The 144179-nt window shown below is 35.3% G+C and overlaps 2 long non-coding RNA genes and 1 pseudogene across 3 annotated transcripts; 2 read left to right on the top strand and 1 right to left on the bottom strand.

Annotated features, from left to right (window-relative positions):
* Positions 1–1203: 1203 nt before the first annotated feature.
* On the bottom strand, positions 1204–109680 carry LOC141580868 (uncharacterized). 2 transcript variants are annotated; one of them, XR_012513272.1, is made up of 6 exons: positions 109560–109680; positions 82736–82811; positions 66961–67066; positions 8290–8444; positions 6339–6493; positions 1204–1455 (listed from the first exon to the last, which is right to left on the bottom strand). It is a non-coding gene; the product is annotated as an uncharacterized LOC141580868 (long non-coding RNA). The 2 variants fall into 2 exon arrangements; XR_012513271.1 differs by lacking the exon at positions 1204–1455 and having other exon boundaries at positions 5653–6493.
* Positions 26426–27619, top strand: LOC101034258 (glyceraldehyde-3-phosphate dehydrogenase pseudogene; annotated as a pseudogene).
* Positions 109681–120398: 10718 nt separating the features above from the next.
* LOC141583467 (uncharacterized) lies at positions 120399–127512 on the top strand. The gene is made up of 3 exons (XR_012516081.1): positions 120399–120521; positions 120703–120797; positions 127169–127512. It is a non-coding gene; the product is annotated as an uncharacterized LOC141583467 (long non-coding RNA).
* Positions 127513–144179: the final 16667 nt, after the last annotated feature.

Below are 144179 nucleotides of genomic sequence, written 5' to 3' on the forward strand. Positions count from 1 at the left end.
TATAGTCTGTGTATTCTCTAGAAGACAATCAGACATATTAACCATGAAATATTTCCTTATCTTTTTCTATATATCATCTGAGTTAAAATATATTAATTGTTAGAGCTTTGTTAACAAATTTGGTTCTTACAAACGGCTTCTAATTCCTGCAAAGTTGTTAATGAGAGACATGATAGCAATCCCTTAGACCAATAATTAGGTGAGTTGCAAACATTTACGACTACAGTTTGTCTACTTAAGAAACTACCACTATATCTTTAAGAACAATCAAGCTCTGGCTGACATTTTCACGTGCAAACTGACTCCAGAGAAGAGCTAGAACAATCACTCCCCTCCCAGCCTCCTAGGTTTGTTAAAAGGACCAGGAAACAAGGAGGAAGAGAAGAAAAGTACAAAACAACATGTGTTGCCACCTAAATCACAACTTCGTTTGCTATTGGGACTTTTGTTTTTGTTTTATTAATACATCTTTTAGAGGGCAGAGGAATATCTGATGCTTACTGGAATCACATGACGGTCCATCCAAACACGGCATAAAACAGAAGAAAGAGAACTGTAGGCTGATTCATTAGAGCAATATCAGATGACTTCCCTAGTCATCTATTATTGCACAGCAAACTATCCCAAAATTCAGTGGCTTAAAACAATGGTAATCATTTATTTTTTTTCTCATGAAACCTGCAAGTAATTAGGTCTCAGTGGGGAAGGCTGTTCTCTGTTCCATTCAGCATGAACTGGCATTGCTTAACTGAAAACTGAAGAATCTACTTTCAAGATGATTCACTAACATGGTTGGCAAATTTTTGCACGATGTGCCTGTGAACCTAGCTTGGACTGAAGGATGAAGGTCTTAATGCTTCTTATGTGAGCCTCTCTATGTGTCCTGAACTTTTTCACAACCTGGTAGCTGAGATTCAATATCAAGCATCCTAAGAGTCAGCAGAAGCTCTATCATTTTCTATGTCCTGGACTCAGAAGTCTCAATAGTCACTCCTGTCCTATTTTATTAGTTGAGCTAATACAAAGGTTCTTTCAGTTTCAAGTAGCTAGAAGAGAGGCAACAGAATTTATCATTTCATGCAGGAATAACAAGGTTCTGAAATAACATGTAGGGTGGCAAATATTGTTAAAGCCAGTTCTGAAAAATGAAATCTTTCACAGAACCACTAGGAGTAATATAAGAAATTTGTTAGAGGGATTTGAATTAAAGTAACTATGAGAAGAAGTCAAGGTAAAGTCTGGTCCTTAGTTTAGCGGTGGACCTGAAGCCTGAAAAGGAAGAAGGAATATTGGAATTTTGAGAAAGAATTAGAACTCACATCAGTTTCTCTTCAGAGTTTGCATCAGTCTTTCACTGTCTCCCGTCCTCCAAATTTAATGATGTAGGTGGAATGCAGAAGAGATGACACATTTTGCCAGAGACCTGCACACAGATTGGTCCAGGACTTGGCAATACTGAAAGAGGAGGCATATTTGGTGTGAATTGCAGGAGTTAATGACCCAGCTGTTCTGCCACAAACTGCAGCAGTAGATCCCTGACAACCTGCATAACCACACTGACCTAAGTGTGACCATGGCTGCTGCTTCAATTCCACATGCGTCTCACAACACTTTTCTTGTGGCAAAAACAGCACTAACCCAAAACATCCAGGGAAGAGAATTGTAATTACAACTTAGCTACATAAACACATATATGTATATATATGTATATATGTATGTATATATAGAGGTGTATATATTTATATACATCTCTATATATGATATTATAGTTTAAAATATGGCCAATTTTCATGAATATGCTATGTGTATTTGAAAGTAGGCTATATTATCCGTTCTTAAGATTAGTTATGTATTTTAAGATTAATTACATATAGTATAAATTATATATATAACATCATTGATCATGTTTCCAGATCTACAAGCTTACTAATGTTTGTTCAACTTGCTTAATCTTGGATTAAGAACGTTTATTCTGTCATTAGTGTGTTTCTCTTTTATTGTATAGTTTATCTTTTCTGTTTTAAGAAAATTAATGGTTTGTTTGTTGTTAAGTATTTAAGTATTTATAAACTTTCATTGTGAGTGGAGCCTTTAGAACTATAACATGTTCTTTTAGGTTTTAAAAAAATTCTTTTGATACAGACAGAAGTCAGGGAAATACTGGGTAGAAGAGGGAGGTCAATCCCCGATTAGGGCCACATCCTCAAGCCTGGACCCACAGCCCAAAGTGAGAACATGCATTCCTGTTTTCCTGCCAAAACGCTGCTTCCTTTTCCAAAACCACCCTGGCTCACCCTGCCCCTCGTCCTGTAACCCATAAAAACCCCAGTGCTCACTGATGCGGTGGCAGAACAGCAGAGAAGGAGAGAAGAGAAGCAGCAGCCAGATATCAGAGAAAAGCAGCTTGATTTCAGAGGGACGGCTTGATGATGGGATCTCAAAGAAGAGTTCCTCCAGGATGACCTAACTGCAGGGGAAGACCACCTTCCCGCTCTGTCCCATTTCCAGCTCCCCATCCAGCTGAGAGCAACTTCCAGTGCTCAATAACATCCTCCACATTCACCACCCTTTGATTTCTTTGTGCAACCTGATTCTTCCTGGAAGCAGACAAGGATCCAGGTGTGGGTGCAAGAGGCTCTCACACTGACTCTCCACTGAGCTGTTTAACACTTCAGCCATCCATTGATAGCAAAGCGAAAAAAGCACACTCTAACACATGCCCTCTGGGGCTCCGGGATTCTCGGGCATCCGCTAGATGTTGCCACAGGCCCACACGTAGTTCTGCTCCTGCCAGTTGCCCAGAAGCCTTTGTATTAGCCTCTTCCCCAGCTCACCTGCGTGCTCCCACTACTGCAAGGGGTTGAGAGCTGTGAGCTGAGTAAACCAGCCAACTCCTTCTCAAGTCCCACAAAGAGGTCAAGTAAACTATCACATTTCCCTTTTTACCTGATTTCCGTTTTAATCAGAGATTAATATTGTGACCTTCTTTCCCTTTATTTGAAGTCCTCTTGTATATTTATCTTTTTAATTTTTAACCTTCTGTTTATATTTAAGTGAGCCTTGTATGAATAGTAGAATGTTGAATTAGTTTTGTTAGTCAATCAATATTCTGCAGGTATTTTTATTTTATTAAGTGAATTAATCCAATTTACATCATTATAGTTCATCAGTTATGTCATATTGTTTTATTTGTTTCTTTGTTTCAGGAGAATGAATATATTTTGTCTTTTAGGGAGTGTTTTATTTTTTCAAAATTTTAATTTTAGACTAAAAAATTAATATAATAATCTTAACACTCTCTCTTCCTATTTTTTTATGGTTTCCTAATGTAAGCTAGTATATTTAAGTGAGCTTGTAACCTCTTCTTTCCACAACACTCTGTCACCTCAGGATCTGAGCTGAAGTAAAGCTATTGCCTTAGTATCCCAGTTAATACTCATACAGGATCCTGCTTCTTCCTACACTTTTAACAAATTTAGCATGTATACATTCACAGAGCATAGAGCATTGCACTGATAAGTTATCTATTTTATTCCAGTAAATAGGTAAAAAATATTTAACGTTTATCATTTCTTATGTCAGTGTCTTCATTTTTTGTTTGCCTTAAGTTTCATTTTCACTACATATAAAATTTTATGGTTCATTTTTAAATTAAATATCTTAAATATGTTATTTCAATTTCTTCTAGCATCAAGTTTCCTGTAAAAAATATAGACAACCTGAAATTCTTTTTTTATAAACGACTTGCTCTTTATGCCTTAATTCCCAAAAGATTTTTTCTTTTTTCTTTAAAATTTTGTAGTTTGACAAGTTTGACAGTATAATGTCTTGCCTTTCTCAGCTGATTTTAGCAATGTCCTTTGAGTATGTAGCATCAAGTTATCTTTTATGTTAAGAAATTTTTCTTATTTTTGCTCTGTTTCATAGGGTTTTTTTTCTTTTTTGTTCTTCAGAAGCTTTTTGTCTCCATGCTGAAGAAAAAAAAGAAGTTATATATGTGTGTATACCTCCTGTACATCATATTTTATATCTAAATTTTTATGTTTTTATTTTTAAAATTTCTATACTTTCAATCTTATATATTTTTTTCTAATATCACTCATTTTTACCATTATGTTCCTTTTAATATCATTTGCATTTCTGAAATGGCTTTTTATTTTATTTACTGAGTGTGTCTTCTCTCATCAAATCTTCTTTACCTCAAATCATTTCATTTCTGAATTGACTTTTGTTGTCCTTTCATAGCATCTGTCATTCTAAAATGAGTTTTTGATCATTTTGAGATACTAGGTGACTGTATTCATCTGTTCTATGAGCAAGTCACTTTAATGCACTCTTACTGCTCATTGGGGTGTTACTCTGCTTCTTATTCTTTGACTAAAATTATTTTGTTGTTTATTTATTATGTGAAATTAATTTTCCTATGCTTTTAGGCTGTTTGTGTGGCCTAGGAAAACTTGATGTTTTTGAAAGATATGTGTCTTTTTTTATTTTATTTTTTTAATCTCTATAGATCCCTCTTCCGTTGGTTTGGCAAATTGATCAAACATGTTTGTATAATTTCCTAGGCTGCTTTCCTACTTTTATCTGAATCTCCTCATTTCCTATTGCCTTTTCTTGTTAATTTTGAATTCAACTCCCAGAAGTTTCTCCTTAGCATGGGGCTTTGTCTTGTCAGTTTCACTATGCCACAGGATTCAGACTGCTCCATCATGGTTATACCTTGTCACTTCACAGCCCTTTGCTTTTCCCTGTGAATTGGTGTGAATGAATTCACCTGTTCTTCTACTCAGATCTGCCCCCAAATCTTTTCAGTGTGTGTCTGTGGAATGTTTCTCCAATGTACCAGAATTTCTGTTTCTTTTTTTAACTTCTTCCGATTGAGAGACCAACAATATATAGGTCATGTAAATGCTGGCATTTTTGCCAACTTGCTGGTCTATGGAATCCACAGGGATGCCTTGTTACCTATTTTTTCTGTGAATATTGTTCATGTCATTGGTTTAGCCTTACTAGTTATTTTGCCTGCCTTTATTCAAAGATTAGATAGGTTTGACTATGTCTCTCTTACCACCATCTTTCCAAACTCCTCTCCTTTAAAATGAAAATTTCAACAGATGAATGGATAAAGAAAATGTGGTATATATACATACAAAAGGAATACTATTCAGCCATGAAAACAAAGGAAATTCTGTAATATGTGATAACATGGATATACCTAAAGGACATAATGTTAAGTGAAATAAGCTAGGCACAAAAAGACAAATACTGTATGTTCTCACTCATGAATCTAAAAATGTTTATCTCATAGAAATAGAGAGTAAAATGGTGGTTGCCAGATGCTAGGGTGGTAGAGGCATGGTGCATTATGGAGCTGTTGATCAAAGGATACATCATTTATAGTCAGATAAGATGAGTAAGTGCAAGAGATCTACTGTACAGCATAGTGACTATAGCTTATGACAATATGTTCTATTCTTGAAAAATGCTAAGGGAGTGGATAAGTGTTTGCAACACAAAGATAATAAATGTGAAGTAATGTGTTTGTTAATTAGCTGAATTTAACCATTTCATTATATTTTATATATATATATATATATATATATATATATATAACATCATGTTATACACAATAAATACCACTTTATGTAAGAATCTAAAAATAAATACTTTTTAAAAATGCAAATCTGATCATGTTGCCTTAGATTTAAATTTTTTCCTTTCCCTTAGGGACTATATTAGTGAGGATATGCTTTGAGCTACTAATGTTAATGTAGTATACATAATTAGTTAAATCATGAAACTACTAATCATAGTAAGGATAACAGGAGTTCTTGAATAAATAATCTTTGAAGTGTCTACAGGACACTGAGATAGCTGTTCTGGCAGAAGGACATACTGTTTTGTTTCATGCTCTATTCCAAGATTTTAAAAAAATAATTGGAAAGTAGTACATATTCAATAAATCTGGCTGAATAGGTTGAATACATAAATGAATTAATTAGCCACACCATGTAAGTCTGAAGCTTCATAAAAAGTTTAAAGAAAGTTATGTTTATTTGGGAATCATTTGTATGTATATATTTAAGGTAAATAAATGTTATTTGAAGGCACTAGGGAAGATAGATTTTTTTTCTCCTGGAATATGTGTGTGTGAATACAGATAAAAGCTGGGACAGAAATCTAAGAAATACTGTCATGGAACCTCTTCAGGTGTTCATAAGAAAGTTAATTTCCTGAGTAAAATTTTCAACCACCACACTTTTTGTTGAAAGTTCCAAGTGTCATTGTCAATTTCTTTTTTCCTTTGGTTTTATGATAGGAGAACATTTTCTTACAACAAAAACATTTGTAGAAGCTCAATATATGAATCCAATAACAGAGAAAGGAGTTGAAGAATAGCGAAGAGGTTTTCTTCATTGTCCCTGATGTATCTCTGCTCTCCAGCTCTACCAACTTGCACTCTGCACAGTTCCAATCCCAGAGACCAAACCTGGAAGAGTAAAATTATTACAAAGCAGTAGTCTTAGTTATTGCAAATGTATGGGCCTGCTTAATATAGACTATCCATCCACTTACCTCAGAGAAGAAACAAGGTAATATTTTGATGATAGAATGTTGCCTTTTTAAATTTAGTGATGACTATTCATTTTTATTTTTCACAAAATATTTAGATGACAACAGGAGAAAAAAATATATAAATTCTAATTAGAAGAAACTAAGAGTCGTAATTCATGATAAGTACAAATTAATTTTTTAATAATTTTAATCATACAATAATAAGCCATTTGGAAATCAACTTAATTAAGTTTTCAAATAAAATTTTGTAGAAAGATTATGTGAGAATATTCTGCAGGTTCTATGAAAGACATTAATACGTAAAAAATTAATCAGATAGATATAAAAACACTATTATTAAAGAAATTTTACTGAGACATGTAATAAGGAAATAACTTTATGGAAAAGAATTTGTTTTGTAGCTCATCTTCAAATATTCTTTATTTCTTTCTTTCTTTATTTTATTGCATTTTAGGTTTTGGGGTACATGTGAAGAACATGCAAGATTGTTGCATAGGTACACACATGGCAGTGTGGTTTGCTGCCTTCCTTCCCCTCACCTGTATCTGTCATTTCTCCCTATGCTATCTCTTCCCACCTCCCCACCCCCCCATCCCTCCCCCATTTCTCCCCAACTTTTTCTCATTTATAATTTTTATAAGAAATAGAAGATTATATGCACAAAGGGATAAATCAAGAAAGAAAATAGTTTCCACTGGTTAAAAATTGACTTCTGCTATACTCTGATTTTCTATGAATTGGGTAAACACAGAAGTGCCATGTTATAAAAATATGTATCTTTTATATAAAGACATGCAGTTTAGAAAAGGCAAAATAATTTTAACATTTAAAAAGTTCTGTTTGCAATCTGGAAGAAAATTCAAAGTTCTTTGAGATAAACCTACTTCTACCTCAATACTCAGAGTATGATTAGGACTTCCAGCTGATGTTTTTAACATCAGATACAGTCCTGACATGTCTAAATTAGCGAGATTTAAGTTTATTAATGAGTCTATTCCATGTATTCTCAAAACTGCCCCAGTGGGAATAACAACTGATTATTGGCATGGAAGTTCAGAGGGAACAAAAAAACATAATTATTTTGTATTTATTTTATATATTTTATATAATATGTATGTGGGTATATATATACATATTACAAAAATATATATACATAGATATGTATATATATACATGTTACAAAAATAGGTACATTCTGTAATATTAAATTTCCAGGGTAGATTTTTTTTTAATGTTTAAAAAGACTGCTTAGCATGGTAACAATGAAAAGGATGAGAAATATTGGGATATACTAAAATCTCCTACTCTTACTAAGCATCCTTCACCAAATGAAATTAGTTCTTCAAAGACGCATACATAGAACAGAATATTAGGAAACTATAACAATGCAATCAATAGCCTGGCATGAACTTGCCTTCATTCATACGTTTTTAAGATAGTTTCCTTATTTTTAATTTATGAAACGATGAGTAGCTGTAAAATGTTTTGGCATTATCATGAAGATTACATACTAAAAGATAAGACCATGTACAAAGAATTAAAATATAAACACAAAAATCACAATTACATTTGTTAATAAATATATCTTTATGCAGATTTATTTGTACTTATTACTAAACTATTATCCAAATATCCATAACTTTCTCATACTATGTCTTTATACATAGATAGTTTATTTGCAGATAACATGAAATAAAATTATTTGTTTACCTGCCCAATTATTTAGGAAGTAAATGCTTTAATTCAGCAAAGCATTTTAAGAGGTTTTTTGTTAGACTGATGATTTGACTAGAGTCCAACTGTGCCTTTTTCAAATTAGTCATTTCATGAAGACACAGCCACAGCCATGAATTTTGTCTGTAAACCTGTATATGCAAAGAGAGGATTTAACAATCAATAACCTATCAGAAAATCGCATCCATATTGTATTGAACATTTCAGCACCGGAGGAGATGCACATATGTGAAAGAGCAAGAAGACAATTTATAATTAAACAAGTTTCTAGTAGTATTTTCAGTTTCAGAAAACAGAGGGAATAAAATACTATTGGGCAACCAGAAAGGTCTTAAGGCCAAGGAAATGGGAAAATTAAAGGAAATTTAAACTTAAAGGAAGATTTAAAATAACATTTATACAGTACAGCTTAGAAAGTTAAATATGAATCCCAATTTATAAAATAGGCTCATCTGGGTTAAGGATCATGGTCAGCATCTAATAAGTGTCAGTATTGGTATTTGCAGCATTTGAACCTAAGCCCTTCTAATAACTAAGTTCTTTCCCCTCCTTTGTTATCACATCTCTCTAGTACATGGTAACTCTTGACTATATAAAATATACAACTTTCTCAGTAAAATATAGAACACCTTTCTAAAAACCAATTGCAACAGACAAGAAATTTCGCAGGAGGGAATAGCTCGTGCAGAACAGACTAAACATTGTTTGGGCATGGGGAACATAATACAGAGATCTTTCTACCTGATAAGGTTCATGTTAGGGAACGAAAGAGTTAAGTTTGGGCTGGGCGGGTGGCTCAAGCCTGTAATCCCAACACTTTGGGAGGCCGAGGCGGGTGGATCACGAGGTCAAGAGATCAAGACCAACGTGGTCAACATGGTGAAACCCCGTCTCTACTAAAAATACAAAAAATTAGCTGGGCATGGTGGCGCGTGCCTGTAATCCCAGCTACTCAGGAGGCTGAGACAGGAGAATTGCCTGAACCCAGGAGGTGGAGGTTGCAGTGAGCCGAGATCACGCCATTGCACTCCAGCCTGGGTAACGAGAGTGAACTCTGTCTCAAAAAAAAAAAAAAAAAAAAAAAAAAAAAGAGTTAAGTTTGATACAAAGGGTGTGTATGTGCTATTTTTTTTTTCTTTTTCTTTTTCTTTTTTTTTTTTTTTTTTTTGAGATAAAGTCTCACACTGTTGCTGGAGTGCAATGGCACAATCTTGGCTCACTGCAACCTCCACCACCTTGGTTCAAGCGATTCTCCTTTCTCAGCCTCCCGAGTAACTGGGATTACAGAGCTCACCACCATCCCCAGATAATTTTTTTATATTTTTAGGAGACACGCATTTTCACCATGTTGGCCAGGCTTGTCTCAAACTTCCTGACCTCAGATGATCCACTGGCCTTGGCCTTGCAAAGTGTTGGAATTACACACGTATGCCACTGCACCCAGCCTGGTATGTGCTAATATTTTAAAATAATTTGCTTTTTTCATAAATACATCGGTAAATTTATTTTGTTTTTGGCCCTCCAGCAAGGTTTTATATTAGTTTTGAACTTCATAGTCTTAAAGTATTCCAGAAGTATCTAAAACTATAAATAATAGTTGGTGTGTAATAACCAACCTTCCTAATTTTCCTTCCTAAATGATGCAAAATAACTCAAAAATATATTTGGCTACATAAAAACATTTTTTAAAAACTGCATGTCAAAAAAGGCACCATAACCAATATCAAAACACATTGACAAACAAGGAAAAACTATTTGCAATATCCCACAAGAGCTAAATATCCCTAATTTAAAAATTACTCTTGAAAACTGAGATACAAAGTACCAAAGATCCAGTAGAAAAATAGGAAAAATTCATGAGCAAATAGCTCACGGATATGACATGCTTTACTCACCTCTCACTGTAAACCTTTCTAAAGCTTTCTACAATCCATAAATTCACCAAAAGTCCTTGTAGAGGTACTACCCAACATAAAAATGTAACTCTCAAGGATGGTTAGTATTATACAGCATTGTGCCCTTCAACCCTAAATTGTACTTTAAAATTGAGCCATAACAAAGAATACCTCCTAATTTTAAAACATTAATTTAAAAATTACACTTGTAAAATTGAATCAGCTGTCATTGAAGTACTCGAATAAAACACTTCTTTCTTGAAGTACACTGTGCTCTTTTTTATGTAAGTACTATTTAATCATCCATTAAAAACCAAAAAAAAAAAATCATTATTTACTTTTCCAAATCTAGCAAAAACTTGATATTTCTTCAAATTTCCTCATCATTTTAGACTCTCTTGATTACCCTAGCCATAAACTTTTTTTTTTTTTAATTTATAGAAAAGGCTTTCATTGATCCAATTATCCCTATTGTTTCAGGCAGAAATGCCTTTGAGCACAGCAGACCTGACCCAGCTGTGAGGATGTTATCCATGCTGTGGCAGGAAGTCATTTCAGAGGAATTTGAACTTAGTACTCAGAAAGTCAAGTTAGTCTCTCTCAGAGACTCTGAATTGTAGTGTGGAACAGCAGCAACAAAGCAGAGCCTCTCAAATTAGGACTAAGTTTGATTTCTTTCTTTATCACTTAATAGATGTACAATCAAAGGCTAGTCATTAATCTATGTGCCTCGGTTTCACATGTAAATTGGTTATAATAGAAGTGCCTACCTTACTGGACCCCTGTGAGGATTATACAGGATAAAATATTCATTGAGTACCTGATGTTTAGCGAATATTCAATAACTGATGGTGGCGGCTGTTATAATTTTTGTTTTATCATTACTTAGGAATACTATGGATCAAAAATTAGAGGACACTGACCTGCATTTAGAGAAAATGAGTCAAGAAATAGACTAATGGCACTGAGGAGTCCTTGATTTCAATTGTCTTTAATGTCTAGTGAATTCCTCTTCTTCGTTTCCATGAGCCACTGCACTCATCTCTTTGTATTTAATTACAAATATATTTTTGAGACAGAGTCTCACTCTGTTGCCCAGGCTAGAGTGCAATGGCCCTATCATGGCTCACTGCAACCTCAAACTCCTGGGTTCCAAGATCCCTCTGACTCAGCCTCTGGAGTAACTGGGACTACAGGAGTGCACCACCATGCCCAGATATTTTTTTTAAAGTAGATATAGAATTCTCATTATGTTGCCCAGGCTAATATTGAATGCCTGGGCTCAAGCAATCCTCCTGCCTTGGCTTCCCAAAGTACTGGGATTACAAGTATGAGCCACTGTACCTGATCTTTCTCATAATAAAATCTCTTAGTGCTTACTTTTATTTGAGATATATCTACATTCACACAGAAAAGTCATAACTCGTGTCAGAATCTGCCATATACCCAGAAAGATTATCGGCTTTATTAACTCATCTAAGACTTCTTAGAAGGTTTTATCATATTTAAATATGATTAAGCTAAAGTTATTAGGAAGAGTTGGTCACAACATTCTTTTCTGTCCTCTTTAATAGTAAACAGACATTGTACATACAGAGACCAGAGTCACTTATTATTCTATGTATCCCACTTCAAATTTCATTAACCCTGTCTCAATGAAGCAGTTAATGAACAAACACATGTGATAGTGAGAAATTATTTGGCAACCTACATAATTTTAATAAACACATCATTTTAAACCTTTACCATCTGTCCTTCATCTAATTATAGCAGCAAGATGAGTAAAATTTTGAATTGTGTCACAGAATAAGGCACAAGTGATTAAATGTTTTGCGTTTTTAATCAATGGCTATAATCTAGTATATTTTATTTATTTTTAAAGAAGTAGAACACAAGAGCCTATGAATGGGAAATGTCTTGAATTCCTCACCAAATAGAGAATAAACACTATAAACCATTCAAATAAAGGAATACTAGCAAGTGATTAATAATGATGCCACATACATGAACTTTTTTTTTTATTGTACTTTAGGTTCTGGGGTACACGTGCAGATATGCAGGATTGTTGCATAGGTACATACATGGCAAGGTGGTTTGCTGCCTTCATCCCCCCCATCACCCACATCTGGTGTTTCTCCCCTCTTTATCTCTCTCCACCCTCCCCACTCCCGGTGACCCTCCCCTAGCACCCTCCAACTGTTCACAGTGTGTGTGATGCTCCCCTCCCTGTGTCCACGTGTTCTAATTGCTCAACACCTGCCTATGAGTGAGAACATGCAGTGTTTGGTTTTCTGTTCTTGTGTCAGTTTGCTGAGAATGATGGTTTCCAGATTCATCCATGTCCCTACAAAGGACATGTACTCATCATTTTTTATGGGTATGTAGTATTCCATGGTGTATATGTGCCACATTTCCTTTATCCAGTCTATCAGTGATGGACATTTGGGTTGGTTCCAGATCTTTGCTATTGTAAATAGTGCTGCAATGAACATACATGTGCATTTGTCTTTATAATAGAACAATTTATAATTCTTTGGTTATATACCCAGTAATGGGATTGCTGAGTCAAATGGAATTTCTATTTCTATGTCCTTGAGGAATCGCCACACTGTCTTCCACAATGGTGGCACTAATTTGCACTCCCACCAACAGTGTAAAAGTGTTCCTGTTTCTCCATATCCTCTCCAAAATCTGTTTTCTCCAGATTTTTTAATGATCACCATTCTAACTGGCATGAGATGGTATCTCAGTGTGGTTTTGATTTGCATTTCTCTAATGATCAGTGAATTTTTTCATGTGTTTGTTGGCCTCATAGATGTCTTCTTTTGTAAAGTGTCTGTTCATATCCTTCACCCACTTTTGAATGTGTTTGTTTGTTTTTTTTTTCTTATAAATCTGTTTTAGTTCTCTGTAGATTCTGGGAATTAGCCCTTTGTTAGATTGGATAGATTCTAAAAATTTTTTCCCATTCTGTTGGTTGCTGATTCACTCTAATGATTGTTTCTTAGGCTGCGCAGAGGCTCTTAAATTTAATTAGCTCCCATTTGTCTATTTTGGCTTTTTTTGCCATTGTTTTTGGTGTTCTAGCCATGAAGTCCTTGCCTATGCCTATGTCCTGAATGGTTTTGCCTAGGTTTTCTTCTAGTGTTTTTATGGTGCTAGGTCTTATGTTTAGATTTTTAGTCCATCTGGAGTTAATTTTAGTGTAAGGTGTCAGGAAAGAGTCCAGTTTCTGCTTTCTGCACATTGCTAGCCAGTTTTCCCAAAACCATTTATTAAACAGGGAATTCTTTCCCTATTGCTTGTTTTTGTCAGGTTTGTCAAAGATCAGATGATCGTAGATGTTTGGTGTTGCTTCTGAGGCCTCTGCTCTGTTCCACTGCTCTATGTCTCTGTTTTGGCACCAGTACCATGCTATTTTGATTACTGTGACATTGTAGTATAGTTTGAAATCAGGTAGCATGATGCCTCCAGCTTTGTTCTTTTTGCTTAGGATAGTTTTGCCTATGCAGGCTCTCTTTTGGTTCCATATGAAGTTTGAAGTGGTTTTTTTCAGTTCTGTGAAGAAGGTCATCAGTAGCTTGATGGGGATGGCATTGAATCTATAAATTACTTTGGGTAATATGGTTATTTTCATGATGTTGATTTTTCCCAACCATGAGCATGGAATGTTTTTCCATCTGTTTGTGTCCTCTATTATTTCATTGAGCAGTGGTTTGTAGTTCTCCTTGAAGAGGTCCTTTACATCCTTTGTTAGTTGTACTCCTAAGTATTTTATTCTCTTTGTAGCAATTGTGAATGGGAGTTCACTTTTGATTTGGCTCTCTGTTTATCTGTTATTGGTGTATAGGAACGCCTGTGATTTCTGCACATTGATTTTGTATCCTGAGATTTGCTGAAGTTGCTTATCAGTTTCAGGAGATTTTGGGCTGAGATGATGGGGTCTTCTAAATATACAATCATGTCATCTGCAAATGGAAAAAAATTGGCTTCCTCTTTTCCTAATTGAATACGCTTTATTTCTTTTTCTTGCCTGATTGCTCTGGCTGAGACTTCCAATCCTATACTGAATAGGTGTGGTGAGAGAGGGCATCCTTGTCTTTTGCCAGATTTCAAAGGAAATGCTTCCTGTTTTTGCCCATTCAATATGATACTGGCTGTGGGTTTGTCTTAAGTAGTTTTTATTATTTTGTGATACGTACCATCAATACCTAGTTTATTGAGAATTTTTAGCATAAAGGGCTGTTGAATTTAGTTGAAGGCCTTCTCTGCATCTATTGAGATAATCGTGGTTTTTGTCTTTGGTTCTGTTTATGTGATGGATTACATTGATAGACTTGCATATGTTGAACAAGCCTCCCATCCCCGGGATGAAGTCCACTTGATCATATTGAATAAGCTTTTTGATTTGCTGTTGCATTCTGTTTGCCAGTATTTTATTGTAGATTTTTGTGTGGATGTTCGTCATGGATATTGGCCTGAAGTTTTGTTTAGTTGCGCCTCTGTCTGATCTTGGTATTAGGATGATGTTGGTTTCATAAAATAAGTTGGGGAGGATTCCCTCTTTTTGTATTATTGGAATAATTTCAGAAGCAATGGTACCAGCTCCTCTTTGTATGTCTGATAGAATTTGGCTGTGAACCTATCAAGACCTGGGCTTTTTTTAGTTGGTAGGCTATTAATTGCTGCTTCACTGTCAGCCTTTGTTATTCTTCTATCCAGGGATTCACCTTCTTCCTGGTTTAGTCTTGGGAGAGTGCAAGCGCCCAGGAATGTATCAATTTCTTCCAGATTTACTAGTTTGTGTGCATAGAGTTGTTTGTAGTAATCTCTGATGGTAGTTTGTATGCCTGTGGAATCGGTGGTGATGTCCCCTTTACTGTTTTTTATCGCATTGATTTGATTCTTCTCTCTTTTCTATTAGTCTGGCTAGCAGTCTATCTATATTGTTGACCTGTTCAAAAAACCAGCTCGTAGATTTGTTGACTTTTTGAAGGTTCTTTTTCTGTCTCTTATCTCCTTCGGTTCTGCTCTGATCTTAGTTATTTTTTGTCTTCTGCTAGCTTTTCAGTTTTTTTTTGATCTTGCTCCTCTAACTCTTTCCATTTTGATGATAGGATATTGATTTTAGACCTTTCCTTACTGCTCATGTGGGCATTATTGCTATGAATTTCGCTTTAGACACTGCTTTAAATATGTCCCAAAGATTCTGGTATGTTGTGTCTTTGTTCGCGTTGGTTTTGAAAAACATCGTTATTTCTGCCTTCATTTCATTGTTTTCCAGTCTACATTCAGGAGCCAGTTTTTCATTTTGCATGAAGTTATGCAGTTCTAGTTTTTTAATCCTGAGTTCTGATTAGATTGCACTGTGGTCTGAGAGACTGTTTGCTATGATTTATTTTCTTTTGCATTTGCTGAGAGGTGATTTACTTCCAATTATGTGGTCAATTTTAGAGTAAGCACGTTGTGATGCTGAGAAGAAGTTATATTCTATGGATTTGGGGTTAAGAGCTCTGTAAATGTCTATTAAGTTTGTTTGGTCCAGATCTTCATTCAAGTCCTGGATTTCCTTGTTGATTTTCTATCTTATTGATCTGTCTAATATAGACAGTGGAGTCTTAAAGTCTCCCACTATTATTGTGGGGGAGTCTAAGTCTCTTTGTAGGTCATTAAGGACTTGTTTTATGTATCTGGGTGCTCCTGTGTTGGGTGCATATATATTTAGAATAGTTAGCTCTTCTTGTTGTATTGATCCTTTTACTATTATGTAATGCTCTTCTTTGTCTCTTTTGATTTTAGTTTGTTTAAGGTCTGTTTTATCAGAGAGTAGGATTACCACCCCTGCTTTTTTCTGCTCTCCATTTGCTTCCATCCCTTTATTTTAAGTCTGTGTGTTCCTTTGCAAGTGAGATGGGTCTCTTGAATACAGCACATTGATGGTTCTTGGCTTTTTATTCAATTTTCCAGTCTGTGTCTTTTGATTGGGGCATTTAGTCCGTTTACATTTAATGTTAATATTGGTGTGTGTGAATTTGTTCCTGCCATTTTTTTTACTGGTTGGTTGCTTTGCCCTTTGGTTGGCATAATTTCTTCATTGTGTCTTCAGTCTTTACCATTTGGTTCTTTTTTGCAGTGGCTGGTACTGGTTTTTCCTTTCTGTATTTAGTGATTCCTTCAGAAGCTCTTGTAGTGAGAAAATCTCTCAGCAATTGCTTGTCTGTAAAGGGTTTCATTTCTCCATCACTTATGAATCTTAGTTTGGTTGGATATGAAATTCTGTGTAGAAAGTTCTTTTCTTTAAGGATGTTGAATATTGACCCCCACTCTCTTCCGAGAGATCCACTGTGAGTCTGATGTGCTTCCCTTTGTGGGTGACCCGACCTTTCTTTCTGTCTGCCCTTAGTATTTTTTCCCTTTGTTCCAACCCCATTGAACCTGACAATTATGTGCCCTCGGGTTACTCTTCTAGAAGAGTATCTTTGTGGTGTTCCCTGCATTTCCTGTATTTGAACATTGGTCTGCCTTGCTAGGTTGGGGAAGTTATCCTGGATAATATCCTGAAGAGTGTTTTCCAGCTTGGATTTGTTCTCTCCATCATCTTCCAGTACACTGATGAGGCATAGATTAGGTTTTTTCACATAATCCCATATTTCTTTAAGGCTTTGTTCATTTCTTTTCACTCTTTGTTTTCTTTTCTTGCCTTATTATTTCATTTCATTAATTTGATCTTCAATCTCTGATATCCTCTCTTCTGTTTGATCTATTCAGCTATTGAAACTTGTGTATGCTTCATGAAGTTCTTGTTCCGTGTTTTTCAGCTCCAGCAAGTCATTTATGTTCTTCTCTAAGCTGGTTATTCTCGTTAGCATTTAATCTAACCTTGTTTCAAGGCTTTCAGTTTCTTTGCATTGGGATAGAACATGTTCCCTTAACTCAGAGAAGTTTGTTATTACCCACCTTCTGAAGCCTACTTTTGTCAATTCATCAAATTTGTTCTGCATCCAGCTTTGTTCCCTTGCTGGTGAGGAGTTGTGATCTCATGGTTGGGGAGAGACCTTCTGGTTTTTGATGGTTTCATTCTTCTTGTGCTGATTTCTTCCCATCTCTTGGATTTATATAGCTTTGATCTCTGGTAGCTGCTTGGGGAGGTGGCCTTTTTTTTTTGTCTGCCTGCAGAGGTGCTGCTGGGCTGCCCCAGATTCAGTGGAGCTTCTGTGTCTTTTATTTACTCAGAAAAATTAGGCTGGCTTTTGGTAATGGTGGCTTCTCTACCCCCTGCAGAGCACGATTGTTCCTGGTCACTTTCTAACTGATGTTCTGGGTGCATAACTCTGCAGTGAGAGCTTTTTAGGCTGCTGGGCTTTTGCACAGGACAGTGGAGGGGTGGGGACTGTCCTGCCATTTGGGCTGTTTCCCTGCATTGTTTCTCTTCTTACTGGGGGGTGGGTAGCTCTGTTGGCTTTTGGGCTTTCTCCGCATCAGCCAGTGCTTCCACCTAGATCTATGCTGACAGCCCTCATGCTGACTGAAGTTGCTGTTCTGTCCTGTTCAGGCAGCTCACTAAGCCTTTTCAGCCCGGCTAAGATGATCTGTTCTGTGGGTTGTAGAGGGTTTGGGTGGAGTGCTGTATCTGAACTGAAGTCCCAGAGTGGAAGATACCCTGGTCCTCCGATCAGTTGCATGCACCACCTGGGTGGGGCAGTACCCCACCTTGCCTCAACTTGCCCTATTTGGTTTATACCCACTGTCCAACCAGACCCACAAAATCAACCTGGTACCTCGTTTGAAATTGTGGAGACCACTCAGCTTCTGTGTCTCTCTTGCTGGGAGCTGCTTTATGGAGCTGCCTCTTATTCAGCCATCTTGGGATTCCCCCATATATAAACATTTTTAAGATTACTCAAAATATGTTAAAAGCAAAAAAAAATAAACTCTTGTTACTCATGTGCTAAAGTATGTATGTATCTATATATATGTACATATATTATAAAATATGTGTGTGCATATATACATACTTATACATAGTTTCACGTGTGTGTACATTTATATAAACTCATATGCTCCCAACCCTCAGAAACTATATAAGATAAATGTTTGTTGTGTTAAGCTACTAAATTATTAGCAAACTTTTTGAGCAAAACTAGACAAGTAACACAAACGTATAACACAAACATAGCCTTGCAAAATCCCACAGGCATACTTCAGAGATACCACAGGTGCAGTTCCAGACCACTGCAATAGAGTGAAAATCACAATAAAGAGTCATATTCATATTTTGGCTTTCCAGTGCCTATAAAAGTTATATTTATGCTATACTGTAATCTATTAAGTGTACAAAAGCATTATGTCTTAAAAAAAGCAATGTTAGTAGTTTAATTATAAAATATTTTACAACTAAAAAAGTACTAATGATCAGAAACACAAAGTGAGCACATATTCTTGGAAGAAATGGCACTAATGGACTTACTAGACACTGAGTCACCACAAATCCTCAATTTGTAAAAACCACAATATCTTCAAAGCACAATAAAATGAAGCACAATGTAACAAAATAAATATTTCTCCAGAGTTGATCCTGAGACAAGGATTTAAGTATATGTGATTAAATTCATGTGATGGATTGAATGGTGTATTACTTGTCTATTTTTGCATGATAAGTTTTCTCATAGGTTAGTAGCTTAAAACGACAAACATTTATCTCACAGTTTCTGAGGGTTGGGAGTACAGAAATGGCTTAATTGATAGTTCTTCAAAGTCTTTTCTGAAGCTGCATTCAGGTTGTCAACCACCATCTGAAGGTTTAACTGGGAAAGAGCTCTCTTACATGACTCTCGGCTGGAGGGCTTAGTTTGTTGCTGGCTATTAGTGGCACATACATCATTTCTGCCACATTCTCTTTATCAGAGCTGTGTGAGTAATTCCAGTTCATACTCAAGGGGAAGGGAATTAGCTCCACCTCTTGAAAGAAGTATTAAAATCTTCGTAGATTTATTTTTTAGAAACCACCACATTAATTTAATCTCAGGAGGAACTAGCAGAGGAATAGGGATATTAGACATGGAATGAAAGAGTTCAAAACAGGGTGTGCTAATGTGCAGACTAATAATTGCTGTGAGCCCCTGGACTTAGTTTCCCCTGAAATCCTCTGGGAGAAGCTTTGGAATATGCTCATGTTAGATTGAGTACTCTGCGAAGCAGAATAAACATCCAATACATTTATTAGAGAAAATGTCTGTTAAGGATAAATGGAAGAAAGAAAGAGTAGTCAGAGAGAGCATTTAGAATGCAGTGCAGGTCTACCACTTGCAGAAGGAGGATTTGACAGGGAGAGTCTCAAACATCAGTATAGTTCTAAGAGTTTTAGCCCATTCATATTAGAGGAATCCCAGATCCAGCAAGAATGGGCTGGCATTAGTAACTCACCCTCTCAGTCATACACTGAGAGTAGCTCTGAGGAAGTATGCCTGCTGCAGAAATGTAATGGTGGATTCAGAAAGGTGGCAGCTAGCACAGTAAACAACTATGCTCCTTGCAGAGTAAGATCTGAGCATAGATTCACAGATTTTACATTTCACCCATTGCATTGCACAAATCTGATTCTCAATGCAAGTTTAAGGAGTGGCTTCGCAATGTTTCCCATAACCCTCCCTTCTTTAAAAGAAGCTTAAAATTGAGAGACTGATAACACCAGCTACACCATCTACTGCTGTAGTTGGTTTTGGGGTCACAAATCATACTCATCCTTTTTCTTCTACTCTATCCATTATAAAAAGCCCCTAACCTTCAGCTGTTACTTTCATAAATTTTGGTGCCTAATCATGTGCTGTTATCTAAACCTTCATTCCTGAGGGCCTAAGCCCTTGGAAAGCATGTGCTTCTCAGGCTCTAATTGTTTTAAATGTCCATTCAGTTACAATGAAGATGAGGGTACTTAGAGAGATCCACATGGGTAAACCAGGTTCCATATATTTGTCTACTTGCACCAACTGTGTAAATGTAGTCTTTCCACCTCCTGCTTATGAACATCAATTACTCTGGCCAGGATGGTGACTCCATTCTTCATCTGGAGTCCAACGTATCCTGGTAGCAGCTGTAGCTCGTATTTTCATGGTATCCTTGCTATGCCCATTGCCACCATTCTGACCATTAGGTTATTTGTTGACCAGTTCCCAAATTTCATTTTACCTTTGTTTTCTTCTACTAATCCTGGCACTACTTCTGTTAGTTTGGATTTTTTTGAAAAGCAGACAAAATAGAATTAGGTATACAAGAGATTTATCTGGGAAACACATGTGAAGCGTAAAGAGGAAGGAAAAAATTAGAAGGAAGACTCCTCAGATTATGGTACAGATCTGAACTCTGTGAAAAGAGGGGAAGAAAAGATGATTGGTTAAGTAGAAACTCCACAAGCGTTGTCAGGCCAACGGGGAATGCTGCAGCCTTAGTTTCTCTTTAGAAGAGTTCCACATCTAATAAGAATAAACCACCACACAATGTCTTAAAGTCATTACATCTGTGTTTCAAGAAGCTGAGCTTTTTATCTTTTAATTCTCATTGTTAGACCAAAAATTGTTTACTGGGGCATTGACTCAGAAACACTTCAGCTGAAATAATGTTCTCAAGAACCACATCATAGATGCTTTTAAGAGAGTAACATGGGCATGTGCCAATGAGGGTCTAGGGGATATTTGTGCAGCACCAACAGGAATTCCTACAAATGTGTTACTATTCACATATATATTTTGAAAAATAAAATCTAAAAACTGTAAATAGAAGTGGTAGCACTGATGATATTTGAGTGATTATATTTAAAGCTCGAGAAATTAATTTTACTTATGATTAAAATGCTATATAGCAAAATGAAAATGCTTATGTAATTCATGGGAGCCAGAAGAATACAAAAAGCATGGATTACATAAATGTAACATATGTTTAAGCAAACACACAGGGAAAACACATAAAAGTGATAGTTTTATTGTATGATTATGGTTATTTTTCCCTTTTTGTTATCACAAACAGAAAATGTATTGGCACAGGTGAACAAAGAAAGAATCTCTTACAAGTTCTCATTATTACTTTACCTTTTACCTCAATTAGCTTGAAAGTTGAAACTAGATTTGGCCAATAAAAACTTTAAAAATGAATTTGTTTTGAATTGTAGTACCCAAATATCAACCCCGTATTCACATTTGGAGAAAATCATAACAAAAAATTTGGTGAAAAATATTAATGCGATGTTACTATAAACTGCAACTGAATTAGCATTTCAATAAACACAGAAGGAAAAGACCAATGCAGAGTGCCACAGAGATGGCCCGGCTGCCAAACCTCAGAAAGTCATTATCATACATCTCTGTAGGAAAGTCTTGTAGTTATGGTCCTTTCTTCTCTCCTGCAAGGCTGTTCTTTTCTGTTGGCAAGAAGGAGCTGGTAGAGGGATTCTGCTTCAGGAGGCAAAAGTAACAAAAGAAAATGAAAATCATCTCAGATTTAGATAGAAGTCAATTCATATCAAAGGACAAAGACTTGGCTGCCAACCAAAACTAAATCCCTAAAGAAAAATTTTGAACACATTTGACATTTTCTTCACACTTTAATTTGTTTGGGGTTCTGTTTAAATTAGCTAGATTTTGAATACCCTTCTTTGAGCTCTAGCTCTTTTGCATTTGGTCCTAACCTTAGTTCACTTTCAATCTGACTCTACCCTTCTATGACCATTAACCCTGAAATTAGCACTGCTTTGGTTTTTTCTTTTTACAGGGGAAAAAATACAAGGACCTGCACTACAACTTCTATTTCATGGTTTTTATTTTTAGAAATCCAATGTGTTTGGATACACACAGACATGAACATGGGGACAATAGACACTGAGGACCCCAAAAGGGGATGAGACGGAAGGGGAAAAGGGCTGAGAACATCCTCTTGGGCGCTCTGTTCACCATGTGGGTAACAGAATCAATAGGAACCCAAAATTCAGTATCACACAATTCACCTATGTAACAAACTTGCACATGTACCCACTGAACCTTAAATTCAATTTGCTTGTTCCTTTTCATAATGTTGTTCTAAATTTCTCATTTTGATATTGCAACCTTATGTCTAAAGAATCTTCCCTTTTGTTTTTATGCTATTTGCTTGATTTTTTTGACTTCGTTTTCTTTTGCTAACATATTTATTCTGATATGTTAGTATAATTTTTTCAGGTAATTTCTTCTGTATTTTGGTCATAGCTGATTTAATATTCCTCTACTGAGTTCTGAGGCTCCCTGGGACTTTCTAAAGATATTCCTAAGAACTCTGAACACTCGACAAGAAAACCTTTGAAAATTATTTTAAGTGCTTTGAATCATCTGGCTGCCTAAGACTAAATATTATTATATTTGAGTTGGTATGTTTGTATAATCCATATTATATTTGAGTGGGTAGGTTTGTATATTATGTTGGCAATAGCAGTACTTTATCACAGGCTAATAAGGAGTCAGGAGGGAAAGTGGGCACAATAACACAATTCACACCGACAAAACAGTAAGCAGTGTCACTGATATACCCATAAAAATCTTAGTACAGCTTGAAATGGAAAATTTTATGACAGTTTGCCTGAAAGATTCTGTGCCTAAGAAACTGGTGTCCACATCATGAAAGGTAATTTTGTCTCAGCAAAACAGCATTATTTGTCAAAGAAAAATTGATGTTGTTAATTTGAATTTTATTGTTTTTATAGTTTATATTTAATTTGTTTGGCTTTATAATTTTGTGAGAGCTATTAGCATAAGGGACTTATATCTCCTTCTATTTTTCTAACATTATAATTTTTTCCTTTGAAAGTGACGTTTATATTTTTCAAGTAAAAGCTCTAGACTAAGATATAGCTATAAGTGAAAGTTTCTGAAAATAAAAAGTGATAAATAAAATAATAAATTCAATAGTGCAGTCGTCCCCAAACTTTTTGTTACCAGGGACCGGTTTTGTGGAGAAGAATTTTTCCACAGACTTGAGTAGGGACAAAAGTTTCAAGATGATTCAAAAGCATTACATTTGTTGTGCACTTTTTTCCTATTATCATTACATTGTAATGTATAACAAAATAATTATGCAACTCACCATAATGTACAATCAATGGGAGCCCTGGGCTTGTTTTTGTGCAACTAGATGGTCCCATCTGGAGGTGATGAGGAACAGTGACAGATTGTCAGCCATTAGATTCTGTTAAGGAACATGCAACCTAGATCCCTCAAATGTGCAGTTCACAGCTGGGTTCCCACTCCTATGAGAATCCAGTGCTGTTGCTGATCTGGCAGGAGGTGGAACTCGGGTGATCTCAGCTCACTGCAGCCTCCCCCTCCAGAGTTCAAGTGTTTCTCCTGCCTCAGCCCTCCAAAGAGCTGGATTTGAGGCACTGCCACCAGCCTGGCCTAATTTTTATATTTTTAGTAGAGATGGGGTTTCACCATGCTGGCCAGGCTGGTCTCAAACTCTACCTCAGGTGATCTGCCCGTCTTAGCCTCCCTAAGTGCTGGTATTACAGGCATGAGCCACCACGCCAGACCAGCTGTTATTAGTAATAATTTAGGTTTACGTTAAAGGCTTCCCTTACTAAAAAGTTGAAACCAGAAAACAAAAGAAGCAATGACCAAGATTCCAAGTCCATGGTATACAATATTGCTAGAATGGTTAATTCAATTTTTTAGATTGTGAAGACAGAATCTTCCATAATCAGAATGTAGTTTGTGGGCCAACCTGATGAACATAAACAAGAAAAATGCCAGATTTCAGTTCTTAATTTTTTTCTAAGATGTGGAAAATATCTGTTCCATTTAGTAAATAGTTGACATCAGGAGATAATGTATCATGATGTTTCTTCTGTTTTTGTATTTTTCTTTAGGTTGGTGAAAGTAACATTGTTTCTTTACATATTTACCATCAGAAATGGTAGAAAGTGGAAGCATAACAGTATTTCAATATCATACTCTCTGTAAGGAAACAGAAAGCAATGGTCAGATTCTGTGACACTGAATTTTCTACTTCAGAAAACTCAGACATTTGCCACTACTATGTGCTACTTCTGAATATGTTCTTGTCTATTTATTAATACCATGAAAGTTACCATGACATCTTTAGCAAAAAGTCACATTTTTGTCTTTTTGGAAAACAATCTACTTTTTAAAGGAAATGTTGGTGCCACCAATATAAATATTCTGCATGTATTCATTTTGTTCTTTCACAGCTTTTTTAAAGGCAGCTATTTGCTGAGTTTATGCCTAAAATTGTTCACATGCCATTTTCCCCCTCTACATTACCACCATGTTTTAAGTCACGTTTGTTCTAAAATAAAATAACAACGGAAAAAATGACTTTTAATACAAAGAGTTGGAATGGATACGAAATGAGACAGATGGAATAAATGAGACTGTTTTTCCATTTCTTTCCCACTACTTCAGGCAGAAGTAAAGCCACCGTGTACTATTTTAAAAGCTATAAAATATCTTTCCCGTAATGAATACTCGATCAACTGGTGATATTTTCAAAACTCCTCTTACATTTAATGTAACTACAGGTATATCCTGTTTCTAGTATTTAATATATAACTAAGATATTTCAACTAACAATCCAGTGCATTTGTGAAAAAGAGATAGGTTGATTATGAAGAAAATCGCTGCAGCAGAAACATACTGAGAAGCTGTCTGACAGAGTCACAAAAGCCTGTGATGCATAAGGACCACAAGAATCCTAAATTCTTTGAGTTACTACTTATAATGTATAATTACTTTAGGAAGTATGATTTACAAAAATCAGTGCAAAGCACGTGATGGGTGTGTGGTCATTTTTTAATATATATCCCCTACTTAGCCACAAACAAAAGTGAGTGGAGTTTGGCAGCTCTATGATTATTTTATAATAGAAGAATCAGTCCTTTAAACCTAATTCATTGTAGATATTAAACATGTATAGTCAAATCATCAGAGGCACAAGCAGTCAGTGATTAAAATGCTTTTATTTTCTCAAGGGTGTCTTCCCTTTAAGGGAACAAAAATAGGAAACACTGCTCATCCCTCTTTGAAAAGACTAACAAAAGAGAGAGAGAGAGAGAGAGAGAGAGAGAGAGAGAGAAAAAGAGGAAAGGAGAGAGGAAGAGAGGGAATAAAAGAGGAAACAAATATTTAAAGACTTTTTTTTTTCCCCCTGAGCCTATAAGTCTTAAATATATTATACAAAAATAAAATACAATTATATTTTTGGAGCCAAGTAAAATAAATATAGATTCCTTTACCCAAGTAAACTTTACCCAATTCAGTCAATATTCAGTCACCAAAATGAATGCTAAAAGCAGTAATATTCAGGAAATTAATAAACAACCTTCTGTCAGTTCTCCTGCATGTGAGAAAACCAATGCCAGTGATATGTCTTTATTTTTCTTTACTACCTCTGGAAAAGCAAACTTTTTTTAAAAAAAAGTTTGCCCTTTGAAAAGCAAGTCCTTTTTAAAAAGAAGCGAACCTTTTAAAATGACAATATAAAAGTAAAAGATGATTATGTTCTATCTTCATCCCAAGTGCTATACGGCATTCTTTTGTTTTTATCTGGAGAGAAAAATCATCTCAAATTTTTATTATATTTAAAGAGTTTAATAGGAAATAAATGAGAATTTTTCTAACACAAATTGTTGCTTTTTCTGGTTTTTACCAGTCTTTACATTAAAGGCCTTTTAGCTCTGAAAGTCTCAATCTATAACAGTACTAATGCAATTTTTATCTACATAATGCATTCTATAATTTGTCCACTGACCCTGTAATTGCACCATTTGATTAGCCAAATGGCCACACAACTTTCAAATTGACAATATAACTTCACTATATGAATCTTAATATTATTCTTGTTTCTTTTGAGCCTACCTACAAAAGGATTTTACTTTACCTATGGCATTCATTATCCATTTAAGAGCCTTTTTTATCTTATCCATTTGTACAAATGATAGAAATTGAATCATTTAGAAAAGTAGAATATTCTTCTTTAACTTAGCAATAAGATGTGTTATTTTTTCTATGTGCCTTTAGAATATAATAAACATTTTATAGTTTTCATATTCAGACATGAGCAAGGTGTTATACCAGTTCAATTTTACTGATAAGAAAACCAAAGTTTAGCGATGACATAATTATTCTTGTTTGCTCATTTCCTGAGATATGGATCTGGGCTTTAAAGCCTGTTTGTCGGCTCTCTGCTTCTCCTGTTCGACAGACAGCCGCACCTTGTCTGCTATCGCCAGCCACATCCCTGAGACACCATGGGGAAGGTGGAGGTCGGAGTCAACAGATTTGGTCGCATTGGGCGCCTGGTCACCAGGGCTGCTTTTACCTCTGGTAAAGTGGATATTGTCGCCATCAATGATCCCTTTATTGACCTCAACTACATGGTCTACATGTTCCAGTATGATTCCACCCATGGCAAACTTCATGGCACTGTCAAGACTGAGAATGGGAAGCTTGTCATCAATGGAAATCCCATCACCATCTTCCAGGAGCGAGATCCCTCCAAAATCAAGTGGGGCGATGCTGGCGCTGAGTATGTGATGGAGTCCACTGGCATCTTCACCACCATGGAGAAGACTGGGGCTCACTTGCAGCGGGGAGCCAAAAGGGTCATTATATCTGCTGCCTCTGCTGATGCCCCCATGTTCGTGATGGGAGTGAACCATGAGAAGTATGACAACAACCTCAAGATTGTCAGCAATGCCTCCTGCACCACCAACTGCTTAGTGCCCCTGGCCAAGGTCATCCATGACAACTTTGGTATCATGGAAGGACTCATGACCAACGTCCACGCCATCACTGCCACCCAGAAGACCGTGGATGGCCCCTCCGGGAAACTGTGGCGTGATGGCCATGGGACTCTCCAGAACATCATCCCTGACTCTACTGGCACTGCCAAGGCTGTGGGCAAGGTCATCCCTGAGCTGAACGGGAAGTTCACTGGCATGGCCTTCCGTGTCCCCACTGCCAACGTGTCAGTGGTGGACCTGACCTGCCGTCTGGAAAAACCTGCCAAATATGATGATATGAAGAAGGTGGTGAAGCAGGCGTCGGAGGGCCCCCTCAAGGGCATCCTGGGCTACACTGAGCACCAGGTGGTATCCTCTGACTTCAACAGTGACACCCATCCTTCCACCTTCAATGCTGGGGCTGGCATTGCCCTCAACGACCACTTCGTCAAGCTCATTTCCTGATATGACAATGAATTTGGCTACAGCAACAGGGTGGTTGACCTCATGTCCCACATGGCCTCCAAGGAATAAGACCCCTGGACCCCCAGCCCCAGCGAGAGCATGAGAGGAAGAGAGGCCCTCACTGCTGGGGAGTCCCTGCCACACTGAATTCCCCACCACACTGAATTGCCCCTCCTCACAGTTTCCATGCAGACCCCTTGAAGAGGGGGGGGCCTAGGGAGCCCCACCTTGTCGTGTACCATCAATGAAGTCCCCTGTGCTCAGCCAAAAAAAAAAAAATCCTGTTTGTCTAAGGATATAAGCTCATAACACTATGCCTATTTCATCCTGTAGTACTTAGACTTATGGATTGGATCTAGGTCGTCATGTGTGGAATGTAGGGATCAAGTCTTTTTCTATTTGTACACTTTCAATGGTACTCTACATATGATGTGCAATAGCATTTAAATGAGTAAATAATTAAATGAGTAATTCTAATGAACATACTTTCCGGTTAGCAGCAGCATGGTTGCTACTCTCAAATGTCTTCAGAAAGTTGCCCTTTTAGATTTTTACTGGGCATGTTTTCACAGGGCCCTGTTTCTTAGAGTGTATGTCACTTGCATAGAAAACTTATTTAAACACAAGCTTCACAAATAAACATGTAAACCCGAACGACAGCAGCAAATAACTCAGAGCAATACTTGCTCTGTCGCCTCTTTTAACCTACAGAATAATAACAGATTTTTATTTTATACTTCATTGTATAAAGTTGTACTATAATTTAGATGATCTTAAAAATATTAAAAGCCATATTTTTATAAACTAAGTGTTTATACATAGTCATAAGGGGTTAATTGAGCATAGAAAGCACACACTTGAGACTCCAAATTGAATAATTTGATTTGTAAACAGGTACTTAGTGTACAAGAAGCCATTACACATGCAATTATCTGACTTCAATTAATTGTGTGCATCTCTAAGGAGCGACTTAAGAATGCTTGTTTCAATTTCACTGGCTTTAAGGCCTGATAGCTATAAACATTTATTTTACTTATGCTATAGCTTTCAACTTTGGGAAAGACATTGCTAACAGCAATTATTATGCTCCTGTGAGGAAACATTGGGACTGCAGTAATCACATCCCAGGTCTAAGCCCTTTTCTATTCAGCCCCCTCTCTCCTCACACACAAACACACATGGCCAGAAACAAAATCAAGTTCAGGCTTCTAAAAGATGAAAAACCCTGTATTATAAAATCTTTGTTTGGAAATTAGAAATCACTCTCAATTCAGTAGCTCTTTATACTCTGTGCATCCCCCATCCACCTGTAGCGTGTCAGAAGCCTCATTTAGATTACCTGGTCACCTACGCTATTATTCTTGTAATGACCAGGAGATCCATTTCGCCAATGCTAAAGCAAAGAGACGACACACTATAGCCCTTAGAGGATGGCGTCAAACTATCATTCTACAGATACCTTTTCCCTGTCTCTTCAGTCATGAAGGACCATTGCTACTAGAAGACACCTTCACTGGGCTTTCCATTTGCTTGGAAATTTAGTTCTACCAACATGTGATTGATCTTATTCCTCCTACTATTCCCCTTGTTTCCTTCTATATCTACTGCCTCCTCATTTTTCTTCTTTTCTTTCTAATAACCTCAGAAACATAGAAACTATAACTCTAAAACAAGTAGGAGAAAAGACCGTGAACTCCTAAGCAGAGACCCAATCTTCCCTATTGTTCACCTCCAAGCCTTTAAAGGAGTGATTGGGATGGTCACAAAATCTATCAGTCATTGCTAGATGAGCAATTTTTTTCACTGAAACATCAAAATGATAATGCTATTCTGGAAATCCTTCTGGGAACTGCCAGTCTGAATGTGCTGCATTTCAATCTGCTCTTTTATTTTCCTGTACTTTCACCTATTATATACAACACAATAGGTGAGATTCACTTGTGACATTGGATTACAATAAAATATTCATCGTCTATCTCTACCACATATCGAGGACAGGAATTGCTATAAGACTACGAAACAACATGCAGAAAAGTCTGTGGAACCCTCAGAGATGGTTTGTTGGGATCATCTCACTTTGGACTCTAGAAACAGACCATGAGACAAGGAGTTGAGCACAAGCTGTCTATTTGGGAAGATCAAAGAATAAAAGTATGGAAATGTCCAGGGAAAACAAGGTAAGGAAAACCGCCACTACAGATGTCCTATCAAACCAGCTGATACCGGGAGTGACTGTGAGAAAATTCTGGGAAACAGAACCACAGTTAGCTCAGAATTATTCCACCTTAATGGTAAGGAACTGAGGTGTTTATCAACTCTAAGTAGTTATTTGTTGGATGGTGTTAAGTCCTCTGCACAGTTGGCATCATCCTAGTGGGTTTCTGGTTTGGGGGGAGAAGAGTCTTGAGGCACAAAGATGCAGATACCGCAGGTGAAAAATGGGAAGTCAGCCAGAGCTTTTACCCAAGAAAGTTTAAACAAGCTTCAGAGAGTGAGTGGAGACACACTGAGGGGCACTGACAACATTTGCTGCAAGAAATAGCAGAAACTACTGTGGACCAAGAGAAGTTTGAGATTCTATTAGACATCTGAGAGGAGAGGTTGGTAAAGAGTCTTGATTTCATGGGTGAGTGCTAACACAGAAGTGAAGGCTTTGCCAGCATGACACAGAGTGAGGCAATTTTAACCCAATGGGTAGACAAAAAAGAGAATTGAGAAAAGTACATAGCTTGCTTATGAGGTACCTGAATTTGAACCATAATGTATCATGCTTAACACTAGCAAAGCATTGCACATTTACAAAAATAAATAATATTGAAATATTACTTTGTGCAGTAATATCAAAAGGCCAAAATCTGTCATCTTTATTTAGGATTCAATATTACAGCCATTAGTTCTGTCTCAACTGTCAAACTTTAAAACTGCAGCCTATATTCTCAAAAGGATTTTATTAAGGATTTGTTTATTATTTTATTAGAAAGCCAATTGTTTAAAAATGGATTAATTGCAATTATTCGAGTCAAGTTAAATATAAAGCCCTATCACCAATACTCACAAAAGAAGTCTGAAGCATTATATGGATGATACTAATTAACTGTGAATCTTCCTGCATGAGCTCAGACGCCTTAATCTCCATATAGTTTGCAGTGTTCACAGAGTTATTTCATAAACACCATCAAAGTAAGCATATTGCTTTTAAAGGTCAATATTATTGCAATATTGCTTTTAAAGGTAAAAATTATCCCTACTTAACAACTTAATTTGCATTATTAAAATAGTGATTTTGAAGGTTAAAATTATTTCTAATGTTGTATGGAAAACAAAAACTTTCCTAGGATCAGACTTAAATTTCTAGAACTGGACATTCGCTGATACTTAAAGCTCAACATTCTTAAATAGAAACCCTGTCTACCTGATAGAAACCTGTTTTTCCTTGTAGATTACATATTTATATCACACCTATTATGCTCCATTCAATCTCCCGAGCAAGAATAGTAGAAGTCATGCTTCCTCTCTTTTTTTATTTTTTCTCACTCAGTAAATGGCACAATCATCTATCAAATTACTATCATCAAAAGTCTAGGAGTTCTCACAATTTGCTCTCATACAGTTCATCAGTATCCCCTGTCAACTTGACCTCCAAAGCATATCCCAGTCTAAAGCCAGGACTGTTCTTTCCATAGTCACTGCTATAAGCCTTGTTAAATAACCATCATCCTGGATAGAGTATTGTAATAGCCTCCTAATTCGTCTCACTACTCCCACCTCTCCTCCTACAGTCTATTTTCTATACAATATCAGAGTATTATTTTTTGTTGATGTTTTGGAGATTTTTCCCCTTTATTTGTAGACAGAGACATAGCGGTGTTTTTAAAAATGGAAATCAGTTTATGTTATACTTCTCTATTATAACTTTCAAATGGTTTTTCATCACACTAGAATAAAATCCAAACATCCTAGCCCAGTTTACAACGATTCATGTAATCTGGCCCCTGACTACCTCGCCGACATTCTTGCATTATATTATACCACTGGACTCTCTCCTGCTGTGCTCAGATACACTGGGCTTTTTATTACATTTTTTCGCTCATTTAATACATTTCCAATTTTTGGTAAAATGTCTTAAGGAATGAGGAAGACTTAACAAGGTAAAGTGTAGGAATGCACAAATATAAAAGCAGTCAATCGATGTGGTCTCTATGAGGAAAGCTAAGGTGTATGCTAGGAAGCTCCAGTAGTTTAATGGTGCTGCAGCATAAATAAGGAATGGTAAGAGACAAGTCTGGAAAGGTAAAAGGAGTACAATAAAATCCTTTCAGGCTTTCCTAAAGACTTTAGATTTTTTGTTTGGGTAGGATACATGATCAAGACTCCTTGTATAGTCTAATAAAAGATTGTATATATTTTCAAAGAGTGACAAAAATCACTAGGAAGCATTTTAATAACATCTGCATACAATTTCAGGGAGTGTCCTAACTCACAAAACACCATTCTTAGACAAGGTTAAAATTTTTGCTAGACAAGAAAACAACCCAATTTTAAAAAGGGCAAAGAACCTGCATAGATGTTTCTCGAAAGAAACTACACAAACAGCCATCAGATACATTAAAAAATGTTCAGCATCACTAATAATTAGGAAAATACAAATTAAAGCCACCATGAGATGTTACCTCACATCTGCCAGAATGGCTGTTATCAGAAAGATGAAATCTATGTGTTGGTCAGGATGTGAAGGAAAGGGAACTCTTACACACTGTTGGAAGGAATGTAAATTAATACAGCCATTGTGGAAAACAGTAGGGAGGCTGCTTTAAACACTAAAAATAGTGTTACCATATGATCTAGCAATCTTACTTCTAGGAACATATCCAGAGGATTTGAAATCAGTATGCTGAAGAGCTATCTGCACTCTCATGGTCGCTGAAGCACTATTCACAATAGCCAAGTTTGGGAGTCAATGTAAGTGTCCATCAACAAAGAAAGGATGAAGAAAAGATTTTAAATGTACACACAATGGAATATTATTCAGCCTTAAATAGAAAATTTTGCCATTTGTGCCAACACGAATGAACTTGGATGTTATTATGCTAAGTGAAATAAGCCAGGCACAGAAAGACAAATACCACATGTACTTGTGTATATGTAGAATCTAAAAATATCAAGCACATAGAAGCAGAGACCAGAATGGAGGTTACCAGAGCCTGGGGGCTGGGAAAAACTGAGAGGTAATAGTCAAAGGGAATAATGCTTCAGACGGGAGGAATAAATAATACATATTTGAGGTGATGTATATATAAATTTGCTTGATCATTCCATATTATATACATACATCAGATCATCAGTCTGAACCCTATAAATGTATACATTTAAAATTATCAATTTCCAATTCTATATATTTTAAATAACAAAAATAATTTTTAAATTCTTTTCAGTTATTGAATAATATTAATTAGTGTGGCATTTTAAATGATGTATAATAGTAAAATCTGGCAATAAAATGGATATGAGAAATGCAATATTGAAGAAGGGAAGAATGCTTAGAAAATTATTCAGTAAACTAAGAAATGGTGGATTTTATAAACATGTTATTTATCAGATAATGTCCAAAGGAAATAATAATTTATTGTATATGGGTAAGCAATAAAAAGAGTAGTAAATTTTTATACTCAGATTTCTGCCCTAGGTTAATCATAAACCCCATGCCATTTTAAACTCTGTCACTTTACTATTAATGACTTAAATTTTTTACCACTCCAAGTATGTCCACAAATGACAAAGAAAATGCCATAGCTTTGATTTTGTTTTTAAAAGTGTATTTTAGCAAGTAGGAAATTTTTTTTAGCAAGAAAAATATTTAAAAAGTAGAATATATAGAATCTGTAAATAATGAGGATCGATTAGATCCTTTTAAAAGATTTTTTGACAATCAAATTAAACATTTGAAGCATAGCTTCAAAAACATATGTAATTTAGATTTTTGAAAAAGTTTTTCTTGGAAATATTCATTAATTCAAATTGAATCTTAGATTTATAATACCTATATATTAATGTAAAAACACGAATGTAAAATAGTTTAAGCAAATTAACAAAATAATTTTTAGGATAACATATTGCTATGGCTTTCATGTGTCCTACAAAAAGCTTGTGTTGGAAAATTAATCCCCAATGCAACAGTATTAGGAAGAGAAACCCTTATAAGATGTGTTTATGTCATGAGCGCTCCACCATCATGAAAGGATCAATGACAGTTACGAAAAGGGCTTGAAGCTATGAGTTCTATCTTTATCTTTCTCTTTGCCACTCTGTTATGGAATAACAAAGCAAGAAGGCTCTCACCAGATGCCAACCCCTTGATCTTGGGCTTTTCAGCCCCAGAACTGCAAGCCAGTAAGTCTCTGTTCATTATGAATTCCCCATTCTTAGATGTTCTACTATAGCAGCACAAAATGGACTGAGACACATAAAATTCCCAGCGCTTTAGCAATAGGCTCCAGGTAAATGAGATTATTGTGGCCCTTACAGTAGTAAAGCTATCAAACACATAGCAATGCTAAATGCATTAAAAAAAAAAAAAAAAAAAAAAAAAAAAAAAAAAAAAAAAGCTTAGAGAAGAGTACAGTGTTTTAAAACAGAAATAAAAATTAACTTGTTGAGAAAATTAAAATGCAACATCTTTGCTGACTGATGTGCTTAAGTTTTGCAGTGCTTATAACAATCTGAATTAATTTTTAAAACTCTTGCAGCCGGGCACTGTGGCTTATGCCTGTAATCCCAGCACTTTCAGAGGCCGAGGCGGGTGGATCATGAGGTCAACAGATCGAGACCATCCTGGTCAACATGGTGAAACCCCATCTCTACTAAAAATACAAAAAGTTAGCTGGGCGTGGTGGCGGGTGCCTGTAATCCCAGCTACTCAGGAGGCTGAGGCAAGAGAATTGCCTGAACCCAGGAGGCGGAGGTTGCAGTGAGCCGAGATCGCGCCATTGCACTCCAGCCTGGGTAACAAGAGTGAAACTCTGTCTCAAAAAAAAAAAAAAAAAAAAAAAAAAAAAAAAAAAAAAAAAAAAAACCTTTTGCATTTTACTTAACTTCAAAAGTTAGAAATTAAAGTATAATGTTTACCTTTACCTGGAACTCTGTACTCCTATTTCTCTGAGCAGAAGAGGAGCTGAGGAAGACCTTGCAAAACCACCAAAACACTTTGGAGATATGTCCTTGGATAACGACTATATATTGGTACTGACTTCTGCCCAGAATCTAGGAAATAATGACATCATAGTAACTAATTTTATTACACTATCTGTTCCTTATCTATAAAATTCCTTACAAAGAAATATGTCATTTGATGTTTGCAATAATTTATAAATTACACAGGCTAGTAATACCCTCAAAAAAACACAAGGTTTAAATTTTTGACTTGACCAAGATAAAATTTGTGCATATTGAGATTTTTATTACTTGTAGAGCAAGAGATTTGCCATGTGACTTGTATGCAGATGAAAGGCTTATTGTAGTAGGAACTATATTTGCACCTTTTGCAATCAGACAAGAGCTATGATTAGCTGTCACGAATGCTCTCTAGGATCACTATATAAAGGTTCCCTGAAGTGGGAAGGGAAGAATCACAGTACAAGCTAGAGAGAAAGAAATATAAAACAGCCTATGAATGAGAAGTAAGAAATGAATATAGAGGCATATGTTCTTTAGAAACAAAGAAAAAAATTAAAAAAAATTAAAAAAACAGAGTGAGTGGGTGAGTAGAAAAAACCAACTCAGTTTCACCCACTATCCTCTTACAACATGTTTTTGACACCAACTATGTTGGATTTCTCCCCAGCAGCAAACAAGCAATGAATTCTGCAGAGGAATCAGCAGCTGGGCATCCTGCAATTCAATTCTGACACAGATTGCACGAGATGAAGGCTCAGCCCCAATACAGTGTCCTCCTCTTCCAGTGCCAGTCACAAGCCTCGGGTTCCTTTACCTGTGCTTCTGATGATAAGCTATAAAGCAGGGTCCCCACAACTCCCTCTTCAGATTCAAATAACATGCTACAGTAGCAAACAGAATTCAAGAAAACACATTCACCAGTTTCTTAAAAAGGAAATGACAACAAATACAGATGAAGAGATGCATAGGGTGAGGTGTGAGGGAAGGGGTGCAGAGTTTCCATGTCCTCCCCATTCAAGCTACCTTTCAGGGACCTCCATTGTTCAGTTATCCAGAAACTCATCCAAACTCTGTCCTTGGGCTTTTATGAAGGCTTCATTATGTAAGCATGATTGATTAAATCACAGGTCACTGGTGATCAACTTAACCTTCAGCCTTTCTCCCCTCCTGGGAGGTTAGGAGTTGGGCCTAAAAGCCCTAAACCTCTAGTCCTACCTTACTCTTTCTGGTGATCGATAACCAGCCCCATCCCAAAGTTACCTAGGGGCTGCCAGCCATCAGTCGACTTATTAGCATACAAAAGACACTTAGTACTTTGAAGATTCCAAGGATTTTAGGAGTTACATGCCAGGAAACAGGCAGGAAGACCAACTATGCATTTCACAGTATCACAGTGTGTTATAAACTTGTACACGGTAATAAACAATACAGTTTAATAAAACCATAAATAAAAGCAGCATGACCTGTAGATGCAGTTTTCTCTGCCTTAGAATTCATTACCTATTCTGATGAAATACAGCTCACTTCCTTTTAATTGAATGAACCTTCCTAGTTGGAAACACTTCTGTGACAGTTCTTCTTTTGACACCCCAACATCCTTTTGAGTTAACCTAAAGATGTGTCCTGAAAAGAAGACGCAATGAGGCAAGGACAATAAATGATTTAGGAACGTGTAGTAATAAGGAAACAGGTTAAAAAAAAAAAAAACTAACTGTTCAAATGTATTAACACCTATTGGACTGGGGGAAAAAGTGTGCGTGTGGGTGTTTGTGTGCATGCATATATTTATTTATTTAATAAATACATATTAAATAAATAAATATATTTTAATACAATTTAGAAAGGAATGTATTTATAACACATTCTACCTATTTTATTACCTTGAGGGGTAAACAGAGCTTCAACTTAAAAAGATGTTTGAGACCAGTGAAATACTTTAGTTCATATATCATCTATTTCTTTCTCTTATAACATTTATTGACATATTGACATAATTGCATGGCACATTTCAATAAATGGTTTTCACAGTATAGTTTAATTGATATGGAAATTAAGAGCTTATCAGATTTCTAAAATAAAATATCATCAATCGCTACATTAGATAACAGCTATCTGCACAAGAAACTCTTTGCAGTTGCCTTTAAAAACCTATTAAAGTATAAGCCCCAAGAAATAAAATATACATTAAAAAAAAAAAGATGTTTGAGTCCTTATATTTCCTCTATAAATCTATCCAGAGGTCTCGAGGTGACGGAAACGTTGACAAATCTGGTCTTATTTCCAGTTTTTAATCAAGAACTAAATGCGACTTCACTAAATTTAAAGTGATACCTAAAGAAGGTTAAACAGACCTTAAATATTAGTGTGCATATTAGTAAGTATCAACTAGATAGGAGGACTAAATAAAACAATTGAACAAAACAAATAGCTCAGGCTCAGTGGAAACCTATTGCACTGGACACTAGGTTCTATTTAAGTAACAAGTATTATTTGGCTACCATTAGAATATAGAAACAAAGATAACACAACAACTTATACCTATTAAAGCCCTGTCCTCATTTCATAAGTAGCCGTGTAAAACCAAAGCCATTTTTGGAAGATTTTTACATTTCGGTTTGTTAAAAAGAAGATTTAAGATTGACACTTAGATCCTGGTAGGATTTTTGTCATTTACTAATTGTGTAGTATTTAGACATTCATTTAAATTCTGTGGCTTTCCAGTTTCTGCCTCTGTACAATAAGGTTGGATTAGAACCATATGGTGTATTCAGTTCTGCCTATTAAAAATACAAAGATAAGTGCACAATTAGATGATCATTGAGGAAGTAGAAGTGCTCATCATTGTATTAAATTACACATTGATACTACTCAATTGATAAAATTCTTTTCCAAATCATGTGGTAGTCTATTTTGCAAAACATGTGGTTGTCTATTTTGCATTGCTTATAAAGGAATGCCTGGGACTGGGTAATTTGTAAAGAAAAGAGGTTTATTTGGCTCATAGTCTCATCGTCTTCTAGGCTACACAAGAAGTATGGTGCCAGTTATCTGCTTTGCCTCCGGTAAGGCCCAAGAGAGAAGAAGGGAGGTCCCAGACTCTTTTTATGAACTGGATCTTGTCTGAACTCATGACCACAGGGAGGGCACCAAGGTGTTCATGAGGGATCCATCCCCATGACCAAAATACCTCCCACCAGGCCACACATCCAACATTAGGGAATCAAATTTCAGCATGAGATTTGGAGGGGACAAAAATCCAAACTAAATCACATGATAATTGGTGATTTTCAAAAAATATGATGTATTATTTATTGGTTTATGTACTGGTATTTAAAATACCGTGTTCTCCAGTTACTCTATTTGCTCACTAACAGCATACTTCATTTACCCATGCATTTAACCAATATTTATTAAGCAATTTCTATGCTGTAGGTAATTGCCCTAAGCTTGGGCATATGGTGGTGTTCCCTGCTACCTAGAGCACAGAATCTAGCGGGAGAAGCAAAGAGTAAGTAAAGGAGAAACATGTAGTTATGCATAGTAACTAATTAAAAGAAAGGAACAAGGTGTTTTGAGAGGTAATAACGAAAAATCCACTTTAGATTTGGAGATGAGGGAATAAAATAAGAAAATACTTTCAGGGAGCCTAAATGCAGATATGAATTATTTCCCAAGGTGAGAAAAGGGTCTTTGTGTTTGAGGAAGTGAAATAATATAAGAGCTTAAGAATGATGGAGAAACAGACAGGATGAGTGGCAGACAAAGGTTGCATAATACAGAGTTGGCTTCCTTAAGGCATTAGTATACCACTTAAGGTCAACTGAAAGCCGTTAAAAGTTTGTAAGCCTGGGAGTAATGGAAAATGATGTACATTTTACAAAGCTGACTGTGAAAGTTGGTAAATGTTAGATAATCGAGTGGGCAATAGAAAAGATTGTAGACTAATCTAGAGGTTTGGGAAAGAAGACTTTGTGTTAGTGGTATGGAAGAAGATAGAAGAAAACATTACCGATACTTAGGAGGTGATTATGCATTTCCAGTGAAACCGATCTCCCCAGTTGTAGGGTTTTGTTTTGTTTTAGATTGGTTTGTTTTTACCAGAATTATTAAGTTTATAGGCCCATGCATGAGAAAAAGTAGATAGTAGAAGATATTTATAAGAGTATGATTATTATGGATCAAGAAATGTAATTTAGTAAGAAGGGCAATAAAGACAGACAGGAATTGACAGACACGAAGTAGTGGAATTCATGGACTAGCAGTCTCAAAAATGTTGGAGAATTATAACATGGGCAAAGGGCATTATTTAGCCTGTGAACTGAAAACATGCAAACATGTAATTAGTAGACACGGTGCATCACCACTCCATGTGCAATGATAAAAGGCATGAAAGAGAAACTTAAACATTGAGTCATGAATGCATCACTGGATAAATGAATGTGACAAGGCACTTATATTACAATTATGTCATTTCTGAGCTCAGCTATGTGTCTTATTGACACTTGAACAATTAATAGAAATGTCTCTTTCTCAAGAGGTAAACTTAAAACTTAGTCTTTTCATAACATTAGGATGTGATTTATATGAATTTTACTACAACATCTTGTGTCTGAAAAGCTGTCAAAATCAGTATAAATTAGTGTTAATGCAGAATTATCCCAGAACGTTAATAACATCTCTCCCACCACCTTTTAAATTGAACAAGTGGTTGGTGATATAACTGGCTTGTCATGTTTTTAAAAAAATCACTTGCCTGAGTATTTGAAGGAACTAACTTATGAGTTTGAAAATATTTAAGAGCCACCAACTCTTAAATATAAACAATATGTAACAATTATCTTTGACCACATTTTTGACTCTATACACGTACTGACCTTTAAAATTTAAATATGTCTGTCTAAATATGTATGTATGATGACTTAAAAGAAGTATGTAACAGTGTATTAGTTGTCAGGTGCTTATTTAAAATTCATCATCAAAAATGTAAAAGAAAACATTATGCTTAATGTGAAAGTATACTTAGAATTATTTTAAATTCAAGATTGCAAAGATGTTTGACTGTCTTCTTTGTACTAGATTTCATGCAAATATCAATGAGTAAAAACATGTACTTGTCTTCAATAAACTAATCTACTCAATATTTTTAACCTCATTTTGAAAATTTATTTTATTGATTTAGCATTTTAAATTTTTCAACAATATAATATTGTGATAATTTTATCACTGGTTGTACTTAACACTTCTTCAAAGCTATACTATTATGATCAAAATTATTTGAAATGTAAATATTTGCTTGAAAGATTCTGTTTTAACCGTGGTGACTCTTAACAGTAGTGACTCTATTTTAAATGGCACAGTTTTACTCTCATAGAAAGTATACAAAGTATTATATTTAATTGTTCTATTTCAAAGCATATTTAAAACTCTTCAGATATTCTATTTAAAATATATTTAAAATTTTTCAGATGTTCTATTTAAATGTATATTTACATTTTTTATGAGCATTTGATAACATTTCAGTAGACAGACACCCTTATTCAAGTCTCAGTCTTTAACTATCTTCCTATTTTCAGCTCTGACAGATACTGCTCCTCTCTATTATCCAGTTCCTCCTTTTTCATAGGAATAGAATACCTTAATTGTTATCTTGAAGACCACAATCCCCCAAACCCCTTGAAGCTCAACATACCTATGTACTATGATCTGGACAATAAATTATAAGGAAAGCAAAGTATTAAGCAATGGCTTCTGAAAACCATTCTCAAAAACAGCAAGCATACATCCCTGTTCTTGCTTTTTCTGCCCTTCTACCCTGTTGCTTGAAATGAAGATGCTGTCATTTGAGAACTGAGGTTAAGGTCATACCATGCAACAATAGGATGCCTGATTCCCTGACACTGTGCTGCAATCTATAAGCCCTGAAACTGCCTGTTTGACTTTTAACTGAGAGAAATGGCTTTGTTTATGCTCCTCTTACGTTAGCTTTTTTTTTATTTCATTGTATTGTAGTTTACCATGCACAGTTTAGCCTAATATTAACCAATTTGAAGTAAAATGTTTTCCCTGCTGTCATCATCTCTCTCACCCATATTAGAACTATTGTTCGGATTAAAGATGGCATATATTCTTTCACAATACTGAGGAGGAACTCTGCAAAATAAACCACGAAGCCGCACTTTTATTTGTGAGCAGAACGACCCAGGAAAAGTTCATTTCTTTTAATGTTTAATTTTTTTTGTTTAATCATTGAGGTTCAGGACACCCCCCATTTTCTTGCCTGGTGGCTTTCTTCCTGTAGCATCTAGCATCTACCTCTGTTGGTTAAGAACTTTCCAAACAACAGTAGGATAGTCTGAGAGAAACGCCAAACCACTGTGGATTTACTCATGTTGTAAGAGACTATCTCAAGCCAAAACTATTTTGGATTTTAAGGGCTTGTTATAAAATGTTGGCCAAATGACCTCTGGACAGGTGCATTGCTGAGTGTTGCAAGCTTGTTTTAGATGGTTGAATCTCAGTCCTTATCGGTGTTGGGCTAGAATACAGTAGGTTGCTTTAAAATTCACAGGATTTTAATTAGGCTTCAGGCCCCTACATTCTAAAAAATAAAGTGCTAAATATAATGGTATCTTGATTATTAGATTAGAAACATTATAAAGTGAAAATTAAATTTAATATCAATATATTAAATGTATGCAATTCTAACTGGCAAGCATAGAAGCAAGAACCTTCACTGCAAGAAGACTGTTTCATGTGCCTTTAAATTTGAAACTTCCTATAAATTGAACAAGAATGTCAGGAGAACGCATCTGTTTAGCAACTTGCAGTTTGAGGAATATTCTTTAAGAATACTACATTAGCATCAAAATGGCCATGTGCAGATTGGAAGGATATTATAATGCTTTGCAAACTCTCACCCTCCTTCACTTAGCAATATGAAGGCAGCACCAGAGTGATCTGGGTTGGAAGTTGTTGGTTGTCTATGTTTGATATTACTGCTGCTGATTGCAAAGCAAAAAGAAAGAAAGAAAGAAAGAAAAAGAGGTTCCCTGTATATGCCCTCAGGCCAAAGGCAACACCAACCTTAAGTCAAAGAGATACCACTGAATTATGAGTGTTCAAAGCCCACTTAATAAGTAACTGGGATTAGCGCTCTCTTTTAAAAATGCTGCCTTGAGTTCAGACTCAAGAGAAATAAAAAACAGAAGCTGCTCAGTAAATGATAAAGACATAGAAAAAAAATTAAAAAGCCTAGAGCTCAAGTCGGGGAAGTTGGCTTAGGCTAAAGTAGAAGTTCTTTTTCATAAGCAGTGAAATGTGCAAAAGCCATTTCTCAATGTCTCTATGTATAAAATGTACCAATGTTATGCCCAGCTATACATTTATAATCAAAGGTAAATGCCACGATAACATGATGGTCTTGAGGCATATTGCACTTTGCATAGGAGAAAAACGCCGTTAATTTACAGCACTGCTTAATAAATTAAATTTGTCTGAAAGATAGGGCATCTACAGATGCATTTGTTCTTTCCCCACGTTGGTGCATTTTTTCCACGGGGAGCAAAGATTTGCTAATTTTGTCGTGAATGTAATGGAATCTTGAGGGCACCTTCCTAAGAATATGACTTACTTTCCGTCAACCTTTTGACCCTGTTCCCAGTACATTTGGTTTTAATCATAATGTGTTTCCATCCAGAAGACTCTGGGTCATTCCCAACAGAATAGGTAAAAGCACTGTCTTACCACTTAGAGGGCAGGCTACACTGGAACATTTTAAATAATCATAACTCATATTTTAATGGGGATTTACAGTTAACAACATGCTATCATTAGCATTATCTCATTTGATTATAGGCTGGTTTGCCCCTGTGTGTCTTGCATTTAATAGGAACTCAGAAAGTATTTGTGGATTGATTAACTATATAATCTTCTTGCTAATGCAAGCAGTGACATGTTCAGTAACCCTGGTTACATCATTACCTCAGCTGTCTGGTCCATCATGATAATTTCCACAGGGAAACAGCCTCTGTGAACAAACACTACAGCCTTATGGAAACTGGGAAGGTTTAGCAGGCAATTAGATAAGGGTGTGACTTTGTATGCCGTGCAAAGACAAAGGCTGCTGCTTTGTTTACCTGGGGTACCAAATTCTATACCACAGCCACTCGGAAGCCATGGCTTGTCCCATTAATATCCCAGTCACAGTGATTTGTTCTTACAATATTTTTCATCATGCTAAGCAATACTTAAGTGTGCTTTGGCATCAGATTGCTTTTGGGTTTTGTTCCATAATGTTTTCATTAAATGTGTATGCTAAAAGAGGAATGAGTCAGGGAATAGAAATTACCATTGGAAAATTGTAGCCAGGCAAGCCTCATAAATAATGCTTTGTTTTTGCTGCTGATGTCAATCCAGGCGAGCCTTTCAATGCCTATCTTTGTTATGCTGAATGCCGTAGTTGCTAGAACCAGAGCTAGCACTCACTCTCCCTTTTTGTAAGAAAACACAGATAGAAAGATTGTTGGTGAAACCATTACTGAAGATCAAAAATTTGTTTTCCACAGAAAAAAAAAGATCTCAAGATATAAATAAATGCAAAATAGAGCAAAGTATAAGTGTATTTAGTTTTTTATAACAAAATAAAACAATACAAAAACAAATAGAAGAAAGGGGAAAATAGAATGGTAAACCAAGTGGAATATTAGTCTCATAAAATGCAGTAAATACAAAGTATTTGTTTTTAAATAGCTATATACATAGCTATTTAAATATGTATCTTTTGAGACATGGTGTCACTCTGTCACCCAGGCTGGAAGGCAGTGGCACGATCTTGGATCACTCTAGCCTCCCCCTCCAGGGCTCAAGTGATCTCCTCACCTCAAGTCTCCTGAGTAGCTGAGACTACAGGTGTGAGCCAACATGCCTGCCTTATTTTTGTATTTTTTGTCGAGATAGGGTTTCACCATGTTGCCCAATCCTGTCTGGAACTTTTAGGCTCAAGTGATCTGCCCCACCTTGGCCTCCCAAATGCTGGCATTACAGGCATGAGACATCACATCTGGTGCTAAAATATATTATTGAGAACAAAAGTCTTTTAATATGTTATGAACCATTTTAAGATGCATATTTCTTATTTTTTATTTTTTTATTTTTAGACACAGGGTCTTATACTGTTGCTCAGACTGGAGTGCAGTGGCATGATCATAGCTCACTATAGTCTTGAAATCCTGGGCTGAATCGATCCTTCTGCCTCAGCCTCCTAAGTAGCTGGGACTATAGGCACGTTCAGCTGCGCTCAGCTAGAGATACATACTTTCATGCAAAACAGTCTCACAAGTAATATGGAAGAATACGTTAAATGATATATGCTTAGTCTTCAGGTGCTTGCACTGTCATTTAACCATGAGCTTGGGAAATGCTCATTAGTCCCTCAAGGTAGACACTATTAAGGCGACTTCTCATTGAGTCACCCTTGTGTGATCCCTTAACCTAGAGTGCAGGAAAAATCTCTGACTGGCTTTGAGCCAATAGAATGCGGCAAAAAAAAAAAAATGCATATTTGTTACATAAGAAGGTTAATTTTATGTATCAACTTGACTGGGCTAAGGAATGCTTAGATAGCTGGTACAAAGTAATTTCTGGGTGTGTTTGTAAGGATGTTTCTGGCAAAGAAAAACATTTGAATTAGTAGACTACCTACAAAAGACCCACCCTCCGCAATGTAGGAAGGCATCATCAAATTTCTTGGCGGATTAATAGAATAAAAAAGGTGGAGGAAGAATAAATTCTCTCTTCCTTCTTGAGCTGGGACCTCTATCTTCTGCTGTCATTGTCTGTGGAAGCTCCTGATTCTTGGGCCTTTGGACTCTGAGATTTATACCAGTAATCCCAGCAAACCACTCTTCCCACTCCAACTGACTTACTGGCTTTCCTGGTTCTCCTACTTGAAGAGGGCATATTGTGGGATTTATTGGACTTCATAAACATATAAGTCAATTTCCATGATAAATTTCCCATAGTTTCTCTCTCTCTACGTGTGTATACACACACACACACACACACACACACACACACACCCTATTTGTTCTGTTTATAATAGGATATATCTATATATAGATAGATATATAGATATATCCTATTTGTTCTGTTTATAATAGAATATATATATCCTAATTGTTCTGTTTATAATAGGATATATATAGATATCTATATCTATATTTATATATCTATATATATATTATTTCTTCTGCTTATAATTGGAAAACAGATTGAAACAGTTGAAACAACTGTATAATTGAAAACAGATTTTTCCCTAGTCATGCCTCCAGATGAGAACACAACCTGGTCAAAATATTGATTGCAGCACCCTCTGTGACTCTGAGCACATAACCCAGCTAACCTATGCCTGACCACAGAACACAGAAACTGTGAGATTTTAAAATGTGAATGTTTTTAGTCCGCTAAGTGTGTGGCAATTTTCTACGTGGCAATAGAAAATTAGTTAGAGTAGGTAGTCAGCAGACATGAGCAGGGCAGGAGAGGCCCGTTCTCACCACCAGGAACTTTTGGAGACCATCAGGTGATGGTCAGGTGGTTGTTAACTGTGTCTCTAAATAATAAACGGTCACAGTCACCACCAGGAAAAGGCAATAGATAAAAACACCTGAAACTGGTGATCAGCAGCCTCCTGATAAAATCTCAGGAGATGGGCAAGTGGGCTCAGGCATGTGCACTTAAAGGCATTTAACTTGTATATGACCTTCTAGGGACATTTGACTAGTAAGGGAAAAAGGTCTCAAGTGAGCATGCATACACCTCCAATAAACACATTGCATATGCGGTCCTTCCAAGTGCTGGCAGGCCACTGCACGTGTGAACAGCCCACCCTAAGGGAGGAATCAGGGGAAGACTAAATGCAGATCCTGGAAGAATGCCAACATAGAAAACCCCAAGTCAGGAATCAGACCTCATGCTTGATCTCTTAAGTCACCTGACTGGCCCTCTTCCAAGTGTAGTTTACTTCCTTCTTTTCCCCCCACTCTAAAGCTTTTTAGTAAACTTTCACTCCTGCTCTAAAACTTGCCTCAGTCTCTTACTCAGTTTTCGGCCCCTTAGTCGAATTTTTTCTTCCAAGGGGTCAAGAATTGAGGTTGCTGCAGACCCATGTAGATTTGCACTGCTATTTACGTGATCAAACTGAACAGAATGACACCATTGTAGTAACTATGTAGCACTGCTACGGCAGAGCAGCAGAATTTAGGAAACAGCCTTTTCAGAATGGACTGACTTTCTGCAGAGTGAAATAAATGATAGTACCATTTTAAAATTAAAGAAGATAAACTTAGCCAGGCGCAGTGGCTCATCCTTGTAATCCCAGCACTTTGCGAGGCCAAGGCAGGCAGGCAGATGGTGAGGCCAGGAGTTTAAGACCAGCCTGGCCAATATGGGGAAACCCTGTCTCTACTAAAAAATACAAAAGTTAGTTGGACATAGTGAAAGGCACCTGTAATCCCAGCTACTCAGGAGGCTGAGGCAGGAGAATCGTTTGAAGCTGGGAGGCAGATGTTGTGGTGACAGAAGATCACACCACTGCACTCAGCCTGGGAGACAGGGCAAGATTTTGTCTCAAAAAACAACAAAAACAACAACAACAAAATAAATTTTAAAAGGGGGAATTACTTATGATTTCCAGTAAAATGGGAGTGAAGTATTTGGAGTTATAAATATTAACATATATATTATAAATATATTAAATGATAATTATATAAGGCGATTTGAGAACTTAAATCAATATGTAAATTACTAAATTTATACTATTGGAAAGTAAAAAGTAATGTGAATTACTGGTTTAAAAGTATTGATTGCGTAAAATTTAAAGTAGTCACATCTCAAGATTGGTTGCAGATGTATAATAACTAAAGAACAATTGAATTATCTTTGGAATGCATTATATATGAAAGGGTTGGAAAAACTCACTAAAAGTATTGTGAATATTGATGCTAATAATTTTGCAGTACATTTTCACAAAACAGAATTTGGTTGGACATGCGGGAAAGCCCAATGGAAACAATACTTGCTAAAAATTACAGAGCTACTGAAAAGGGTGAAGAGCTGCTGCTTGTTGGATGAAAGAATGGCCTAGTTGCTGTCTATACTAGGCAATACTTAAATCTATTCCTTCAGCTCCTGCAGTGACTGGGCAGCCCGTGGCTCCCCCATCGGAAGTGCTGCCTACAGACTCTGCAGCAGAGGTGGAGGCTGGTTTTCTCGCTGTAGGTTGGGGCCAACCATGTGCAATTGCCAGGAGCTGAAGTTGAACAGGTTCTCCTAAGGCTGGAGACCATGAGAACATGAGAAAAGTAGGCCAAGTGGACAACCGCCCTGGAAATGGGAGAGTTCTAAGTGGTGGTCCCTACGTAGCATGGTCTGATACAGTTGGGCAGGGGCTGTGGTTTCAGTGCTTGGAGGGCATTGGGCTTCCTGTGCCTCAGGTCCATTGGAACACAACAGAAGTATCTTACTGCTGTTGTACCTCATGAGAAAAAAAATCTTTTTACTTTCAAAATGTTTTGATGACAAATTCCAGAGCATATGTAGAGAAAATGCTTTGTCTCGAAGACCTGAAAAGGCAGACTGACTTATTAAGGACAATCTCTCTGTTTGGAGACCTCTGCCTTACTCTCTCTGTTGAGAACACTCATGGCTTTGAATGACCTTGCTGAATTTCTCTGGCAAAACCCCCTTATTCACTTCCCAGTCTTCTCAGATTCTGTCTCATAGTTTCCTAGGTTTGTTATCTTGGATAAATTACCTACCTCATTTCTCTTTTCTCAAGTAACTCATAGAAATGGGGTCAGGATAAAATATGGTCATAAATACAGTACTCGTATTCGTTTTTATCCTCTTCCCCCTATAACTATACCATTTTGGATTATGATTGTATTCAGAAGCCCAAATGTTTCTCTCTAAAACTCTTTGCTATGGGAACTTCAGCTTTCTTTCAGGATTCTGAAGGACTAAAAGCTTTACTGTACCACAGTAAATTCAATAAAACATCAACTCTCACATATGTTCAACACTGATACCTTTTAAACTTTTCCAATAATTACCTGTAAGCCTAAGGAAACTGAAATTGACCTTCGTACCTTAAATAGACAATTAAAGGTTTGAAAGGTCAACAGTGTTTCTCATTTTTCCACTTTTTATATTAGGTCACATGAACAAGTACAGGGGCCTAAAAGTAGTAAAAATAACAGAGCAGGTTAAAGTGTCTGGTGTTTCTGATGTGCTCTTACAAAGTCAACATTTGAAAGGCTATCTCCATTCTCTCCTTAAGGTATTCACTGACTTTCCCCACTACCTGTAATTCTCTTAACAAATGTTTATGTAAGTGCATCATTTAGCAATATTTGTTTATTACAGCTTAAGTTTTTGTTTTTCCCACTTTCTTAGTAATGACATGGTTAGACAACAAAATTTTTTCTCCAAAATGTCAAACAGTAAGTAGACTGTCGTCAATCAACTAGGTTATAATGAATAGAGAAAATCAAGGTCTTACGTCAAAGGAAAATTTTATATTAACCCTTTAGATAATAAAGATTAGCAAAGCACTTTTCCAAGATGTATATCTGATTAGATAAGATTAGTAAAAATTAGCGTTCTCATCTGACTGAAATTTCCTGACGGAAAGCATTCCAAAAGTCTAATAAAATGTTTCGAATTCAGTTAACATAGCGATTCTGTAACATTATCATTACCCCACCCCATGAGGTTTTGATTGGCTTCTCATGACTTTTATATGGCTGCCAACGTAATTCTGTGATACAAAAGAGGGAAAAAAGATACAATTTAGACATATCTCTCTGGTCCAGCCATCCCTGTAGCAGAAGCACAGAGAAAAACAGACTGAGAATAAATTTCTCTCTGCATCAGACATGACCATGATTTAGATAATGAAGCACTCCAGACGCACTAGATTAAAGACTAGATTAAAGACTAGATTGAGAAGGGCTAAAATGCCAAGGCTAAACTTCTGATAGGTGATGCCACTTCCTCCAAGTCAAGGCTTTCTTCGTTGTCAGACCGTCAGTCTCCACATTCGTTTATTTTTAATTGAGCCTATTTGTTTTCCTGGCATTGGTGTGGCCCTTTTCTCTTGTAATATAAATGTATTAAAAGTTGAAAACAATTCTGAAGCTCCTCAAAGTTTTCTTTCAACACGTATTTTATCCAAAAGACTGAAAAAGTTTTCAGTTCATCTTCTGATACGTATAGTATATTTTTTGGCATTTTCATTAGTTTATTTTCAGTTGTTTTCACATATTTTTACAATTTTATTTTAATTAAAAATAAAAATTGCATACATTTATTATGTGCAACACGTTTTGAAATATGTATACTATACATTGTGGGATGACTAAATAAACATACGTTACATAAATAGTTATTTGTTGTGTTAAGGACACAAAATATGCTCAGCAATTTTCAAGAAAACAATGTGTTCTTATTAAATATAGTTATCATATTGTACAATAGATCTCTTAAACTTATCCTCTTAACTAAATTTTGTATCCTTTGACCAACATCTACACCCCACTACTAGCTCCTAGTAATGTCTACTCTCTACTTCAACGAGTCAAAATTTTTAAAATATAAGATCATGTAGAATTTGTCTTTCTGTGCCTGGCTTAGGTCACTGAACATGATGTCCTCCAGGTTAATCTATGTTGTGATAAATGACAGGATTTCATTTGCTGCATAGTATTCTATAATGTATATTTATCACATTTTCTTTATCCATTCCTCTATTGATATTCATTGCATCATTGTTTACAAATAGCCAATATATGGAATCTTCATTACTTTTTCTCCTTTCATGTATCTACCTTGTTTCCCAATTAAAGTAGGATGAGAAGAAGAGGGGAAACGAAGTTTGGTGGGGTGGGGAGAGAGAGAGAGACCTTGTAAGATTAGGGAAGTCACAAAGCAATAGAATATTATGTCTCCTTTTTGGTTTTGTAACTTAGCTGCAGTGAATATCTAGCCCCAAATTCTAGTTTTAGAGGGGTGTGATAGTGAATAATGGGATCATCATCAAATTCAAGGAACTAGAAAAAATAAAAGATGAAATAAGACTAAAAGGAAATAGAAAGTAGAATTGTCAAAGTGGAAGAGACAGAAAAGCAAAAAGAATGCCAGTTAAGAAAGTAATAGTAACATCCAACATTTGTTATGAGTTATCTATGTTCTGATCATTTAATGTTCAAACAATCCTGTAAATTCTGAGCCTAAGTTTTGCAGTTAAAGATACTGAGTTCCAGAGAGTCAAATAACTACTTAATCACTGTGTGGTGAAACCAGGATCTGCCAATATAGCTATGCGATCCCAATGTGCCAGAATGCCATTATTATATTATCTATTCTTATTCTATTATAGTTTCTGATTTTCTCAGGAATCTTTCTTTGGGTGTCATAATAAATACAATTCATAATAAATAAAATTTCATCGGGGTAAAGAATCACATAGTTTCAAGGAACAATTGCCAAGGCACATTAATGCATGGCTGACCTTTCATGTAACCCTAGCTATAAATTTACATGAAGTTAACAGCATGGTTTCAAATTCTTAGACTTCCAATTTTATAAACATTAATACCCTCTCACACCTGAATGTATTCCAGTCATTTTAGGGAAAAGTTAAATTTTAATCAGTTGATAGACCTTAAAATTATATTATCTAAAATTTAAACTTTATTATAACTAATATTAAGAATTTAAATGCTATGGGCCTTTCTAGATATTCTGAAGATGTACTTGTTAATTCTTTAAGTGAACCACAAGGCAAAATTAAGGCATACAATTGGAAACAGATATTTCAAGAGTCCATAATATATTCAGCTTTTGAGATTTACACAGCTATCTTAATGTAGTAAGCAATAAAGAAAAGATTGGGGAAGAGTTTCAATTTATGACATATCAATTAGGTGATAAGCAAATCTCTAAAGATTTCATGGAGTTTTGGTAAGCATCCAAGGTTTCTGGGAGTTATTAGAATTCTATCTCAAATCAAATAAAACTTTAGTAAAAAAAAAAAAAATCAGAATATCCTATGAGACAAAGCTCTTACGTATAAATTGGCATAAATGTAACTCAAACTTGGGGTGGCAAATGCTTTTCTTGTTTAATAGTGATTCATTTACTCATTAACTACTAAGTACTTTTAATGCAACTAACGTAAGGCTCAGGCAATGAAGACATGGATACAAATAAGATATGGCCACTTCTTCTCCAATAATGCACAGCCTCATGATAGACATGCCATGTTAAAAGTAATTATACTTCTGGGAAGTGTCAATAGAGGATATGGATAGGATCAGACTTGGAGGATGGTAGCTTCTGACAGAGATAAGGATATTGTCAGAAAATGTTCTCTAGAAGAAATGACATATTGGCAGAGTTTTCAGAGTGTTAAATCACTAAAATAAATTTTATACAAATTCTTAACTCAAGAACACTTCCTTGTTTGGTAATGTTCTAAAAAGATACTCTTGAAAGTCCTACCTTTTAATTCTCCCAAAAACTGCATCTTAGCATTCTGAAAAGCCCTTATGGAGCTTTTATGTTTGAGAACTAAAGACAGAAACCACAGGATTATCTCAATAGATGCAAAAAATGCCTTTGATAAAATTCAACATTGCGTCATGTTAAAAAATCTCAGTAAACTAGGTATCCAAGGAATGTACCTCAAAATATTAATCATATAAAATAAACCCACAGCCAGTATCATACTGAATAGGCAAAAGCTAGATGCATTTCCCTTGAAAACCAGCACAAGACAAGGATGCCCTCTCTCACCACTCCTATTCAACATAGTATTAGAAGTTCTGGCCATTCTGGCCTGGACAATCAGAAAAGGAAAGAAATAAAGGGTATCAAAATAGAAAGAGGGAAAGTTTAATTCTTTTTCTTTGAAGATGACAAGATTTTATATCTAGAAAACCCTGTTGTTTCATCCTAAAAGCTATTTAAACCGATAACTTCAGCAAAGTCCCAGAATGCAAAATCAATGTGCAAAAATCACTGGCCTTCCTGTATACCAACAACAGGCGAGCAGAGAGGCAAATCATGAATGAACTCCCTTTCATAACTGCCACAAAAAGAATAAAACACCTAGGAATACAGCTAACAAGGAAGTGAAGGCCCTCTTTGAAGAGAATTGTAAACCACTGCTCAAGAAAATCAGAGTGGACACAAACAAATGGAAAAAACATTCCATACTAATAGAAAGAATTAATATCATGAAAATGGCCATACTACCCAAAGTAATTTATAGATTGAATGCTATTCCCATTAAACTACTATAGGAATTCTCCAAAGAATTTGAGAAAGCTATTTTAAAATTCATATGGAATCAAAAAAGAGCCCAAATTAGCCAACACCATCCTAAGCAAAAAGAGCAAAGCTGGAGGCATCATGTTATTTGACTTCAAATTATACTACAAGATTACAGTTATCAAAAAAGCATGGTACTGGTACAAAAACAGACACATAGACCAATGTAATCGAATAGAGATCTCAGAAATAAGACCACACACCTGCAACCCTCTGATCTTTGACAAATGTGATAAAAATAAGCAATGGGGAAAGGATTCCCTATGCAATAAATGGTGCTGGCAGAACTGATTAGCCATATAATGAAAATTGAAACTGGACCCATTTTTTATACCTTATAAAAATTATCAAGATGGATTAAAGATTTAAATGTAAAACCAAAAACTCAAAAATCCTGGAAGACAACCTAGGCTATACCATTCAGTACATAAGCATGGACACTGAAAGCAATTCCAACAAAAGCAAAAGTTGACAAATGGAATCTAATTAAGCTAAAAGCTTTTGCACAGCAAACAAAACTATCATAGGCATGAACATACAATCTATAAAATGAGAGAAAAATTTTGCAGTCTATATCCATCTGAAAAGGTGTAATATCCAAGTTCTACAAGGAACTTAAACAAATTTACAAGAAAAAAGCAACACAACCCCACTAAAAAGTAGGCAAAGGACATGAACAGACACTTCTCAAAGAAGACATTTACATGCCAACGAATATGTAAAAAAAAAAAGCTCAATGTCACTGATCTTTGGAGAAATGCAAATCAAAACCACAATGACATACCATCTCCTGCCAGTCAGAATGACAATTACTTTAAAGTCAAGAAACAACATGCTAGCAAGGTTGCAGGACAAAAGGAATACTTTTCTACTTATGGTGGGAGTGTAAATTAGTTCAACCATTGTGGGAGACAATATGGTGATTTCTCAAAGATCCAGAGGCAGAAATAGCAATTGGCCAAGCAATCCCATCAGTGGGTATATACCTAAAGGAATATAAAGACAGATGCACACATGTGTTCATTGAAGCTCTGTTCATTTTTATAAAATACAAAAAAATATTTTATTATAAAGACACATACACACATGTGTTCATTGCAGCTCTGTTCACAATAGCAAAGCCATGTAATCAACCCAAATGCCCATCAATGATAGACTGGATAAAGAAAATGTGGTACATATACACCATGAAATACTATGCAGCCATTAAAAAGAATGAGATCATGTCCTTTGCAGGGACATGGATGGAGCTAGAAGCTGTTATCCTCAGCAAACTAATTCAGGAACAGAAAAACCAAACACTACATGTTCTCATTTATAAGTGGGAGCTGAATGATGAGAACACATGGACACATGAGGGGAAACAACACACACTGGGGCCTCTCCGGTAGAGAAGCGGGAGGAAGAGCCTCAGGAAGAATAGCAAAATGATGCTGGTCTTAATACCTAGATGATGGGTTGATCTTTGCAGCAAACCACCATGGCACATGTTTATCTATGTAACAAACCTGTACATCTTGCACATGTACATATACTCCTGAACTTAAAATAAAAATTGAAGGAAAAAAAAAGCTGTAATGTTTGTTTTAATGAAATGACATAATCTTTGTATAATTTCCCTAGATAGTCATTGTTTTCTTCAAATGGGAAGGATTCTTTTTGTTAATAATCAAAGACATTAAATTATGGAAATACTCATTCACTGTAAATAAAACCTCTGAGACAAAATATACTACACCCACAGGAGAGCACTCTAGAAATTTCTGACCTTGGGATTTGCCTAGTGAGGATCCTGTAATCAGTTTTTCACTGATTTTCACTCATTTAAGAATGGCCATACTGTCTTCTACAATGGTTGAAGTAATTTACATTTCCACCAGGAGGGTGAAAGCATTTCTATTTTTCCACAGCCCTGCCAGGATCTATTGTTTCTTGATTTTTTAATAATTGCCATTCTGACTGTGGAAGATGGTATCTCACTGTGGTTTTAATTTGCATTTCTCTAATGATCAGTAATGTTGAGCTTTTTTTCATATGTTTGTTGGCTGCATAAATGTCATCTTTTGAGAAGTGTCTGTTCATAACTTTTGCCCACTTTTTGATAGGATTGTCTTTTCCTTGTAAATTTGTTTATATATTCTGGATATTAGACTTCTGTTAGATGAGTAGATTGCAAAAATTTTTTCTCATTCTGTAGGTTGCCTGTTCACTCTGATGATAGCATCTTTTGCTGTGCAGAAGGTCTTTAGTTTAATTAGCTCCTATTTGGCAATTTTGAATTTTGTTGCAATTGTTTTAGGCATTTTCATCATGAAGTCTTTGTCCATTCCTATATCCTGAATGGCTGAATGGTATTACTTAGGTTTTCTTCTAGCATATTTATACAAATCTGCACATTCTGCACATGTATCCTGGAACTTAAATTAAACAACAACAAAAAAAGTCTTATAGGTTATGTCCCCATACTATTCAGGCTTATTTAGCTTTCCAAATACCCCATTCCTTTAAAAACTCATCTCTACTTTCTCAGCCTCAAGCCTTGACTAGCCCATTCCTTGTTTTCATCTCTTGAAGCTTGTTTCAACTCAACAGACTAATAGAATTTCCTCTGTATATACTCTCCTAACTTTATGCAATTTTTGTTTTCGATAAATTCAGCTAAGGCTGTCCCAGCTTATCGGCTGTAGGCATATTCAAAACAGTATTTAGCATAGCCACAAATGCAACTCAGATTTTATTCTACAGAATTATGCCTGTTAGTTTTATTTTTATCTCTCTAGAAAGGATGCTATAACAAATATACATTAATGTGAAGGATTTCTTAAAGCTGTAAAGAATGAGTTCAAGGCCGGGCGCGGTGGCTCAAGCCTGTAATCCCAGCACTTTGGGAGGCCGAGGCGGGTGGATCACGAGGTCGAGAGATCGAGACCATCCCGGTCAACATAGTGAAACCCCGTCTCTACTAAAAATACAAAAAATTAGCTGGGCATAGTGGCACGTGCCTGTAATCCCAGCTACTCGGGAGGCTGAGGCAGGAGAATTGCCTGAACCCAGGAGGCGGAGGTTGCGGTGAGCTGAGATCACGCCATTGCACTCCAGCCTGGGTAACAAGAGCGAAACTTTGTCTCAAAAAAAAAAAAAAAAAAAAAAAAAAAAAAGAATGAGTTTAAAAAACTTAACTTTTTCAGCATATTAAAAGGAAGAATAAACTGATTAACATAGTCATGGAATATGAGAATGTGATAAGGCCAATATAATTCCTACCAATCCTTTTATTTTACAAATGGAGAAATTGAGACTCAGAGTCCAGTTACCTAAATGTTTATCTTGTGTAATGTATTACTTCAAATTTGGTAACTCTATGTTTATAGCATGAATTTCACACTTCATTCAAATATGTTTAATTTTTATAATAGAGTTGGGATTATTTCTCATGGCAATTTTTTGAAGTTTTTCAGTTATTGGCAAAATGCAAAAAAAAAAAAAGAAAAAAATACTTCCTTAAAAGGCCTGATTTTAAAGAGCCAATGTAACTTTTTTCTTTATACTAAACATCGCTGAGTATTTTCATTCTATTTTACAGATAGATAGCTGCTCAACAGCAACTCAATGTAGAAAAAAATAATACATAAGTTAAACATTTAAAATCTGTAGATATGTTTGACCTGATAATAAAGATATCTCCTTTTTTATTTTTAATGTTTAATCACAATGAGTAAAGATTGTTTTATTTTATATATTCCAAAATGATTTGAAATAACTTGCTAAAAGATATTCTTTCCTTTCTGGGAAAATAAAAATAAACTAACTAAAAAGACATTCCTCTCTTATATTTTTATATAAGAGAGGAAATAAGCATTCCAAGAAAATTAAAGAAGAAAAACAATACAATGAAGTCAGGAATGAAGCACATTGATATAATTCGTGTCTTAATACAACATATTGCTGCAGTTAACAGCAAGAACGCTGACGTTTCATTTTTCTACTTTTTGTAACATTTACTCTACTTTCAGGTAAAAATCACATTAGGTTATAGTGCAATCAAACAATATTGTTTGAATTGAGCCTTCTCCTACTTTTATTTTTAATCAAGACTGAGGAAAAAAATGCTGACTCCCTTTAGCTGCATGTTCTGCAGGTTTGCTACTTTTTTAATGTGAAGAAATAAGAATTTTTCCCACTAAGTAATAGTAGTAATCCAAAGTAAATGTTTACATTCTTCTCAGAGGCACTCAACAAAGAGAGCTATGAACAACAGTTTATCAGAAATATTAGCTAAATAAAAGAATGTTATAAATTTATTTAAAAAATGAAATTCACACTGCCTGTCTCAGAAAGACATCTCTAACAAGAATGCTTGCCACTTTTTAAACTACTAAAATTATACATGCATATATAAAATATCAAATATATATATATACATATATATATAGCATTCTATATATATTTAGCTAAATATGTGTATATTTACAAACAGATGACAACCAAAAGAAAAATTAAGCAAATGGCTATGTAATTTCACTCTCTGGAAAATGATGAATATGAAAATTTAGCTATCACATGTTCCATTTTATCTTGGACTTTTCACATGATATGAACATTTAAAGTCTATTCTCTAATTGATCTTTATTTTAGCTGTTAACATTAAACATTTCAAAAATGAATAATAAGCCAACGTTCATTTTGAATATTGTGAAAATGTTTTTCAAATATCAAAGATTGATGCTTTTTATGTCAAATTTTGTATTTTTTCACATCAATATAACATCGAACAGTTAGATATCACTTAGTCCTATGATAGGGTATGCAGATGGGATGATCTAATTTACTTTTCAACAGAAAGAGAATAAGCTATGTAAGAAAGTGTGATTAAAATGTAACACTTGCCTGTTAGTGAGGCTGTGCAGAATAGATGAGAACTTGGAAAGTAGGTGCTAGGTGATAACCTATTATGCATATGCTCTCTAATTTGCCATGCTCAATCATTTTCAAATTGTGATCACTGAAAGTAAAAATGGAACACCTGTCATTAGTATCTAGCAGTGTGGGAAAAAAGAGAGAGAGAGAACACATTTGACCTCAGGATTGTGGAAAAGAATCTAAGCTCATCTTTCTGTAGGGTTTTTGTTTGTTTGTTTGTTTTTTGACAGTCTTGCTCTGTCGCCTAGGATGGAGTGCAGTGGTGCAATTTTAACTCACTGTAACTTCTGCCTCCAAGAATCAAGTGATTCTCATCTTTAGCCCCTAAGTAGCTGGGATTACAGACATGCACCACCATACCTGGCTAATTTTCATGTTTTTAGTAGAGACAGGGTTTTGCCATGTTGGCCAGGCTGGTCTTGAGCTCCTGGCCTCAAGGGATCTGCTCACCTTGACCTCCCAAAGTGGTAAGTTAGATTTTTAAGACTCAAATATATCATTGGCAAGTAAAAATTTTAATCTTATCACCAGGAATGGGATTAAAACAATTTCTTTAATTAAAATGTAGAAGTAAACGTAATTTAATCCAGAGAAAGTAAGATATATAGTGCTGAATCAATCTCTAATATTATCAAATAACTTTTCTAATGCTGTGAAATTAAAAAATAATAACATACATTTAATCAGTAATAAAGAAGACATGCTTCAGGAGAGAAATTGATTCTTTTATTTAATATAAAATTAGCATTTATGGTATAATAAAATACCAATTATTTTGGAAGGATTGCAGTGATAAAATATAATGTTATTAATTCAACACATATTTACTGACTACTGTATGAGTTTTCTATTGCTATTTAACAAATTACCACAATCACAGTGGCTTAAAATAATGCCCATTTATTAGCTCACAGTTCCCTAGATCAGAAGTCCAGGAACAGTATGACTGGATTCTCAGCCTAGGGTTTCAAAGGCTGAAATCAAAGACTTGGCTGACTTCTCTGGCTCTAGGGAAGTATCTGGAAGAGTCTTATAAAATTGGTAGAATTCAGTTCCTTGCTGTTGTAGGATTAAGGTCTTCATTTCCTAGCTGGCTATCACCCAAGGGTCTCTCTCAGCTCCTAGAAGCTGCTTCCATTCCTTGTCCCTTGCCCCCAACCATCTCCAAGCCAACAACAGACAGAGCCCCTCATGTCAAATCCCTCATGCTTTAAATTTCCCTGACTTCCCGTGTCTCTGACTTCTCATGAGATTAGGTCAGGTCAACCCCATCATCTTCTTAACTAACTGCAAGTGATATGTGACCTTAATTTACATGTGCAAAGTCCTTTCACATCAATACCTAGATTATTCTTTGATTGCGTGCATACCTGGGACAAGATGTGTGTACATCAGGGGTTGGAAATTACAGGGGATATGACAGAATCCTACTAGCACACGCACCTACTATGCATTAATCTTTGTTCTATGAACTGAGATCCTAACATTGAAGACAAAGACACAGCTCTCCCTCCAGGAAACTTAGAAACATTTGCTGAAAGGAGAAAGTTTAAAAATTCAAGAGTTAATTATATTACATATTACATTATAAATTATCAACAAATATCATGCTATTTCATAAATAATATTTTATATTGGGAACTGGGAAGTGTAACACAGAGAAACAGCAGGAAATGGAGGAATTCTGAGATGGTCTAAAAGTTTAAACGGAATGCAGAAGAGTGAAGGGTAAAAAGGGCCTACACGGCTGGACATGGTGGCTCGTGCCTGTAATCCCAGCACTTTGAGAGGCCGAGGCGGTCAAATTACCTGAGGTCAGGAGTTTGAGACCAGCCTGGCCACTATGGTGAAACCCTGTCTCTACTAAACATACAGAAATATTAGCTGGGTGTGGTGGCAGGTACCTGTAATCTCAACTACTTGGTAGGCTGAGAAGAGAATCGCTTGAACCCAGGAAATGGCTGTTGCAGTGAGCCAAGATCACACTACTGCACTGCAGCCTGGGCGACAAGAGTGAGACTCTGTCTTAAAATAATAACAGTAATAAAATAAAAATAAAAAAGGGCCTAAGCTATTTCCCTCCAGCCTTTTTACAGGGCACTAATCCATAAGGAGCCCTCATGACTTAATCACTTCTTAAAAGGCGCCACGTTTAATTAAGTTTCAACATGAGTTTTGGAGGGAACACATTTAAATCATAGTGCAGGTCATGTAAGATGAGAACTGAAATCGACCACTGGATTTAACAATGTAGAGAACAATATTTACCTTAGCAACAATTCCAGTTTGACTGGGGTAAATTTGAGTGAGCAAAGAAGAAAAGAAATTGAAGGCAGAGGAATTCGGAGACAATTTTTTTAGAGAAAATTTACTGTAAAGGAATTGTAGAGGGCATATAAACCAGTGAGGTGAAAACAAGTTGTTCTTATTTGATTTTTACTAAATTTTCTCAGCGACCGCCACCTCCATAATCAGTTGTTTTTAAATGAGAAAAATAACAGCATGTTTGTCTGCTAATGGGAATGATCTTCTACTGTGTGAAGAGGGCAGAAAAGCTGAAATAATATCCTTGATTAGGCTAGAGGGAACAGGATCTTATGCACAAGTGAAGGAGTTGACCTTAGTGGGGCACGGAGAGTCCATCCATTGTAACAGGAGAAAAGACAGAAATATCTCGGTACAGATGCTGGTAATTGGGTAGATGTACTAGGTGCTTGTGGGTGTTTGATTCTGATTGCTTCTACTTTCTCACTTCAATCTGATTATCAATTAATGTACTGAAGATAAGATAAGCCTACTGAACTAGAAAGAACACCCTTGAAATAATTGGAAGGAGTGGAATCTCACTTGGCTGCCCTTAAACAACCCTATAGTTACTTTGAACAGTCAGATATAGCCTCTATGCCTCCATTCTGCTACCCACAAAACATGAGGATTTAACTAATTGCCTTCACATCTTTTCCAGCGTTGAAATGTTAATATTTTAAATAATAACACAATTTTTACTAGTATATTTGATTTTTATTTTTAACTGTAAGAAGTTAACCTAGCACTGTAAGTTTATATTAAGGAACAAACAAGGAAATGTGCAGGACACTCTATCATTCCAGTTGACAAATATCTCTCTAATTAGGAAACTGAGTATTTCTATTGAAAATTGTCAGGGAAAGTTGGTTTTTAATTTTATTTTTTACTTATTATTATTATTATTATTATTATTATTATTATTATTAGATGGAGACTTGCTCTGTCACCCAGGCTGGAGTGCAGTAGTGCGATTTTGGTTCACTGCAAACTCTGCCTCCCGGGTTCAAGTGGTTCTCCTGCCTTAGCCTCCTGAGTAGCTGAAATTACAGACACGTGTCACCATGCCCAGCTAATTTTTGTATTTTTAGTAGAGACGGGTTTTCACCAGGTTGGCCAGGCTGGTCTCTAACTCCTGACCTCAGGTGATCCACCCACCTGGGCCTCCCAAAGTACTGGGATTACAGGTGTGAACCACTGTACCCGGCCAAGATTTATTTCTAATACAAGGGTTGTATAGGTAAATTCCCCTCACAGTAAATGTCATGAGGTCTTAGATTACCTACATATGACTTATCTAAAACTTTAAAAAACTAGACATAGAAAAGGCCTTAGACATGGTAATCCAAGGTAATGGTGACACATGGTAATCTCAATAGAGGAAACTGAGGCCTAGCAAAAATGAAGTAATTTATTCCAAGTGTTTAACTATATAGCCACTCAGAGAGATTAGAAGCAACGTTTCCTGGCCGTCAAACAAGTGTTTTTACACTATGCCAGGTAATAGACATTATTTGTCAAAATAACTATGCATCTTTTTTTCCTGGGTTTGGACTACACTTGCTTACTGTTTAGAGCCAGAGTGAAATTTTCTGGTAAATACTTTTCAATTTTTGCTAATAAATAGTGCATCAGTTATTTCGCCCATTCAAAATCAACAAGTATTTATTGAACGTTCACTATTTTTTATGAATAGCGAGCCCTATTTTAAAATTGAAGATGCAGAAAAAAAAAAGAAGGGAACTCAATAAATGTTCTCCTATAGTGTAATTCTAAAATATAAATTTGTTCTCATCCCAGGGATAGCATTAGATACTCTGAAAAAACATTCTTTCATTTCTAATACGTGGAGCACTAGGACCAGTTCTGGCAATAATGAGAAGCATAAGATGTGGTCCCTCCTTACAAAGAGCTGATAGCATATTGAAGCAGAGAGAAATAGAGAATGATAGCTACACTTGACCTTGGTAAATGCTGGGACAGGAGTGAGCACAAAGGGGAGACCCGAATTAAGACTGAAAAGTCAAACTCAGGTTCCTGGTATAGATGCTGCCTGTGTCAACAGTATTTAAAATGCATGAAGAAACAAACATGTTAAAGATAGGGAATTAAACAGCTTTTCAAGTTAGGAGTAAAAGCCAAGAAGTAAAAGAGTAAAGATCATAATGTAGGAAATGCAAGACATTCTGCAAAAGAAGCCAACCATACAAAGACAGAAATGAGAGACGGGTATAAAATAAGGTTAGAGAAAGACCTGGAAAGATAGCAGGAAGTCATTCTGTCCACTGGAACGTCCACTATTTGCCAGGAATTGTGCTTAGCACTTATTCTTCATAATAATCCTATAACTCAACTTAATCAATTATGTTAGTCCCATTTAACAAGTTAGAAAAATGAAAATCAGAAAGTAGCAACAACCGATAGTGTGCATAAGAAGTGGATTTGAATGACGGTCTTCCTCAGTTCAAAAGCAGCGTTTTTAATCGTGGACTGAAAACATTTAAAATCTTATGTTAAAAAGTTTCTGGTTTCGTTTTTGCTTATTTGTTTTACTTACTTATACTTTTTAACTGATGTCAAGGGGGAGTCCTTAAATGGTTTGTAGGAGGGATTTGAAATGATACAAGTAAATTTTATTTATTTGGATTTTAAAGTGCTCTGGCTATAAAATGTATTTAGAAAAAAAAATAGTGGATATATGGGAGAAGGTAATATTAGAAGCAGAGAGACATGTTTTAAGGCCCTTTTAGAAGGCTCTAAAGATAATGAGTGTGTAAATTAAAGGAATATAACAGGATGTGAATGGAATTAGATACATTCAAGAAATGCTAAAAATGCTGAATTAACAATACTTTGCAACTGGATGTGGAGAGCGCTGGGCTAGGATGAGTGTCCCAGCATGAACACTGGGAATACAACATTGCAAGTGTAGTGGGCTGACTCGTGTGTCCCCAGAAGTTCAAGTCCTAATCTCTGAAATCTGTGAATGTATCCTTATTTGGAAATAAGGTCTTCAGATGTAAGCAAGGGAGGAAGATGTCATACCGCAATAGTATGGACCTGACATCTCGTAGCTGGTACCTTTGAAGAATAAGAGGGGATATACAAAGATACACAGAGGACAGGGAGAAGATGGGGGCAGAGTTGGGATGATGCAGCTACGAGCCAAAAAATAGCAAGGATTGCTGGCAGCCACTAGAAACTAGGAGAGAAGCGTGAAAAACATTCACTGTCAGAGTCTCCAGAAGGAACCAACACCCTGGCAATACCTTGATTTCAACCTCCACAACTATTACAGAATAATTGTCTTTTGGTTTAAGACACCAGTTTGTGGTAATTTATTGTGACACAGCAAACCAATACTGTTAACAATGTGATAGGTGGGGGAAGAAGGTACTATGCATTCAGATTGTTTTCATAACTACAATTAAGTTTGGCTACTTTGAGGTCATTGTAGAAAAATTTAGAAGAAATTGAAACATAAAATTTGAAGATTAAGAAAGAGATCTGAGCTGAATATAGTTTTTAAAATTTTCTTCTTAAAACTGTATTGACTAAATAATTGATCCTTTTATTTCATTCAGTTCTCAGATTAAATATTTCATCAGAGGTCCTTACCTGATCATCCAAAACTAAACTTGCTCTTAGAGTACACCTATATATTACATAATTTTGCTCACTTTATAGTTTAATCACCCTATAATTTTCACCTTTTTTACATTATGTTTTCCTTCCTCATTAGAAGAGTCTAGGTCATGGGAACGTTAGAATCAAATTGTGTATGGCCTGGGAAGCCATGACTTCACTATGTTCTTTAGGAGTTCCTAGAGGACACAGCCTTCACTGAGGAAATGAGAACCACATTAATGATGGTGGCACCAGCATCCAGGTGCTCAGTAGAAGCTGTCCTTTGGAGGATAGCAGTGATATACAACTGCTGCTATTGAATATCAGCATCTAATGGTAAAGCAGAGTGGGAGAGACTAGGTTGTAATGCATAACTATAAACCATAAGATAAGTGTACTTCCAGTGTAATTCCATCAATAGGCAATACGATTAATGTGACAATTAGGGCATGTTAGCCTGGAAGCATGTATAGCTATGGGTTAAGTTGTGCCTAGGAGTAAGATAGATGGAGATTCACATAGTGTGTTACTGCATTTACAGAGTCAGAAGAAATCATGACTGAGGAGAAGGCTGATGCCAGCTGCTGCAGTGAAGCCATCTCCTCAGCTAGTCACCACGTCTAAACTCATTCTTAGTCTCATGGGATACCCTTACCAGCACGTGCATACACACACACACACACACACACACACACACACACACACATTGAAGATGTGGATGGACAAGAATAAAATTGTAATAAGAATTCAGAAAAGAGATAAACGTAATGTAGAATATTTAAAAATTAAGATAAAAGAAAAAGATTAATGGAAGAGGAGGGACACCAACTATGTACTAATGTTTAAATAGGAATTTGGCAGAAGGGAAGAACTGAAGACTGTGTGTCAGGGTTTGAAGGAACGTTTTAGCATAGTGCTTCTATAAAAAAGAAAGTCAAGGAGCCACATTCCTTGAACAGGTTTTCTGGTGTGGACTATTTTTAAAGAAACTGACTAGGCTCAGATATTTGAAATTAGTCAATATTGTTAAGAAATTTTTTAAATTAAAAAATGTAACCTAGTATAATAGATTGAAGCTGTCCACAAATACTTTTTCTTATCCTATTGAGCAGTAGAGACTAATTCACTTATATTTTAGTTGGATCTGCTATTGCTCTTCCTGGCCAATACAGTAAAATAGAAATTGTATACGGGACTTCTCAGCCTAAGTCATAAGAAGCACTCTGGCATCGGCTCAGGCCTTTTGAAATGCTTACTCTCAGGATCCTCTTAGGATTTTCCCTCCTGGAATTCAGCTTCCACACTGTAATATATCCAAGCCAGTTGGAAAGGCTCCAGCCTGTAGCTATAGCTGAGTTCCCAGCCAATAGCCAGCATCAATGATCAGCCATGTTTGCCAGCTGTCCTAGAGTTCAGTCCAGTCCATACTTTGGTTAAATAGAGCCCAACACAAGGATGCCATGAAAGGGGAAAGCTCTTACTATATTAGTGGGAATGTAAAATAGTACAATCACTATGGAAAACAGTATGAAGTTTCTTCAAAAAAAAACTAAAAACATAACTCCTATATGATCTAACAATCCCATTGCTAGGTATACATCCAAAAGAAAGAGAATTAGTGTATCACAGAGATAGCTGCTCTCTCATATTTATTGCAGCATTATTCACAATAACGAAGATCTAGGATCAATCTAAGGGTCTATCAAGGATGACTGAATAAAGAAAATGTGGCACACATACACAATGGAATACTATTTAGCCAGGAAAAAAAGATGAGATTCTGTCATTGGCAACCATGGGAATGGACTGGAAAGCATTATGTTAAGTAAATAAGCAAGGCTCAGAAAGACAAATATTGCAGTTTCTCACTCATATGTAAGAGCAAAATAAAATTGATCTCATGGGGTGAGAGAATAGAATGATGGTTAACAGAGGCTGAGAAGGGGAGTGAAGAGATGTGTTAGTCGGTTCTCACATTGCAATAAAGAACTACCTAAGACTGGATAATTTATAAAGAAAAGAGGTTTAATCGGCTCAAGATTCTGCAGACTGTTAGGAAGGATGCCTGTGGAGGCCTCAGGAAACTTACAATGATGGCAGAAGGTGAAGGAGAAGAAAGCACATGGTCAGCCAGTAAAGGAGGAAAGTGCTACACAGTTTCAAACCACCAGATCTCAAGAGAACTCACTCACTATCATGAGAACAGCAAGGGGGAAATCTACCCTCAAGATATAATCACCTCCCACGAGGTCCCTCCCCCAACACTGGGGATTACAATTCAACATGAGATTTGGGTGGGGACACAGAGATAAACCATATCAGGAGGGGATATAAAGAGAGGTTGGTTAATGGGTACAAAAATGCAATTACATAGAAAAAACAAGATGTAGGGTTTGGCAGTACAACAGGGTGGCTATAGTTAACAATAATTTATTGATATTTCAAAATAACTAGAGGAGAGAGGGAATTAGACTTCTTCTAACACAAAGAAATGGTGTTTGAGGTGATTAATATCCAAATTACCATTATTTGATCATTACACGTTGTATGCTTGTATCAAAATGTCACATGTGCTCCATAAACATGTACAACTGTTATGTAGTCATAAAAATAAAATTTTTTTAAATTTTTAAAAAGTCCAACTAATCTGAATGTAGCCCTATTAAACACACACACACACACACACACACACACACACACACACGCAAGAAAATCCACGAAGTGAGCTAATTTGATGCAGTGACTCATGAGAGAATATTTGCAAGCCATTGTGTTAGTTTTCTGGAACTGCCACAGAAAATTACCACAAACTGAGTGGCTTTTTTTTTTTTTTTTGCTTCTTTAACATATGATAGATGCAGATATAGTAAAAATATGTTCAGCATTTGTTGCTTGACCAGAAAAAATGCTAGCTTCTGATGAAGTATAATTTTTACATGCTACTACTAGAAAGACAGTTGCAGTTCTTATAGACCAACAACTGGCAAATCATTCAAATGAAGTCTGGGTCTCAGAGTAATAATTAGAGTGGCCATATATCTTGACTGGGGGTTCCCTACAGGGATAATTTGGTCCCTTCACATAATGGTTTCACCACTGTCTTTTGATAGATTCAACCACTAAGCATTCATTTGCAAAGTGACTCCCTCTCTCAGCAACTTACTTGGGATCAGCCCCAAAGCCCTGATAATGTTCTTTGCTCTTTCTGTTCCTTCTTCTAAAGTCCTACAAATCTTTAGGAAATCCTTGCCAATGGGGCATTTTCCTTCTTTTCTCTTTTGTAAATCACTTCCCTCCAATCAACAATTCATGCCTACTGTTTTGTCAAAATATATTTAAATGGCGATTGTTTCCATAGATAAACACAAAATTAGCTTTCTCTTCCTCCCTCCCTCCCTCCCTTTCTTCCTTTCTTCCTTCTTTCCTTCCTCCCTCACTCCTTTCTTTGCATGCTTGCTTGCTTGCTTTCTTCTCTCTCTCTCTCTCTCTCTCTCTCTCTCTCTCTCTCCTTCTTTCCTGCTTGCTTGCTTGGCTTTGCTTTTCTCTTTCAGCAGCACTGTCACCTAGGCTGGACTGTAGTGGTGCAATCAATCATAGCTCATTGCAGCCTCAAACACCTGGGCTCAAGCAATGCTCCCATTTCAGCTTCTCGAGTAGCTAGGACTAAAGATACATGTTACTACTACGACCAGCTCCTTTTTTTTTTTTTTTTTTTTTTTTTTTTGTAGAGATGGAGTCTCACTACATTGTCCAGGCTGGTCAGAATTCCTGCCCTCAAACGATTCTCTCACCTTGACCTCCCAAAGCACTAGGATTATAGGCATGAGCACCATGCCTGGTCCTAGCTTCTATTTTCTTTTTCTTATTTTTATTTTATTTTATTTTTTTTGAAACAGAGTCTCGCTCTGTCATCCAGGTTGGAGTGAAATGGCAGGACCTTGGCTCACTGCAACCTCAGTCTCCTGGGTTCAAGTGATTCTCTTGCCTCAGTATCAGAGTAGCTGAGATTACAGGCATGTGCCACCACACCCAGCTAATTTTTGTATTTTCAGTAGAGATGGGGTTTCACTGTGTTGGGCGGGCTGGTATCAATCTCCTGACCTCAGGCGATTCACCCACCTTGACATCCCGAAGTGCTGATATTAGAGATGTGAATCACGGAGCCCAGCTATTTCTATTTTCTTAAAGGCAGATAGTACCTAATATCACAATTCTTCTAATTCATCTGAAACAGAAAAAAGAGTGCCTTTCTATATTAAAACTTTCTACATGTTAGCATTTCATTACAAAAACATTTGGATAAATAACTATAAATTACAGCTCTACATACTCTATTATAAAGAAGTAAGATAAAGCCACTTAACATTATAGGACCATGACATCCATAGAGCTTACTACTGCATAATTAAAAGGTACTTACATCTGTACCATAATTGCTTAAGTTTAGAAAATCCTCAAATATAGTGAGGAGAACTAATAGGAATTCATAAACACTATAGGTTTTCAGTTTTTAGGTGCTTAAATAAAAATAGAAAATCCAAGAGCTGTGTGTGTGTGTGTGTGTGTGTGTGTGTGCAGCTGCAACCTCCACCTCCTGGGTTCAAGCCATTCTCCCACCTCAGCGTCCCAAGTAGCTGGAACTACAGGTGCATGCCATCACACCCGGCTAATTTTTTGTATTTTTAGTAGAGTCGGGGTTTCACCTTGTTAGCCAGTATGGGAAAGCCCAAGAGTTTTTAATTGGAAAAAATTTCTTCTCATTAAAATGAACGAAGACTCTTAACCCCACAGAAAGCAAAAATAAAGGCTGAAATTTTTCTCTCCATTTACTTGCAAAGCCTTACTTCCCTGAGTGGTTTTTGTTTTTTTCTCTGATACTTCTGAGTTTTCATTTACGGATAAAGCTCTTTTTGTTTTTCAAGAATGATTCCATAACTAAAAAATAAATATTTATTTCATAGCTGTTCAGTCCCTATTTTGAATAGTTTTACTTATTGGTAAAATAATAAATAAAAGACAGTTCAATTACAGGCATGTGACTATAATTGGCATAAAAAGAGCAACTTTCTAACAATTTGTACCAGGAAACAGCACTGGAATAGCCAACTCAAAATTCAAGTTTATTACATATGAGTGAGTTTCAATCTGTGCAACACTTTGCTGAAAGATCAAGTAAATCAGGTTAGTCTTATATAAGAAGGTATCTGTTCAGTGTTTATAAAGTCCATTCAAGCCCAAATCCAACAATGGCAAAATCGAACCTAAGTTAAAATGAAATCAATTTCAATACAATCTTCTCTAAGAGCAAAATCTTTTCAATCCTCAAGACAATTTGACATCAAGTGGAGGGAACTTTAGATGAATACTAAAAATTAGTACCAGAAAGAATGATTGTCAGGGGAAACTAAAGGTAAGGAAAGACAGCCATAAAACTCCTTGTTAGAATTCACTGCCACAACATCTTTAGACCTTACATTTCCACTCTTGTTAAATATCCTACATCACAAACGTTTGTAAGAACAACTCAGTGTTAGATAAGACAGTGAAAGACTGAGCAAGTGTCAGTTAAATCACAAGACACTTTGGCATTTTCCTCAGTTGGAAATTCAAGGCCAAGTTCAAGGTTTCTTGGCTTCTGCATTAATCTAAACTAGAAATGGATTGATTTCACACTTTAAAAATGATTTTTAGGAAAAAACAATAGAATATTGTAAAAACAATATAAACCTCTCTGTCAGCCTTTTCCTCTAACGTTATATAAGGGAGACACCTTGCATTTGAAGTTGTATTTCCAACTGGCTATCAAATCCTGCATGTATAAAGCCTCTACAAGAAAACTCTGAAAGGCTTATTATCTTTTTTTGCCATAGATTCTACTATATATGTGATCTCTGTGATTCCATTCTGTTTTCTTAGTGCTATCGAAGCAACAGCTCCTATTTACAAACTAATAGCAATTAACTTCTACATTTACCTTAGCTTTTTGACATGGGTTGCAGGTATTAAAAATTTAATGAAATATGTATAGGTTGATTAATATTGGTTATTCATGCATTACATGTCAAAAGGAATAAACTGATTAATTATAAAATAATAGTACAATGATTCAATGTGACAGTGTCTAGGGAATATAACCGTATAATACAATAAACACTATTTTAAATAAATTTCATCAATGTCAAACACCAGGTTCTATTTTATGATGCCATAAGAAGAAACTGCTGACAAGTATCTGGGGTCACACAAATCAGACAACAGTAGTGTGTGACTATCATCAACTAAATAGGATAGAATGTATTAATTGCAACCTACATGAATTCTTAAGCTCTTCATATGCAACTAAAGATTTGTACTTCAATTTTCATAAGCAAAGTTATTTAAAGTCTCTTTGAAATTTTATTTCAAGTTCAGTTGATGAATGGCTGTGTAACTGAGGTGTTTACTATTTTGTTTTAGGTTAATCCATTTTCATCCAGAACACTTGCACCCGTTTCATATGTCAATAAGATACATGCCTTTGTCTACTGCAGAAAGTCAGGATGGATATTTATATCTCGATATAAATCTTTAAAAGATGCTCGGCTAAATAAGTAGCTACTTTGTTATTTAAATCACTGTGTGATGAATATATCTCTTTAATGTTTTTGAAAATATAACCTTTCCTTTTCTGAAAATAGTTCTTATTATGATGATTTTCATTTTCACAAAGTTATTTATTTCATTAGCAAAAGTAAAGGCAAATCAAATGAATTAAAGAAATATCAAGTTTCTTATGCTGGCACACCGACAATATTGAATAATGTTCAAAGGCAGTTTTTAGTGGCAAGGAAAACGTCCTTTTCAAGGTTAGAAATATTTTTGAAAAGTACAATAATGTTTTTATTTGTTCTATTAAAAATGAAAAATGCTTTTGAGAGGAATAAATATTTATAATAAATTGATAGAACAAAGAGTATGTTTAGGAGTGCTTTAGGAGTTACACCGGCATGGTTGTGTTAGGAAAGTCTGGTGCACGTTTTTTTTTTTCTACAGGCACACAATAACATAACTCACTCAAGCACTAAAACATAACCAAATCATAGTACATTCATATCATGGAGAAATTCTGAGTAGTCTTCTGGGAATAGCTGTAAGAAATAGACCTGCTTGAAAAGTTAATGAGTCCAGAAGAATTCAAAAATATTGATATTATATTAGAATTAATCGTGTGCTGGACTGATATACAGAAATGTTTCGATCATTATTTTAAAAACAAATCATTATTTACAGTTGATCCCAAATCCATGTCTTAGTAATATTTACAATTAACCGAAAAATAATATCTGAAATTTGCTCTAACAAATTTAAGACTCATAGAGTTAATCTAGTCTGGCAAAGTCTATCTGAAATATAATTTTAGTTAGTTCCATATCAAATATGATTCAATCAATTTATAGCCTCTCCTGAGTTTTTAGAACATATTTCCAAATATATTACTTTACAGATAATTAGTTTATTTTATTCTCTTTTAGCATTTAGTATTTCTAAAGATTAAAAAAGTTAAATAATTTCCCAAAAGTCTCAAATCTTGTATGTGGCATAGTGTGTCATCTTTCACACCAATTCCAAAGCTCTTAATCACCCAGCTAGAGTACCATTGTCTATAGATAAAGATGTATTTTTACGATGTTAGGTCTTATGCTTAAATCTTTTATCCATCTGCAATTAATTTTTGTATAAGGTGTAATGAAAGGATCCAATTTCAGCTTTCTGCATATGGCTAGCCAGTTTTCCCAACACCACTTATTAAACAGGGAAACCATTCCTCATTGCTAGTTTTTGTCAGGTTTGTCAAAAATCAGATGGTTGTAAATGTGTGGCATTATTTCTGAGGCCTCTGTTCTGTTCCATTGGTCCATATCTCTGTTTTTGGTACTAGTACCATGCTCTTTTGATAACTGTAGCCTTGTGGTATAGTTTGAAGTCAGGTAGGATAATGACTCCAGCTTTTTTTGTTTGTTTGTTTTGTGCTTAGGATTGTCTTGGCTATGCAGGCTCTTTTTCAGTTCCATATAAGTTTAAGGTGGCTTTAATACTGTGAAGAAAGTCAAAGGTAGCTTGATGGGAATACATTGAAACTATAAATTGCTCTGGGAAGTATGGCCATTCTCGTGATATTGATTCTTTCTAACCGTGAGCATGGAATGTTTTTCCATCTGCTTGTGTCCTCTCTTATTTCCTTGAGCAGTGGTTTGTTCTCCTTTAAGAGGTCCTTGACATCTCTTCTTAGTTATATTCCTAGGTATTTTATTCTCTTTGTAGCAATTGTGAATAGGAGTTCCCTCATGATTTGACCCTCTGTTTGTCTGTTATTGGTGTATAGGAATGCTTGTGATTTCTGCACATTGATTTTGTATCCTGAGATTTTGCTGAAGTTGCTTATCAGCTTAAGGAGATTTTGGGCTGAGATGATGGGGTCTTCTAAATATACAATTATGTCATCTGCAAATAGAGACAATCTGGCTTACTCTTTTCCTAACTGAATACCCTTTATTTCTTTTTCTTGCCTGATTGCCCTAGCCAGAACTACCAATAGTATGTTGAATAGGAGTGGTGAGAGAGGACATCCTTGTCTTGTGCCTATTTTCAAAGGGAATGCTTCCAGTTTTTGCCCATTGAGTAAGATATTGGCTGTGAGTTTGTCATAACTAGCTCATATCATTTTGAGATATGTTCCATCAATATCTAGTTTATTGAAAGTTTTTAGCATAAAGGGCTGTTGAATTTTGTCAAAGGCCTTCTCTGCATCTATTGAGATAATCATGTGTTTTTTTTCTTTGGTTCTGTTTATGTGATGGATTATGTTTATGGACTTGTGTATGTTGAGCCAGTCTTGCATCCCAGACCCTAGAAGAAAACCTAGGCAATACCATTCAGGACATAGGTATAGGTAAGGACTTCGTGACTCAAACACTAAAAGCAATGGCCACAAAAGCCAAAATAGACAAATGGGATCTAATTAAACTTAAGAGGTTCTGCACAGAAAAAGAAACTATCATCAGAGTGAACAGGCAACTTATAGGATGGGAGAAAATTTTTGAAGTCTATCCATCTGACAAAGGGCTAATATCCAGAATCTTTAAAGAACTTAAACAAATTTACAGGAAAAAAAGCAAATAACCCAAAAAGTGGGCAAAGGATATGAATAGACACTTCTCAAAAGGAGACATTTATGTAGCCAGCAAACATGAAAAAAAGCTCATCATCACTGGTCATTAGGGACATGCAACTGAAACCACATTGAAATACCATATCTAGCCTGTTAGAATTGTAATCATTAAAAAGTCAGGAGACAACAGATGCTGGAGAGATAGGAACTCTTTTACATTGTTGATGGGAATGTAAATTAGTTCAACCATTCTGAAAGACAGTGTGACAACTACTCAAGGATCTAGAAATAGAAATACCATTTGACCCAGCAATCTCATTACTGGATATGTACCCAAAGGGTTACAAATCATTTTATTGTAAAAACACATGCACATATATGTTTATTGTGGCACTGTTCACAATAGCCAAGACTTGGAACCAACCCAAATGCACATCAATGGTAGACTAGATAAAGAAAATGTGGCACATAAACACCATGAAATACCTTGCAGCCATAAAAAATGATGAGTTCATGTCTTTTGCAGGGACATGGATAAAGCTGGAAACCATCATTCTCAGCAAACTGACACAAGAACAGAAAACCAAACACCACATGTTCTCACTCATAATTGGCTGTTGAACAACAAGAACACATGGACACAGGGAGAGGAACATCCCACACTGGGGCCTGTTGTGGGGTGGGAGTCTAGGGGAGGGATAGCATTAGGAAAAATTCCTAATATAGATGACAGGGTGATGCATGCAGCAAACCATCATGACACATGTATACCTATTTAACAAACCTGCACATTCTGCACATGTACCCCAAAACTTAAAGTATCATTTAAAAAAAAAGATTTTTTTTTTCATTCTAACTACATAAAAATTTTAGCAGGTTGTCATTTCATATATGTTGGCTTTTATTTCCTTATCTATTAAATAAATAGTTGGATTAGATAAACTTTTAAAATTTTAAATTTAAAAAAAAATTTGAGCATACACAATATATATATTTACGGGGTACATGAGATTATTTGATACAGGCATGAAATCTGAAATAAGCACATCATGGAGAATGGGGTATAGATTCCTTCAAGCATTTAGCCTTTCAGTTACAAATAATCTAATTACAATCTTTAAGTTATTTTAAAATATACAATTAAGATATTATTGACTATAGTTAACCATATTGTGCTGTCAAATAGTAGGTTCTTACTCATTCTTTCTAAATTGTTGGTACCCATTCACCATCCACACCTTCCCCTTCACCCCATAACCCTTCCCATCCTATGGTAACCATCCTTCTACTCTCTCTGTCCATAATGTCAATTGTTTTAATTTTTAGATCCTACAGATAAGTGAGAACATGAAATGCTTGTCTTTCTGTGCCTGGCTTATTTTAATTAATATAACGATCTTCAGTTCTATCCATGTTGTTGGAAATGACTAGATCTCATTCTTTTTTATGTCTGAATAGTACTCTGTTGTATATATGTAACACATTTTCTTTATCTATTCATCTGTGGATGAACACGTAGGTTGCTTCCAAGTCCTAGGTATTGTAAACCGTACTGCAACCAATATAAGAGTGCAGATATCTCTTTGATATGCTGATTTCTTTTCTTTACAATATATGCCCAGCAGTGGGATGGCTGGATCATATGATAGCTCAAGTTTTAGGTTTTGAGGAACCTCCCAACTGTTGTCCATAGTGGTTGTACTAATGTACATTCCCAACAACAGTGTACAGTGTTTCCTTTTCTCTACATCCTCAGCAGCATTTGTTATTGTCTCTTTTGGATATAAGCCATTTTAATTTGGGTAAGATGGTATCTCACTGCAGTTTTGATTTGCATTTCTCTGATGATCAATGACATTGGGTACCTTTTCATATGACCGTTTGCCATTTGTATGTCTTCTTTTGAGAAAAACCTATCCAAATCCTTTGCCCATTTTTTGATTGGATTATTATATTTCTTTTCCTATAGAGTTCTTTGACCTCCTTATATATTCTGTTTATTAATCCCTTGTCAGAGAGGTAGCTCACTTTAAAATTTACTAGTGTTACAAAACATCTTAAAACCCTATACTTCTCCCATCATCAATGTATGATTTAAATAAATGTAAAGCCTTAATAGAGGTTAAAATTCTATATATGCTATATAGAAGAGTTCATAGATTATCTCATCATTTTCAATAACTGATTATAATTGTTGACATAGACTTTCAAGGCCAATACATGTTTTTCTTATGTCCACTCTCAAGTCCCTCACAAATGTGTTGCTGAAATTCTCAAAGACTTATTTCATCTTTATATAAAGTATACAACTCTGATTTTTATAAATACATTTTCTCATGTGGATTTAACTCTGTTTCTCCATGGTAAGCATTCGATTATTCTACACTTTATTAATGGAGCCATGCAGAAGGGATATAATGGTACCCTGTATGGTATTCTTGAATATTTCTTTTCCATGCTAGGCAGCTCTGTTTATGAGACTTACTATAAAATAGTTTCTAGACTTTCATCCTCTCAATTTTTTTCTTCTTTGAGGTATTTTAGGTTATACACAATCTTTTTGCTGTATAGCTCTCAAAAGGAAACATAATATGCTTAGCCACAATCAATAATTGGTTTAAATAATATAAATGCAATTGGACAGAGCACATTAGAGGGAAAAAAAGTAAACATCACTTTGAGGAGTTTAATATAATGATAGTCAATCTGCATTTCAATTTAAAACAATTTTAAAATTAGAATAGAGTCTAAGGTACAATACAAAAAACAAGTCAGAATGACAGTATTCAAAGATTTATATTGACGTTCATTAAAAAAAGAATTTATGTTTTCCTTTATGTTCCTACTCATTAAAATGCTGATAACAGATATCATAAAGTTTTTAGTATAAAATTAGAACATTTAGACAGGATAAATAATTTACCCATCATACACTGTGTCATATTTTTGTTTGAAAAGGATTTCTGAAACAAATTGCAGTGTCATTAAACTGCATACTTATTTCACTTTGCTCAATGTCAGAAATGCTTAAAGTGATATACTTTGGAAACAGAGTCAAGGGAAGTTTAGACAGCTATGTATGAATTGATTTATTAAACCTACTTGCTAATGGCAAATGATGCAGCAGGTGAGGGCTCAAAGAAGGATTTATACACAAATAATAAAATTTCTTATAATATCATCTCAAGCATATATTTTTTGCTTTAAGTACATGTTTGTTTCTAACTTAATAAATTTTCCAGTGCTACTCCATATTTCAGCATTTTTACCCAATGAGGAATAATTAAAAGGAGTTGTTTTGGTTTACTTTTATAACTGAATTACTACTTAAGACATAGAAATATTAAATAAAAATTAATATAGTGTTTTCAATCCCACTAATACTACAACTCAATTTGCTGTATAACAAATCTCACCATTTTTATAATAAACTTTTAAAACTGACAAAACTATTTGGAAAAAAACCTCTAAAAATTATCTGCAAAAATAATCTAAAAATTATTACGTATAGCCTATTTAGAAATAATATAATCAAAGATATTATGTATTCTAGCTACACTTTTCCTGTATTATTTAAAAGTGCTCTTATATATTTTGAAAATTGAAGTAAATTTAATAATTGAAATCCTGAAAGTCAAACATGTAAATAACTCTGATAAATTCTATTTGAAAATATCTTGCTCCTGTAGGTTTTCCTGGTCAAATTCATAATAGTATCACAAAACATATCTGTTTGGACCTGTACCTCCCTGAAAATCATTTAGTTTTTATATGTATTAAATATTCCATAACTTTTTCACTTCTGTTATATATGACAAAACTATATTTCACCATGTTTTATTACATCTTTTTAAAATTTTTTTACAAGATAATTGCCTGTATTGGTCTTTAGAGTTTTAACCTTAAAGCCCATATTTTCAAAACTAAATTATTACCTTACTTACTGAATGACCCTAGGAGATCATGATTTCTAGGGTGTTACTTGTATCTTTTCATTGGTTGGGGAACTTAAAATTTAAAGTATAGATGAAGAGTAGCAAAGTATTATGTGTCAGACAACAAATCAGGTTACATCAATTTATAGGAAAACATAGAAATAGTGTTCTCATATACAGCTTGAAAAATACATTGAGAATAGTATTGGAATATGTAACTGGAAAAAGGATAATTATAATGATTGAACAATGAATGGCAATTTATTACCTATTAATCCTAAAGTTTAAGAAGATAATGAAAAAAAGCAAAGTTGAGGCCATGAATGAAATTGGAGGAAAAAAAGACCATAAACTAAAATGCATATTCTCTTTACTATTAGCACCCAATATGATAATGCTGAATGTATATTTAGTAGCTAAAATAAGATTCACAGATTGGAATTGCTAGATTAACTAATTAGTGTAAATGTAAAACAAATTAAAACCTTTTCTATGCACGAAAATACTACGTTAACAGAAGTAAAGTGCAAATGTATCATATTCTAATTTTCATGACGATTTTATGTATCACAATAACTCTTCAAATTATATGTAATTAACAATATTTGCCAAAACATATAACAGGGGAAATGTAAAGAGAAAATATTTGCCAAAAAATTATAAAAGGGGAAATATGGGGACTTTGCTTAAATCGGCCTAATTCTTCTGCAAAATAAAAAAAATAGAGCTTGAAAATATATAAGAAACATTAATTTGTGAACATTAGAGAGACAGTTGTAGCTAAATTTGAGGAATCAAGGTCCAAGGGAAAAGAAAACTACAATAATAGAAACCCAATATTTTGTGTACTTGTTTCTCACTTCCTCTGTGGCCTGGACACATTTGTCAATTTTTCATACCTGTGGAAGAGGTTAAGGAGTTGAGCAGAAATATTAAGAGTTGAATGGGGCTGGGAAACAAAAATTAGAATTCAGAACCTGGCAAAAAAGAAAAACTTTGGAAAATTCTCCAAGTTTCAAATTAGGAAACTTAAAGGGCTATCTCCTACAAGTAATGGAATATAGAAATCTATTAGTCTCTCACAAAACTTGTTATATCTCCATAGGAATAAGATCCAGAAATAGGAAAAACTCAATTATAGGCTCATCTTCACAAAGACTGTAACCCTGTTGTTGTTGTTGTTGTTTTTAATTAGTTCAACACTGATTGAATTAAGATCATTTTCTATCAGTGTGATTGTACAAAACAAAATAATTTGTGGGGACAGTAAGCATCAACCAAAACCTAAAATTGTATCAACAATTTTTTAGACACAATATTCTTTATGCAAGTAAAACTTACCCAGATATACCACAGATGTGATAACAAGACAGAAAACCAAGAGGAAAAAGCAGACAATAAAAACAAGCCCATTGAAGATATCAGACATGAAGTTTAAATAACCATGATAATATAATTTAAATAATAGAGAACAAGAGAAATAATTTTAGTATGGAATTAATATTTAGATTTTTAAAATAATCTAATGACAATTCTAGAACCATAACCTATATAATAGTTGATATCAAGTACTAGATGAACAAATGTAATAGCAATTTTGATGAGGCAAAAGAGGTTAGTAAAGATAAAATAGCAGAAAATATCCAGGTCAAAACCTGGAGAATAATTATAATAAAAAACAGGATAAGTGATATAAGAGGCAAACTGGCAAGGCCTAATATGTTAGAAAAAAAAAGAAGAAAATTGATAGAAATAATATTTGAAGAGATACTGCCGAAATGTTTCTAAGCTGTCAAAGATACGATCAGCAATTGAATCTCTGCACGCAGATTTTTTTTCCCAAAACAAAACCAAACTTAGGTACATCATAGTAAAATTGATGAAAACAGAAGACAAAGAAAACATTATAAAAGCAACCGAGGATTTACTTCAAAAATTACCTTGAAAATAATAACAATAAGACTAACTATAGATTTCTATAAAAATGAAGATACCAGAACACTCTCGAATGACATCTTCAGAGTTTTAAAGGATAAAACTTGAGCCTGAATTTCAAAATTCAGCAAATATATTCTTCAATAATGAAATCATAATAAATGCATTTACATAAATACAAAAACTGAGATAAAGACATTTTTTCAAGCAGAAAGAAAGGGTTCTCCACTCAAACAATTAAAAACTAAAGAGCAATAGAAATGGTTAATATTAGGATAAATCCACATGAATATTGGCTGTATTAAAAAAGCAATGACAGCATGTAGTGTTTAAAATACATGTCAAATTTAAATATATTTATGTTTAATATAAATATTTAATATATCTCAAAAGATAAAGTAGTAAGATATTTGCGATATTTAGAAGTAGAAAAGAAACAATTTGTATATGCACATTACAATTTCCATGGTAATGACTAAAAGATTAGTAATAGAATAAGTAACTTATAAGCTAATAAAAAAGTAAGAAATATCCACAAATAATCCAGAATAAAATTTTAAAAATAAAGGAAAAGAAATATACTGTACTATATATGGGACAAATACAAAGAGTAAAAAGGTAAATTCAAAAACAAATGTATTATTAATTGAATTGAAGGTAAGTAGAAAAATTCTAAATGTCATATATATTATATATTGTTAGGATTGCAAAATCAGTACAAGTGTATGTGGAATAGAAGAGCCATACCTTAAATAAAAGAATACAGAAAACATGAAAGTGAAAGAATGAACAGTGTTTGACCAAGAAAGCAAAAACGAAAAGAAAACAGGTATAGTTATATGAAAATCAGACAAAATAGACTTAAATAAAAAGTATTCTAGAGTTAAAGAATGATACTTGTTATGATAAAATGCTCAGTCCATGGGAAGATAAGATAATAATTCTAAGTGCATTAACAGTTAATACTTAGACTCATAGAAAACAAAACCTGACAGTAACAAGAAAACTGACAAATTTATACTTGAAATGGAAATTTTTAACCAAATCTCTGACAAACAGAAAAAGAGGAAAATAAATCAGCAAAAATAGAGGATATTTGAATAGCACAATTAAGAAAGATGCTATCATTTACATCTATTTATACAAAAGTTTCTATTCATTTAATGTAGTGTGATTGTCCAGCTGTCTTATAAGTGTTAAAATTTTGTGTTTGTGAATAACGAGCAGACAGTAGAAAACAAATACAAGTTACTCTATTTTCTACTGCATCAAAATTTGTGTTTTCAGTGTGGTTCTCTTGGCCTTGTAGTTAGTAGCCTCCTTAGACTTGGCTAAGAGAGCTGTCATCTGGGTTCTGCAATTTAGAAAACATCTGAACTGGTTCTCTTCTGACTGTTTTCTTTTTACAAGATAAAAGATCTCCAAGAGTAAGGCATGTACCCATCTGGACCTGGTGCCTCTCCCATATTCTCATGCTGAGTATACCTGAATTCTTATAAATCCCTGCCAAAATAGCTCCAAGCCTCTTTGCAGAGCCTGTAAGATCTCTTCACTGGGAGTCTCCTTCCAATGATTGACAACACCTGCGCATGTATACGTCTACAGAGCAGTGGCCCTAGCTATACGCAGGTGGGGGAAGTTGTCAGCAGAGCTTGAATTTGTGCACTGGGGTTCTCATGAAGAAAAGAGCTGAAAGTAGCAAGAAAAGATGGGAGCAGGCCACTGGCTTGGGTTAAGGTCAGGAGGCAGGCTCTTCCCTTGCCTCTAAATTATGCCCTGGAACAAAAAGTTTGAGAATATCAAACTTAAACATGGTCTTCTGCATTGTTATGAAATTATTATAATAATGATGAGAAGTTAAAACATTTTCTTTAACAGTTAGCTAGATTAATAATGGTTAAATGTTTAGATATTTATATATTAGTTATTGCAGCATAACACATGTCCCCAAACTTATTGGCTTAAACATTGACCTTTATCTACTTCTCCTAAGTCTATGGGTTCATTAAGAAATTCTTTGGGGATGGGCCAAGCATGGCTGATCTCTTGGTGGCGGTTAGCTAGTTGGTTGGCTGGGGTCTAGCTAGATTACAATGGTCTCAGCTGTTATGATTCAGCTTCACGCTATGAGGCTAGCCCACATGGTTTCACGGTAGTAACAGCATTTGAAGAACAGAGACATGCAAGGTCTTTTGAAGCCTAGTTTCAGAACTATGTATTATTAACATTGCATTGTATTAGCAAAAACAAGTCAGAGTCAGCTTGAATTTGTGTACAGGGAAATCCTATCACTTGACGAGAGAAGTTACAAAATCGCATTGCAGAGATGAGAATTTTGGAAGAAGTGGAAAACTGGGGCCATTTCACAACCAATCTACCACAGTCCATGTGTTTCGATTTGCACTCTTGCACTAAGCCCACATATGGTAGGCTGAGCCTGCTTGTAATTAATGGAATATCCTCCAAAAATCTGCCAATAGGCAACTGTCAGTTCTATACCTTTTGTGTTTTCTGCTAGAATTCCTCTATTTTGTGTTATTATGGTTATTTTAATAAAATTTGAAAATATTTATCTAAGGCAACTGGTAAGAAATTATTTAAAATAGATAGGTTTATCCATTTGTGTAAGATAAAAATGCAAGCATAATAAGTACACAGAAGAGCAACTTATTTTACATTATGGTAATAATTTTTAAACCCATTCCAGGGTTTAAACACTACAGCAATCCAGGACTCCTATTTTATACTTTAAAAGTTAATTTAAATTAGGGAATCCATAAATTTATCCTTGACTGTTTTCCAGTATTTCTGTGCTCTTCCCAAACAACTCTTTGAGGTTATGCTTTGAACAATTTTTTTTTTGTATCTACAATGGACATAATAAAGGTGAACTCTGATGCTTTGCTATAAAGAGAAACAGGCCAGGTATTCAGAGATATAATTGAGTCTAAAAGCACAAATCAGTGTCACTGCAGAAATTTCCCAATTGGTGGTGTTATTTCAAAGGCATTACCATCTAATAATCCTTTATTTTCTAATGTCAGTGAAGTATACAAGTAGATAAAAAATGAAATATAATACTTTGAGGTGTAATAAGAAAGAAAATAAAGAAAATAAAAACACTACTTGCAACCTAAAGAAAAAATACAGGAAATATTTAGAGTTTATTTAAACAAATCTTCATTTTTTAATCTTCCAAGTTATTTTTGAAAGATTTTTAGTTATTTGAATAATGTACCTGTTAACTGTAAAAAAAGAAAAAAGGAATATCTTTTGGGATAATTTTTATTTTATTTTATTTTATTTTTTTATTTTATTGGCCAGTCATGCTCTGTCGCCCAGGCTGGAGTTCAAGGGCACAATCTCCGCTCACTGCAACCACAACCTCCTGGATTCAAGCCATTCTTCTGCCTTAACCTCCCGAGTAGACACCACGCATAGCTAATTTTTGTATTTTTAATAGAAATGGTGTTTCACCATGTTGGACAAACTGGTGTCTAACTCCTGGCCTCAAGTGATCCGCCCACCTTCGGCCCCCCCAAGTGCTGAGATTACAGGAATAACCCACATTCAGATGATAGCAAATACCCAATTAGATGTTAAAGATGTCTTTATTTCCTCTTTTCTAGGGAGAGAATTGTTAAACAACTATCTTGAAATCATTAAGAAATAACCTGTTTTAGAAAGTCTGGGAAGCAAAAGACATAATTAAACCCTTCGGATTCTGAGGGTTCACCATAAAAATTTTTTAAAGCACTAGATGATACAGGTGAGGGGAGATAAGAGGGTGAAATCTATAGGAAGTACATTTATGGCCTGTAGGCTTTTGTGGGGGATGCTTCTGGAGCCAACTGATACCCATGTATATGACTTTTCGCAGGAAATAAAAAGGTATGAGTAGTTAAGTGCTACATCTTTGGATGGGATAGAGGAAGTCTCTTGACCAAAGGATGATAGCACGGTGTTCAAAGGCCTGTCTACTTATACTGAACCACAAACTCAACTGCAGCATATTTGAGAATTAAAACAATATAAGGGGTGGACTCATCAGACTTTAAAGCTTTCTCTGTTTACCTGTAGAAATTAGAATGATCAGTTTTGAATTGTTTAAGAAATGAGGACACTTGAATAATTCATGGGGTTCTGAAAAAAGAATTGATGGCGGCACTTTGGGACGCTGAGGCAGGCGGATCACAAGTTCAAGACATTGAGACTCTTCTGGCCAACGAGGTAAAGCCCTGTTTCTACTAAAAATACAAAAATTAGCCAGGTGTGGTAGCCCGCACATGTAGTACCAGCTAATAGGGAAGTTTAGGCAGGAGAATCGCTTGAACCCGGGAGGCAGAGGTTGCAGAGAACCGAGATTGCAACACTTCACTCCAGCCTGGCGACAGAGCAAATAAAAATAAAAATTTAAAAAGTTAATGGGCCTTAAGCAATGAATTAGGAAAATTAAGAGGAGGTGATGATCCTCTCTGCCTCAAATTTAACAACCAATTAATAAACATTAGAATTTAATCTGAGAAACCATTATGTTCGAATTTCTTTATTTTCTTGAGATGACATGGACATTGGGAATAAAGCTTTCAAACGTTTGCGATGTGGATGATGTGTCATAGAAGAAGGAAGATGATAACAAACAGAATACCTTCCCTCAGCCAGTCCCCAGGGACTGAGCTTGGCTCACCACAGGGAAAGGAATAAGGGCAGAAGACAAATTGTTTCATAAGAGACACTTTGAAGCTTTGACACAAGCAGTGCTGAATCAGGGCCCATGTGCTGACATACAATTCAGATATAGAAATTGGCCACTTTCCCCCACTCTATATTTCTGGCATCTGCTCAAATTTAGTACCTCAGGGGTTATGGTACCTACCATGGGAGGAGCGACATTGCCACTGAAGGGACAGCAGTCACCAACACCAGCCACTGGCCTGCCCGGCAGAACAGCTCTGCAAAGAAATCAGACCAGAGCAGATATTTTTCTGATTCCACCCAGAAAACTTCTAGGGCCTACCAGAAACAACTGGCAGAGAGTTTGAAGCAGACCTTGATTTCCTCAAATTATGCAAAAAACAAGCCAGCAATATTTGAGAACTTATATTAGTGTGACCTGGTTGGACCTACAAACTCAGAAGGAATGACATCTGGTTTCAAATCAATTATTGAATATGTATGTGCTGTTCAAGGTGTACTTTTTCCTGTACTTTTCAAGGGTGAATAAATGTTTTGTTTTGCCTTGACTTTTAAAACACAATTATTAAAAATTGATTTAGGGGAAGTCACATGAGTGTGAATTGTTCTCTCTCTGATCCACTCAGTGTCATAAACTGTATAACTGAGTATTCCCGATGCTGCTCAATAAATGTCTATTAATCTGAGGTGAAATAAATAGGAAAATCTGGGACAACATGGGAAAATTACCCAAGGAGGAATTTAGGAAACTTAGCAGAGTGTTACAACAACAAACATTGCAGAGAGAGAAGGAAGTTTTCATTTTTGCATTGATAGGATGAGATTGTTGTTAATTATACCACCCTAAATTATATTAAAGTACACTGGTTTATGGTGTGTAAGTGTAAGGTAATATGATCTAATCTTTCTCTAGTTTTTCTATATGGTAGGTGCTAGATTAAGTAATTTGGAATTATCATGTGATTTAATCCTCTCGAGGATACTATTATGAAACTATTTTTACAATCCTTTATTTTCCATAGTAAGACATTAAAGAATAGAGTATTTAATAATTTTGGTGGCGATTAATAATTTAATAATTTTAGTAGCCAGGCAAGATGGCTGGCGGAAAAGCTACAAAGGGACCAGTGAAAGGAAGCTACTGAGGGCTGAAGTGAAAGGAAGCTGGGCACCCAGGATGGGGCTACTGCACACCAGGACTTATTCCTGGCTCCTAAAATCTCTCGGGGAACAGATGACTTGAATGGGCAAGGAGCAACCTGCTCTCGCCACGAGCCTCGGCAATCCAGGCAGGAAGAGATTCCTCTACCACAGTGAACCCTTGCACTGGCAGGGAGAAGTGCTTTGAGAGGTGCTAGGGGCAGCATACAAGCCAGGGCAGAGCCCAGTGGGAGCATCTGTAGTGAAGCATAGCAAGGGGTGTTCACAGGCTCCACTTGCTCCTATAGGAGACTTTAGCCCGAGAAGAACTGTCCAACCTGAACTCCGCAGCACAGCTGGCCATTGGATGAGGGTGGTCTGACCTGACTACTCCTTGGTCTACTGGCCTCTCCGGTATCCCAACTGGGCCATGCCTATTTGTAGTGCAGCCTTGGGTGCCCTGGTATCCCATATCACAGCTCCTGCACTAGGGGACCATGTTTGACCAGCAGAGAACTTCAACAGATCAGCTACTGCAGCCACACATCAGGCCACCTGGATCCTCCCTCACCCTAAGCGGCCACCCCCATCTGTATGAATCACACATAGGACGCACACAGATCTGTGCCCACCAGCATCCTTTCCCTCTTATAACACAACCACCAGCATGACCACATGCATAGTTGCCAGTGGGAACCTTCACCCACCTGAGTCATGCTGCCTCTGCCACTATAGGGAGACAGGCACCCTGGCAGAGCCAATAAGCATGCACTGTGACACACTGCTGCTGCGGCCGCTGATGTCACTGCACATGCTAACAAGGAAGGGTTCCACTGTCACCACACTACAAAATGCTTTGACCGACACCACCTATTGGAGTGTAGTGACCAGCCTTTCTGGAGCACCCTGACTCCCTAGCACAGTGGATTACTAACCACAAGAAGCCAGATAACAAAGTTGGGGCCCAATATAAGTCACCCAAAGCTAGAGCATGCAATCTAGAAGTTGGCAGCTGTGAGCTGGCTCCCAAAAATCTTCCAGAAACAAAGCCAGTCGGCCAAACTCACTTTTTACCACAATCAAACCCTCAAGGCCATCAAATAGGATAAAAGAGGAAACAACCCATCCAAAAGCAGCAACTTCAAAGATGGGAGGAACATCTGCCCGCAAAGATGAGAAAGTACTGATAGAAGAACCCTGACAATGTAAAAAGCCATGCTGTCTTCTTATCTCCAACTAACTGCCCCATCTCTGCCCTTTTTATCTCCAACTAACTGCCCCATCTCTGCAGCAAGAGTTCTGAATCATTCTGAAATGGCTGAAATGACAGAAATAAAATTCAGAATATGGGCAGGCATGAAGATCACTGAGATTCAGAAGTACATTAAAACCCAATCCAAGGAAGCTAAGAATCACAATAAAACAATGCTGGAGCCGCCAGACAACATTGCCAATATGGAAAAGAACTCAAAGAACTGAAAAACACACTACAAGAATTTCATGATGTTATCACAAATATTAATCACAGAATAGATCAAACAGAATAAAGAATATTAGAGCTTTAAGGCTGGCTTTCTGAAATAAGACAGTCAGATAAAAATAGAGAAGAAAGAATAATAAAGGATTAACAAAACCTACAAGCAATATGGGATTATGTAAAGAGACCAAATCTATGACTCATCGGTGTCCCTGAAAGACATGGGAAGAATGGAAACAACTTGGAAAATATATTTCAGTGTATCATCCACAAGAACTTTTGCAACTCAAGTAGAGAGGCCAACATTCAAATTCAGGAAATGAAGAGAATGCCAGTAAGATAGTTCATGTGAAGATCGTTCCCAAGACAGACAATCATCAGATTTTCCACAGTCGAAATGAAAGAAAAAATAGGAAAGGTAGCTAGAAAGAAAGGTCAGGTCACCTACAAATCGAAGCCCATCAAATAACAGCAAACCTCTCAACAGAAACCCTACAAGCCAGAAGAAATTAGGGGTCAATATTCAATATTTTTAAAGAAAAGAAAGTCCAACCCAAAATCTCATATGCGGCCAAATGAAGATTCATAAAGCAAAGGAGAAATAAGATCATTTACAGACAAGCAAATGCTGAAGGAACTGCTATCATTGTATATGCCTTATAAGGGCTCCTTCAGGCGCTCTGAAGCTCTTCCTTCAGGAAGCACTAAACATGGATAGGAAAGACCATTACCAGACACTACAAAAAAAATCACCCTTAAGTACACAGACCAGTGACACTATAAAGCAGTCACGTAAACAACTCTGCATAATAACTAGCTAATATCTTGATGACAGGATAAAACCCATATCAATAGTAACTTTGAATGTAAATGGTCTAAATTCCCCAACTGAAAGGCACAGAGTGGCAAGCTGGATGAAGAAAAAGACCCAACTGAATACTGTCTTCAAGAGAACCATCATATATGCTATGTAATCCATGGGCTCAGAATAAACGGATGTTGAAAAATCTACAAGCAAATTGAAAACAGATAAAAGCAAGGGTTACAATTCTAATTTCAGACAAACAGACTTATAGCAGGAATGACCAAAAAAGACAAAGAAGGGTATTACATAATGATAAAGGATTCAATTCAGCAAGAAGATCTAACTATTCTAAACATATATACACTCAACACAGGAGTACCCAGATACATAAAGCAAGTTCTTACAGACCTTTAATGATACTTAGACTCCCACACAATGATAGTGGGGGACTTACACCCCACTGATAGTATTAGACACATTGACAAAGCAGAAAATTAACAAAGATATTCAGATCTGCTCTCAACACTGGGTCAAATGAACTTGGTAGACATCTACAGAATTCTCCACCCAAAACTAGCAGAATATAAATTGCTTTCTTGGCCACATGGCACATACTCTAAAACTGACCACATAATCAGGCAGAAAACAATTCTCATCAAAGGTAAAAGAACTGAAATCAAAATAACCACTAAACAGACCACAATGAAATGCAGTTAGAAATTAAGACTGAACAAAATCACTCAAAACCAAACAATTACATTGAAATTAAATAACTTACTCCTGTATGACTTTGAGGTAAATAATGAAATTAAGGCAGAAATCAAGAAATTCTTTGAAACTAATCAGAACAAAAATAGAACATATTAGACTATCTGGGACATAGTTAAGGAAGTAACTGTTAGGAGGAAAATTAATAGAATTATACACCCAACACCCAATCAAAAAGTTAGAAAGATTTTAATTTAACAACCTAATATCACAACTAAAAGAAGTAGAGAGAAAAGAGCAAAACAATTCCAAAATTAGCAGAAGACAAGAAATAACCAAAATTGGAGCTGAATGGAATGCAATTGAGCCATAGGAAACTATCAAAACGATCAACAAATCCTGAAGTTGTTTTTTTGAAAAAATTAATAAAATAGGTAGGCAGAAGCTAGACAAATGAGGAAAGAGAGAAGATCCAAATAAACACAATTAGAAACAAGGGGGATATTACTGCTGATCCCACAGAAGTATAAATTATTATCAGAGACTATTAGGAACATCTTTATGCAAAAAAACAAGAAAGTCTGGAAGAAATGGGTCAACTCTCCCACGACTGAACCAGAAGAAACTGAATCCCCATATGGAGCCATAATGAGCTCCAAAATTGAATCAGTAATAAGCAAGCAACCAACCAAAAAAATCTGTGACCATACAGATTCACAGTCAAATTCTACCAGAAGAACAAAGAAGAGCTGGTACAATTTTTACTGAACTATTCCAAAAAAATTAAGAAGGAGGGACTCCTCCCTCCAAAATTTGCCAGAGACACAACAAAAAAGAAAACTTCAGACCAATATCCCTGATGAACATCAATGTAAAAATCCTCAACAAAATACTGGCTAACTGAATGCAGCAGCAGATTCAAAAGCTTATCCACTATGATGAAGTAGGCTTTATACCTTGGATGCAAGTTGGTCAACATACACAAATCAATAAATGTGATTCATCACATAAACGGAACCAAAGACAAAAACCACATGATTATGTCAATAGATGAAGAAAGGGTTTTCTATAAAATTCAACAATCCTTTACGTTAAAAACTCAATAAACTAGATACTGAATGAACATCCCACAAAATAATAAGAGCTCCCTATGACAAACCCACAGCAAACATCATAATGAATGGGCAAAAGCTGGAAGCACTCCCCCTTGAAAATTGGCACAAGACAAAGATGGCCTCGCATACACTTCCTGTTCAACATAGTATTGGACGTCTTGTTCAGGGCAATCAGACAAGAGAAAGAAATAAACTATATCCAAATAGAAAGAGGGGAAGTCACCCTGTCCCTGTTTGCAGACAACATAATTCTGTATCTAGAAAAGCCCATAATCTCAGTCCAAAATCTTCTTAAAGCTGATAAACAACTTTAACAAAGTCTCAGGATACAAAAATCAATCTTAAAAATAACTAACATTCCTATATATCAATGACAGTCAAGCTGAGAAGCAAATCAGGAATGCAATTCCATTCACAATTGCCACAAAAAAAAAAGTTGAGACCTAGAAAAACAGCTAGTTATGCAGGAAAAAAGATCTCTACTAGGAGAATTACACCACACTGCTCAAGTAAATCAGAGATGACCCACAAATAAATGAAAAAACATTCCATGCTCATGGGTAGGAAGAATCAATATAATTTAAATGGCCATACTACTCAAAGCAATGTATAGATTCAGTGCAATTCCTATTAAACTACCAATGACATTCTTCACAGTACTAGGACAAAAAAAAAAACAAAAAACTATTTTTAAATTAACTTGGAACCAAAAGAGACCAAATAGTCCAGGCAATTCTCAGCAACAAGAACAAAGCTGAAGGCATCAAGCTACCTGACTTCAAACTATACTACAGGGCTACAGTAATCAAACAGTGTGGTGCTGATATAAAAACAGACACAGACCAATGGAACAGAACAAAGAACCCAGAAATAAGGTTGCCTACAGCTCTCTTTCCTTTGAAAAACCTTATAGAAACAAGCAATGTGGGAAGGACTCCCTACTCAATACATTGTTCTAGGATAGCTGGCTAGCCATATGCAGAAGATTGAAACTGGACCCTTTCCTTACAACATATACAAAATTCAACTCAAGTTGAATTCAAGACTTAACAATAAGACCCAATATTATAAAAACTCTGAAAGACAACCTAGGAAATATCATTCTGAACATAGGAATAGGCAAAGATTCCATTATAAATATGCCAAAAGCAATTGCAAAAAGAAAACAAAAATTGACAAATGGGATCTAATTAAACTAAGGATCTTCTGCACAACAAAATAAACTAGCAATAGAGTAAACAGACAACCTATAGACCAGGAGAAATTTTTTGCAAACTATGCATCTGACAAAGGTCTAATAACAGGGTCTGTAAGGAACTTAAATACATTTACGAGAAAATAACAAGCAGGCTGGGCACAGTGGCTCATGCCTATCTATAATCCCAGCACTTTTTAGGAGGCCAAGATGTGCAGATCACCTGAGGTCAGGAATTTGAGACCAGCCTGACCAATATGGAGAAACCTTGTCTCTACTAAAATTACAAAATTAGTCAGGCATGGTGATGCATACCTATAATCCCAGCTACTCAAGAGGCTGAGGCAGGAGAATCACTTGAACCTGGGAGGTGGAGGTTGCAGTGAGCCGAGATCATGCCATCACACCCCAGCCTGGGCAACAAGAGATAAATTCCATCTCTAATAATAATAATAATAACAAACAACCCCATTGAAAAGTGGGCAAAGGACATGCACAGGTATTTCTCAAAAGAAGACATACACGTGACCAACAAACATACGAAAAAACGCTTGACATCATTAATCATTAGAGAAGTGCAAATCAAAACCACAATGAGATACTACCTCATACCTGTTAGAATGGCTATTACTAAAATGTCAAAAAATAGCAGATGCTGGTGAGGTTGCAGAGAAAATGGAAAACATACACTTTTGCTGGTAGTACAGATTAGTTCAATCATTGTGGAAGGCAATGGGGTAATTCCTCAAAGAGCTAAAAGCAGAATGACCATTCAACCTAGCAACCCCCATTACTGTGTATATATCCAAAGGAATAGAAATTGTTTTGTCATAAAGACACATGCTCATGTATGTTCATTACAGTGCTATTCACAACAGCAAAGACATGGAATCAACCCAAATGCCCATCGGTGGTAGACTGGATAAAGAAAATGTGGTTCATACACACCATGGAATACTATGCAGTCATAAAAAAGAATGAGTTCATGTCCTTTTCAGGAACGTATATGGAGCTGAAAGCCATCATTTTTGGAAAACTAATGCAGGAACATAAAACCAAGTACTGCATGTTCTTGCTTACAAGTCAAAGCTAAATGATGAGAACACAAGGACACATACAGCAGAACAACAGACACTGGAGCCTACCAGAGGGTAGTGGGTTGGAGGAGGGAGAGGGTCAGGAAAAATAACTAATTGGTACCAGAATTAATACATGATTTATGAAATAATCTGTACAACAAACCCCCCACAACACGAGTTTACCTAAATGGCAAACCTCCACATGTTTCCCTAAACTTAAAATAAAAGTGAAGAAAATAAGTTTGGTGAGATACCTGTCCATAACTCTGAAGGCTCTGATAATTGTCGCCTCTTATGAGCTAAGAAGTTTGTGTGCCACATTTTCATGGATGCTGGCAAAAAGTACAATACTTCTGGGTCAGAAATCAATTACTAATTATTTATTGCACAGCAAACATCTAAGTTTCATCTTTGTGTCAGACCCTTTGCCTCCAAGTTTCACATGGGCAATATGGAAGAACCAAGTTGGATGCTGTATGCAAAGTGAGTCTGCATTACTACTGAGAAAATCCGAACCTGTGGAACCTGATGCTTTATGATGGATAATTAAGATAACCTGCTTAACTTTTGCTCTGGAAAAGGGGTCTTTTTTATTTTGCTGACTTTAATTTACTATATCTTTTTATCCTACTTCAGAGGAAGACACTCTATAATCCGAGACTGACCACTATACCAACATCATTGAAGAGATCCTCTGGAATATCAAGGAGTTGGTGCTCTGCTTGCAGAAGGTGCAGAGAGAAATCCATTGAAAATTATTTTCCGAAAATATCTACTTCTCATTTCTGTATTATCCTGCTTTCTTATGAACTTTCTCATGAGTATGCCATTCTGTCACTAGTCTGATTCATACTCAGTTATTAATAGGAGAGATATGATTTAAACTCAAATACTGACTCTGATGTCTCCAAAAAAAAATTCAAAGGGTACTAAGAATCTGAGGTAGTTCATATACTTGGCACTAAGTAACTAACAGAGAAAGAACTCAAGCTTCTTGGTTAAAAAGATAAGACTAATTAGGAGAAGAAAATTGTGTAAGCTTGAGATCAGAGAGTTAGAACATTCATTTTGCTATATTTATTCTCCTGGGGATTTTGCAATATCTGCATAGAAATCAAAACTATGTCTTAATTTTAAATGTAACTTTGTTTGACAACTATAATTTCTGAAATGTTTCTTTTTAAAAGGTGTATTGTTTCATTCAATAAATATATATTTTACATAAATACATAAAATTATAGGAAGATATATAGAGAATATTTTTTAAAGCGATTGTTATATATATGTATATATAATTTCTGAGACTTTGATAAGTTTGTTTTATATTTATTTTCTGTCAAACACAGCAAGTCTAAAATGAGTAGAAGGAAGGAAAATCACAGCTGTTGTCAGATTACTAAAGAGGAAAGTTCAAGGAAATGCACAGGTAGTATTTTCTTTCACATTTCTAATTTTGTGATAGCTTGTTTGTTAATTTTTTTTGGTAGTTTGACCATTTTATTATTAATTCTTTTAGAAGAATCACATCATGACATTTCAGTTCTGTTTTCTTCTTTCTCTTTTTTCTGCATTATAATTCTTTAATCTCTGCTGCTCTATTTTTAATCTAACCATTTTAGTGTAGACTTCTGGTATCTGTTCCAATAAGTAGTATGGTTCCCAGAGAATCTGGAGTGACAACAATTTATATATATACATATTTTCCACATAAGGAAATTTTAGTCAACAATGAATTGCATGTATGGCAGTGGTCCCGTAAGGTTTTAATACCTATTTTTACTGTACCATTTCTATATTTAGATATGTTGGAATACACAAATACTTACTATGTGTTACAATTGCCTACAGTATTCAGTACAGTAACATGCTGTACAGCTTTATAGCCTAGGAGCAATAGATACCCTATATATCATAGATGGATTGTAGTCTATAACTTCTGGTTAGTTTTTGTAAGTATAACTTATGTTTACACAATGATGAAATTGCCTAATGACACATTTCTTAGAATATATCTCTGTCATTAAGTGACACATCACCGAATACATGTGTTTTAATATAAAAGAATTTCTAAGCACTACTAAGTTTCTAAGTTAGTTTCTAAGAAACTACTAAGTTTCTAAGCACTATTATAGATAAAAATTTTCAAGTCTCAAAATGTTTTTATTCTACCATTCCTGTGAGGAATAGAGCAGAGTGGTTTGCACAGGAGCACATATTTTTGAAGTAGCTAAGGGCAACAAAATTATGAAAGTTGAAGAAAAAATATTGGGAAAAACTTTAAGAGGGTGATGCATAGAATAATTATTATTTATACTTCAAGAAGGGTTGGACTCTGGCAGCTTTCAGAGGGCTTGCATCTCTGGACTCAACCCTCAGGAGTTTTCTGAAGCTTACAGATTTCGGAATCTCTGGGTGTGGAGAAGACTTTGCTCCCCACAGGACAATCATTCAAATAAAATCAAACAATTTTCTTCTTTGGGCCTTGGCTTTTTATAAAGCTTTTTATAAAAAAATAGAAAAGTGCACTGAACCCAGCAGTTGTTCTTTAATTCTTTGGGGGTTAGAAAAGAAAGAGAAATGCCATTTTGTTTTCAGTTTGGGGGTTATCTTGACTTGATCTGAAGTTTGGATTTAGATTTGTTTGTGTTTGATGTATGTTTTAAAATCAGTGAATACATACATTGTATTTTTTATATATATTCTAAAAGTTCCTCCTCATTACATACACATATATACTCATATATATGCATAAACATATGTAAAGAATATACATGGGGAGTGTGTAATGTGTGTATATTAAGATATAGTTGAGAGTAAAATCTAACATGAACTATGGGTTGTCACATGGACGAGGATGAAGGATGTTCCCCTCAATATTTTAAAACACAAAAAGGGCAGGTCAGTTTCCAAAGTGATATAAATCCAGCAATATAAATCCATATATTTTGTTTTATATCACATTTCCACATGGCAAGGTTGGATTCTAAATTATTAAATTCATAATTTAACTTTGGTAAAGTTCTAACTGATGCCACCTGTCCTTCAACATATAACAGTGTATCACTTCCTATCAATCCAGAGGGACAAATTCCCTAGGATCACAAGCAACAGACACAAGGAAATGACATGGCAATGATGCTCATAACAGTCATGCAGGAACATAAGGTGGAAAAGGAATATACCTCTAGCCCCACAGAAGAAAATCTATTCCTCCTAACTCTGCTGTGCAAAATGGGCTTATTTAAAGCAACTGGAAATTTTCCCCAGCTGTCCTCAGGACAGCAACCTTAGAGGAGTCACTTCTAAGAAATATGTTTTTGTTTCTTTGGCTTGATGCTAAATAAGGTCCTTGATTAGAAAGAATTCTGGTCATTTTCAGCAAATGCAACATGCTCTAGCTGACTTACCCTGAACTAAGGAAGAAGTGGTCTGCATCTCTTTAAGGGAAACGCTACAAGACGCATTTTAAGAAAAAAATGGCACAGGTAGGAAATTAGATGGTGGAATAGATTTTGAAGCCCCTTTCCTAAAAATGTAGCTTTGTAACAAACATAAAAAATTTCCTGGATGTGGCTTTCCATCATTCTGTACACATATAGTGGGAGAATACAAAGCAGGTTTGCTAACCACCAATCCCAAAAGATGGCTACCACTGTGTGGAAAATAGTAAAGACCATCACTATGCCAGTCACCATCACTGTGCCCATTACTGCCCAAGACGGATGATGTCCTGACTGCACATGCTCCACTTTGCATCACAGCTGAAGGATCCCAAAAGGGTGCCCACCCCAGATTATGTACCACAGGAGCCATGTGACACACTGGGCCCAGCTTTGAAAAGCATCCTGCTTCTATGGGAGAAAGGAACAAAGACCAGGCTGTTTCCCCAAGATGTGACATTCCCTAGGAAGAACAGAAGCAAGGGATGTGCTGTTTCAGAGAGCTCCTCCCTGTCTCAGAATATCGTATTCTCAGTACATTCTACAGTATTCTTAAAAATTACAAGCAAGAAAAGGCGAGAACTGGGTTGGTCCAAGGCTGCCAGAAGAGCTGTCTTCTGGAGAGGAAGGGACATTTCTGCCTCTATTTTGCTATACCTATGTTTACACCTATTATTATATCACAGGCTATAGAAAACCAGACTATTCAGGGTTTAAGATACCACTGTTTTAAAGCAAAGTGATATGGTATAGATAGTTTCACAAAATGTTAAGAAAATATTTGAAAGGCTACATAGTTTTGCAAGTTTCTGAAAAGCAACCTTCTGGTAAGTTTGGATTTCCAAATCCCAAGTTTAAAATGTACTCAGTCATATATATTCCTCACAAAAGAACTTCTTTGACCTAAGGAAGTATTATTGATATTAACAGAAGAGTGAATCAAATTCTCAAGAATTTTAGAAGTTTGAGAAAATGGCTTACATTGTTGAAGGATGTAGAATCCTAAAATATACAAAGTAAGCCTGAAATACTAAAAAAAAAACAAAAACAAAACAAAAAAAAAACAACAACAAAAAAAACAATTTACAATATTTAAAAGGCATATAATATGAAAGACACTTTATCTCATCTTAAAGGAAAAGACTTTATTCACAAGGAGTAAGCTCTACTTTAGAGAGATCTTTTATATTTTCTCTAGGCAGAAGCTCAAATCCTTTATATCATAAGGGAATATATGATTTCTCAGATAAAGATTAACAGCTCCCATTATAAGTTTTTTAATGGGTAAAAGCTTATCACATTTTAGAAGGTTCTGTTTATGTTTTATTATTTTATTTTCATTTTCCCCTGCAATTGTTTCTTGTCAACTATATCTCAGACATTATCCAGCATGCTACTCACCCATGTAATTTGAATAGTTGAACTCAAGGTCTTTTCCAGGTGATTAGAACTGTTGAAGGATACTAAAATTTGAACTTGTGAGACACCTTTGTGAGGACAGTGGCTCTTTACTGTTTGCTAGTAATTAAATTTGCTGCCTCTGTAGTTCTTCAATGTATGATGTTGAGTGCCACGCATGTTGCAAACATGATACTGATGTTGCAGGGACTCAAAAATGACTGCGATAGGACCTTTAACTCTAGTGACCAACCCTGAGAAAGAGATGACAACATATATTTGCACACCTTCATACAGCAACCACCTCACCAATGACCCCAACATATACACATCTAGGTAATTCAGACTTGAAATACTCATCACTTTAAAAATGGGAATGCCTATCTCATGTTTATTATTTATAACTATATTTAGCAATTAATTTGACTAAGAAATACACTAACAGTTAAAATTTGGGAAAAAAAATAGTATGAAAACATTAATTAGAAAGCCTTGCTCTTTTCCTCGCCTCTAGGTACCCTGTTCTTTTCCTTTAAGGCAGCTGACATTACTAATACCTTGTGCATCTCCTCAGGGATATTCTGTAGGTATATAAATAAGTCACTTTTTCTTACTCAGATGGAAATGCTCTTCCCACACTGTTAGACACTTGTATCAGTTAGGCACCATACAAGTTTTGCTAAGAAGTTCTTCATTCTTATTCCATTGAGTGGATGTGCTATGTTTTAATTAGTCACTTACTGATGAGCATTTAGATCTTTTGGATTCCTTTCCCCCAGCTTGTTACCATTAAAAATAATGCTGAAAAAAATAAGTTTGTAAACCCCTTATTTCACACATGCACTATTGTATTAGAATTACTACATTCAGGACATGCGTGTTTATAATTTTGATAAAGATTGTCAAATTTCCCTCAGTGGAGAATACACCCACTTAAATTCCACCAGCAATGTAAGAAAATTAGTTTTCCCCACAACTTAGCCAAAGCAATATTTTACAAATTTTTTATATTTGCAAATTAGGTAGGTGAAAAATGGATCATAAATGTAGTTTGAATGTGCATTTTTCTTGAGTGGAGTTTCTACAACAGTGCTTTATAGCTACTGATATTCTTTTGCCAGTGAATTGTACATTCATATCTTCTGCTCAATTTTATTGAGTGCTATGTTTTGTAATTATTTGTAAATTTAGATTGGAAAATCCAAACTCATTTTAATATACATTATGGAATATGTACATTTATATTCAAATTATATGTATTCATAAGCCAGATAGATTTGTATTCAACTTTTTTTCCAGATGGCTACACAGTTATACAAATAAGTAATTGAAAAATCCTTTTTCCACAATCAGTTCTTAGATATATGAGTGTCTATTTCTGGACATCTGTTCTGATTGAGCAGATTAAATCATGATTTTTGTAACTGACAGTTTATAACTTATTTTAGTATTTGTAGAGTTAGTCCCTCTATATTATACCTTTTTTAATTTTAATTATAACTTGACAATCTTTCTCCCTTATTTCTTAAAGCAAATTTTAGAATGAATATGTTCAAAATAAAAATATAATGATATTATATTTATTGAACTCATGATACCTTTGGAACTTAACTCAGAGTTGATATCCCAATAATGTTAAAAATATCATATTCCTTTACAATTGTTTGAATACTCTAAGTTCCTTAATATGTTTTAGTGTTTTTTTTTCAGTTAATTATTTTAAGGATTTCCATGTATCCTACCTTACCATCTCCAAGTAATTATAGTAATTTTTCTTTTATAAATAATTGTTATGCATTTAACTTTTTTCTTGTCTGATTATATTGGATGTTACGTCCAGAACAGCTCTAAATCATAATGGTGGTAATGAAAACACTTGTGTTGGTCTAATTATAAATTTTGGAAGATACTAGTTGGAGGTTAAGATAGATTTTTATTTTTATTATCATGTTATAAAATAGTCTTTAATAACTGCTTTATTAAAGATTTTAAAGAAAAGCAATCTTAAACATAAAAATAAAATGCCAAGAGCACTTTAAAATGAAATACATGAAAACTTGTAATAAGTTTATATCTCTCATCTTTTCTCCTTCGGATCCAAACTTCATGTAGCTTTATAAATTTTTTCCAAAACACAAAAATCAGTACATATAATTCCCTATCCAATTATCTCCAGTGGCTTCAATTATTGCAGAAAACTATCCAAATATCCTCAGCACTTGAAGTATAATACCCTTCAAAATATGTCCCCAATTAATCTTTACCCCCCTGTTTTCCAAATTTACATGCAAAAACTCCACAGTCTTGCTATGCCAGAGACTGTCTCATCCATTAGGTATTCTTACCACTGTTATTATTTTAAGCCTGTGTTTTTTTGTTTCTTCTGTCATGAAGGCTCTCTCCACCTTAAACCTATCAAACTTCTTCTTGGCTTGATTTCCTAAACAACCTTCAAAGATATAATTACTTCTCTCGGATTCTACATTATTTTTGTCTCATAGACTTATCCATAGAAAATGACTCATTCTCTTGGATATACTTTTATACCAGTTTTTCAATCCTGCTGTAATTTTTATAAAATCATAATGAGATATCATATTTAGCATATTTATCTTAGAATTGTGTTATATGCAAAAAAAACCCAATAATTGTTTTAGTTATCTTTGTAATTCTAGTGCCTAGTACACTCCCTGGAATAGAGAAGGCACTCATTAAATGACAGTTACAGCTTCAAAAATGGATTTAATGATAGGTAAAAACTGTAACGATTGAATGTTGCCAAAAAAGTGTCTCTAATTAAAAACAAATAAAGGGCAGTTCGACCAATATTTATAATATATTAGAATAATCAAACATATGTTTTATGGAATAATTATAATGAATTTAATGGCATATTTTGAGAATCTTGATATATACTATCATTAACCGTTATGTGTGGATGTGCAAGCCTTCCTAAAATTGTATTTATAGACCATATATAGGCAAAACAAAATGCTTTAATTATTTTATATGTATGCACTGTTAGACTTTTAAAATGCATTTTGAATTTAGTTTCTGAAATAGATAACTCCTATCTCTGTGTTGTCAATTTGCCTAGAAAAGTTTCTTAGTAGATTTTACAAACGCAAACGTTGTAAAACTACCAAGAATAGGTGCCTGGAGTCTGAATAAGTGTGGCTTCCCTAAATTATGAATATTGCTGTGGTGACTTATTTGAGTCACTAATACACATACTAAGATAGAGTGTAGAAATACTGACAAATACACAAACTAATTAGATCTCAGGAGTTGTGCGAGTGGACTTGAGCATGTGCACTAAGAGGCAAAACAGCAGAATTTACTGGTATATGACCTCCTAGAGACATTCAGTCGGTGAGGGGGGAAGGCCTCACGTGAGTGTGCCTACGACGTCAGTAAACGCACTGTGCATGCTCACCTCCCCAGGGCTGGCAGGCCACTGCACATTTAGACAGCTCACCCCAAGGAAAGGGTCAGGGGAAAAGGGATGCAACACCCCAGAAGCATGCCAGCGTGTAAAACCCCAAATCTGAAGCTCGAACTGTGCATTTGTCGTTCTGGTCACCAGCTTGGCCTCTTCCAAGTGTACTTTCCTTCCTTTTGTCCCTGCCCTAAAGCTTTTAATAAACTATCACTCCTGCTCTGAAACTTGCCTGCCTGTACTTCTGCCTTCTGCCCCTCAGTTCAATACTTTCTTCTGAGGAGACAACAACTGAGGTTTCCAGAGACCCTATAGATTCCCCACCACTAACACATTTTGGTGCCATGTGACTCATAACTTGCAGCACTAACATACTTTGTTGCATGACTTGGATATATTCCCTAGTGATAAGCGATCTCTTCGCCTCACCTTTGGATAAATTTGTTTTTTCTTCTTGAGCTAAGACATCCATCTTCTCTTGCTCTTGGTCGTTGGTTCTCCTGGTTCTTGGGCCTTCAGACTTAGACTGGGTCTTACAACATTGGATCCCCTAGTGCTCAGGCAAATTCGCTTATATTAGAACTACACCATTGGCTTTCCTTGGCCTCAGCAGTTGGCAAACTTCTCAGCCTCCATAATCCTGTGAGCCAATCCCTCGTAATACATCTCTCTATATATACATCTATAGATATCCTATTGGCTCTGTTTCTCTGGAGAACCCTAACTATACACTGGCAAAAGACAGGTTCCTGGGTCATGGGCAAATGTATATTTCTCTCAACAGAGTAAGCAGCATAATTATCAGCATATTTGGTATCTATTCTTTGAGTGCAATTCTTAAGGTGATAGAGAAAGAGACAGGTAACACCTGCACATGCAGTGGATGTTGCTATAGGAAAGGAACTCTGCACTTAAGGAACCCGAGTCTTTTACACTGGATAGTAAGCCCTGCTTGCCCTTTGTTTCAGAGAGAGGTACCATTTATCTCTGTCTTCCAAGACATTTTGCTACAAAAATAGCCCTGAAAAGAAATTCTGGAACAAAGGAATTCAGCCCTTCTTCTAAGACATCCAGAAGCTTATGAGCCTCATGGAGAATTGTCTCCCGATTATATTGATAATTGACATATAGATTCATAGTATATTTAAGGAATATATATGGGACTGTTTGACACTGAACTCTTACAAATTACATCCTTTTAAAAATGTTGGCTGGGTATAGTGGCTCACACCTGTAATCCCAGCACTTTGGGAGGCCAAGGCAGGCAGATCACCTGAAGTCGGGAGTTCTAGATCAGTCTGGCCAACATAATGAAACATCGTCTCTACTAAAAATACAAAAATTAGCTAGGCATGCTGGCAAGTGCCTGTAATGCCAGCCACTCTGGAGGCTGAGGCAGGAGAATTGCTTGAACCCAGAAAGCAGAGAAGTAGAGGTTGCAGTGAGCTGAGATCACACCACTACACTCTAGCCTGAGCAACAGAGCGAGACTCTGTCTCAAAAAAAATTTTATCTTGTTATATAGAAGGAGCCATTTTTCCCAATTCCATGTCTGTATCATTTGTTCACCTTTTTCTTCCTCTTGTTGTTAAAGAACATGAACGTCTTCCTACTAAATAATATACCAGATTTATTTATTTAGATCAATTTTATTTTGCTTCTTGATTTAAAAATGTTAACCTCAAGGTCATCTGAACCCAGATTATTTCTGAAGTCCTTTTCTAAGTCACTAATTTCTCATTATTCTGAGTCACCATTGTAAATAAATACAGTAAAAGTTTAAAAAACATTAGAATATATGCTCTTTAAAGCCTAAAGAAGAGAGGTAAATTAATGGCAATGAAATTCTGTAAAAATTACCACATATGTATTTAACGCATATATTCCATTTCCATAATTAAACACATACACTGAGAAACATAGGTACAAATTTATACACCTGGTAGGGTGGTTATATATTTGGGTTCTGCAGTCAGATTACCCATGTTCATACCCAGGCTCTGCCACTCAGAGCAGAGGAAGCTCAGTTTCCTCACATGTAGTAATAGAGACAGTCGCAGTAATATATACCCATCAGAGGATTGCTGTAAAAATACATTAAATTAAATTAAAATTAAATTGCTGTTGTTTCATTCCCTCCCTTAGACCTAGTAAGTGCACAATAAATGCTAGGTGTAATTATAATGCAGAATGATGCAGAAAAGAACTAGGTTTCCAGTCACCAACGGACAGTTAGCATAGCCATTCTCAATATCAGCATCTGTGTAAAACTAGTATTGCAGTAACCTGATTTTTGTATTTAATCTAACAGCAATATTCTGTTGTTCTGTGACTATAAATACATTTTTATCTTGGCTTTAAAATGTCAGTAATATAGTGACATTCAATCATGAACAACCAACATAAAAACTATTATTTGTAATTTTATTATTATTGTAATTACTATTATTCAGACAACTGTAATTATTAGTTTGATTGCTAGAGCTTATTTAGCTTTCTCTCACAACCAGACAGTAGTGCTTTGCAATCATATTTTTCTTCCTAAGGAAAATTATTAAGTACTATTATTATGTCTGCTTTACAAATGAGAAAACTGAAGCTTGAATAGCTTAATGAATTGACTAAGGTCACAAGGAATGAAGCCTGAAGAATGAAGGAACAGGAATGCAATCATAGAAAAATTACGATAATTTGGATAATGGGAATGAATTTAAAATCATGTTTTCTATAAACCTTTGATTATAAATTTATGAAGAAAATTTTAAATGTTTTAGAGACAGGGACCATTTATTTCATTCCCTAGCTTTCTTTAGAACTTGTGTAAAAAGAATGTTACTGTAATGTTTTCAGTAATGACATACTGACTGAATCAATGAGCTTATCAGCTTATTCTAGTCATATCTCAATAACATATTTGTTTCTTTAGGTGAGACATAGCAGTCTCAATTCACAAAGAGACAGTATTTTTTTTTTCATTGTGTCTCTGAGTAAATATATAATAGCTATTCAAAATCTAGTATGATGGAGTCAAAGGACATCTCAGTGTCCCAGTGTATTGGTTTTGAAACCCAGCCACAGTATGTGGATTTCAGAAGCTCTAGTTGAGGCTTTTTTAAAAAAATAATAATAATAAGGGAAATTTTGGCATAGTGATCATTGATTTCCCATATGAATATCAAGTGGTTGGCAAAAGACGGGCAAAGTGAGATCAGTGCTTAGTTCAGGAGACCGGGTAGGCATTTGTCTTTGCCAGTGACATACCATGTTTTGATAAAACGTGGCAGGTAGAATGTCAACATCTCCCAGAGTTAATCTAGCAATTACAGGTGATCTCTATCTTGGATAAAGATTTTTTTTTTCAATTTGAAGTGATGAATTCTTAAATGATCTCAAAATCTCAATTACATGTACCTTTTTCTGTTATTGTTCCTTAAGCTTATAAGAAAAAAACACAAGTACTACTAAAATTAAAGGATCATGAATCAGGAGTAGGTCATGTTGATATAATATAGTTTTCCTTCTAGCTCTTAACATGAAGCTTTGAAATGATGCCCAGGTTTTCCAAATCACAGAAACAATGTACAATATTATTAATATTGGGACTGACATGCAGATAGTTAAACAACACAGACCTTTCATCTGTATAACCAAGAGCATCTTATGCCAAACATGAACTCTTGTGTTGTTTTGTTTACACTGTTGTTACAATCTCTTCCAATGCTTCATAAGGCAAGAGTAAAAATTACAGTCAAGAATTTCATTTTGATATTATCAGAAAATATAAGATGCTCATATTCTAATAAGGACAATATTAATCACACTTGCTCAGAAAGTAATTTGTGTCTGATAACATGCCAATCATTTTTCATATATCATTTCTATATTATATTACTTTAGAGACCAATTGATCTTCCAAAAGATTAAATAATAAGCCAAAGTCACTCATTTGGCAAATGCTTGAGCCTTTAAGTTCTGTCTGACTCCAAAGTCTGTGTTCAGACAGTATTATGTGGCTTTCTACAAATTCATATTCATTTCAATAAACGCTACTGAAAAAGGGTTTTGTACCTGGGGAAGACTTTGTACTTGTTAATCAGGTACAGCATGAAAATAATTTCCTACAGCCAGCCTTTCCAAACTCTTTTGTACATTTGATTCAATAGAAATGTTAAAAGTCATTCCCCAAACACAAAAAGTTGTAAAAGTAAATAGGTATAAAAGGTGCTAGAAATATCTTTCTTCTAGAGTTACTGTCGATATACTTAAGAAAAGACTAACCTTGTTATTTATTAATTATTTGTTAACAGGTCTTAAAAAATAAGCAAACTGGAAGTTAAATGTTATATAATTCATGAACGGAAGCCCCTGATGCTCTATTTGTGTATGAATTCAAGGGAAGAATTTTAATATCATAATTACATATACATATATATAATCTACTTTATTATTATTAATCTGTGTTACGTATATGTATCCTTTTATCATTTCAACATTTGTGAGTTTTATTGTTCGATATTTTGTATTTACTTTATAAACATATATTTTTTATCCAAGTTCTTTAGTGTGCAGTGTTTTAAGTGTGCAGTCTTATGGTTCTAATGCTGCATTTTTTAAAAATTACAGAAGTCAGAATATTTCAAATAGAGCATGCAGCATTTCTCTGATTTCCTTTTATTTGTCGAGACAGAATCTCTCTCTTGCCCTGGCTGGAGTGCAGTGGCACAGTCTCAACTAAGTGCAATCTCTGCCTCCCAGAGTCAAGCAATTTTCCTGCCTAAGCCTCCCGAGTAGCTGGGATTACAGGCACCCACCACCGCACCCTGGGTGAGGGGTAATTTTTTGTACTTTTTTTTTAGTAGAAATGGGGTTTTACCATGTTGGCCAGTCTGGTTTTGAACTCCTGACCTTGTGATTCGCCCTACTCAGACTCCCAAATTGCTGCGATTACAGATATAAGCCACCATAACCGAACTTTCTGTGATTTTCAATAAATGGGAGGTAACCAGCCAAAGGTGAAACAATTCATGACTTTGGGAGCAGCTTAATTCCAGATCATTGTACATTTCACTTCACTGTATTCCTTCCTATTCTGAGTGTATTCATATCAAACAATTTTTGTTTTACTCCACAATGAAAGGAAAATATAAGAACAATCTACTTTTAGAGGCCAAGGTGAACGATTCACTTCAGCCCAGGAGTTTGAGACTAGCCTGGGTAGCATGGTAAAACCCTGTCTCTACAAAAAAAAAATAATAATAAAAAAATAACCTGGTATGGTGGCATTTGCCTGTAGTACCAGCTACTCTGGAGGCTAAGGTGAGAGGATCACTTGAACCAGGGAAGAAGCAGTTGCAGTGAGCTGAGATCATCCCACTGCATTCCAGCCTGGGCAACGGAACAAGACCCTGCCTCAAAAAAGAAAAAAAAAAAAAGAATAGTCTTACTGCTGTGCCCAAAAATTAAATTCACCAATATTTTTGCTAATTTAAAATAGGCACATAAATATGATACAACACATAAATAGCTGTTCATAAAAATATTGTCATATTTTAATTTTTATACCAAAAATATAAAATGTGTGTTGCACTGTATTTTGACAGTTTTTTCTAATTAAAGTCAGTTGATTTTTTTAATATTTCTGAAGTTATAAAGTTTACTAAAAATTTATTTTTAATATCAACTAATTTATTGGAGGCATATCAATTACTGTATAATTCTCTCCTGATGGTATTCTCTGTGTCTATTAGCGTTTAGAAATGATCCAGGTGGCAGTAATTCTGTGGAAATCTCCCCTGCTAGGTAGAATTATCCTTTCCCCTTGAGTGTGGGTGGGCCCAGTGAAAATGATGGGATATCATGCCCATGATTAGTTTATATGGCAAAGACTAAGAGATTTTGAAGATGTAACTAAGGTCCTTAGATTACTTTAGGTGATTCAAAAGAGAGATTATCCTGATGGTCCTTACCTGATCAGATGAGCTCACTTAAGGAGAGTCTAGAGATCCGGGGCAGAAGAAGAGCTTCTAAAAGACAATCCCTGTCACTAGACAGGGAACCACCGGAAACCTTCAGGAGTTGAGGGCCTCAGTCCTACAGCTCCAAGGAACTGAATTCTACCAACAGCCAGTGAGCTTGTAAGAGAACCTCAAGCATTAGCTGAGATCACAAACCTGGCTGACAACTTGATTTTAGCTTAGTGAAAACCCTGAGCAGAGGACCTAGTTAGCCTAGGCTTAGATTCCTAACTCACAGAAACTGTGGGATAATAAATTTACACTGACTTTAACCAGTAAGTTTGTGATAATTTGTTACACGGCATTAAAAAAATGAATAGAGCTAACTATTTTTTTTTCTGGTCTTAAACTGTTAAGAATTTGTGTTATGTTCATTGCATTATATAGTAGGAAGAAAATAAGTGCAGATAAGCATTCATACTTCCTGTATTGCTATTAAATAGCGACCTTTCTCAACCATCAATACTACTTATTCTTTCTCAGTTCAAACAGCAAAATTCAATAATCAAAACTTTGTTAACTTCCAATAAAGGCCTGAAGCAGCACAGAAATAAATGAATAAATAACCATAAATTTGGTGGTAGTAAATCAATAATACATCTGAGTTCTTTATCCTGTAGATTCAAGTCACAGTCCAATTTTCTTCTAAAAAATTGAACTTGAGTTTTATTTCATTTCCATATTTTTTAAACTATGAAATGTAATATCTAGAAATACATTCATTTCAAACAATCCCACTTCAACTGGACCAACCAATTTAAATATCTCGTGGGACTGATTAGACAGAGATAAGGAAAGTGTATATAAACAAAGTATATGATGAAAATATAACTTACTTGCTGTTCTGAGAAAATTCTCATGTCCTTTCAGTTTTTCCAATCATAGTATCTGTGACTTACTCAACAACATAAGGAGGATTATTTTATTTGTAATGATTTTGATGTTCCAAGTCAACTTCCAAAATATTTTTAAATTATGCGACAGGATATATTTCTGAAAAGATTTCTTTTGTAATGTTGAATTTTATAAATCAAGTATTATTTCTTCATTGCTTTTCTAAAAGTGCATTACCAAAGAGAAAAGTGAGATCATACACTCTGAAAAGTTCAGATACTATTCTTTTAAAACTATGTCTTAATTTTAATATAAATCAAAAAATTGAATGCATCTTTAAAATGATATTAGGTAAGTTAAATGTAATATGTAAATCACTCTTTCAAAGTAATATTAAATTATCTAATATTAAAATTGAATCTCAGACTGCATCAATAAAATTAATTTAGCCATGTATAATTATATTGCTATATGTTAAATTATTTAACCTGAGAAAAAGTCCCTAGCCTAGGTCAAGCCCTTTGTTACAAGTTCTCAAGCATCTCCCTCTATGTTAACAATTGGTTAATTGTATTTTGATGACTTTAATGCCTACCTCCTGATATGGTTGGGCTCTGAGTCCCCACTCAAATCTCATCTCAAATTGTAATCCCCACGTGTTGAGGGAGAACCTGGTGGGAGGTGATTGAATCACGAGAGCTATTCCCAATGCTATTCTAGTGATAGTAAATTCTCACCAGAGCTGATAGTTTTAAAGTGTGGCAATTCCTTGCTTTTGCTCTCTCTCCTGTTGTCTTGTAAAGACGGTACTTGCTTTTTCTTCAACTTCCCCCATGACTGAAACTTTCCTGAGACTTCCCCAGCTATGCAGAACTGTCGGTCAATTAAATCTCTTTCTTTATTAATTACCAGTCTCAGATAATATCTCTATAGCAGTGTGAGACCAGACTAATGCACTGCCTCAATTCCCTGCCACAAGCCAATGAGCTCCACTAGGGAAAAACTGTATCTTATTCACCACATGATTTTCACTGGGATGACAGCACAGTGTTTAGTCCCACAGAAGTAGTTACTGGCATGATTATCTGACCAAAGGAAGAAGAAAGGGAATGAGGAAAGGGAGGAAGATTGGAAGAGACAAAGGGAGCAAGGAAGGCAAAGGCTGCAGAATAGAAAAGAAAGGCTGGAAGGTAAGCAAGCAAGAGGGGAGGAAAGACGGATGGATGGATGGATGGATGGATGGATGGATGGATGGATGGATGGAAGGCGATTTTCATGAAATTAAAGAACAATATTTTTCTACAGTAATAAAATTATACCTACCTATTAATAAAAGCCTACTAAGAGAGATTTATCTCAAGATACCTATTATGTACATTTTACATATTTACATAGTGTGTAATTGAAAACATATAGAAGAAATTCTATTATACAAATAGTCCTTTGGGACTATTATTTAAAAATTGGTGACAATTTTTTTTTCTGTAAAATGAAGATACTAATAATACCGATCTCATCGTATTTTGTGAGAATTAAAAGAATACAGAAAACTTAGAGTAATGTCGGGAACACAGCAAATGCTCAATAAATATTATTGTTACTGTTTTGATTGTGCTAGTACTACTGCTAATTAACATTATTAAAGTGAAATTAAAAATTTTTGTCCAGCATTGTATGCCTGTGTTAAAAAGTCTCCTGTACTCCATAAGTATATATGCCTACTACATATCCATAAACATTAAAAATGAAGAAAACAATTTTGTGTCCAAAGGTTCACTGAAAGTAACAGCACCTGAGTTTGAATACAGGTAAGTCTGCCCCAAAGCCCACATTCATTATATTACAATAAAATGTGACTGCTCGGATGTTGAAATGCTTCAAATTCTCACTGGCCATGTTCATAATTGGGGGGAACATTCCCGTGTGAGACCCCTAAAAGGCGTGAGTCTCACTATACGGTGAGTTTGATCCCAAACACAGTTTCCTACTGGAGGCAGTCGAGCTATCCGGAAACATAGGAACCGAAAGATGAATGATCAGTTTCTAATATCAACCACAATATCGTTTGGGCCTAAAACTATGCGTTGCTGCTAGACCGAGTAACCCCCTACCAGCAACCAGTTCCTGCTTTTAACCTTTTTATGACTCTCTCTTTAAGAATAAGTTTTAACCTTTTCTTTACTTACCTGACTGCCTAATGGTTTAACTGTCGATATTTGCAAAGCAAATGCCACCATAAGGGATGGCTTTGATTCCTGACTCAGAGATTCCTGACTCAGAGATTCCTGAATGGGGAAGTTGAATTAAGTTGAGTTAGGAGTAGACAAAGGAGAATCCGGTTAAAAGATATTCTGATGAGCAAAACTAGAAAAACTTTTCACATCTCAGTTCTAAAACAAGATCAAACCGGAGATACCTGCAGCCAGGATGAATAATGTCTGGATGCAAACAAGCTTTGTGATTACAGGAAATTCTGTTACTTTTTACAACCACTGATTGCATATCTGACTTCTCTATAGTATAGGCCATGTAAGGTATACATTTGCATTTCCTCTTGCTATGACGTAAACCAGAGCCAAGAAAGTTTATTTATTCCTGGCCTTTGAAAAATAAAATTTGCTGTTTAGGCACAGCCTATCAGCCCTCCAGACACCTCGCTTTCTCTCTCTCTGTCTTTATTATTTTCTCAGGCGCACTCCCTCTTCCAGGTATTGGGACCCTCTTGCAGGTCGAGAGACCCCCGGGGCAGACGTGCCTACCCGTCCGGACGGTCCACGACACATAATATTGTTTCTATAATAGAAGCTGGACTTTGTTGCCATCCTTGAGATGAACCTTTTAAGAAAAATAAGTTAATCTCAATTTTTCCCTGAATGTGTTGTTTTTCTTCATTATACAATAAATATAATAGTGAACTTTAAAAAAAAAAAAAGAAATGTATCTTTAAGACATTCAAATATTAAATCTGTACTATTTGGAGACTATCTGTGCTCCTAGTCATTCTGTGGATGTGGCCATTCTCTAAAAGCCAAAGAAACTGAATGGCATACAGTCAATATATGGATATAAAAAGAGAATGACCAGTTCCATTACTATCTTCTTCACATGGAAACATTTCTTGTGTTTTCATCTGCATAAATATATCTCAACCAGCAAAGGAGATGGAGAGGGGATTCTTCCTTGCTGAAACTCTATCTGTTCAAATTTTGAAAACAAAGACTCTGAGGATTTTCTTTTTTTATATAACTATTTAAAAAGTTCACAATTTAAACCCATATAACTCTTTTCTCCAGTGATTATTGGTTACAGCTAATATTATTTGAAATTTTGTATTTTAGCTTTTTCTATGTGAGCTATTAGATAACATTGTGATATCTTGGTTTGGGTTTGCATTATTTCAAGTCAGTCTGCTCTGATTTATTGCTGGTTACTTTTTTTTTTTTTTTTTTTTTTTTGAGACAGAGTCTTGATCTGTCGCCAGGCTGGAGTGTAGTGGCGTGATCTCGGCTCACTGCAACCTCCGTCTCCCGGGTTCAAGCAATTCTCCTGCCTCAGCCTCCCGAGTAGCTGGGACTACAATCACATGCCACCACGCCCAGCTGATTTTTATATTTTAGTAGACACGGGGTTTCACCATGTTGGCCAGGATGGTCTCCATCTCTTGACCTCGTGATCCACTCGCCTCAGCCTCCCAAAGTGCTGGGATTACAGGCTTGAGCCACCGCACCCGCCTGCTGGTTACTATTCTAACAGCAATGAATTGACAGATCCTCCCTAGAAGGTCACAAGCTTCTGTAGGACCCAGGTGATACAATTGCTGGCATTTCTACATGTAGTCATAGAGTCTGCTCAAATAAAAATGAAAAATAAATTCCCCCTAGCACCAAAACTGAAATGTTCAGTTATTTTCCATACCATTGATTTTATTTCACCTTTTTTTCTTCTCAGATAGTAGTTGAAATAAAATATCCTGTAATAGGCAGTATTTACACACTATAAACCATACCCAGGCCTGTCTTTATTTTGGGTTCATCAAATATGGTATATAATCTAAATTTTGTTCCCATGATGGTTTCTCCTTTTAAAAAGTAGTATAAAATTAATTAGAATACTTTATATTTGCCTAAAAGCATATTGAGATATTACTTTTTATACCGTATTTGATGTATTACAAGGTTAAAAATTATAGTAAAAAAATTTAGCTGTTGTCTGAAAAAGGGATAACTTTTTAAGAATTTCTACAATGAATCAAGATTAAGTGAACCATGAATAGAGACAAGTCAATTTAAACTAAAATAATAGCAAAATCTACAACACTGAAAATAAAATCTGCCTAGAAAATAAAGATAATCAGTATTTACCTTATTGTGGCTTCTCTTACTCTGTGCTGTAGTACTTGCTTACAGCTCCACGTTTGCTTGATCTCCTTCTAGGTAGCTCCTCCTTCTCAGTTGCTCCTCCTTCTCACTGCCTGAAAGCCTTCTCACAGTTCTCGCAGGCTGCAGTTTCTGAATGCTAATTCTCTTCTGAGACAAAGAATGCCAAAATGTGGTATGAAGTTAGTTGCTTTGGTGTCAAACCTTTTGATCACTTGAATTTCAGTTAGTAAACTTACCTGTTTCCAAAAGCTCGACCTCCAGTCCCTGAGTGCATTGATGTGGAGCCAGTCATCAGTTTCTTACGAGAAGTGCCCATTCTGTCACTATTTCACCTGCAATGTGATTCCGGGCCCCCATGTAACCACTTAGCACTTAGGACTTAGCATTCACCTTGAATAGTAACATTTATATTTGAGTACCTTATTTACTGATATTCTTTCAAACATCTCTGGAATTTTGAATTTCATTCTTTTCTTTAGAACAATCAAGCCTTTTTAAATTTTCTCAAGACATAATTCCAAAATGATACAACAATCACTAGGTAATTATAGTTTATTAATTTCTCGATGCTGTCACTAACATTTCTCAGAATTCTGTAGTGATTCTTTTATCTGGCTTGTATTTCCTCTTTTTGAGCTTTCCCTCTATTTAGCAAGAACTTAGTTTGGTTGCCAAGGCTATCATATCATATTCATCTTATTAATTCTTCACTTGTTAGTGTTTCCATAAAAATCTTGATGCGCATATGTATGTATCCACAGTCACACACCCACAGACATGAAAGCTGCAATTAATGAGTTTCTTCCTATCTCCTCTGCAAAATGATCAACCACATTTTATTGAATATAGTATTATTGGCCTTCTATTTGGATATTTTTAGGTTGTAAGTATCAACTTTTTTCCAACACCCCTTACCCCATGCCTAACCCTAATACTGGTTCATCCCTGGTTCTGATCCCTTTTGGTCAGATGAGGGTGCTGATTTCCAGGAAACTGATGAATCTTTTAGGTTAACAGACACTCTTAGAATTACCTCCTTTGTAAGCGATTTGAAAACAACATGCACATTGTTTTGGATTGTTTATTCTGTACAAGGCACTGCAGTAGGCACTGTACATAATGACTTATCTGGATCATGAATATTTCCTCTTCAGTACCCTCATGACCAAATCCTATTTTATTAGCTCTGACTTTCCCCTGTGCATCTGAGAAAGATGAACAATGGAAGAAGCAGACAATCTCTAGAACTCTGCCTTGCGTTCATTTTTTCATCAGGACCTGCTTTGATGCAGAGAGGTAATCATTCTCTCAGTTACCTGCACTGTCACAGAGGAAAAACATTCTTGAAACCACTCTTATCAGTGCTGCAGAAAGAAATCACAGGATTTCCACCCATGTCAAGACACTATACGGATACTGTGCTGTAACTTTACTCCTGATGGGAGCACAATTCTGTCCTTCCACATTCAACACAAAGTGTATTTAGTAACTTATTCATAGATTTACTAATTTAATCCAGAATTATAATTTGAGTGTCCTCAAGTAACAACCTGAACTAAAGAGGGAAGATCACAATTTGTATTAAACTTTCTTGAAAGTGACAGCGAATAATTTTTTGAATGAACAAATGAACTAGAAAATAAATATATATCAGATGAGGGTGAGTGAGTTATAGAGAATTTAAACAAATTTACATGATAGGGTTGTGACTTCTGATTGGCTAGAAAGTGAAGCTTCTCTGAGGGAGTGATATTTTACCAGAATCAGAAGAATGAGAAGCAGCTGGACTTTCAGTTTCTGTGACAGATGAATCTAAGCACAGGGTAGAGCTACTACAAAGGTCCTGAGGTAAAGTGAGCTTATTATCTCCTAGGAATAAAAAGAAAGCCAGTGTGTCCAAAGCCTAATGATGGAGATGGGAAGATATATATTGTGAGTTTGGAGCATGTGAAGAGTCATACGGTGCTCCCCCATAAAAGTGTGTATGTCCATATCTAAAACCTTGAAATCTGAGAATATTACTTTATTGGGAAAAAGGATCTTTGCAGATATGAAGATGAATCTCAAGATGAGATCACCCTGGCTTATTGAGGTAGATTCTAAATTGAATGACAAGCACCCTTAGAAAAGGCAGAAAAGAAGACATAAACAAGAAAAGAGGAAACACAGAAAAGAAGACATGCAAACAGAGGCAGAGATTGAAAAGAGGTAACCATAAGCCAATGAGGCTGAGGAATGTGAAGGAACTAAGATAAGTACCCCAGAGTCAGAGCGAGAACTGCCATTAGCTTGATTTTAGAGCTCTGGCCCCTGGGATGACTAGGGAAAAGTTTTGTTATTTTAAGCCACCTAGCTTGGGGTAATTTGTTGTGGCAGCTTTAGGAAGCTAATAGTGACAGATAAGCAGAGGGCTGATCATTTGGAACATTGAGAGCAAGCATAAGAAATTTGGAATTTTATACACATTTAAAGAAGAACTTGGGGGTTGGCGAGAGGATGGAGAATGAGGGGCCTAGTGTTAGATGAAGAAGATGGTCTGGTTTTCATGGAGGTAGATCAATATTGGTTTTAGATTATGGTCGGGTACAGTACGGCTGTGGGCAGAATCCTGGATTTTCTCATATTACCTATCAGCTATGTGACAGAGGATGAAGTCTTTCAAGCATCTACACCTGAGTTTCCTCATCAAGTTGATGTGGATAAAAATAATGCCCTAATTCATAGATTTGCTGTTAGAATTCAATGGGTTTAAAATTTAAAGTACTCTGGAAGAATCCTAATAAGTACTTAAAAGGTACTTTAAAAACTTCAGATATTATTGTATTTTGAAAGTTTGGAAAATAGATTTTAAGAAGGCAAATGATGAGGCAGGTAGAAAAGAGGGATGCGGAGTCCCAATCAAAAGATTGGTTAAAGGTGGTAATTTGAGGAGTGAATGGAGCTGAGAAATATTTTGAAAATAGAATCTACTCTACTTGGATTTGGGAGGTAGGAGAAGAAAAAGGAAGGAAGATGTGTAGCTTGTCAGTTTGAGTAACTCAGGACCTTGTAATATCATCTAGTAAGGATAAGATACAGGACTCCTAAAGGCACAGACTTTTTATAGGAATAGTTCTGTTTTGTATACATTAAGTTTCAATGCCTCTTAAGCATTCAAGCCAAGAAGGCAATTATACAGATTATTGTGGGGTATAGAGAGTGGGTTTTTTGTTTGTTTGTTTGTTTGTTTTTAGTTTGGAGCTTAGGGTTAGAGATATTTTTAAACCATTAATCTATTGATGGTGTTTAAACTGTGGGCCTGAGTTGGATCACCTGTACAGAATGTTTAAATATTTTACTGAATCTACTATTTAAAAATAAGAAAAAGGGAAAACAATGATAATAAACTCAAAAGTTATAATTTACAACACTTTACTGTTATTTCTGCTGGATTATTCAGCTCAGGTTCCTAAAACTAATCACCCTAAATGGAATGACTTAAGCAGTAACTCTTTCTTTCTCACAGTTCTCAAAGATGGGAAGTTCAAGACTAAGGTGTCACTTTCTTGCTGTGTCGTCACATGGCAGAGAGAGCATGTGAGCACTCTGGTCTCCCTTCCTCTTCTTATAAGAGCATGAATATTCCATTGGGAGGGCCCTACCCTCATGCCTTCATCTAAACCTAATTACCTCCTAAAGGCCCATCTCCAAATGCTATCACATTAAGGGGTAGGGTTTCAACATATGAATTTAGAGGTACACAAACATCCAGCCCATCACATTTGCACTTGAGGTCATCTACATCTATTGTTTCTGTATAGTGGGAAGATAATTTATAATGGTGTGCTACTGCACATTTCTTTCCAACTCTGTATTCCAAGAGAGTACCTTGGTAACTTGAAACAGCCATCCTTAGATAATCATAACATAGACATTGGAAATGCTATAAACCAGCCTCTTTCCCTTCAAACCCCTGGAAAACTGGTCAGTTAACATTTGCTAGCATATGATACCACTGGGCCTTGGGAGGCTTTGTTTATTTGTTTTTAGGACTAAAAAATACTGTCATTTATTTATATGCCGATACTTGTCAAATAAGACTTTTCACGTCACCGGAATAATTTTATTTCTTAACAGTGTATTTATGTTAAGAAATCATAAAAGTTAATTCTCTGAGGATAAGATCTTTGAGAGAAAAAATCCATGGAGGTGAGGATTATTGCAAAAGCAGTAGAGTTTTTAAAAAGGGAAGAGGGGATAGGATCCAGAACGCTAGAGAAAAAAAAATAGCCTGAGATAGTTAAGAGTCATCTGTAGTGACATCAGAAAATACCAATGGCAGTAGTTGTATGTGCTTATGTGGGAGATGATGAGGGCATTGCTTCTTTTCCTGCCAGAAGGAGAAGGGGAAGGCATCCTGCCAAGCCTATGACTGAGAAAGAAGTCTCATTTCACCCAGTTGCAACTACCACATCTGCCCCTAAGTGGAGTGAACACAGACAACAACTTGCCAACCATTTTCCTCTTATTTCACTAGGCCTTCAAAGACAAAACTCTAAAAATCAAAAACTTTTTTTCCAATTCTTTATGAAAGACCTATAAGTCTTGGAAAAATGAAAGTGCTAACCAACCTTATTGACCTGTAACTACTTGCTTATAAAAATTAACCTCTGGAATTCTATGCAAATCACAAGTCTCACAAATGCTCCAAATATCCATAAGAAATGTCATGGAAAATTTCTGGAGTTTATATAAATCTCAAAATGCCTTCATTAGCTTATGAGTGGAATGTTTAGCCCTCAGTGCAGTCGAAGCTAAGAAGTTCACATTAGCGTGTAGAGCACTTGGTAAAATATTCTATTTCTAGTACCTAAATATAAAAATTAGAACCTGTTATCTCTAAAACGGAGCAATCTTCAGCCACTGTGTAGTCAGTGAGAGGACAGGTGATTTCTGAAATAATAAACCTGCAAATTCCTTAGAGTTTAAGTCTCATAACTATAACCAGCTGTCAGTTGAGAATAACTCAATTGAGCTGAGCATCTAGAGTAGCCAAAAAGCGTTTCTATTTTATTAAATTTCTTCCTCTTGCTGATGATTGAGACCTAAGTTGTGTATTGTGGTTTTATGATTGTGATATAAATTACCAGCAGGAAATATTCTGATGTCTCCAGATTACACAGAAGATCATCAACATAGTCTGGACTGATTTTAAACTACTAGATTAGGGCAAGTCTTTGCACATCACTAGAAAAACTTCATTTCTTACTGCTTTAATACTATTAAGAAAAATATGTCAGTTCTCTGAGGAGAGGATTTTTTTTAAGTTATCCTATATCACAGAGATTGTGACACAAGTCTCTAAAGGAGAAATTCATGAGTCCAATAAGGTATTTCCTGCAGATAGGTTATTTGACTGAGTCTCATCCAGGTCAGCTGAAGAAGGAGAGATTACTATAGAGATTTATATGGAGCAAGAGTGGAGGCAGAATCTCATAGAAATTCAGTACAAAATGGGTAATCAGTTTGAGTTTCATGCAAAAATAGTGTTCTGGGTATTTTTGTTAAGAGTATTTTTTTGTTAAGAACAAGAAATTGTAAGCTGCCTTCCTTATGTGCTATCTTTAACCTGGGTCATATTTTCTTTGCATGTCCGTAGAGTTCTCTGCTCACTACTTGCAGTCTTCTTCACCCTTCCGTATATCTCTTAAACGTTTCATAGCTTGCTTTATATGCTAGACACTGTGCTTGGTAACAGTAAAAAGATGCCTACGGATTTTGCCCTCACAAAGCATACCTTCTGGTAAGTGAGAGGTACAGTAAACCAGGAACCCAAAGCAAGTAAGGTAAGTAGATTGTGAAAAGTACTAGGAGAGAAAAACATGAGGCCTTGGGATTAAAAGGGATCTGGGTGAGGTAAGGAAGGAGATGAGTAGTGGGCATGGACAGTACATTACATACAGTAATTCAACAAAAAGTTATTTAGAGAATTGGAGATGGCTGATGAAGCCAAGGGTTTGAAGTGGGAAGAGTTTTGGATGAATAATTGTAGCAATGGCTTAGTCATAACTGCCAGTTAACTGATAGCCCATACTGGCAAAGTACATTGACCATTCATTCGTTTTCCCTTTCATGTTGGGCAATGTGTTAGCTGACCCAGCCAGGGAGGCTTTACTCATTCCACTTAGTTCCTTTTTAATTCTGTGATTTACAGCTTCCTAACAGACTAGGTTTTATGAAAGTAGAGACTTGTGACTGTTTTGTTCACTGTGTATCTCTAATACCTAAAGCAGTGCTGAGCTCAAGATAGGAACTCAAGAAACATTTATGGAATGAAGTAATTAATGAATGAGCTGTTGAAAAATAAGCAGATTAGAGGATGAATGAGGATTTTATTGATCTAGGATTTTTATCAATAATGCATTAGAATGTAATTCAAGAGCTTTTCACCTGAGCAAAATTTGGTAGAACTTTTAGAAATGGAAGTATTAACCCTTATCTTATATATCTTGGGTATGCATTTTAGATTCGCATTCTTTTAACAAAAAAATTATTGCTTATATTTATTTAGGTACACATATATGAAGTTACTGGGAATCAAGAAAATACTATTAACATATACTCCATATTTATATCTCCCAAACAGAAATACAGTGCCTATACTTCACTGATACTTAATAAGTAGCTGTTGAATAATTGAATGAGTGTGCATATACATTTTTATTTTCTGTATTTAAATGTCTTGGGAAAAGTTATAATATGTGTATCTTTTCTACTAAAAATATATAGAAACCTGAGATTTTAATATTAAATATACAAAATGACTTTATCCATAGAATTAGCAATACTATTGAATTTTAGAATATTTTCCCCCCTAACTATAACTTTTTAATGTAGCCTTCAAAACTTTTTGCAAAGTCATGTGTTCTATGAAATGAAAAATAAATGATTTTCACAAATGTCACCCACAGAAAAGCAGTCACAGAGCAGATGAACATTAATTAGGTTTTTTGATATATTTCTTGCAACATTTTTTTCATTAATCAGCTAAAAATAGCTTTTTAATGCTATCCAAAATTTCACACAGTCAAATTGTGCCAGGGATTTATTTTTTTAGATTGAATCAGAAACAGACATCTATTACAAATATGTAAAAAAACGATTTCCAGCTCTTGCAAATCACATTTTCATTTGACAAATTGGTATAGGTTTTCTCTACAGAATCTGAATTGTTCAGATTGTAAGTCATAACAATATAAGGCAACTTGTTGATGCTGATTGGACTAATGATCTCCAGCATCTAATCACAAATAAGTTTGGGACTAAATATGGATCATTGCAGTCAGTAAGGGAGAGAGAAGAGATAATAGCAAACAAATAACATCTTCTGTCTGAACAAAACTTTACATTCTAGATTGTTCAACTGTAAGCACTTTGATACATGCTGCAGCTCCAAAAAGGGCACCATTGCATATTAACAGCTTAATCAACATCAATCTCTGCCTAAAATGTCAGACTTTCAGCAGATTGTTTTAATAATAATTGAGATGATTTATATTCAGTCATTCACTTTACAAACCTCTGCTGTTCACTCAATGTCAGATATGTTCTAGGGGCTAAATGGTTTATTTAACAACAACAACAACAAAAAAGTTGTGTTACATCAAAAAGAAAGTTATGCAGTCATAACGTTTAAATGTAAATTACACTAAACATGAAATTTAAATGTTATTATATTAAATGTTATTGAACTTCAGATGAGAAAACTGAGTCTAATAACATGCTTACCTCATTAGACTAAAGGTATGCTGGGCAACAAATTGCAGAGCAGAGTGAGGACCAGTACTCTGGAGACAACCTCAGTTTCCCAGGACAGTCGAAATTTTATGTAATTTTATCTCTTACAGTGAAAGCTTTTTTTATATTCTATTTTAAACCAATGTTTAAAAAATAAAATAATGAAAAGGTTTGCATTTGAAAAATGTGCCTCTTCTATCTTAGTGGGACTGGTAAATAGTGAAAATGGTCAGTCTAATATCTCACCACCGAGCCATTTTCCCTATCCAGAGGAAATCGGTCTTCTCTGCTTGCCAAGTATCTTGCCAGGAATACTTCTGTGAATCTATAAGCATGTATGAATACTTGGGGTAATTCTTTTTATTCTGAAATTGTGTGTTTTCTTCCTTATTGTAGCCTAAAGGAAACAGAAGACTCTTGCAGAGATATTGATTAGCAGAAAGACACTAGGCTTTAGTGTAACCAGCAGGTCAGAAACATCACATCGGTATTCACTGTTTCGTGATTCAATTTCAGATTTACATAATCTACATAATAATTCCACTGACTTAGGTTGATAGATAATTACTTCTTTCCTCTCCTTGTCTACAAGTTTTTAAACTTACTCTAAACTAAGTTTACCATTATACTTGGACACAGAAATGATCCCAGGATGCACTTCGGCCATCACACCCTCGTCCAGGAATTTTCTTCTCCTATCTTCAGCGTGAGATCTGCTTCTGGTGTATATAGTCTCTCTCTCTCTTTCCCTCTCTCCGTTCCTTCCCTATTTTCTTTTTTTCTCTCTTTCCTTCTTTCTCCTTTTTGTCTTACTCCCTTAATGGTGGATCATACCCTTAGATAACTTCCTAAGAAAGTGTATGAGAGAAGCAGATTTTTTAAAATTCTTGACCTCTCATGTGGTCGGTAGTTTGTAGAGTATAGATTTCCAGCATGAAAATATTTGTCTTCAACACTTAAGTGGCATTGATCCTTTATCTTCTTGCTTCCACTGTGACTGTTGAAAAATTCAATCATTCTGATTATGATCTTTTTGTTGGAGATCTGTTTATTTTTCTTCTTGGAGAACTTCTTTTTGACTCTAGTAATTTAGAAGTCACAGTAATTTGTGTCTTGTGAGGGTCTAACTGTTTCAATATGTATGATATTTTGCATTTGCCATTTCTAATGCCCAGGTTGGTACATAAAGTCTGTCCATGTTTTTTGTCCCAGTGATCCTTGTTCTTAGACTAAATAAGCTATCAGGGAGAAATCTTAACAGATGGTAGGAGCAGAAAACATTCCTTGGTCTCCAATCACTGTTCATTTCTATTTCTCACATCATGTGGGGTGCTCACAGAGAACACAAAAGACAGCAATCAATTCCAGATTGTCTGATGCTGCATAAGGTCAGCCAATAGTTCATGTTATTATTAATAGTACTGTGGCATACTGCAAAAATGCCTACCACTCTTTACTCTCCCATAGAAGCAGTCTATTTTCCTAATGCTTGAATCTGAGCTGGCCAATAGATTGCAATGGAAGTAACCATACACCAGATCTCAGGCCTTCCTCCTTTCTGTCCATTTTCAGAATTACAGCACGCCATATGAATAAGACAAGAGCTGGCCTCCTAGAGCATTAGATGTATGTGGCCAGTTGTTCCCCACCCCTTATGCCAGATAGCCACTCACCAAACCCAAGAAGTGGAGGCATGTAACTTGCCTAAACCTATGATGGAAAATAAAACCGATTTTAATATCTAGTTTCCATGACATATAAAATATTCTTAAACATAATCTGAAGCAATGTCAAAATCAAGGATATAACTGTAAGACGCCTTCTTAAAACATCTGAGAAAATTCAGATAGTATGTATTAGACCCCCTCAACTAGACAAAAGGGTTTCTAAAAATCATAAGGGTACCCCACAGCCCCACAGCAGCCTGGCATACCCAAGCAAAGGATAGAGGTCAGTGGGTATGACCTTTGATGAATGGAACTGATATAATCAAATTTATTGAAAGCTACAAAATTTTAAAGTGAATTAGACTAACAAGGGCACTGCTTGCAAGGATAAAAGGGGTACTTCAAAATTTTTAAAAAGGTCTGCGGGTCCTTATGTTTCTTTCAACAGGAATGGGAAGAAACATCCTCAGAGGTATATTTTTCAATAACATTTTCAGAAGTGGCCAAAAGAGTGGAAATAAAAGGACATCCAAACGGATGGAGATGAAAGGCAAGAAGCGCAATGAATCATGGACTGATTTCTAGGGAGCAGAACCAAGCCCTGATCAAGAAAATTCTCTGTTCCTAGAATAAGTAGGCCTAGTGACATTTGCCTTACTGGATTTCAGAGTTGTCATAAAGCAGTGACTGCAATGTTCCTTCTGTTTTCTCCTCAAAATGAGAGTGATTTTGTAGTTTTTCTGGTTCTATCTCACAGTTATCTGTTGGGGTACACAAGAAAGGTAACTTTTCTTTCCTAGGTTTTTCACAGGTCTCTGGAGCAAAGAGAGTATATCCAAAGAGCTGCATCTAGGATTGATACAGATTCTCAATTTCATGACTTTGAGCCTGGTGCCATGACTGGATGACATTTTGAAAGATCCTGGGATGGGTGCACCATATATTGCCTTTGGAAGTATGTAATCAAGTTCCGTTAGCTTGCTAGGAGATGAAAAACACATGACTCAGCTGCTCTTGTCACCCTAGAGAACCTCCTAGCTGACCTGTAGACCGCAGATGCATGAAGAATGTCAAGCTGAATTCAGAAGAGCTTACCTACATCTAAAATTGTTGATCTATAATTTTTATACAGTGTGCTGGGTAAAATATTTTTGTGTTAACCTATCACAGTGCCCTGGTCGGACCATAAAACCTATCCTATGTTTTAATATGTGGACCTCTTAACCCTGGAACTCAATCTGATTGTCAGTGTTATGAGATAATGGGGAGGAATATTTCAGTCGATAAAGAACAAGGGCTTACTAGTGGTCCCAAATCAGTGGAATTGTCTTAGTTTGTTTTCGTTTGTTGTTATTGTTTCCCATTCTCATAGGGTTAGCCTCTAAGATTGCAAAATGGCAGACAATCCTGGACTTTCTGAGCTCCATGAAGTTCAATGAATAACTAATGTCACCTCTTTTGGCATTTATTACCCCTACCAATATCAGCCATTGTGTGAGAGGTAAGTCATTCTGAGTGCTAGCTCTTCATTGTACTTTAACCCTAAAACTGTTTTTATGTGTGGGTCCTTGTAATCAGGGAAATAAGTCTGATTCCTTATCTTAATAAAACAGTAGGGAAGAATCGAGGATGTAATAAGGAAAATGTATCATTTATCTAAACTATTTTTCTCTGCATTATAGATAAACCTCAGTTTATTGGGGGAATGAAGAGGAGAAAGTGTTTGAAATTCACCTTCTGAACCATTAACAATGCCTGGAAGGGTAAAATTAAGAAGGTGAGACTTGAGTTCTTCTAACCTGTACTTCACCAGCGCTTCTCATCTGATTCATTTGTAAATATTGCTATTGTTTTCTTAGTGGTACAAGCTGCTTCAGACTGCACAAGCATTGTCATACTTAATCTTCACAGCTACTCCATGAGGTAACCTATCATTTGCACCATTTTTCAAATGAAGAGTCTCTAGTCTGGGGAAATGAATTACTAAGTCTTGCAGTTAGCAATTGGCGGGGCTTTTACTCAAACATGCACACATACATGACATAAAAGAGAATGCTATTAAAACTACATTTCACCTCTACCTCATTTTTATTAATGTTTTTTAGTAAAAACTGCTGCTGAAATGTTTGAGGACCACTGGATCTCTCACTATTGAAACTTTAGCACACCTGTCATTACATGTTGTTTCAAGGGTATGCAAAGTATTTTAAAAACACAATTTTTAGGGGAAAAAATTACAAGTAATGATTTGGCCACCCTTAATGTTCTAACTTAATATTTTTTGGGGTAACCTGATAGGTTTTTAATATGTAGAACATAACACAAGATACCAACTCTTACGGGGAGTGGGATGTATCCTGACATCACTATAGAAAATTAGAGATTGCTGGTTATGTTATTAAGACATAAATGTGTCAAAGTGAAATTTCCCAAAATAAAATCTTGAAGCACAGACGCTTGAAGCCTTCTAATATTAAAATATCTTGAAACAACAATTCTTTAGAGCATCCTAAAGTGCTGATTTAAAATAAAATAGTGATTGTGATTATATGCCAATGTAAAAAAGTGTGAGGTTAACAAATAAAATTATTAGATATGGAAACATACATTGTTCTTTATTTAAATGTGAGGTACATCTGTCAATTGTGTCTAGAAAAACATGATCTAGCTAGATTTAATGTTAACGGAAAGCATTTAAAATTTAATTTGCTGAAAATATTTTAGAAAAAACCCTGAAATAATGATGAAATAAGTGATAAAGCATTTTCTCAGTAGGTATCAGACCATCTTAGGTTTCTTATAACAGTCAGGGCTTTGCAACTACCTCGTTAAATCACCTGGAGTAACTTACTTGCCTTTTGTTAGTTTTCAAACCTTTGCAATGTAATTATAAGTTAGATCATGTTGACGAAGATGCTAGGTTAAAATATAAGAAAGTAATTTTTAAATTTGTAGAGAAACAGTGTAATATGTGATACAAATATTGTGCTGTAGTGAGAAATACATTCTCATATTCTTTTCATTAACTGTACCTTTTTTTCTGTATTATAACCCAGTCAAAATATGAATATAATCAAAAAAAATTATCGTCTATAGTCACTGGATTTTTTTCTAGAAGATGAGACAACCATCAGGCCAGAGGAGGAATAATAAAGCTATGTTTTTTGACGGAAAATATCCTCAGGACTTTAAGTTCTTAAAGCTATTAGTCAAAACTAATAATGAGAATATTGGAAATAAATGATAATGATTATAATAATAAATGCATTATACGTGAAAAAAATTAAACTATAAAAATACACTAGAAGTCTCTTTTCTAAGACTTCCTTGGCAAGAAATGAAACTGAGGTCATGAAGGCTATTCGGATGTTGACATAGAGAAAGTTTAAGGTTGATGCTTTCTTAGCTTTCTTTCTAAATTTCATATTAATGTTATTTACACTTACGTTAAAAATTGTGCAATCTGTCATCCTCACCTTGACTGGCTGCATTTAGGTATGTTAGAATTACAATGACTGTATTTTATGAAAAACAAAATCCCATGGGGAATTTAATATTAATTAAATTGTCAAAATAATAGATGTAATGTACTCTTTTACTAAACTAGAAATAAATACAAGTCAAGAATGATAACGTTTCAGTTTATATCATGCATGCTTTTAAATTCATTTTACCTTGTGTTTCTATTAAGAATTTCTCATATCAGGGATGTTAGTTTAGAAACCCTGAAACCATCTAAGAGTATAATTTTTTTCATTTTTGCATTCCCTGGTAAGTACATAGCCTACAGAGGAATTATTTTTGTTAGCAGGAAATAATGCCCATCTTAGGGAAAATGAGTCATAAACAAAACAAGACCTACTTATGTTTATGTGGGAATATAGCATGCTTGTCAAAACCTCTGGTGAGCTGTATGATTCAGGGATATGCATGTCATTATACCTTATAAAATTATTTGTTATATAAATTGTAAATTAAAAATATGACCAAATTTATTAATCAAAAGAGCTTTCAAAATTCTGATTTTACATCAAATAAATGATGAAGCATTATTATGCCAGCACAGTTTGTACATCTAATGAGATAATGTGTAATACATTTATGAATTGTAAATTCCTCAGGCCACTTGTTAGAAATTCATCCATTAACTTGGTAGGCATTTATAGAGCTCTTGCTATGTGGCAAACACAGGGACACAAAGTTAATCAAATGGCATTGTCTTTTAAGGCATTAACAATCCTATTTAAGTCACTTGTTTCAATTTGTATATACATGAAACACCCTGCTTCATTATTGGTAGACACCATAAGGTATATGTTTTTATATTTTATGCTATCTACCAAGAATATAAATATTTTGTAATATTTGTATATTTTATGCTGTCTACCACTAATGAGTCATAACATGGTATAATTCTATCACAAGAAAATTGTTCTTTTTCTGCATATTTGTATATACTAAGCAGTTACTACAGATTTATGTATGAAACCCTACATTATGAATCATAATATATTTTTGGCTTTAAATTTGTTAAAATTTCAAGACTCAATTGTATTGATTTTCTTATTAAGATGAAGATATATATATCGCTGTGAAGAAATAACAAACTGGAATTCCACCACTCCCTATACTTCAAACTTAATGACTTAGTTTCTAGTAAAATTAAACATTCATCATAGACTAAAAAATGTTTTTGCTCCAAATTTATTTCACTCTATTTTAAAAAAAAAAAAACACACACATTCAATTATTTCAAAACATAAAAAGCAGTAAGTATTCATTCAATCATAAGAGTTTCACATTTTCTGAATTTGTACTGTAAACAAGACCAAATAAGTTCACACACTTATTTTACAATTTCTTGGTATTGTTTATGACTGCATGCCCATAAAGATATGAAAACAGTATTCAGCAAAATGGCTAGAGCAGCAGGAACGAACCATAGCACAGTGTCAAGGACACTCAGGTACTCCCAGGGACCCATTATTGAATGTAAAACTGAAAGTTTCTGAATTTCTTTTCTGAGTCTTGTGCACCTCACGCTTTGATGTCTGACTGGTGATATCATAACCTTGAACAATCCCTCAACTATAGCAAATCTTTTTAATATGGCCCTGTAGTGACTAGGAAATTAACAAGTACATGTTATTTCTTATGTTAAAAATGCTTCAAAGTGATTCTGCTAGATTTTCCCATAAGATAGTCATTCAAATGAACTTGACTCTTGTGGTGGGTTTATAGGGCTGCTGGGCTTGCCCCTGGATGCCCTTAAATAGTTATTTCTTCTCATGGTAGTATTAAAATGATCATTTCTCATTTCCTGTGGAAAATGTCTTAGTTCAATTGCTCTCCAACATTTACGGAGTAACATGTAAAAACTTGTTCTGAAATTAATGTTGAGGACAATTGCAACAAAAAAAGCCTGACCAAAAAAGTAATTGTGACCTGCTTGGAAAAGAATACTGGAAATAATCATAACTGTCTCTAGACCAAATTTCAAACATCAACCTGCTGCTCACCTGGAGAACACCAAGAAGTTAGCAGAAACCAGTCTTGCCTTTCACTGAACTGTCTTAAAGGCATATGTAGATTGACCTTGCCTCTAATTACCTATTGGGTATTGAAGTTGTCTTAGATTAATAACGTAATGATTTCCATTGAATTGCAGTCATTCCTTTGAGAGCTAAGTATTATTCTAGGAATAGTTAGCGAAATAAGAAACAAATATGTAGGATACCCTTTGTTCTAGTTGACTAAACATAAAATACCAGATTTTCCCCAGTGTCATAATCTAATACTCTTTCATGTGCTTAGGGAAGCACATCAACTCTTCAAGGCCACTTGGGTATCATTTAATGCACTGTAGCAGTAATGATTTAGGAAGATTTAAAAGTCATAACGGGGAAGTTAAAAAGGCCTTTGTTCCTATGGGCTATCTTTTTATCAGCCTTATAGATAATTCCATTTAGTTAAAATAAACTATATCATAATGAAGATAAATCACTGGCATCATATGTATAACAAATCATGGTATAAATGGCTTCCTAACATTTGTATTGCAAGTATAATCCTATAGAGGAAGGTGTTGTAAATATATATAAAGAAATGTTCAGTGTTCAAAAGCATAGAAATGTGTGAAATGTAGAGGTATCTTATTCATTTTAGTGTTATTGGAAATTTTGTCATCAGATCTTTCAGATCTTTTATTATGTGATAAAATATTTCTAGCACTTTAAAATTTATTTTAACAAAAATATGCATAAACTGTGTATAGTTCCAGGATCAGTTGCTAGAACACAGCTCTTTCCTTTTTCCATGGTCAAGTAAGACATTAAGTTATTGCTACTTAGAGATGAAAGAGAGGTGATTAAATTATGAAGAAATATTTTTTGTTAGCTGACTTGTTTATTTTGTTTGGTTTATAATGTTTGTTAGCATTTTCTTAGAAAATGCTATAGTATTACCTAGTTCAAAAAGTGTTACTCATAAAATGGTTCATTTCTCCAATAGCAATATTGTATTTGAAAGTTTTGAATCTTACCAAAGCATTGGTATAAATCACAGACATGATTGACAACAGGTGAGTATTCCTATGAAAGAAATGCCTTTCCTCACATTCTTCACCATGAAAATTCCTATATAGTTTTTTTGTTTGTGCATAAGATTCAAGTTACTTATGTCTATTCATCATTTCCGTTACTTAATAATGACTTAGATATGTGTTTTCTTTCCCACTGCATCTTATCTATAGCTCTCTGGACTCTAGGACAATGACTAGAATACAGATGCTCTATACATTGTTATGAATAAATTGTAGGTTTCAAATGAGTATAGCAATTTAAAAATGTTTATCCATGTTAACAGACAATGTCAATAACTCAGCCTAAACTTCACAATTTAACCAGATCTTCCCTTAGTCATCTGTTGACATGCCAAAGTGGAGCTTAGGATATTATCATAACTCACTTAGAGCAATTCAAAATGTGGTTACCCCAGGATGGATAAAGAAAATATGTTCCAAGAATGTGATGCCAGTTTATTTACTTACACATGAGAGCACGCTCTTCTGTGCACTGAAGCACAACCCTTAAAAACTGTGTGGATCCTTTCGGGTATGAAAGCAAAGACCCTCAGCCCTCACAGTGGTCAAATGGTACGTTACTAGAGTCATTTTAAACTCAATAAACATGGCTTTATACATGATTTTCCTGTTTTAAAAAGTGCTGCAACTTTAAACATATTTATGAGCAAGAATATTATCATAGTCATTGAATTGTAGCTGAAGTCTTGACCATTTTCTTTCAATCTTATATTCTTTATTGAAATTTAAGCTCTTTCCAAGATAAGCTTTAAGAGAAAAGTATTTATATATTTTAAATTCATTATACATTTATTTAGTAGTCAATATTATTTTCAACATATACAGCCCATCAATTCTCTGATTTTATCTCTTCATCTCTTCTGTGGCCTGGTAATGTTTAAAGCCTAATGCAATATATTTGTTACCTGCCTGTGAATGTATCTTTCAGATAACTGTAATTTTTTTTTAATGGTGGTTATCTTACCTTTTTAGATCTTAAAGGTAGTGGAGCTTTCATCAAGAGAAAAATGAGGGTTAAATAAAATCTTCCTACCACTGTAACTGCTCAGATTCTATTCAAATTAAATAGCTCTTCAACAAGAAGTTAATATGTCAGCTGAAGTGTTAGTGAGACGTAGCTTCAGCACAAAGCCTTTCTTTTCAGTTCACGGAATACCCTGTGGTAAAGCTGTTGATGTTGAAAAGAAACTTATTTCAATTCAAAAAAAAGATGTTTAATTCATATGGAATTTCTTTCCTTGGTAAGTTATGCTTTGTAGGAAACATGAATTGGAAGTCAAAGAACTAAACTCTATTCTCAGCTATGTCACTATCTTGTTGCTTTAGGTTACAGGAAGTCACCAAAGCAATTATCTCTCTGTGTTTCCACAGGTACAAACAGAGACTATTTTTCCCAAAAATAACTGGAAAGAATCAGATTTTAAATGTATTTTTATTAAACATCGTTTTTAAGAATATAAAGGATATCCCACGGAATGCAAGATTTTAAAGGAGTTATAAACAATATTTCATTTGATCAGTATGTTTAATAACTTTTTTGTTTCTAGGGGTCAAGCTGGGAAAATACAAATGTGAATGACACATATATCCTGTCCCAATGAGTTTACAAGTCTGAGAAGAGACACATGCAAAGAAGCACACACTAAGATAGACAAGAGAAAATTTCAAGAAACCAAGATCATGTCAACATGACTACAGCATAAAGCTAATTGGGACTAGGAAACTATCAAGGCTAGAATCTCAAAAAGGTTGATGTGGGAGGGCTGGTTTATGCCATGCTAAAATGATTTGTTTAGAGATTAGTGGACACACATTTGTAAAAGTGGTTTGGATGTAGGTTATGGAGAGTCTTGCACAGCAAACTAAAAGGTTTGGACTTTTCCTTGTAGGAATAAAGGAGCATATTGTGAAAAATTGTATGTGAGAATGATTCATCTTGAATAAACTAGCAAATTTAGACAATGAAGGCAAGTAGCTCAACTGACATTCTTATCTGTTTTTCCAGAATACAGTTATACCAGCCTCATATCTTGGGTTGAAAAAAGAAAATATTAGTAGTGAAAAGTAGTGAGAATAGGATTTGATGACTCACTGAATGGGGTGAGGAATTATCTTCTGACAGTAGGTAAATTTTCTGAAAGATGTAACTGAATAGGTGGCTTGAAATTCAGTCTTGAGAAATGCCTATATTTAGAGGAGGTATAGTGGAAAGATGGGAGCCTAGCTTAAATGATAGACAAAATTTAGAAGGCTGAAAGAAAAAAAAAAGAGCAGCAAGTGTGGCAGAGACCAAGAAAACTGTCTTTTAAGCAAGCTAGCCTCTCCCTTATGAGCTTCTTTTCCTCTCCCAGACCCAGTTCAAGAATAATCCCCTTTTAGGAACCTCCTTGGAATCTCCCTGCAGCCACCACTGCTCCACTCCTATAGAGGCAATCAATCCCCTCTTTTAAGCCAACATGCTACTTTTGCAAATGTCTAGCATGTGTCTAGTAAAGCAATAATCTCATTCTATTGCCATATTCATTTTCATATTGAATGCACATACAAGGTTATGAGGTCATATGGGTTGGCCTCAATTTTCTTAAAGAAATAGTTCGAACATGAGGAAAATTATGCATTCATTGTGATTGGAGGAATGAATGGATAGGAGAAGTTTGCAACTTCCAATGAGGAAAGCAGACTAGAAATCAATAAGGTAAAGTAAGTAGTAGGGATAGTGGGCACAGCGTAGATTATCTGATCTTCTACAACCACATTTAGGTCATAAAGATAAGAACTAAACCAAATACAGTTTGAGGGAATAATTTATAGTTGACTATTGCAATGGTTAAGATCAGGTTTTTTGGTTAAGAGATTAGAGATTAAAATATAGAAATTTCCAGTCAAAGAAAGCTGGCTGGATACGGCTGAAGAACAAAAAGAAGAAGGTTAGTGGTCTTTATAAAATTGGGTAAAAAAGATATTACTAAGTGATTGTATGCTCTGGTGAAGATAAAAAGTAGACTCACATTTAGGACTGATAGACTAGAAAGGCATGAAGACCATGGCTGGAGAGCAAGAATATAAAGTTTAAAGCCTTGAAAGCAAACCAATATTGGGTAGCAAGATTCAAAGTGAGGTAATGGTATTTGAAGACTGATATAAAGTTAGGATAAATTCCAAGGGGTTATGTTGTGGATGCTGAAGACCACCTGTATTAGCGTTCTTCAGAGAAATAGAATCAATACAATAGGACTGTGTGTGTGTGTGTGTGTGTGTGTGTGTGTGTGTGTGTGTGTGTCTGTGTGTGTGTTAGAGAGAGAGAGAGAGAGAAAGAGAGAGGAGGGAGAGAGATTTATTATGAAGAATTGGCTCATGCACTTCTGGAGGCTGACTAGTTTAAAATCTGCTGTGTGCGTGTCAGTAGGCTGGAGATGCAGGGAAGCCAATGATGTAGTTCCAGTCCTAAGGACTGGCAGCCTGGAGACCTAGAACTGATGTGCAGATTAAATCTCAAAGCAGTTTGATGAAAACGTTTCATCTGGCTTGGAGAAGTTAGCCTTTTTGATCTATTCAGGCCGTACGCTGATTGGATAAGACCCCCACACACAATGGAAGGCAGTCTGTCTCCCCAGGGTTTGCTAATTTAAATGTTAATCTCACCTGAAATCACCCTCCTAATTGACCACAGTCCCCATGCCAGACAGGAGTTCAAATTACAGAAGACAGAGGAGAAGGACAAGCACAGACTTCAAAGATTGCGTGTCCTAATCCTAAGAACCTGTGAATACATTAGGCTGTGGAGCAAAGGAGACTTAATGTTACATGTGGAGTTAAGGCTACTAATCAGCTGATCTCAAAATAGGGAAATTATTCTGGATTATCCAGATGGGTTCAATGTAATAATAGTCTTTAAAAGTGAAAGAAAGGCCAGGCGTGGTGGCTCATGCCCACAATCCCAGCACTTTGGGAGGCTGATGTGGGTGGATCATGATGTCAGGCATTTGAGACCAGCCTGGTCAGCATAGTGAAACCCTGTCTCTAATAAAAATACAAAAAATTATCCAGGTGTGGTGGTGGGTGCCTGTAGTCCCAGCTACTTGGGAGGCTGAAGCAGGAGAATCACTTGAACCTGGGAGGTGAAGGTTGCAGTGAGCAGATTGTGCCACTGCACTCCAGCCGGGGCAACGATGTAAGAGTTCATCTCAAAAAAAAAAAAAAAAAAAAGGCCGGGCGCAGTGGCTCCAGCCTGTATTCCCAGCACTTTGGGAGGACGAGGTGGGTGGATCACGAGGTCAAGAGATCGAGACCATCCTGGTCAACATGGTGAAACCCCGTCTCTACTAAAAATCCAAAAAATTAGCTGGGCATGGTGGTGTGTGCCTGTAATCCCAGCTACTCAGGAGGCTGAGGCAGGAGAATTGCCTGAACCCAGGAGGCGGAGGTTGCGGTGAGCCGAGATCGCGCCATTGCACTCCAGCCTGGGTAACAAGAGCGAAACTCCCTCTCAAAAAAAAAAAAAAAAAAAAAAAAAAGTGGAAGAAAATGAGAAGGAGATGTGAAGATGTAAGCAGAGATTGCAGATGAAAGGCAGCTTTAAAGCAAAGTTATTGGGTAGCCTTTACAATCTGGAAGAGTCAGTAAATGAATTTTCCCCTAATGCCTCCAGAAAGAAACACCACCTGCCAACACCTTGATTTTAGCCCAATGAGACCTGCATTAGACATCTGACTTTCAGAACTGTAAGACAACAAATTTGTGGCAATTTATCAGAGCAACAATAGAAAAATAACACAGATACTTCCAATTCAACAACATTCTAATTTCCTTGGTACACTGATCAAAAGGAGTTGTTAAGAAGGAAACACTTTGGTATAGTGCAAATAGTATTTGTCTTGAAGTCAAGAAAACCTGATTTTAGTCTTGACTTTTCCAGAATAACCAAACATATGAACTTCAACCTCTGAAAGGTACTTTGTTCCGCTACAGAACAAAAAGAAAGATTAGATTATATTTAAGTCCCTTTGTAATTATTAATTATTACAAGCAGATGAGTCCATTCAGACAAACATGTATTTTTTCACAGTTTTTATCAGATGTAACCTATCTCTAAGATTTTTGAAATTGTGTTTTCCCCAAGAAGAAATGGATTTCTGAGTAGGAAATTCTAGGGAGTTCTACAGGCAACTGTAGAAGGGTACATGGAATAAGAAACTTTCTTGACCTTTCTAAATTAGTAAATACATGGAAATTTTAACCATCTGTATATGGTCTTGGGTCTTCCCTACTGGAGCAGAATGAAGCAGGAAGACCTGTCAATCCTCACGCAGAACTTCACCCACTCTAAGAAAGTATGCTCCCATGGTGACCTATCACTTTACCCAAGTCTGTGTACCTTTTTCCCTGTCATAATTCATTGGTGCTGGGGTGCTCAGCTAATGAAAGTGGCTGTATTTTCAATTCGGTTTCTACTTTGGCATTGCTAGGTCCTTAAACCTGAGTCTGTGTAAAAGACTTCACCAACGCAGCCATATTTGGGATATTGGTAAGTAAATTTAAATGAGTTTATAAAAGTAAAAGCGGCAAATATGCCGTGGTAACCAGAAATAAGACAGTATTTACCCCAAGATAGGGCTGCAGAGGCAGGTGTGCACCAGAGGAGGGGGACAGGAGAGAAAGAGAGAGAATATAAATGAATGACAATAAATGACAACTGTCTAACTCTGGGCTCTAGGGAGACTCAGCTGCTTTTACTTCTGAGTAATATGGTATACACCTGCCAAGGATCTTTCCTTTTTCAGGAGCTAATTTGTGTTGCTTCTTTTCTTTGAAATCACATAATTTCTGCTTAGAGCAATAGATCTTCACCAATACAGTACTATTTTTTTTTTCATAAAAATACTAAACTACTTATAAAAGCTCAATTTAAAAAGAGCTTATTCAATGAACAGAGCACCTAATTATAAACTAATGGCTATTCAGGTATGTAAGGAAATTTAAGTTCATAGCATTTAAGTTAAAAATTGACATATGTACTTGAAGGTATTTTTCTCCACTCTGCTTATTTCTTATTTATCACTTCCCATTGAGAAACCTAAGAAGGTATGGGAGAAACATTTAGTATTATTTATTAGGGTTTTAAGCCTGTTTAAGAAAAAGTACAAAGTAACATATGGCCTACTGAAATCCTCTGAGCTTTACAAGTAATTTATATTAATCACACACAAACACACACACACACACACACACACACACACACAACTTTTGTATAGACTTCTGAAGGTTATTTTGTTTACACTCAGAAATGATGAATGAGAATTTTTAATCTAGAATACAGTTAAACATTCTTTACTTGAGAGAAGTATACAGCCCTGTGTTTTTATATTATATTCAAATACATGAATGCTTTAAACATTAATATTCCCTCTTGGTTCTACAAGAGATTGTGTCCATTTCTATTGTACTCGGAGATTTTTCATTGTTTTAGGTATAAACATACAAGAACTCACAAAAGGTGGAATTTATTGATGTATTGCTTGTGTTGTGGCAGTGACAGTTTGTCATATGCTTTGCAAAGAAAGTCATTAGCCAAATGGATATTTAGGTCAGCTAACATTTCTGAATGATATTTAAGGGATCACTGAAATTATTGAAAATATGTTTCATATTTCATCATGCAAATATCAAACTCAATTTCTCATTTATTTACAGTAATCTTCTCAGTATTACCTGAATACCAATCATTTAATAAAGCTTTCCTCTCCTCACATTTCTGATTCTCAGCATTTGAGGTAGGTCACTATATCTCATGTCCTTGAATAAATTCTTATGCACACAAATATTTATGCACATTTTATGTACATAAACACATGTGGCAGGGACTCAATACATGTAAGTCTGACTCTTCTCCCTCTCATGCCTTTTTAAAAACATGTATGATCTTCACTGCATCATGGGAGAAGATACAAATGGCAGAAGTAACAGAGCACTGAACTGCCTTACAGATTTGTCGGGATGACCAGGGGCAAAAAATATTAGCAATAAGAAAGAGAAGTGAACTAGCATACATGGGAAAAACAGTTAAAGGCAAAAAAAAGAATGGAAAAAAATATAATTTAAGAGAACTTTTAAGTTTTGATGAGGGTTGTGTGCTATACTTCCGTCTATATAATATTCTTCAAGAAAACCTGGATTTAAATGTTTCTGCAATCTTCAAGGTTTTCAGAGTCAGAGTTCTTTTTTGTTGCATGTGTCACCATTCTGACGTTGGACTTGGCATAAGAAAAAGACCATCTAGTATTACCTTGAATACACACCTAACTATATGCCCATGTATGAATACATTTGAATACCTGATATATTAGAATAATTTTAAGTGCTTTAATTTAAAAAAAAAAAGAAGACGAAGAAGAAGAAGCAAGGTTATTTGAATATTCTTTCAAACTTTGGCCTTGGACCAGTGCAAATACCTTCTGATTAATTCAATTTCTCTGTAACTGACCTTTGCAAAATCCTGAGTTTCGCTTTTTGATTCTTATTTCTAATGATTTTAGTCTCCTTTCACAGCCAACCAATTATCATGATCAGACTTTAGAGCTTGGTATTCCTAATAATTGCACTGTCTATACTTAGAATTCGAAGCATCCAACTCTCCATTTATAATTTTATGTCTCTTTAGTTCACTCTTTCTAGTGTCCTGATTCATTAATTCTTATACTCCATAAAAACCTTTAATTCATTGATCCTACCATATTCTCATTCTCCTGCAACCCCATCTTTGCCTCAGTCCCCTTCTTATCTGGCTTAGATTCCATGAGAACAAGTATAATTATTTCTGCATAGACCCTCCCACTTTTCCTTGATCTGCTCCATTAAATTTGCTGAGGAAAATCCCAACCAATCTAAATTCATATTTCACATCTGCTTTAAGAAATATATACAAGCAGCCAGGCGAGGTGGCTCGTGCCTGTAATCCCAGCACTTTTGGAGGCCAAGGCAGGTAGATTACCTGAGGTCAGCATTTCAAGACCAGCCTGGCCAACATGGTGAAACCAGGTCTTTGCTAAAAATACAAAAAAATAGCTGGGCGTGGTGGTGGGCACCTTAATTCCAGCTACTCAGGAAGCTGAGGCAGGAGAATTGCTTGAACCCAGGAGGCAGAGATTGTGATGAGCCGAGATCGCACCACTGTACTCCGGCCTGGGCAACAGAGTGAGACTCCATCTCAAAAACAAAAACAAAATAAAACAAAACAAAAAAATCATACAGCCATGCTCAAAGTGAATTTGTGGTGACAGAGCTTTAATAGGTCTTTAGTGATGCCAGTCAGTTCTACAACCTCCTCTCCTAGGTTAGTATTTTATACCTTTCTCTCTCTCTTCACATCAACCGTCTTCTACCACATTCTCTTCTGGTTATCTTAATTACTATTTTGCTGATAAAATAGAAGTGAGTACAAGAGATATCCTTTATCTTCTCACTGTCAAATTAACTCCTTTTCATGTAATGCCCTCTGACTCTTTCCTCAGCAATAGGTTTCGTCAAAGTAGTTTGTTCTGTTTTGCCTTTCGACATTGTTTCCTGCTATGCTCCCAGGACCCAGGATAATGACAAGTAAATAGTAGCTCATGCATAGTTGTGGAATTAATTCAGTCTAATTTCTAATGCCCTCTACTATACGCCTTTTACTAGTACGGCACTGTCCTTCATGATCTAATAGTTTGTTCCTTACCTGTTTTTTTTTTAAATACCTAGAACAGTATCACACATAGTGCTTCTTCCCTAAATTTACAGATACAAGCGTATTTGAAAGTTAGGATATTTAATCTGAGTTACTTCAGCAAAATCAACTAAAGGCAAATGTAATTACACCTGCCCATCTTATTAAGGTATTTTCTAATCATAGTTAAGAAATTTACAAAACATTAATTCCATCTTCAATTAATCAGAAAACTCAAACCACAGCTTTCTCTTAGAATTCTAACATATTCACGTTTAAAAATTACATATTTGCTTATAATTGGTATTTATAGGAAAGCACTGTTTTTTCCAAGGGCTATATTATTTTGTTTTTTATTTCTTATAGACTTTGAAGTCTTTGTAGCAATGGACAAACACCGTATTGAATACATTCCTTTTAAACCTGAATATGTTCCTAAGGGGTTTGCTTCCTCTTTATGGGATCTTCTTATTTTCATATAAACTCTGTTTTTTTTCAGATTGAAGAATCACAAATGGAAAGCTCAAAACACTTATCCAAATTTCTGATTTCAAACATGACTTCGTAACTCCAGCCTTAAAGATACTGTATAAACTTTTGTCTGTTTGTGAACATCATAATGCTGATATAAAGTTTTGTTGATTTCTTGTTGTAAACGTTCTCATTTCTACAGTTCAAAGTCTCTGACTCTGATTGTATTCTGTATTAAGTTCATTGATGAAAATAGCAGAAAGAAAAAAATCTCTGAGTCTCTATATGTATCAACATAAATTGTTCCACAGATTTTACTCAATAACAATTTCCAATTTCTAGTTTTTCTCATCCATTCACAACCTATAATGTTATAGATAATTGACATCATGTTACTTTGGCCATAAAACTAAGACCAAAGATGCACATTTTTAAGACACTTATTAAACTGAGGTGGCCTTGATTTAATTTATATGTATATGTAAAAGCAACCTGTATTTTGATGGCAGATAATTCCTAAAACCTAGGTCAAAAAGTGTTACTCATAAAATGCTTCATTTCTCCAATAGCAATATTGTATTTGAAAGTTTTGAATCTTACCAAATCATTGGTATAAATCACAGACATGATTGACAGCAGGTGAGTTTAAAAAGAGAGATACACCCTAGTCCTGCTGGCTAAAGCAACATAGAGCATTTCCTCTTCTATATTGTGGTCAGTTACATATTTGAGAGGCACTGAAATATGGTTTCATCTGACTATGTTTTTTCCTACATTACAAATTCATGTATCCTTTCTATGCTGCTCTAACTTTTTATATGCTAAGATTTTATTCATCCCTAAAAATTCAGGCCAATATTGCTATTTTGTTAAAGCTCTTTAAAAGTCACTTCCCAAAAGAAAAATAAAAAGTAATAATGGTCTCTTCTGCAGTTTAATTGAACACCTGTAGAGTAGGGTTCATCCTACTCCATCTGTTTTTTTTACATTTGTTAAAATTTGTCATATCTCTATTGCTGCCTCCAGGATAGAAACCGCATCTCTTCATCTTTGTTCAGGGCCTAGCATGGTACACAAGACACATAATAGGTGCTCACCAGGGTGTTATCAGTTGAATCAAGTTAAGTTCAAGTAAATTCTAAAATCTATGAAATTTAAATGTTGACTTTAATAGAGGCAGCTCAGGTCTAATTTTGACTTCTTTGCATATACATATTATATATATATATATATAATTATCAGAAGAAATTCTTAAAATGACCATTCTGAGATTTTTGACTATGTCTTTTTAATTTTACATGAAACATATATACATTTTAGATAAAAATTAGGAATGCAAATGAACCAAAAGAGAAATAATAGAACTATCTGAAATTCTATCACCCAAGGGTAACTACTATTGGCATTCAGTGTATCTTTCCAGATATTGTTCCCAAGGTATATTACTCATGTGTTCTCAACGGAGAGAACAAGAGCAAGGCCACTAGATCAAGGTAGCTAAAGGCAAATTGTGGTCAGTTAGTCTAGAACTATAATCTACTTAGCACTATAGAAGGAGGATCTTAAAATATTAATCTTTATTTTACCTTGTCTCCTATCAGTTTTCCATTGAGCATATACAGCAGTGAAAACAGTCAGCACAAGATTCTAATTTACTTTTATATTACTTTTACTCTTTTAAAAAATCCAATTAGCAATATAGAATAATTTAGCTAAATGTTTTAAAATTTAAATTATCTAGCTAATTTAGTTATATCAGTATCTTCAAATAATGTTAATTATGAGTTGGTATTTTATGCTTTTCATTTTTATAATTAGTTTTTTATTTTGTTTAAGAAAATTTAATAGAATTATACGTAATAGAATTAAAACATGTGAAACTCATTTATGCAATGTTATCTATGAGTTCTAACTATTTTACATTTTTCAAGTAGTATATAAAATTTACCTACAATTTTATATCTTGTCAGGTTTCTAGGGTAAAAATTACTTTATAGTTAATGAGGTTAAATGATATGTATTTTAGTAAAGTAACTAATTTCTGCATTGATAAGCTACGATATAACCAAGTGTGGATTTTTAAGGTATATGCTCTTAGAATATAGAGAAATTCTTGGCATCCAACTAAAATCTGTAGTATGGAAGCCTTAGATTGTTTCAAATTACTTGACCATTTCGCATCACTTTCCTTTGATAAATACAAAAAACAGTCAATCTTTCACTGATATTGTGCCATAGGCTTGTAGCCTGTTTCTAGTCCAAAGCTCAAAGCTTTCATTGACCAACTCACAGATGTCTCCTAACAAGCACCATTTTTCTAAAAGAAGACTATTTGGGTTGGAATAGATTTTCAGAGTTCTACCTGACGTCACCATTATGTAGCAATAAATTACCTTACTAAAGAGAAAAGAGGGCAATCCAGGTTGTACAGAGTTAAGAAAGAAATTTATGTTTTCAAAAACATACACAGTAGGATTCCATCAGGATTTAAAAGGGCTTATTTACAGAAAGAATAGTTACAATTTGAGGAACCACAACTAAACTCTTGCCATTCCAAAAGGATAAGAACAGAGAGAACAGTAAAGAAGAGTGAATGGATGTCAGAAAGCCAGATTGTCTTGAAAGAAGCAGTGAACTGTACTCAAAAGAGACAGTAACCTAAATTGACTTCTCAAGATTGAGGAAATGAATATTCACTTCAATTTCGGTGTTCCTTCTTATCTCCTTCTGGGCAAACCTAAGTTATAGCTGAAGACTTGCAAACCCATTGGTGTAATCCATTTATCATGGAGAAGACTGAAGACTTGATCTGGAGAGGAAACAGAAAATAAGTAGAACAGTTGTTGAACCTAAGATTAAAAAAAAAAACAACACACATGAAATTAAAAGCAGATTAATGCCAAAAGAGAAAAAAATGATTTATTTTCCTGTATGAGAGCTGAGTACATACTTAAGACCAAATAAGTCAGAAATTGACAGAGATTAAAGAATAGCTGAGGAAACAAAAATCTAGAGTCAGGGCTGCCATATCAATGACAAATGTGACACCAAAATGACCAAGGAAATAGGGAATATACATACTTCGTGTCAGCCTCTGACAAATTTCACAGAGATAACTCCCATTGCACTTCCTGTGGGCCCTGCCTGCCTATTCCCAAATTCATTCTTTATTATGTTATTTATAAAAGCAGATTGTCTCTCCTACCAAATATTAAATTTCTTTACAGTGACCCCTATATATTTAATTCCAAAAATATATTAAATAACTATTATATACAAGGCACTGATATGGGACACAAAAATAAATTGAATAAGTTCCTGATCTCTGATAGTTAAAAACATCCAGGAGAAAGACAATATGTGAAACTCATGTAATTTACATTACTCTAGATAAGCACTGTATGATAAGAAGAAAGTCTTTAGGAGAATAGAAAAGAGAATAATGAATTTTGAGGAAGAAGATGAAATATGTTTTATAGAGTACGTGCTGAGATGTACCTTTAAAAGCAGTTATGACTTCAACTGGTAGTGAACAGGACAGGCACATTTTAGTCACAGGAAATAGCAAAAAAGAAGCAAAGTCAAGGAAATATGAACATAATAGTGTATAAATGGTGAGATAGTTCAGTGCAAAAAATATGGAGTACATATGTAGAGGACGTGGTACGGATTGCTTAGCTAATATCTTATTATTCTTGCTCACATCCTTATTAATTGAATTCCAAATTTATTTGCAGTAGACATATTCCCAAGTTAATATTTCTTAGCTGCCACCTTGCAGTAGTGATGGTTATGTGATATAGTTTGAATATTTGTCCCCTCAAATCTCATGTTGAAATTTGATCCCCAATGTTGAGGTTGAGGTCTGGTGGGAGGTGGTTGTGTCATGGGAACAGAGCCTTTGTGAATGGCTTGATGCCATCCTTGAAGTAACTTGCAAGTTCTTGTTCTATTAGTTCCCATGAGAACTGATTGTTAAAAAGAGCCTGAACCTCACTCCCCTTTCTCTCTCTCTTGTCCGCTCCTTTATACCCATGTGATTTCTGCATACACCAGCTCCCCTTCTCTTTCTGCTACAAGTGGAAGAAGCTTCAGGCCCTCACCAGATGCTGGTGTCGTGATTCTTGCACAGTCTGAAAAACTATGAGCCAAATAAACCTCTTTTCTTTATAAATTACCCAGCCTTAGGTATTCATTTATAGCAACACAAACAGACTAAGACACCATGTGATTATATTCTGGCCAAATTTATTGAGTAGGCTCTAGGCAAAAGCTCTTTAAAAGGAGGCTGACATCTGGCAGGCAATTTTTGTCCTTTGCCATTTCTCTTCCTCGAATATAGTTGTGAAGAGTGTAGCTTCAGCTGCTCCCTTGTAACTGAGAGACAATAAGTATATCCTTAAAAAGGCTAAGTGTAAGAATAGAAGGATCCTGAGTCCTGATGATACCATGGGCATGCTGTACCACTGATGGAGGGCCTTTTCCCAGACTTCACAGCATACTTTTATGTATTCTTCTGAAAAACTATTCCCTGTCTTATTAAGCTAATGGTTTGTGAGACTTCGTTCTCAGAGCTGACTTTAATTTTTTTTCTTAATGTCATAACAATTTTTTATTTAAAAAGAATCTCAAGCCAGTCACAGTGGCTCATGACTGTAATCCCAGCACTTTAAGAGTCCAAAGCAGGGGGATTTCTTGAGTCCAAGAGGTCAAGACCAGTCTGGGTAACATGGCAAAACCCCATCTCTACAAAAAATTTTTAAAAAATTAGCTGGGCATAGTGGTGCCCACCTGTAGTTGCAGCCATCAGGAGGCTGCGGTGGGAGGATCACTTGAGCCCAGGAGGTAGAGGTTGCAGTGAGCTGAGATAATGCCACTACACTCTAGCCTGGATGTTATATTGAGACCCTGTCTCAAAAAAAAAAGAAAAATATGAAACTGTTACCACAACAGAATGGCAGAATTGAAATCCTGTTATAGCTGTGATTACTTAATTTTTAAAATTTATTATGCATATAATTTTTAATTGACAAATCATAATTATATACATTTGAGGGTACAATATGATGTTTTGATATATGTATATACATTGTAAAATTATTAAATCAAGCTAATTAACATGTCTATCACCTCTCTTACCTATCATTTTTTATGATGAGACATTTCAAAATGCTCTTAGTTATTTTGAAACATACAACACATTACTATTGACTATAGCCACCCTGCTGTGCAATAAATTTTAAAACCAATTCTTCCTGTCTGTGGTAACCATCATTGTACTCTCTACTTCTATGAGTTCAACTTTATTAGATTTCACATATAAGTGAGGTCATACAGTTGTCTTTCTGTGCCATTCTTACTTCACTTTGCATAATTTCTTTCATATTCATCCATGTTCAGGATTTCCCCATTTTTCAAAATTAAATAGCATTTTATTATGTATATATACCACATTTTTTCTATCCATTCATCCACTGATACACACTTGAGTTGATAGCATCTCTTGGCCATTGTGAATAAGACTGCAATAAACAAGAGAGTCCAGTTACCTCTTCAATTTTTGGTTTCAGTTATGTGAGATATATACCCAGAAGTGAGACTACTAAATAATATGGTTCTATTTTTAGTTTTTATAGAAATCTCCATACATTTTTTCATAATAACTATACTAACTTACATTTCCACTAACTATGCACAGGACTCCCTTGTCTCCACACCCTTGCCAACAGTTGCTATCTTTCATCATGTTTACAATAGCTATTCTAACAGATATGAGGAGTCACCTCTTCCTGGTTTTAATTTATATTTCCGTAATGATCAATAATGACCATTTTTCTAAAAGTATTTATTGGCTATTTGTATGTCTTATGAGAATTGTCTATTTAGGCACATTGTTCATTAGTTGATGGAGTTATTTAGTTTCTTACTGCTAAGTTGTTTTAAATTCCTTATGTATTTTGGGTATTAGCCTCTTATCAGATCTATCATTTTCAAATATTTTCTCCCAATCCATGAATTATCTCCTCATTCTATTAATTGTTTCCTTTGCTGCAAAGCTTTTTGGTTTGATGCAATTCCATTTGTTTGTTTTTGCTTTTGATGCCTATGATTCTGGGATTATAACCAAAAAATCTTTAATCAGGCCAATGTTGTGGAGCATTTTCCCAGTGTTTTCTTCTAGTAGTTACACGGCTTCAGGGTTTACATGTTTTAATCCATTTTGAGTTAATATGGTAAGAACTAAGGGTTGGTTACATTCTTCTGCTTTTGGATATCCACCTTTCCCAAAAGCATTTATTGAAGAAACTGTCCTTTCTCCAAAGGTATCAAAAACACTTCTATAAATATACTTTGATAAAAATACCTTTTGTAAATCAATTTACTATAATTCTATGAGTTCATGTCTTATATCTCGATCCTGTTTCACGGATCAATATGTTGGTTATTATGCCAGTACTGTTCATGCTGTTTGATTACAATTAGTTTATAATATGTTTTTAAGTGAGGGAGTGTGGTGCCTTCAGTTTTATTCCAAACAATCCATTTGATTGTTTATTCATGATCTTTTTTTCGATCTAGGCATTTATCATTAGAATTTCTCTCTTAAGAATGTTTTACACATAACATAATTTTTGGTATATTGTATTTCCATTTTCATTTGTCTCAATATAATTTTTATTACTTTGGCTCAAGACTCTTTTTACTATTTGGGGTCTTTTATAACTCCATACAAATGCAAAGATAGTTTTTTGCTTTTACTTCTGTGAAAAATGACATTGGCATTTTGACAGGAATTTGATTGAATCTGTATATTGCTTTGTATTTTTACCCACATTTTTATCCATTAAAATGGGATATCTTTCTGTTTGTGTTTTCTTCAGTTTCTTTCATCAGTGTTTTGTAATTTTCAGTGTACAAGTTTTTTACCTCCTTGATTTCATTTACACCTAAGTATTTAATTTTTTTTTTTACTGTAAATGTGAGTTTTTAAAAATTTCCTTTCCATATATGTTGTCAGCAAGTAGAAATGATACTAATTTCTGTATGTTGATTTTGTGCTTTAGTGAATTATTCTGTCAGTTCTAACAGTGTTCTGGTGGAGTCCTTAGGATTTTTTACATATGTGATCATAGCGCATGCGGCCCCCTGAGGCCATTTATCCGGCCCCCCCGCAGCACTTCAGGGAGGGGCACCTCTTTCATTGGTGGTCAGTGAGAGAAGCACAGTATGTGGCGGCCCTCCAACGGTCTGAGGGACAGTGAACTGGCCCCCTGTGTAAAAAGTTTGGGGATGCCTGGATCATACCATCAGCAAATAGAGATGATCTCACTTATTTTTATTAGGATTCCTTTTATTTCTCTCTTATCTAATTGTTCTAGCTAGGATTTTCCGTACTATATTGAAAAAAAAAAAAAAGTGGTGAGATTAAGCATCTTTCTTTTGTTCTTGGCCTTGAAAGAACAACCTTCAACTTTTCACTATTAAGACAGTTGCCTCAGGTTTGTGATATATGTTCTTAATTGAGTTCAGATACATTCCCTTTATACCTAATCGATTTTTTATTATGAAATGGTTTTATATTTTGTCAAATGCATTTTCTCCATCTATCGAGATAATCATATGGTTTTTATCTTTTATTTTTTAAGTGTATTACATTACATTTATTAATTTGCATATCTTGAGCCATTCTTGCATCCAGGGACACATTTCACTTAATTATGGTGAGTGAGCCTGTTAATCTGTCTCTGAATTTGATTTCCTAATATTATTTTGATGAATTTTACATCTATGTTCAACAGGAATATTGGCCTATAACTTTTTTTTTCTTGTGTGTTTGCCTGGTTTTGGTATTCAGGTAATCCTAGTTTCATAATATGCATTTGGAAATACTTCCTGCACTTCAATTTTTTGAAAGCATTTGCAAAGAATTAATATTAGTTTTTCTTTAAATATTTGGCATAATTCAACACTGAAGCCTGGGTTCTGATCTTTTCTTTGATGGAAGACATTTTCAATTATTTAATCAATCACTTCACTTGTTATTGGTCTGTTCAGATATTTTATGTGTTCATAATTCACTTCTGATAAATTATATGTTTCTATATTTTTATCCATTTATTCTGGATTATACAATTTTTGATGTATACTTATTTATGGTCATTTCTTAGAATTTTATATTTCAGAGGTATCCATTTTAATATCTCCTCATTCATTTTTGATATCATTTATTTTAGTAGTCTCTCTTCCTAGTTTGTCTAGCTATGGGTTTGTCAAATTTTTTTTAATCTTTTTAAAATCTAGTCTTAGTTTTATTGATTTTCTTCTATTGTTTTTCTATCATCCATTTTATTTGTTTCTATCCTTTGTTATTTTCCTATTTCTGCTTACTTTAGGTTCAGTTTGTTCTTTTTTAGTTATTTGAGATGTAACATTTGATTGTTTATTTGTAATCTTTTTTTGGATCTAAACATTTATCGTTAGAAATTTCTTTCTTAAGAATGTTTTTGCTCATACCATAATTTTTGGTATGTTGTGTTTTCATTTTCATTTGTCTCAATATAATTTTTATTCCTTTTTTATTTATTCTGTAACCCATTAGTTACTTAGAAATATGTGATTTAATTTCCAAATATTTTTATATGTTCCTAGATTTCTCCTTTTATTTTAATGTCATTATTATTCAAAATGATAGCTGTTATAATTTTAATTCTTATAAATTTGTTAACATTTTTTGTAACCTAACATATAGTATGCCCTATAAAATGTTCCCTATGCCCGTGAAAAGGATGTGTATCCTGCTGCTATTGTATGGAATGTCTTGTATATGTCCATTAGGTCAATTTGGTCTAAAGTATTATTCAAGTTCAATGCTTCCTTACTGGTTTTCTGTCTATATGATCTGTTTATCGTTGAAAGTGGAGTCCTGAAGTCCCCTGCTACTATGGTATTGCAGTTTATCCCTCCATTCAGATCACTTAATAATTGCTTTATGTATATAGGTGCTCCAGTGTGGGTGCATATATGTGGGTATTTTAAAAGTTCATAGAAAACGCGTATTATGAAAAAACTGCATAAGTTTCAAAGTTTTTTTTTTTTGTCATCTTTATTTTTTACCACACTCCACAAAGAGGTTTCTAACCTTTTTTTATGCCAAAGTAAATTCATACTAATTTGTCATAACATGCCTTAACAGGATGTAGTTTGATGCACTAAGATATGATAGCCTGGCACAGTGGCTCTTGCCTGTGATCCTGGCACTTTGGGAGGACAAGATGGGCAGATCATGAGGTCAGGATTTGGAGACCATCCTGGCCAATATGGTGAAATCCTGTCTCTACGAAAAATACAAAAATTAGCTGGGCATGGTGGTGTGTACCCGTAGTCCTAGC

This window comes from Saimiri boliviensis, chromosome 1 (assembly GCF_048565385.1).
Source record: "Saimiri boliviensis isolate mSaiBol1 chromosome 1, mSaiBol1.pri, whole genome shotgun sequence".
Taxonomy (NCBI): Eukaryota; Metazoa; Chordata; class Mammalia; order Primates; family Cebidae; genus Saimiri; species Saimiri boliviensis.